Source organism: Vipera berus (genome assembly GCF_964194415.1).
Source record: "Vipera berus genome assembly, chromosome: 3".
NCBI classification, from domain to species: domain Eukaryota; kingdom Metazoa; phylum Chordata; class Lepidosauria; order Squamata; family Viperidae; genus Vipera; species Vipera berus.
The window spans coordinates 182,530,345-182,674,523 of record NC_138204.1 but is presented as its reverse complement, the minus strand read 5'-3'; the positions used below and the strand labels follow the sequence as shown (position 1 = coordinate 182,674,523).

Below are 144,179 nucleotides of genomic sequence, written 5' to 3'. Positions count from 1 at the left end.
GCTGGTGATGACCTATAAAGCCCTAAATGGCTTGGGTCCGGGATATCTGAGGGAACACCTGCTGCCGGCATCAAGTTCCCTTCGTCTTGTGCACTCCCACAGGGAGGGCCTTCTCAGGGTGCCACCGGCAAAGGATTGCCGGCGGGCAACACCCAGGGGGAGGGCCTTCTCTGTGGGAACGCCTGCCCTCTGGAACCAGTTACCCGTAGAGCTTAGGACTGCCCCTGATTTTCGTTCGTTCCGCCGGGACCTGAAGACCTGGCTCTTTGAGCTTTCCGGGAGAAGGGCGGTATATAAGTTTAATAAATATAATATATAAAATGTTTGACACTACCATAATGGAAGAATGGTTGGTAAATGGCTGGAACTTATAGAGATGGCTAAAATAATTTCCTTGGTTAGAGAAAAGACAATATTTATATTTATGGCTGACTGGAAATCCCTTACAGGCTTTCTGCATGAAAAAAGCACTGATGAGTTGTGGTTTAAATAGAAAAAAATGGATAATATAAAAAAATGAGATTTTTTGTAATCATAGAGTAAGAGATAACTTTGTAATTGTACTTGTATTTGCTGCAAAAGAAATCGGAAGCTTCTTTTTTATTCTTTGTTTATGCACTTTTGTTTTTATTTTATTTTTTTCTTTTGTTTTCTTTATTCTGTATTAGTTTATGTTTATTTTTACTGCTCTTAACATTTTAATAAACATTAATATATAAAACAAGACAGTGGTTACAATAATAGAATACCTTCTCCCCCTTCTTATGCTTCTGTTAATTAGGGAGGTGTCTATATAAATATGGGATGCAGTGGCTCAGTGTGTTAGGATGCTGAGCTTGTTGATCAGAAGGTCGGCAGTTTGGCAGGTCAAATCCCAAATGCCGCGTAACAGAGTGAGCACCTGTTACTCGTCCCAGCTTCTGCCAACCTAGCAGTTCGAAAGCACATAAAAATGCAAGTAGAAAAATAGGGACCACTACGGTGGGAAGGTAACAGTGTTCCGTGTGCCTTTGGCGTCTACTCATGCCAGCCACATGACCACGGAGACGTCTTCGGACAAGCGCTGGTTCTTCGGCTTTGAAACGGAGATGAGCACCGGCCCCTAGAGTTGGAAACGACTAGCACGCATGTGTGGGGGAACCTTTACCTTTACCTTTACTATATAAATAGGGAGGTGTTTTCCAATGTTACCTATTTTCCAATGTCACCTTGCTGTGCTGGATTTTTTAAAATGCTTCAGATCATCTTATTCTCTACAGTTCCTTTGATAAAAGGAGGTTTCCTATGCCTTCATTGAAAATCACATTTCTTATCATTTTCTTCAAATTGAATTAAAGAGCCATTTCTTTAGCTTTGAACTGGTCTGTCCTAGCATTTGTCTGAGCCTTCTGAAAGGAAGAATTTTCAAGCACTCTGTTCTGCATATATTCATGTGTTTTTCACTCAGAAAAATTATAGCATTTTCACAATGAGAATGATTATGCTGTTATTTACAGCTGGTGATTTTTTGTGAATGGAGAGATAGGATCTTCATTCTAGCCTTCCTGCAACAGCTATTAGTAAATTATTACATGATGGGTTCTTGAGTCCATTTTATGAATCAATGTACGCTCAGGATCTTAACTGTCTCTCTTGTGGCACCTGTTCCTTTACTTGCATTGCCATGGCTGGCATACAAGGTTCCAAACAGAATGTGGAGCAGAATGCGGGTAATATATTTAGTTCTTGGCAGCCGACAGCATCAGGCACCAGTGGGTCTTGCTCCCAAAGGAGGGATCAGCTGCTTTAACTGCAGCGCAAAACTTGGCTCAATATAACTTGTTCTTTAGGGTAGCTTTGTAAAAGAACCATCATGGCATTTTTATGTTCCTTTATGGTATAATGCAAAGTGATTTGAATGAGAAAAATAAAACGGCTTAAAAGTAAAAATAAATGAATCTGAAGCAAAAACAGGATGCATTTTACTCTTTTTCTTTTACTATGAGTTATTTTTCTTTCTTTTTTGTTCCGAAGCATGAATGCAGCTGGAAGAGAAAACAGTATTTCTGCAAGTGAAATGAGCCTCTAATCCTGGCAATAGCCAGAGATTCCTTAGAGGATCATCCAAGACATAGACATACTGTATCTATAGGAAACTGCAGCTGTCAAACTGCTATTATTATTATTACCATTCTGACAAAGCACCATATCAGTTCACACACAAAATTTCTATATGGGTAAATGATAACTTTTCTAATATTTGAGAAATTGTGTATAATTTAAATATAATTATATTTTGTGTATAAGCATTATGCACATTTTTTTAGAATAATTGCCTCACTTAGATACGTATAAGCATCAAATATTTCCTTTTCAGCTCTAGCGGTGTAATGATATTCCTGAAAGAAATCCAAAGTATCTGCCTTTTTCATCTTGGAATCAAACTATATCCAGGGCTTGGTACTAATATTAAAACTTTAGTATGGGGAGCTATTGTCTCACAAGAACACTTGTATTTGATTAGAGTCTGTTGTATATGAAACTGCTACAAATAAGTGTTTCATAAATGCCAGACCCTGTTGTCCTATTTAATTTCTGCCTAACTACAAAAAAGAGAATAACTCCTGATTTTTCAGATAGAGAGTTCCTATTTTTAAACAAAGTCTTTGAAGAACTAAACTTGCAAGACAACCTGCTTCCAATCTGTTGTCTAGTTTCTATCAGTTCAGGCTGTGAGTAGCCATTCTTTAAGAAATCCTGGAAAAAGTATGATTAAAGTAAGATAGAAAGGGAAATCCAGCTTGTTACAAAATGTGGGTTCTAAAAGAAAAAATCTTTGTGACAGTGTGGGTAATGTGTTACTAGCAGTGCAGAACTGCTGCAAGCCTGTGTCAAATTTGGCCAATTTCATACAAAATGCTAAGCCAAAGTTTGCTTAACCACTGATTGATGGATAAACCACAGTTGGTTGTGTTCATACATTGTGCAAAGCCAAATGGCATGGTTTGAAAAACAGCAATGGCTGGGTGCATATAATTCATTAAGCCACAAACAAGCATACTGCATTATAGCAATGCCTGGCATGGGAAGCTAGTCCTTGACTTATCCCATTTTGTTCGTTATGCAAGGTAGGTTTTCATCACTTTGTCAGTTTTCATCCTTGGCATCATCATTGGGCTGCAGTAAGCTAATATTATGTGGATAACACAAAATGACAGAGAGAGGTATCAATTGGCAGCAACTAAGGGAAATGGCAAAATTATCTCTTCCTTTTTCCATCTGGCTCATAAGGCTGTTATCATTTGACTTTGATATTTATAACTTTTTCAGCTCTGATTCATCCAGAGGAGACTGTGGACTATAATTAGTTTGACTATTTATGTTCAACTTTTACACAATGAGTTATTCTGCAATTATTCTGCTGTTAACCAAACACATTTTTGTGTTAGCATTTTCCCTGAACTGTGCAGCATGTAATTTTATAGTGCTTTGTTTTGATTTTATTGCCTGAATAAGCACAGCATTGTTTCAGCTGATGAGCGAAAGTATAAAAAGAATTATAAGGAATACTATTTCCTTCTGATTTAAGTGGGGTTATCTAATCTCCTACTATGCATCGAAACAAATGGTAGAGCCAGGGGAGACATTAAGCTTAGCAGCCCTTTTCCTTTGCCATTTGTTTATTCAATCAATATAGGTTGGGGATTCAGTATATGCATCCAGATATGCACAATAAAACTTTTCCACATGAAGGAAGTTGAAAAAGACTTAGGCTATTCTCCATTAATATTATTTATGAGATTTAGCTAGGATCTCAAGGTAGCTATATTGCTATTTTTTTCATTTTATCCCTTCAACAACAACAACCCTGTGAGGAAAGTTGGCTGAAAATGTGAGACTGTTTCCAAGTACTCACTAGGTTTTTATGACTGTGGTTGGACTTGATTCTCAGTCCTAGCCCAATACATTAACCACTGGGCCACCCTTCTATACACAAGAGCCTCTTTTATTTTTACATGCACTCATAGAGTCTCCTTCATGGACATAAAAGTCAAGAATAGTGAACTCAACAGCAGATTGAAGCTTTGTCTGAAGTACAGAGTTACTGTACTAATCATTCTTTCCAGTTTTTTAACTGATACTTTGATAGAAACAGAGAATTCCTTCAGGACTATGATGAGGAATGGTTGAGTAACTTTATTTGTCAGATGACTGATTCCTGCATGGGGGGAAAAATGGAGTCAGAGATAATTTATTTTCTGAAAATTCTAAAGACACTGGTAATTCAAGCGAAGGAAGGAATGGAGGGAGGGAGGAAGGGAGGGTGGGAAGGAGGGAGGGAGGGAGGTAAAAAAGGAGGGAGGGAGGAAGGAACAGGAAGGAACAGGGAAAAAGGAATGGAGGGTGAGAGGAAGGAAGGAAGGAACGGAGGAAAAAGGCGAGAGTGGGAGGAGAGAGAAAAAGGGAGGGAGGGAAGAAGGAACAGGGAAGATTGAATGGAGGGTGGGAGGGAAGAAGGAAGGAACAGAGGAAGGGAGGAAGGAAGGAATAGAGGGAGGAAGGAATGGAGGGTGGGAGGGAGGGAGGAAAGAACACAGGAAGGAAGGGAGGGAGGGTGGGAGGGACCATGTCCAGCACGCGCCCTGGTCCCATCCTCCTCAGATCTGCCCCAGTCCTGCCCAGGCACTCCTGAAGCAAGTGATGTTGAGCTGGCCACGCCCACCCAGTAGGCCATGCCCACCCCAGCTACACCCACCCAGTAGACCACACCCATCCTGGTCGCACCCACCCAACCCCGAGGGCAACCACAATGCTGATGTGGCCCTCAATGAAATTGAGTTTGACACCCTGTCCTAAAGGAAGGTTTAGGATATTTGCACGTCTGTGTTTTTAAGATTTAAAAGAAGTACCACAGCTGGATTTGGGTCTGACAACCACAAACAGCCAGTGAAGACTCCTGTGCAAACCTTTAAATGTTAATGGGTCATGACTGTATGGAAAATGGTACTATTGTTTTGTGAATCAAAAATTAATGGAATTGAAGAAACCATGTAAGTTTAATGCAGGTTTCCGAAAGGTGAAATATGAATTACATATTATTATACTGGCATTAGTATATGATTTAGAGGATCAGACCTAAGAATTTAAAATGAATTCATCAAAATATATGCTTTTAAGAAATGAATGAATCTGCTTTGAAAACAGAAATAGACAAAAATATGCATATCTATCATAATTCAGAATAAACCATTCCGTGAAAAAAAAGCGAATCAGCTTACAAATTATAGAATAACTTGCCAAGTGTATTTTTTTCTGAAGTTGAAAGCCTTTTTCTTCATTATTATAAATTACCTTGAGGCAAACATTTTTCAATCAGAACTGATTTGCATATCATTTGTCAGGAAGGAAAGCAAAGCAAAATAACTTTATTTAAAGATTTCCCTTTGTTTTAAGTGTCATTAGCAGTTCTGACTAATCAGATTTTTACAATCTCATCAGGCACTTTTAGAATATATCTATGAACTCATCTGGAAGGATGCATTTATTCCTGAGTGTCCTGTATTGCATTACAGCCTAGTAACGAGTCAGCCTGCTGCAGATGTTTATGTGAAATGCAATTAACACTCTGCCAATTTACTTTTTATAGGGATACAATCAATTTTTATTCATTTTAGAACCAGAATGCTTTCTTTTATTGTGTGTGGCCTCTGCTCTGATTATATCTCTAAACAAATTATTTCTCCGTTTGTTGTAAATGGTTATGTTTAGTCGTTAGGGTGTCATATTATAAATGGATCACATAAATCAAATGTTGATTATAAGTATTATGAAAGTATTATGAAATTATTGTTATAAAGCTTTATTTTTAAAAAATCCAAAAGTGTCAGTAAAACCAGTCTCATTGGATGGATAACTTAATCTATATTTCTTAAATTAGAAATGAAAGAATTGTAAGATTTTACATAAAGCTTTCCATGAATTCAGGAACAGATAAAATACGAACTCCACTATGCATATCAATTGGACTTGGGTAATGATTCCTTGTCTTAGTATCAAAATCCAATAAATAAGTAAATAAAAGGCTATCAACTGTAATTGTTTCTTAAGCCACCTTTAGTTTAGGAGAATCAAGTTTTTCACAATAATCACACATGCCCTCTCAGCTGGCTATGGAATGTCATATGCAAACAGGTGTTCTATGTGTACAGTTCCTTTCCTGATATAATCTAAGTGGATGTAGCATAATAGAAAAGGCAAATGGTCTTAAGCCACGCAACTGCCTAATGAATTTCTTCATAGACAGCTGTGAGGGAGAAGCCATAACAAAGTTGTGAGCACATATTTGATTCTTGAAGCTTTGACTCAAGAGTTGTAGAAAAGGGAGTTAAGATGAGCAGTAGTTTGGTCTAGTGATTAAGGCACCAGCCTAGAAACCAGGAGACAGAATTCTAGTCCCATCTTAGGCATGAGAACCACCTGGGTGATTTTGGACCAGTCACCCTCTCTCTCTCAGCCCACATGCAAGCATGTTGATTGTTGTTGTGGGGAAAATAGAAGGAAGAAGGAGTATTAGATATGTTCACCACTTTGAATTATATATATATATATATACCGTATATACTTGAGTATAAGCCGAATTTTTCAGCCCACTTTTTGGGCTGAAAAATTCCACTTCGGCTTATACTCCAGTGAACAAAAAAAACTTACCGAGGACTTGTGCGCGGCCGAGGCTTTGGTGCTTCCGGGATCGCGCGCACCTCTCCCAAGCCACCGCCGTCCGGAGACCTGCCGAAGTTTGGGGAGGTTTGGGGAGGTGCGCGCGCACCTCCCCAAACCTCCCCAAACATCGGCAGGTCTCCGGAACTCCGTGCCCTGCCTGCCTGCTTCTTTCCGCTGCCTGGCTGCCCTATGATGTAACCCGCTTCATGATCGAGTGCGACGCCTGCAAGGACTGGTTTCACGGCAGGTAACACAAAGCGATCGGGCCTTTCCTCCCCCCCTTTCCCTCCCCCCTCCCGCTCTAGGGCAGAGATCCCCTTCCTGCCGTGAAACCAACTTTGGCAGGTCTCCGGACGGCGGCGGCTTGGGAGAGGTGCGCGCGATCCTGGAAGCACCGAAGCCTCGGCCGCGCGCAAGTCCTCGGTAAGCTCCGGGCGGTCACTTGCTTCGCGTCTCCTGAGGGAAGGGGGGACGACTGGAGCGGGCGTGTTTCCTCGCCTGCTGGGCGCCGCGATTTGCCCGGGGAACGTGCGGGCCCCGAATGGCAGCGTGGAGCGAGGAAGCGGACAGCCAGGGCTTCCCCGAGAGCCGCGGCCACACAGGGTATTCCTGTGTATTCAGGCTTGCAAAATGGCGGATCGAGCCTCTGCTGGCGGCAGAGGCTTGCAGAGCGCGGATCCAGCCTCCACCGGCGGCGGAGGCTTGCAGAACGGCGGATCCCAGCCTCGGCTTATACTTGAGTCAATAACTTTTTCCAGTTTTTTGGGGTAAAATTAGGGGTCTCGGCTTATACTCGAGTCGGCTTATACTCAAGTATATACAGTATATATATATATATATATATATATATATATATATATATATATATATATATATATATATATAGATATGTTCACTACTTTGAATTATTACACACACACACACACACACACACACACACAAAATGAAAGGTACACTTGCCTTATACCAATAGAGAGAGCCATAGTCTTATTTTGTCTAAGGTAAGTTCAGATGTGCTATTATCAGAGCTATGCATGTTATCACATAGTTAAAAAAGTATTTAAAATCTGGACCCTGAATTTAATTCTTTTTTCCCAAATTAGCTCACCAAAGAAATTGTCAATTGTACACAATGACCATGTGCACAAGTGCTTACCCTACACAAGTATATGTTTTGATTCAGGTATTAAATGCAATGAGCTATATAACTTCTTATCTGAAGTTGGGAAAGACACTCAATCTGCTGATAAAACTGTGTCTGATTGTGGTTGCAATCTTATACCTACTCTCCTGGATAAAGTCACATTAAATTCAGTTGAGTTATTTCTATATGACTGTTTAAAACATTCTGTGTATGGGCTCTACAATATGTGTAATAGATTTTCTAATGTGGTTTTTGGATAATGTGGCTTTTGGAAGTGAAGTTATTAAGAGCATTTCTGTGTTTCTCACAAAGTTGTGTAGCACTCAGTTGGCAGAACTGGGCTGCCAAAACTAACAAAATTATTAGATAGCAGTAAAGAGTTACAGTTTTCCATATCTCTTCACTGCAATCTGATACCCAAGTTTTGCAGCTCTGATATGGCAGGTCTGTCAAGTACACCTCTTACTGGTAGCATGACCACCTATTGTGCAAATATTCTTACATGCTTTGCAGAACTAGGCTTTGAAATATTGTAACATCTAAAAACTTATTACATCAATGGAAACAAGAGTAAAATATAAATTGGCTTAAAACAAGTTGAAATCTCTCTTAACTATCAATGCAATGCCATTTTTAAATTCCAAATACTGTATTTTCTGGCGTATAAGACTACTTTTTAACCCATGAAAATCTTCTCAAAAGTCAGGGGTCGTCTTATGCTGAAAATTTAGGGACAGGGCTGGCTGGAAAACCTGGAGCGGATCTCCCATTTAGTCTGCGCAGGGAAAGCAGGACCAATTGGAGAAGAAGCTGCAGTCTGTGATTTTTTACAGGGTTTATAGGGTTTCCTGCCTTAGCAGGGGGTTGGACTAGATGACCTCCAAGGTCCCCTCCAACTTATTATTATTATTATTGTTGTTGTTGTTTAATCCACTTGCACTGTTTTATGTTTACATGTTTGATGACAAACAGCCTTATGTTTATAAGTGACAGTTTTCCTACTAAGCACCTGCATGTCATAAGCATTTGAATTAAAATTACCATATTAAAATCAAATCTGATGTTTTTAAATTTTTATTTAGTGTGCGTTGGAAGAGGGGTAGTCTTATACGGCGAGTATAGCCCAAACCCTATAATTTAACAGGAAATGTAGGGGGTCGTCTTATACGCCCAGTCGTCTTATACGCCGGAAAATACGGTACATAAATTAATAAACATGAGTGTACAAACATGTCATCTTTTCCTTACAGGCGTTGCTCTACATACTTAATATAACAAGTTAAGCACCAATTTATGAACAGCAATAATCCTTGATCTGATACTCTCCAAATGTGTAAGGATGGTGGAATTCTTGACCAGTATAGCCAATTGTCCCATTACTTATGGAAGACTGAAATATTGTATATAAATGGAAGGGAATATGTGTATTATCAAGTCTGCTTCTTTTACCACTTTTTTAAAAGTCTTAAATTCCATCCCTCCCATTTGTGTAGTCATTATAAAGTTTGGTAAATCTTGAATAATATAAAGAAAATCTTATTCAGTAAAGGAGCATTATTTCTAGCATGTCGAGTGGTTTAAGCTGTCCATACCTGCAGTATCAATAATAACAATGGAGAAATTTTCCCTTGGTAAATTAATACGTAAATATAAGGGAAGGATTTGGAATAGAAAACTCCTAATCTTCTGTCAAATTAGTAACTGCTATTCTTAGCTATATCAGTATTTCCACAATAAAATACTCCTTCCCATCCCCTAGAAACAAATAACTTCTTTACAATATCTGTTTTTTCATAAAATAAAGAAAAATTAAATAAAAAAAACCATTCCCAATTTACTATAAAGGAAAATTACAAAAGCAATCCTTTATAATAACTTTATTAGTTTATGCACTGTGGTTTTTATAACTTAGTGAATAATCTATTTAAGGTCTGATCATCTGTGGAAGAGGATCACTACAAATTTAAGATATCATTTACTTATTCCAATTTCATATGGCTTGCTGAGAATTAACCACACCTTGTCATCAAAAGTTCTATTACTAATGCTTCTTAAGAAAACTGAGACTTTTCTTTGCCTTCTTGCAAGTGGTTCTAAAGGAGATTTGCTTTAACTTTTATACTAGCATGCAGTTTTAGTTAACATCCATGTCCCTTTCCTCAAGGGTGATGGTGTGCCTTCTCTGTATCTGCCCTGGCTCTTTGGAACAGCTTCCACCTGAGTTGGAGAGCAGGGCCAATCTTTTAACATTCTGAAAGTCCTTGAAAAGCTGGTTCTTCCCCCAAGTATTGGTTAGAAAGAGGTTGGATGGGGGGATAGGGGTCGACAGTATGAATGGTTCTCACACCTTGTGTGAAGGATATGATGTGTTTAATGGTGTTGTTTCTACTGGGTGTTGTGAGTTGCCTGGATTCACTGCTTGAGCTGGCAGCCATATAACTTCTTTAACTAAATAAACAAAAACTCTACAAGTATATGTGAAAAAAAACAAGTCATCTTGAGGATCCTCCTCTTCTTTTCCCTCTAAAAAAGTGAAAGAGTTGAGAGGAAATCCCAGATATGCTATAAGGAAATACATGGAAAGAAAATGTTGAATTGATATAAGAATAAGAGAATAAGTTCAGAGTGATATTGTTGTGTAAACAAAGGAAAGTTTGGGTGTTTTGACAAGAACAGGTAGATAGATAGATAAGGGAAAAATCTGGGATGGATAAGAAACCAGCTAAAGATTTGAGGAGATAATTTTATGGTGCAATTTAAAGTTAAATACAAATAATTTATTTACATTGTAAATCAGGTGTACTTCAAGTTTTCATTAGTTGTTTGTTTTAATCTATGACATAGATATGCTTTATATATAACAATTACAATGCATAAACCTTTAAAAAATGGAAAAACCACACACGCTTTTAAATACAAATATTACATTAATGAATTAATATATTTGGATTAACTTTTTTCAGGGCAGAAATTATTTAAATCAAATAATAAGCTAATGCCTGGTTAAGAAAAATACAGTATTATTAAGCTGTCAAACATAGGTGGAATATTCAAATTGTTTCATGAGAATAACTTTTTGAGGCTGATTATTGTCAATTGGTAAATGCCAATCTTAGTTTCCTTCACCTTGAATTATTACCATTATATATAGAAGAAAACTATTTCATTTCCATTAATTAATTCTAGTGCTTGAAATCTGTATATGAGAAAGAGTTGCCAAAAAGATAAAGAAAAAAATCCACAATTTTGAAGTAAAGTCTAAAATAGGCAAACTGAACTGTGGTACTATCTTGTATTTTAAAGACTGGAATTGTGGATTGTTGGGGGGAGGGGTAAATAACATGGAACTCGAACCATCTGGCACTATTAATATCAATATCAAGGTGATCAAATGTCCAATAGGCTGCCAAACCAGAATGTTTTGAAATACCTGACAGGAAATAATGCATAATAAAGAAGTCCCAAATGTGAAGACTCTCAATTATGCTAGACCAGTTTCTTTGTTCTATGCTAATATTTCTTTTTATGTTTTTTATGTTTTCCTTCTAACTTACCAAATACATAATAAATGAGTATCAATCAATTACCTTTTTATTATGATATAGTACAAAGGTAACTGTCATATCAAATTCTAGTGTAAGATTTTGTCCAAGAAAAGCAGTAGAATAGTAAATCATATGATGTTATGATTTACACATCTTATGATTTACACATCTTACTGAGATCAAACTAAATGCCAAACAAACCTATACACATTTACTTCTGGAAACTAAACTAAAACTACATTCTAAACCAATCATAAAAGTAGTTTGATATTATATAATGTTTATCAGTACTCTAGTCCCAAAACATTCAATTTTTTATTTATTTGACTTCAGATCAGCAGACATATTTTTTGCATAATGAATGATCACTGAATCAAGGATTTGTCTGTTCAATGGAGATTTTATTGCAAATGATATCATTTATGTGAATTATATGGTTTTGCAAATGGCATAAAATTCATAAAATCATTCTTAAGACTTTTGGATTAACAAATATTTGTTCCTTTTCCTAAATGGGATGCTAACTCAGAATATTAATGTCCCAAAGGTGCTTTTTCAAAAGGCAACTGGACTTTGTTTTTCCTTGAAGACATTTCGCTTCTAATCCCAAGAAGCTTTTTCAGTTCTGAGAACCATGAGCTGGATGACTAAGAATATCCATAGACATTCAGAATACCTATGTTGAATGGACAAAGTTCCAAGATTGCATGGTTTGTTTTAAACAATTCTACATGATTATTATGGAATCACTGGCTAAAGTGGGTGACTAAAGAGGCAGGAATTGTTTCCTAGAAAGAAACATCATAGAGTTGATTAGTGAAACCTTATGTATTGGTTCCCAAGAGAATGCAGCCACGCTAGTGAGATTCTTGTGAAATGGGTGATCAACAATAAAGAAACTGCTTTGGCCTACTCACAAAGTTGTTCTGGTTCCTTGAGACTGACATAATTTTTTAAATGCTATAGAATATTGAATGATGATTAAAAAACATGTTTAATATGGTGCTTTTAACTCAGCTTGAAAGTTGTGTAATTTTCAAAATACAAATATTGGTTAACAAATAAAAGAAATTGGAAAAAATAATTATGCAACTGAATATAACTATCAGTAATAATTAAACAATCAAATCAATTATTGCAATTAAAAGTTGAATAGAACTTTCTTATTTCTAACAATTATGGACACATCTGTGTTTGCATGTTCTTCTGTGGTGTGATGGTGATGCAACATTCCTGAAAATGAAAGTTTATATCTATTCTAGATCTGCTTTTTGACACACATGCATACATACAAAATGACAAAGCTTAATTTTTGTTGCAATGGCCTTTTGCAATATAAATACAGGACTATATGATATCTTCTGAACATTTGATAGCATGATTAAAACAGATGATGGAACATAACTTCCCAACAGAGTATATGCAGCTCCTCTGATATATTTAAAAACTCCTTTTTAAGATATTCATACATTTTCACAGTCTTCCAGAAAAGTTACAGTTTATTGTTGGGTAATCAGAGACATTTTCAAAAAAACCTCTGTTCCTGATTTATGATATTTCAGTGCAAAAGCCATTACCGTATTTCAGTTTCCTCTTATGTTTGTGGTTTCTTTTCTTGAATTTTAATCTGAAACAAATCAACCTAGCTATGTTCATTCACATGCAGCAAACTTATGCTTGTAGTCTACAGAAATCTACCACTATTTTTGTTTATGCACAAACTTTGTGGTTGCATTTCTAGATATATAATTAAGCAATTAATTTAGTCTGGGTCACTTCCGTTGCATTTTATGAGTTTGTATTTTGATCATAATTGTTCACAGAAATTTTTTTCCTCATTCTCAGATGCACATTTTGCCCTTCATGTTAATTCATAACTGATCACCTGCAAGACAACTACTTAGTCTGTATGGATTGAAAAATCTAGTATAGATAAGTGCTTCTGGAGACACAACCCCAAACTCTGCCCACTGAAAAAGCTTGTTAATGGGTCCCACATGACACAGCTATCCGTTTTTAGTATCATATATACATGATGCAGCCATTATAATTTCACTTAGAGCTAACTGTCCAGTAGCTTGTAAGGTTTTGTTTTTATTTTCATTCTGACATGGAGACAACATTTTATAATATAACAATGTAACAAAATAAAGCATCTGAGAAGAAAAGAATGAGTAAATGTTAGTAAAACTCCTCCCTTATAAGAGACTGCATACTTGTTCTTTTTGAACATTTACCAGTTTGTTTAAATGTGCTTTGTAAGCAGTGATAACTTGTCAATTTATCATTGATCTGTCCTTCTATCTTGAAGGGATTCATTAAATAATGCATGCACCTCTGTGAATTGCCCTTCTTCACTCTAGCATCCCCAAACCATTAGCCAAATATAGCAACATGAGCATCTTTCAACCCATAGAAACCCTTTGGCTTTCATTTAATTAAATTATCCCATTATGAAAACTCTTATAATGAGATTAAATTTAATTATTTAGTAGACACTTATTTGCACTAGGGAGCCTATCAATTATGCATGGGTGTGCTAAACATTTTTCAATCCATCACCTTTTCTTTTCAGGGAAGGTGCAATTTATTAACTGCAACTGAAGTATGATGACAGTGAATGTTCCTCAACATGCTACAGATTGTTACAAATACAATGTGGAACTTCTTTAAAAGAAAATGGTGAATGTTATTTTTATTGATGTATACAATTTTGTCTAGTCTATTCATATGCATATGTAACAAAGGAATGGACTGAAATCAAAAAGTAAGATTAATATGTTTAATGACGGTGAAAACCTGAGAGAGTTCCTAAAGAATGTAAAGATGAGATCTGAGCGTGAGAATGGATTTTGGATAAAAATAGACATGGAAGAAAAGAAATAGGCGGAACAGACAGAAACAAACCAAAGATCAGGAGTCATATACCGAATCCAGTGCAGCAACTGTGAAAAGAACTATGTGGGCCAAACAGGAAGGAAACTATCCACCAGACTGCATGAACACTTCCTGGGTATCAAAAGACATGACCCACTATTCCTCATATCCATCCACAACGACTCAGAAGGACACAAGTTCCATCTAACCAGGACCACAGTTGTAACCCAAGCAAAATCAAGGGGAAAAAGAGAGTTCCTCGAAACCTGGTTCTCCACCACTAAGTCAATAAACAGACACATTGACATGGACCTAATCTACCTACCACTGAGGACAAAAGAACTACTTCAATCCCGAAGGCAGAATTTAAAATGAACAAACAGCAGCTAAAATCACAACACCCCACAAGAAACTGGACCACATCTTAACAACAACAGCCAGCCAGCCAAACAACCCGAAACCAGACCATGACTCAGAGGCAACCAAATAAACAGACACCATTTGCATCACACAGACTATGGCACAGCAACAACAACCAGCCAGAGAAAGTTATGGTCTAACTGTCTGCAGCAAGAAAAAAAAATAGTCAGACCAGGCAAACAACAGTAAAGCAGGATTAAATGTTAATCCTTAATTAACATTTAAAGAATGTTTTCAATTAAACAATTAATTGACTGTATTTTTATTAAGGTGTTTCTGAGAATGCTTTGATCTTTCTAGAGACAACATAACCTAAAACGTCAATTAACAACTAACAAGGACAATGCTTCTTTTGAGGTGAGCGCCCAAGTGCTGCCAAGTCTTCTAGTGCTGCCAGGCATAGAAGAAACCAGCCTTTGCTCCTGGAGGCAATCTTGCTGATCTCTTCCTTCTGCCTGCAGCCCGTTGAAAATAAAATTTGGAAAGAAACTACAACTCTGCCTACTAAGGAAAATGAGGTTCTTTTCCTCTTGTGTACAACTTTCTGCAACCAATTATCTCCAGCTCTTTGTTCTGTAATTATGACCACAGTTCATGTGATTTATATGATCGGAAGACAAACTAGGCAATGAATATTAGAAGCAGGGGGTTTAAAAATTGCCATTACAAAAATTAAAGTTTTCAAAAAGTACCCAAAGCTCTAGAGCTTATATTGCCATGAAGGGCAATAAAAGGATATGTGTCACTCAGAAAACACAAACCATCTATGCAATACTGATAGCAAAATCTTCAAATACCTGGAATAATGTCTTTTTATTATAAAAAGGAGAAGCAATAGGTTGCTATATGGTCTAAATTTAATTCTTGATTAAAGACTAGGTTAGTTATGTGCTGATGGTATATGGCTCTTTTTCAGTTTTAGTATTTTAATCATAATCATGTATTAATTTTTAAATAATAAGTCACAAAATATTTATTTCATTCTATTTGATGTTGTTATTTATACAGGAGTAGAGTTAATTTCTGGTCTACCATTAATTTATTCACAGGTAAGGATATGCAAGATTATGTTATGTGTAACTTCAAATAAAATTCATTGCCTATTTACTGTTACAAAATGAATATACAGTATAGTAGCAGCCACTTTATCCTGACTTGAATGTATGCAAAGTTATTCATAATAATATACTCAAAACATATAAATTTATGCATAATTTTCCAGGAGAAACATATTCAAAGCAGTGGATGCCATCCTTTGAAACCAAAACCTCTGGCACTCAGATGTGTGCTCTTCCATTGAATAATGGCCACTTTCCTGATAATCCAGACAGGAGTCATTGCTGAAGCAAGTAACACTGAAATGGACCATTAAGCCTACTAGCAGAAACTAAACTATCATACAAAACATTAAAAACTAATTCAATAAATAACTTCATCCAATACTGAGACATACACTGAAAAGTATAGATCACATATAGATACTGTACAATATAGAGAAAATTGTGTCAAGTTTCTGGCTAACTCCCAAACAGGACTTGAGGCCAGAAGAATCAACTGCATCATACTTATCCTGTCTATCTCTAAATTTAGTCATATAGCAGTCTGTATTCTTCGCCTGTCTTCATGTCACAAAGGAAATAGAAAATTGATTCCATTAGTAATAACCAGAATTTGATATGGGTTTACATCTTCTGGGGCCTCAGTATCAAAGAAGTTTGTTCCCTTGCACCCTAAATATCAATTCCACTGAGAGTAAATAAAGGAAAAAAGGCCATTCCACCAGGAAATATGTAAGTGGATGTTTGCCTTCTGTTCATTTATGTATAACTTTGATTTTTACAGTATGATCTATGAATTGGTTATAGAAGAAAATGATCATCTAGCTGGTGTGCTTAAAACTTTGCTGGTATTTGTATGTGTAGGGTGGGAAAGAATTTGTGTGCCAATTGCTCAATATGCAAATTTTAAAGATTGCATTATGAATTATGGCAAGATAATCATTGATGAACTTCATTATCTTTTTAAAAAAGTGATATTCATTTAAGAAGTAGGTTATATTAAGGCTTTAGGTTTTAACAGGTTGAATTATCTGAGTTCTTCCTTCCTTTATTTACAAGATGAAATAATGCCATTTTCCTACTGTTCAGATATGAACTCTCTGTAGTTATGTGTGTGACGTTGTAAAAAATATTATTGACAGACTGAAATGTAGCCATGGAAAGACAACAAGGACAGTACTGGATTTAAACAGCAAGTCCTAGGATGAAATCTAAAGCTAGGTATATTTCTTGTGTCTACAAATTAATTTGTGGTACCAGTAGTCAAATTCTCTTATTATTACATTCATTAAATAATGCTTAGTTCTGTTTATTTATATCACCTGTCCAGTCTGTTGTGTAGCCGGTTCTTTGCAGGCAATAAGCGAGACAGAAAGTTGCAAACAGGAACATGCTTTATTGAGGCAAACAGGAACAGAACTGAAACAGTGGCTGCTGCGCAGCTAGTTATATGGTTGGCCACTAGGCGGTGGCCAATAGGTTTAAAGGAACCCACTCCCGCCCCAAATCAACCAATGATTTTCTTTGAGACAGCAAGTCTGGCTTAGTCATTGACCATTACACAGACACACCATTGAGCAACCTTTAAGCAGCATTCAAAGAGACACGTGAATCAGTACAAGTAAAAATCCCAATACATTGCACAGTCAAAATGTGTAAATGTTGATTGGATTCATAATAACAAGCTACAAAATGAAGAAACAGATGTCCCAAAGACGAGGTTGGAGAAATGCTCTTCAGAATCAAGAGTGCTGTGTTATCAATTTTGTTTCCCAAACTATTCAAAATTTATGTGAAATAATATCCCGAGGAGTATTATTTAGGGCTTTGGAATTGGCTGCCATCAACATATGGGTAATGCTTGGTTCCTACCATCCAAGCCCAAAAACTGACCATATGAGAGTGAGCAAACTGAAATTAAATGCAGGTAAAGCTACTGTTGATCAACAGGAAACTGGATTCAGTTATTGTGGTTTAGTCTGCTTGGAATAGGCTTGAATTCCTCCCGAATATGCAAGTGTATAGTCTAAGGATACTTCTCAGCGGATTTAATGGTAATAGAATGTTGTTATATTTATCCCCAGTGTACTGTTCATGAAATACTGCAATAGTTTTATGCTGGTTTCATATAGCAAGGTTCCCAAATCCCAGGTAGCAAGATTTTGCCTTAAGTGATAAGAAAAATGATTACACAGAATATCAATCAATTAATCAAGTTATTTTTTTAAGGAAACTAAATGAAAATGGATGAAGTTCAAGGAAAGATTTATATATTTTTCAGTTTCCATTGGGTTCAAATCCAGCAGTGTTCCATGTGAAGGGCAAATGTTATAATTCCTGCAGCACTGTTCTGAAAACTCATACTGAAAGATATTAAGAGTCCACAGCAACCATGAAACCAGTTGATGGGGCAATCTTACCTCTGCAATGTAGCCAATTGAAGGAATTGGCTTTAAAAAAAACCAGGCAAAATGGCAGCTCCAGTTTAAGCAACTGAAACAGGAAAACAACACTTAGAAAATGCAGCAGAAAAACACCCCTAAAGATAGCTTTCACAGTGGGTGAGGGGTGAGTACAGAATGACATCACCATCCTGAAACAGTTTGGCACCTGGAGAAGCGCAAACAGGTAGTGCAGATAAATGCAAGGTAAGAATAGCCTGAAACCAGATTAGCATGTTACTGAAACAAAGGACAGGTGGAAATTATCCTCCTTCCAAAAAAAATAGTTCCAACACTTCTGCAAAACACAGATAGGATTTAAAAGGCACAAGAATTTAAACCTTAACTTCACTATAAATAGGGTTTGCATCTGATATACAGCAGGTATACAATTATTTTCAATGGCTTCATTAGCTGTTTTTTTAAAAAAAAACAAACACTAAATTTGCTTAGAGATTTGCATCCTTGAATTCCTGCTTGTGCCTGTTTTGAGGTGCATTGCTTTTGAGAAAAGCCTGACGATCAGGTTTTTCCAGTGGCAGAAGCTGTATTTGATGCAAAATGCTACAGAAAAACTGCCAACATTATGCAATCTCATATCACTGATATTGGAAGATCTACACTGGATCTCAACTGTTTGTTCAGTTGTTAAATTTAAGGTGTTGGTCTTAACTTTTAAAGTTTTGAAATAGCTTGGGGTTAGGTCATTGAAGATAATGACCTAGTATCTTAATTTATCTGGTAATTAAGATCAAAATAAGCAATCCCTTTGAGGACACTTTTAGTTATAAAGGCCAATTTATTGTACTTACAGCAAAAGGCCTTGTCATGTATGGGTTCCAAAATGTGAAATCCCTTCTCATGACATTTCAGAAAGGAATTTAAGACACACCTCTTTAATCTGGCTTTTAAGAATTGTCAATAGTTATTTTAACAATGTTTATATTGTTTATTGTTAAATAATGTCATTTATTGCATTTTGTACTATTTTTTGACTCATATTATATATATATATATATATATGTGTGTGTGTGTGTGTGTGTGTGTGTGTATACACACACAGAGAGAGAGAGAGAGAGAGAGAGAGAGGTTCTGGATTCTTTTGATGTCAGAACAAGACAAGAAATGGAACAATTTTGTTATAAAAGTATACTTCATAATAAAGATATCTTAGATATATATGAAGATGTATAACACAAAGTTTTGATTTTTTCCCCCTTATTCCCATGAATTATTTTTATCTTGTCCCCTGCCTATCCAGTTCTGCTTTATTTACCATTCTATACTCCAGTCACATGTAATTCTTAATTCTAAATACACTACTAAATACACTACCCTAACCCTAACCCTCCACTAATATTTTTCTACTATATTTATTTGTTTAAACAAACACAAACTTTTTTCCTTTTAAATTAATTTAAATTGTTCTACTTGAACTATTTTTCCTTAGTCCTTTCCAATGACTTGCATGGCCCCGAGGAGACTGGGTATTGCCTTTCCCTTGTTTCCTGAAGGCTCCTTCTGCTGTTGACAAGGAATTACCTTTCTTGAAAGTTGGTGGTTGTGACTTTCTCAGGGTTCCTTCCATTTCTTCACCTTGCCAGCTAGCTCTTGGCCTCTAGAGTTTTGTGCTTCCTGAACCTTCTCCCCTTTCCCCTCCATTTCTGTGTTGTGAGATTCCTGAAATTACAGCACCACTGGTGTTATGTGGGCCATTTGTCCTTCTGGGTCTGCCATTGTGTGCTAACCAGTTTCTCTCATCAGGAATGTTCTCCTTTCTGATGGGCAGGAGATAATTACTCAACTGCAGCTTCCTCCCTTTCCAAGATGTTACTGAAGCTCTCAGTGTGGCTTCAGCACTTATTTATGGCTTGATTATATATATTTATATAGTTAGACATCTCACATTTGCAACTCTGAGTTGTGCACACAGGATTAAATTCACTAAAAGAAATCACAATACACAATAACAAAAGTATAAGGAAGGTCAGCAAAAAAGAACACAATACACAATAACAAAAAATTAAGGAAAGTAATAGTGGCAGGAAAAGTTCAACTAAGGTCATAAGAAAGATATGATGATGATGATGATGATGATGATGATGATGATGATGATGATGATGATGAAAATTTGCAATTACAAAGTTGAAACTGTTTCACATTTAATATGTGAGTGCAACAAAATCGCGCAAACTGATTACAAAGCTAGACATGACTGAGTTGCTAAACTAATCCAGTGGGCATTGTGTAAAAAATACGATTTGCCTCTCTCCGAAAAGTCATGGGAACATAGGGTGGAAAAAGTTGTTGAGAATGAGAGGGTGAAGATGTTGTGGGACTTCTGAATACAGACAGATCGCCATTTGGAACACAACACGCCAGATATAGCAGTCGTAGAGAACCGAAGTGTACAGCTGATTGATATTGCTGTACCAGGAGATGCAAGAGTCATAGAAAAAGAACTGGAAAAAATTACAAAATACCGCAACCTGGCCAACTGCGCTATTATGGATGAAACGTGTAACAGTGATACCCATTGTCATCGGGGCACTGGGAACTATGTCCAAAAACTTTGCAAAATACATCAAGAAATTGCAGCTTCTGGCAATAACTCCAGCAAAGCTACAAAAAACTGCGCTAGTCAGAACATCTTACATTTTAAGGAGATACCTGGTTAATACCTAGGATGCTGGCAGCAACCCATGTCAACCATTAGTGCCAGTCAATTTGAGTGTTCAGTTGACTGAGCTTCATGTTTAATGAATAAAAGTTTTATAATAATAATGATAATGATAACAACAACAACAATAATAATAGATATTCAAAAACAAGCAACACAAAACAAAATGGTGAATATTGTAATAACCATCAATATGGTTACAAAACAAGTAAAGAAGTTCAAGAACTGGAGTGCACCTAGCCTGGATAAGCTGCATGGATACTGGTTGAAACACCTCACCAGCTTCCATCGCCGCATGGCCACTCAGTTTGATGAAATGCTTCAAAATGCCACAAGTGAAGAATGGTTAACAGCTGGTCAATCATACTTGATAATGAAGCAAATATGGAAAAATAGAAAACAGTCCTAACAGCAAATGGGGAGAACATTGGTGAAATCAACATCAGACAAGGAATTTTCCAAGGGGACTCAATTTCACCTCTACTGTTCAATATCGCATTAATTCCATTGAGAATAATCTTACAAAACACAAAACTGGGATACCACATCTCAAGCCAGCATGGCAAGATAAACTATCTACTATACATGGATGATTTAAAACTGTATGCAAAAAGCCACACTGAACTTGAATCAATACTCAGCACAGTTCAACTGTTTAGCAGCGACATCAGAATGAACTTTGGACTTGGAAAATGTGCTATATTATCCATGCAACGAGGAAAAATGGGAAAAATAGAAGGAATAGAACTGGGAAATGGAAATATTGTGAAAGCACTAGCAAAGGATGACTAATCCCTAGGCATATTAGAAGCAGATAATATCTTGAATGGAAAAGTCAAAGAGTCAACGCAAAAGGAATACATCAGGAGAGTCCGCAAAATATTAAAATCAAAGCTGAATGCTGGAAACATAATTAAAGCCATTAATACATGGGCAGTCCCAGTGATACGCTACCCAGCTGTGAAAACAGAAAGCATTATAAAAATAACAGAAACAAAAGCAGAATATAAGGAAAAACAGCTGGATGACAGATTAAATAGATGGAAAACCATCTATTTTTTACATCGTGGTGACCAAAATTGGATGCAGTATTCCAAGTGTGGCCTTACCAAGGCATTGTAAAGTGGTATTAATACTTCATGTGATCTTGATTCTATCCCTCTGTTAATGCAGCCTAACACTTGTTGGCTTTTTTGGCAGCTGCAGCACACTGCTGGCTCATATCTAAGTGATTGTCCACTAGGATGCCGAGATCCCTCTCAGTTACTACTATTGAGCAAGGTACCACCTATACTATACTTGTACATTTGGTTTTTCTTGCCTAAATGTAGAACTTTATTTTTTTCACCATTGAATTTCATTTTGTTAGATAGCGCCGTGTTCCAGTTTGTTCAGATCCTCCTATATCTTAAGCCTATCTTCTGGAGTATTGGTTATTCTTGCCAGCTTGGTGTCATCTGCAAATTTGATGAGTTCCCCATCTATCCCATCGTCCAAAACGTTGATGAAGATGTTGAAGAGCACTGGGCCTAGAACAGAGCCTGGGTCACCCCACTACACACTTCCCTCCATGTGTATGCAGTTCCATTGAGGACCACACACTGAGTATGGCCGGTCAGCCAGCTATGAATCCATCTGGTGGTGATGCTGTCTAACCCACATTTTTCTATCTTATCAAGTAGTAGCTTGTGATCTACTTTATCAAATGCCTTACTGAAGTCCAAGTAAATTATATCCACAGCATTCCTCTGGTCCACTAATTTTGTCACTTGGTCAAAGAATGCAGTAAGATTTGTCTGGCATGATCTGTTTTTGACAAGCCCATGTTGGCTTTTAGTAATGACTTTGTTTGCTTCTAGGTGTTCGCTGATTCGTTGTTTGATTAAGTTTTTCAGAATCTTCCCAGGTATTGAGGTCAGGCTGATAGGTCTGTAGTTTCCTGGATCTATTTTTTCCCCTTTTTTGAAGATGGGAACTACATCAACTCTTTTCTAGTCCTCTGGTAGTTCCCCAGTGCTCCAGGATCTTTGAAAAATATAGTTCAGTGGTTCTGAGATCACGTCTGCCAGTTCCTTGAGAACCTTGGGGCATAATCCATCTGGTCCTGGTGATTTGAACTTGTCTAGGCTGGACAGGTGCACACTTACCATTTTCTTGCCTATCTTAACTTGTGTTTCTAATCTATTTTTATGGTACTATTTTTGATAGGTTGGACTGTTTTTTCCCTTTGTGTAAAGACAGATGCAAAATAACAAGTTAAATAGTTCTCCTTTCTCCCTGTTGCTTGTAACCTTCTTGCCACTTTCCCTCACTAATGAACCAATCATTTCCTTAACTTTTTTCTTGTTTTTTAAATGTTGAAAGAAGCTTTTTTTGTTATTTTTGACTTTGGTTGCAAGCCTTAGTTCATTTTGAGCCTTAGCTTTCCTCACTTCATCTTTGCAGGCTTGGGCTATTCGCTGATTTTCTGCCTTAGATATGTGACCCTCTTTCAACTTTTTATTCTTGTCTTGTTTATCTTTAAATTTATCAGAGAGTTCTTTATGCAGCGGTGCTGGTTTCTTTTGAGAGCTGTTATTTTTCTTCTTTGTTGGTATTGTGCTAGACTGGGCTTTTGTTATTTCTCTTTTTGAGCTTTTTGAGTTGTTTTCCCCTTGAGGATTCTCATCCATGGAATCCTTCCCAAGCTCTAAGTTTATTGAAATTAGCTCTCTTAAAGTCCAAGATTCTCGTTTGACTGTATTCTATTGCTTGGACTTCCATAATGTTGAATTCCAATATTGTATGATCACTTCCCCCCAAGGTTCCTGTGGCTTCAACACTTCTATCATTTCATCTCTGTTAGTGAGGATTAGGTCCAATATGGCTAATCCCCTAGTTCCCTTCTCTTCTTTTTGGGAGACAAAGTTGTCTTCTAGGTTTGTCAGAAATTTGTTTGATCTTCCACTTGGTGTTGAGTTTGTCTCCCAGTTGGTGTCAGAGTAGTTAAAGTCCCCCATTACTATTGTGATGTGCTTCCTACATACCTTAGTTAGCTGACTAGCAAAAAGTTCATCTATTTCCTCTGTTTGGTTGGGCGGCCTATAGTATACACCTATGACAATGTCATTCCCCCCCCACCTTTTATATTGACCCAAATGCATTCAAGACAGTTTTCATCATTGTTGTGCTCTATTTCTGTAGAGACATAGTGACAGAATCAACTAATCTCTAGCCCTCATACCCAAGGATTTCCAGAATATTTAGTAGGGTCGAGATTCCACAAATCTCAAGGGGAATGGTGTTCTGGGAGTGGGCACTGCAGCTGAGAAGACATGCTTCCTCCATCCTATCTGGTGTCATTTTTAAGACATGGGGTCTTCTTAATCTGGCCTTCTTCCTTTTTATTGCTACTTAAATGTTCCAGGGCCAAAGATCTGCCAAGATGTTCAGCTCAATTCTGTTTCTTTCTCTCTTTTTGGGTCACCTTTCTTCTTTCTGTAGGTCTGCCAACTTGTGCTCCTTCAGCTGAACTCTCGCTTTAACTGCTGATTTTCTTCCAGTGCTTCAACCCAGCTGACTTCCAGTTTTGGCCTGTCTTGTCCTTTTCTATATCTTGCGGAAAGCACCAAACACATAGGAGCTTGCCATCAGTTCATTGTTTCATTCTGGTATTCTGAATACAAACAAACAAATAAATCTTCCTAGTAATAATCTTTCTAGGAGGCAAATTCCTTGTGTGTCCAACCGCACATAGCCAATAAAGAAATTGTATTATATTATATTGACTCAGCCTTCCATCCTTCCAGGTAGGTAAAATGAGGACCCAAATTGTTGGGGGCAATTAAGCTGACTTTGTAATAATGCCGCTTGGGGGGGGTGTGAAAGCCCTAATAAGCAGGCATATACATAGAATGAAGGCTACTGCTAAGCTTGTAAGCCGCCCTGAGTCTTCGGAGAAGGGCGGGATATAAATGGAATTAAAATAAATAAAAAATAAATAAATATTGTAGTCCCCACATTCTTATTATATCGGTCTGCGGTTAGTCAGGCATATTTTTGTAATTAGTTGCCATAATATCCATCACAAGTGTAACAGTACCTGGGCAAATTTAATCCTTCAGCTTGTCAAATAAATAATAGCCTATTGTGTAAAACAAAATTACTAAAATATTCTTAAATAGGTTTTACATTTAAAATTGTACATATAAAAAACCATTTTGGTAATATTTTCACCCACCAAGTCTCAACTTCATCACTGATTGGCAGAGAAAGAAAAATGATTGACTTTCTGATTAGCCCTCAGCTAATTGGAGTTCTATTAATGAGCCAGCAGAATTTGACATGATAGTAACATGCGATTATTGCTTCTCAGTGACTTCTTTTCCTAAAAGTAACAAAAAATCTTAGGGAATCACTGTTCCATACAATGGTGTCTCATTTTCAAATTAAGTCTCATTTGTTTATGATAGAATACTGAAGATAATATTTCCTGAGATTTATATGCTGTTTCCTGAATTAAGTTTGATGAAAAGATAACCAACATTTTCTATACTTATGGTGAAACTTTATTTAATTTTATATGTAGTACATATGGCCTGCCTGACTGGGATTAACACAGATATCTGGAAACTGTTTTTATATTAGATGAGAAATATGTTTAACTGTTACTATGTTTGTTAGTACCTTGAAAATATCTAAAGCCTAATAATAGTTAAAACTTTATTTGCATCTTGTCTGAAAAAGGTGTCTCTCTTCTGGGTATTAGATAAGCAAACCAAAGCTGCTATTTTCATTAGCTTATACACAATTTGGTTTTCTTAACTTCCAGACTATAAAGTCAAATTCAGTAGCGTGAAGCAACTCGGTTTCCTGCAACTATCAGCCTAAAAAAACTTTGAGCTTTATGATGTTGAAAAAAGCCTGTCCAGATTGTATAGTTATTGACATTGCTTAAAAATATCTAGAATACGGGTGCTCTTTCGTGTGTTTCCAATAGCAATGTGATTACAGAGTTCTGTGGATTAAGTTACCAGTCCTTTGAATTCTGACCTTCAGTCTAAAACAGCTTTAGAGGTTACTCTTTTTCCGATTTGTGAGACTGCAGAAAAGGAGCTAAATGCTCCTGAAAGGAAGGGGGAGGGCAGAATCTTTGAAGCTGCTAGATTCCCTGCTCACATTGCTTCTGCAAATATAACTGCTTGGGCTTTAAGTATTTACTAAAACTAAAATAGGAAATTCTGTATCTATCATTACTACTTTGATTCTAATGCCTTATCCTGCCTGGATTGAAAGTGGTGAGTGCAATCTATGGCAGACTAATGGAGCTCTGATACTTCTACCTAACACAAAATCTCATATATTGTTTGAAGGATCAAAACAAGTCATGTTAGTTAACTGACGTTAACGGATGATAGGTAGGTATGTCTATGAAATGGATTTCTTTTTTGATAGCACTATTACAAGCTCAGTCCAATCCAAACATTTTTAATGAATGATTCTCCAATTGATTTGAATGGAACAATCATACTTGAACTCTTTGTTTTACATAGGTCACAGAAATGCTTAACAACAAATGTAATCTATGCTACACTGAAAAATCAGTGGTAAAATTCCTAATGGTGAAGTACTATAGATATTAATATAAGAAACAGAGTTCAGATTGTAAATGCTGGATCTGGATTGCTTCCAATGATCAGTACTCTAAAGAAAGCTAATAGAAAATAATTATAAAACAAAACTTTTGGTAAAGTTATTGTGATGCATTTATATGGATGCAATCTGAGAGCCAGTTTGGCCTAGTGTTTGACCAGGCTAGAAACCAGGAAACCATGAGTTCTATCTTAGGTATGAAAGCCACCTGGCTTACTTTGGGCTTGTCACTCTCTCTCAGCCCACAATGGCATGCTTGGGCAACATGGTCAATTGGTCAATTCTTGTTGCAAGCAATGGATTAGCTGAAATAAGTGAATCCTGCACTTGCAGGAAAATTCTAGGAAGAAAACACACACATATATTATGTGGCTACAATGCTTGCAGATAATAAAATATGGGAATTTCCTTAATGCTTTGAAAAGAAAACAAAGGACATTTCATGTTTTATACAACACACTGAAGAAATACAGATGGAGACAATAGGTATGAGATGATACCCTGTTGAAATAACTGGAAACCCATTTGAATGAATATACTGTATATATTCAGACATGTTACGCAAAGACCTAGCTCCCTGGAAAGGCTCTACTATTGGGAAAAGTAGAAAGAAGGAGAAGAAGAGAATAACCAGCAGTCACAGTGGCAATGAGTACACTGTTGGGAAGCCTGAAAGAACAGATTAGGGACAGATTGCCATAGAAAAATTCTATCTGTATGGTGGCTAGGACTCAAAAACTACTTGATGGCACATAATTAATCAATGAATATTATTAGGGCATTGAACTAAGAAAGGGAAGGCCTCATAAAAATCCAGCTCAACCATGGCAGCTTATTTGGTGCCGTGGGCCAATTACTCTTTGCCAAATCACTGAGAAATGCATTTGCAAGGTTGCTATTGTAACAAAAAAAATCTGGAGGAAATAGTACTCTATGCATTGCCTTGAGCTCATAGAGAAAAAGGTTGGATGTAAATCTAATAAATAAATAGTAAATGGAATTAAAGATTTAAAATTCTTTTTAGCTTCAATGACAATTAAGCACTTGCTTTTATCTTTCTCACTGAAATCAATAGCTGAGATCTATTTTAAATGTTCTTAGATTTCAAAAGATATTATCCATTGCTAGCTACTGTACCATACCCTTTTAAAGATAAAATCTGGTCTTTATTTTTCTTTTGGAATATTTTAAAAGATTTTGGGACTTTCTAATCACATGGATGCTAATCTTTGTCTTTTTCATAGAAGTCCATCAACTGATACAGAAGATAGAAAGGTCTTGCTATCTCATAATTGTAGTTTGGTTGTTATACAATTAAATATACACTCATAATAATTATAATCAAACATGAAAAACTATAATTGTCTGTGTTGAGTGGTTTATTAAAATGAATTATTGACAATTTATCTAGCAAATGACCATGATATTAACTGTTCTCTCTCTTAGTTCAGAGCGTATTTTAAAAAAAATTCTATAAATCTTTGTGCACAGTGTTTTGCAGAAAACCTATAAAGTTCCTGTACTGTTTTATCTTGACCTTCTGGGCAATAAAATGTAGAAACTGCTCGTTTCATATATTTTAAACCACAGAGGAATTATGTATGAGAAAGAAACTAATTTCAACAGCTAGAAGTTCTAAATCATATTTTACTATTTGCTGCATATTAGGGTAACTGAAACAAGTTGTTTTGAAAAATATTTATATTTTAAAAGTTCTTGATAGATAAAATTGAATTACTCTTACAGTGCCTATGACTCCAATAGGATCTGACTTTAATGTAACATGATGTTATAGAATCACACAGACAAAAGTAGTAGCTTTCTCAGTTTTAAAAGTCTAAAGAAAATATAATTCAAGATAATGTAGGCACTTTTTATCTCTGCAAAATACAATCATTTATTAAACAAATACAATCTCATCAACCTTTCCTTAAGACAAGCAAAGAAGTTGCAGCTGTCAAATTTATTCTAATAGTAACTGTAAATGCAGGTAAGAAAGAAGTATGAGAGGTTTGGATGCTTAAAAAGTGTCAGGAATGAGATCTGAATGATATATATGGATCCATCCTATCAAATTTATGTTGAGTAAGTTTGTTGGTGGCTTGTCACTAATATTTTTTTCCTGATTGAATGTTCTTCAGAAAGCAAGCCATTTTGAAAGTAGTTTGAAGAGAAAGAAAGAAAAAATATAACTAATCAATCAATCAATTTATATAAAGAATTTGCCTCCTGATTCCTAACTATAGTAATTATAACAAGCCATGAAATAAGGATTTGTGGTCTTGGGATGGATCTGAAAGTTCACTCTGCAAAGATATGAATAAGATTTGGGAATGGTGCATTTTTTTCTTGATAAACATTCATTAAATTATTTTTATTATTTGCATTAAAAACAGTGGAAAGAGCTTGAGAGTTCAATAAAATCTAGTGGGAATGAAAGAAAATACTCTTATTTATCCTTAAAATTTGGGGTTCAGATACATTATTTCAGATGCCACTATTTTTACAACAGCTGATGTGGTTAACAATAATATCTGTTGAATTTGATCAGAATATATGGTTAATATCATTCAAATTGAGCGTTCTGAATAACACCCTCCTGAAATTTATACGTTTCTTCATAACTGTAGTAATTGGAAGTGAGATTTTAAAAAGGTAGAAAAGAGAAATGGCAGATTTGTCCTTCCTTAATTTTGTCTACTTGTTAACTCAAGGCATGCATTTACTTTTAAACTACCACCTGAAGCAATTAAGCTTTTAAAAATAAATGTGTTTATATGTGTGTATTTCTGTTAGAATGCAAAATGAATTGTTGGATCAATATAGGTAACTTTAGGATCCAACAGAACTGAAATAACATTGAAATTAAAATAATTTTCTTAATCATTATCTTCAGATTTTTGGTCTGATATACATTTTTATCAAAACTCCCAAGTACCACATCTTCTTGGGCGTATTGGCAGTATGTCAGTTCCATATATATATATCCATATATATTCGCAAACAGAAGCATCGCATTTTGAAACTTCACAGTATTTCAGAAGCAGTTTTGTGACACATCACTAGGGACAGCTGTTCAAAAGTATTTCATTGAATACAGTACTGAGAATGCTTGAATGTGCCTAAACTACTTTTCATCTGAACTTACATTTTAAGGGGAGAAAAAAGAATACTTTCTTAATACTTCTTCTAATATTCTTTGTGTGTTCACAAAGTAAATATTGTAACTTTATATTTCCATGTATGTACAGTATTGCTAGTGCAACATCTGCATCCCAGCAAATGATTCCCATTTAGTATTAAATAAAGCTGCTTATGAAGTAAATTGCTATTTTAAAAAATCAAAGATAGCAAGATATTATCTGAAATTGCCTTATGCTAACCATCTTTTGCCCTTTGTTTCAATATTTGAAATGTAAGAGATTCCAGATTGTTTGGCTTTGGACATCATAGGGAGTAATCTATATCCCAATACTCCATATGCAGATTGGCAAAAATACCAAACAGACCATTCTCTCTTCATCTCCAGAAGTTACCCTAGAGACCAGGCTGAATTGTCCCCTTCTGATATTTACAGTACTAGCAAACAAAAATCTTTTGCTTTAGTCCAGCAGCATAAAAAGACTTCTGAATTTTAATAGCATTTTCTTGCACAGCATCTTAGTGATGCTTGCTGATTTGTGTATTCCAAAAAGATGTTTGAATGGAAATATACCATTCTTGAAAACAAGTAAAACTTACCCTTTACTGTTATTTTATGGGATTCTGCCTTTTCCATGGGAGAAAGCAACTCTTTAAACATATTCAGAATAACTACAGTGGGCCTATGCAAGTTCACTTCATAAACTAAAACACTTAAAGTCTGGTTCAACTGTTTTAATGGTCAAAGAAGTTCACTGAAGTATGATACCCTTATTTTAAATACATTAAATCACCCCCATTGATTTCAGTAGAATTTGCTACCAGATATGTTATGCATAAGTACTATAATCTGAGAGTGTGGATTGGATGTTCAATGACAAAGAGGAGGAATCAATGATAAGTAATAGTTAACACTCCTCCCACAAAAGAATACACAGTCAAGTTATAAAAAGTCACTAAGTGCAAGAACTTCATCTACTATAAAGAAGACAAGATAAAATCAAGTATTTAAAATTCTATTCCCTCCAGGTAATAATATTGTAGGTGGCTAAATGCTGAAAAGCACTGTATTAAAACAAATGTTGGTATAAAACACATTTTCTAATGCCACTACCAAGTTTAACACTCTGTTAAATATTTGCTAGCACAGACATATAATTGCTTAGCAGCATGTTACCGGTAGCTCTATTTAGTATATAGTAAGTATACATCGTTTTACTAAATAATGCAAATCAAAAGCAGGTCATTATTCCCAGATCCATATACACCTGTCTTATTTGAGGTAGCTTATATGTTAATTATTGTAAATATATATGAATAGACATTATTTAAACATAGATAAATTCAGGTTGAATTTATCATTACCATTGATTTGTAACACTGAAAAATGCAAAACATCTAATATTGTATTTTCATTGGTAAAATAACATTTTAAAATAATTCTAAATAGGAATTGGTTTCAATCTTATACTCAACTTTCTTGAGCATAACTCTTCAGTAAACTGAATTGGCCAGAATAGGTCTGCACTGTTAGAAAGTGTGGTTAGCACGAGTCTAGTGTTTGCCATAATGCCTCATATTCTCCTTTCTTGCCTTTTGGGGAAAAAATTAATTATATGTGTTTCAAAATAAACATAAAACCACTTTTGTATTAACCATATGCTTGAGAAATAAGACATTATTGTATATATTACTACAAATTAAATAAATTGCTTATGAAAAGAACTCCCAAAATAAAGAGCATTCTCTGTCATCCTAAAAGTATTTTACCTTAGTAAAGTATTTTAGTGAAATTAAAATATTGCATATGAATTTATTGCCAATGCAGTTTAATATAACATTACAAATTCCACTTTAAACATATTTAAGAATTAAAAGAAAGAGGGGATATCTGTGAACATATGTGCCATGCTACAGAAGCAGACCTAACAGACATATGTGGATTTTAACCTTAACCTTCCATATATGGAAGGTGTCTATCACTTTTTTTTGCCTTCACTAAGCAACCAGAGTTCTGCTCAAGGCTGTCATGGCACAATTTCCTTGAAAGTTTACCCGATGTATTTTTTTCTGAAAATGTGTAAACTGGATATTGCACAATATTTTTGTAAAGTATGTTGAGGTTATAAGCTTTTATTTATAACAAACATTATTTGAAGCTACCTTTGTACAGTATTCCAGTATTCAACTGGGTACTCATATTACTTCATGTAACAATACATTCAGGCAAAACTATAACCTTCATTCAAAAACAGTTTTCACAGGTATTTTAACATGTTTTAACAATCTTTTTCTCTTTGATAGTACATCGTTTGTATTGGAATTGGACCAGTATTAATTTAGAAATGAGTCTGTATTCTGAGATTGGTTAAAATAGCTCAAAATAACATATATTAGTTAACTGGATTTTAGATAATTATCTTATCTAAGAATTAGCTTTAAAAATTGTTTCTAAAGTATTCGCATTCAATGTTAATGTTTAACATACGCAAAGGAAACTATATAAAATATTAGTCATTGTGCAAAACGTGACTAGAAATAAGGATAATGCAGAACTACTCCCACCCTCTCAAAAAAAACAAAAACATTGAATCCAAGTAGAAGTGTATTTAAATAATACATTTTGCCCACCATCGTTTTTAACCCTGCATTATTAACAGTTGGAAGGTTCGTGGTTATTCTGTCAAATTGCTGGAGGTTGGCACGGGCTAGGGGGTTTAGCATTTAGCCTTCTTGTTCTCTTTCGTATTTTTGCCTCTTTAAGGAACAACCAGGAACCAATCCGATACACATCCAAACAAGTGCAGACGCAAGAGTTGCCTGCTCGTATTGCTGGATCGCCCTCTTTAGCTGTACCTAAGCAGATCTCCAGAGTGCCGTGAACGCCGTTCCGGCTGCCTGCTTTGGGGATCGGGCCAAGGCTTTAAGTCCATCCACACTATACCATCCCCCAGCTCTGCTCTCGGCTAAGGAGCCCGACGCCGGGCTAGCCCGCTTGGAAGGTGCAAAGGAGGCTTTTCCGTGCCGCCTCCTCTGCGAAGCTCTACGCGGCTCGGTTCTGCCGGTGCCTCCGCGGCAGAAAGCCAGCCCGCCGGCCCGCTTCTTGACAGGGCGCGCTCAGCTGCATCTCTCCCACCCACCCCCCTTCCACAGCTGTTGATGCACATGCCTCGGGATCCTTCATTTGCATACTAAAATTGCTTGCCAGCAAAGGTGGCCTCCGACGAGTCAGCCCAAGGCTAACTTCGATTGTTCGCATTTTCAAACCAACAAGGGCAAAGAGACTAGCTGTGGTTTGCATTAGGAATAAACAAAAGGGGACGAGTCGCAGGAGGGGTGTGTTGTGTGTGGGGGTGGGGGTGGGGGAAGAAGGCGGCGGAAAAGCCTTCGGGCTAGATTGGGGCAGACCTCCAAGCCTGGGCCAACCTAGAAGCAACGAGTGAGCGCGACGAGACTCGGGCTGTTCCTTTGTTTGCGTTTGCGGAGAGCCGTAGAGCGAGCGAGCGAGCGCCTTGGTTTGCCGAGAGTGGATTTGAGCGGGAACTTAGGCGCGCGCCGATTTGGGAACTGGGTGCTGCTGCAGACGGACCCCTCAGTGCCACTTCCGACTTTAAGCCTTCCTGGGAAAGTCCTTGTTGACTGTTTTCAATTTCGCTCTGGAGACCCAAAGGCTCCCCCTCCCCGCCCCTCCCGCCGCCGCCGCCGCCACCTCCCTCTCTCCCTCTCTCCTTTGCCTCACACAGACGCTTGGCAAGCACAGCCCGCGGCGGCGGCAGCAACAGCAGAAGTCATCCTCGCCCGCTCCTCGCCCTAAACACGAAATTGCCCTCCAGAGCCAGCGGCGCTTCTAGGCTGCGCTTGGAGTGGGTCGGGGGTTACTGGTTTGTTGTTTTTCAACCAAGACAGGCTGTTGAGCTTTTAAGAATAAAACGATGTGAGCAACACTGGTTGGTTCACGTGAAGGGAGTCCCTAACCCTGGTGGATGCTGCAAAGCCGTTCGCTGTAAGTACAAACCTGTCTGTTTCGAAAACTGCATGGATTTGACAACAACTGTCCCTTCTTGTAAAGCGGTGAGAAAAGCCCCCACACACATACACTTTTTTTTTTGGCCCGACTGAAGCTTTATAAGGAAGTTACCCGCAAGAATGCCCTATGTTGCAAAAAACAAGTTTTCCAAGCAACTAAGTGATCTTAGCCACTGAGGTACCACATGCACGTTTCTTTCCCCCCCACCCATCTCTATTAATGCCTAATATACGTCACATTTTTTTCCAGTACATTTTGGCTCAGCTTCTTTATGTAGACGTCTTTCAAGTTAGATGTTCTGTGCTTCTAAAGTATTTATTGTGTTAAATTTGCTTGATATGACTGTTTAGTTTTCTCAAGTGTTCGCGGGTCACTGAAAATAAATAACCCAGTGATGAGTGATTTAAAAAAGATCCTTGAATTGGTGAAAGACAATTCAGAAGGAAAGAAAATAAATTTGGACGAAGGATGTGTGGTAGAAATCTTGACAGCTTACTCTGAAGGAGGAAATCCTGGAAAAATTGCTGAGCATTAAAGGAGGACTTTATCAAGCTACCTGGCATAAGTATAATGTAAAATTTTGGTATTTCTGAAAACTAAATGCTTACAAGTAACTAGCATTAATACAGTACTGTATTTACTTGAAGCTTCTGACTTTCATCATTCATAAAAAAAGTAAGTTTCATTTTGACCAATTTTATAAATGCCACTAGATGTTTAAAATACCCAAAACCATAATCGTGTTAAATTAGCCTCAGATAACAAATTTAAGTGCATTTTACAAGAAAATGATAAAATCTGAATTCAGTTTCGCTATTTAAACCAATTAAAAATATTTTTCTGCAAAAGAAAAATTAACCAATTTTAAGAATAGTTTTTTGGAAATTAGGATATTTTTATTTATACTTGTATTTTTCTTTAAAACATACTCTATAGTATGCATCTTAACACTGCTCAGTTTTTTTTCCTGTTTTTCTGAAGGAATTATAGTATATGTTAATCGTGTCCCAGTGTTTGTTTATAACAAAATACGTGTTATCAAATCTTGGTATTATTTGGGTTGCAGTACTCCCTTAAAATCATCAGTCTTAGGAATCCCTGCACAATGACAGATTTAGAAAAGAAGCCATTGTTTGATTTTTCATGAACACAGTTGGGAAATACATGATTCCAAATGGTAGAGAAAAATGGAGGAATGTCTTCTTTGATGTTTTGGGGATTATTCATAGAATTAAAAAAGATCCCTGATTCAAGAGCAGAGATCATATATACATTTATCAAAAGAAAAGTCCATTCTGTACAAATCAAAATATTTTATTTTGACTTCCATGTCTATTTCAGAAGATCTAGTCTTCAATTTTTATATTTGAGTCATATGTCAATATATTTCATTAGTAATGCCAATAACAGTTGAGTGAAGATACAATGCTATTTAAAACCAGTTTTAACAATTCGTGCACTTTTGATACATGCATTGCAAAGTAATTTTTAACTAACTCCATGTTTGAGACTGGCAACATTTGTGACTCTTGTAAGTTTTTGGTTTTTTAAAAGGGGGGGTGTTTTGAAAAAAGTAACTAAAGAACTCTTTGGGCGTTTAAATTATAACTGGGTGAATATAATTTATTAATTCAAATATGAACTATAGAGTATTTTTACTTCAAAGAAATTCCTTTTGGTTAGAAGAAATGTTTTATAAATTCCTTTTTATAAGGATTGCTTCTAGCAATTTTTAAAAGTCTGGAAAACCAATCATTTAGACAAGTATCTTCACTACTTATTCTGTGCTGCTGAGATTTAGAAACCCTTCCCATTTACAGTTTACTTTTCACGGAACATTATTAAGTTTCTGGCTTCATACATGATTTTCTGTCAGATGCTTTTGATTTGTAATTTACCAAAGTATAATAAACAGTGCAAAAGTCATGAATTTTCTTCTGCATCTTGAGCTCTGTGGTAGGGAAATGTGATAAAATGTGTACCTTAAGTTCTGTTTGATGAACTCTTAAAGCAAGTTTGCCTTCTGGAAATAATTTCTGGGGTTGAAGAGCATGGTATTAACAGATTTAATGTGGCTATTCATTGGATTGTTGGAGTACTATGTGAGGTTTAACAAAATGAGAGAGACAAATTGAATATCAACAAAACCTACATCTGTGAAGAATTATGAAGTTAATTAGAAAAAAGACCAACTGAAAAGATTTTATAAGTTGGTCACAATTTGGTATTATTTGTGAAGATATTTAACAGTGCACTTTAACAGTGCAGGCCTGCTCACAAGTAAACTTTACAGAGCTACATAAGTCTATTATTACCATCCTAAATGTCATTGTAATTTTTCTAAATGAAGTTAAACATTTCATCATGTTTTTAGGGAGAATTAAAAAGCAGTTTTGCATTTAATTAACTTATATTCAGTTATTGAATCATGATCATGTAGTGATTACTTATATGACAAAGAAGTTCCAGATTTTGCTTTTTCAAAACTGGTTGGTCTGATTTCACAATGAAATTTTTGCATATTGCAATAATATTGCATATTGCACTATCTTCCATTTTAGTGCAGCCATTCTTTAGTTGATTCTAATTATTGCTGCGAGCTTCTGATCTATGGAATAATTTATCTAGTAAAACTATGATTTTGAACACCTACATTTTCTGAGTAAAATTTTAAGCTACAGTAAATGTGTATTAATTAAAGTACTAATAAGTGTCATTCATCCACATGTTGTTCTCTACAAATTGGTCATACTGCAATTACTCACTACAGAATAATTTTACATCCCCCATAGTCCTCCAAAAACATATGAAGTATAGTATTTTGTAAATTATAATAAGGTCACCAACATCTGTGTTTAATTGTTGCTTGCATTTGCATTCTTGAGAGTAGATTTATTTTTCCTGTACCACTATGGATTCATTTGACCAATCTAATAGGAGATTAGTAGTTTTAAAGTTATTTTGATTAAAGAATTATTTTTAAATAGTATAATGTATAACACATGCTTTAAATAATCCTTCATAGGAAAAGGATTGCAACTGAAGTATGAAGATCTTGCAAATGAACTCTCACAGCTTCTATAATGAAAGATATGCAAATATTTGTATTATATATGGTATCATATATAATTTTAGCTTACAAAAGACAGATTTTGTATTATTGTACATGATTTGCACATTATATTCTATATATCAAATATTATACAAATAATATAAAATATATATTATAGCAGTTAATTTAAAATACTAAAATATCTGTATTCTTAAGTATGTTATTTTCCCACCTATAATTTATTCAAAGTGTATTCAAGAGGCATAAGAGAACATATCCTAAAGGCATTACAGCACAGTTTTGAGTGCTAGAGTAAAAAGTTTCCATTTAACAGGTCTTTAAAAAAAATCTTGATAAAAATCTTGAAAGAATAAGGTTTAGCTGTTGCAAACACACATTTGATAGTTTGAATTAGCTTTTTATGGTCTCTTTTTATGCGGCATTTTAAAACAGAACTAGAAAAAAAATGTAGTTGTTCTAGCTCTGTAACAGCATGCTTTTTGCCCTTAAGTGTAACGTTATATGTTGTCTGGCTGCTTATAGGATTGGTGTGTGCTTTCTAAAGTAGTAATTCTAAGATTAAAAATAACAAAAACTACAAACACATAAGTGAGATTTGCTTAGATGACTTTTATGGCACTTAAAATGCCTCATCTCTCTTGTCTTTGTTCTGTGATCATCTAGGAAATGTCAGTTAAGGTTGGGTGAAATTCTAGATTCAGATTTTTTTAAAGATAATATATGCCATAGTTGGAGAAGTTTTGTTTGTACTTTCAAACTAGCAGCGGATCTTCACCTGAGATATATCACCTGTTCTTTAGAAACAATTTTTCTGTCAAGTCTGCTCTTAAATACAGATTATTTTCAGGTTATTTCCAAATTTAAAAGCTACTCTTACTTTATCGAAGTCTGAAAAGATTCTGATATTTTTAGAAAAAGTTAATTGTCTTGAAGGATGATACTCATTTAGAACATAACTTGTTTATTTAGCAATACCTTTTTTTATATGTGGGATCCATATTTTAAAAGACTGCGTAAAGTTCCTTTTTTCTGAGGCATGTATGGTTATTTTTAGCTTAATTGGAGGAGGAGGGCACAGATCGAAGGCTGTAGAATCTCTGGGCCAGTTAGACATGAAGAAACTTCGCAGATGATTTATAGAAATATAACTTAGCTGTATTTTACATGCTTAGCACTGACCTGAAATCTTTTAAAACTTCCTGGAATCTGAATTTTAAAACATAAATTGTGTGAAAAGATAAAAATTAACCTGATAGGCATAAAAGACTGTAAAGAGTTAAAGAGTGGGAGGGAGATATATTTCAGCTAGTGATAATAAAAGCTGGCTGAAAGATCTTTAGAGGGTGTTGGAGTGTTAGAGCGTCTTCCCTTAAAATTGCTTGCTCTGTTAATAGCTTCCTTACCTAGGCACTTCTTCCTAAACTACTCTAGGAAGACAGCTTTACATGTTGATTGGGGGAGGGGTAATGCAGTGTGCAGCTGTCATAGACAAGTGATGAATCACTATCCCGTCATTTGGCTGCCTTCCCCATGACATGGGCAGGAGGGGGATAGTCCTGCTGGAGGAAACAACAGTTGAGGCTTCAATTTAAAGACAATATGTCTTTCACCGAAGTGCTGTCCCCCTCCTCTTTAGACTAAAAAACAGCATTACGATCCCCAGGAAGATTTCTTTGTTTAGTTAGATTAAGACCTGACATGAACATAGGATAACATAGGTTTCTGTTTGTGTCCCTGGTTTGCAGGTGTAAAAATCCCAAGTCAGTTCAGATGTTGCTGCTTCATCCTTTCGCAGGTAAGGTTAAAGTGAAAGTCACTTCTCTATGGAAAGAAAAGCTTAGAATGAGGTTGTGCTGTTTACTTCAAGTGACAAATATATGAATGAGCTTTGTTTCTAAATTTTAAACTGGAGAAATGTTTTCTTTGGAAAATACTTTAAATATTCTGAAATGATTATTTCAAAAAAAATACTTATCTGCTGGTTGGAATGTTTTAATCACAGTGGCACAGAGCCTTGTATATAAGTTGGAAAATTAGTGCATTTTTAAATATAAATTTGATAAACAGCACCATTGTCAAAAGAATTTATTACAAGAAAACAAATACAGTGTTGAAAACTAAATACATCAGAATAAATTTTGAAAAATATGCTTCTTTGCATGGGTTTGACAGAATATGAGGTAAGTCTGGAAAGATTCAGTTCAGTTGCACTATTGAACTTTATCTACCTGTAAGTATAATTTCAGATAGTATTTTACAAAAAAACCTCTTCAAACAAAACTGAAAATCCAAACCAGGTTTATTAGCATTTTGGAAAGTCTAGAATTGATTCCAATGATGTTTCATATTGCAAAAATGAATAAACTATTCTAGAACTATTTTTTTATTCAAAAATCATTTTTATTTTAGAATATATGTTGACTGTTGCCTTGACTAATCTTATATATATTATACGATTATGTTTTTAAAAGCACAAATGGAAATTTATTATAAAAACTGCTATGTGTAAGAATGCTAGCATTTAAACTAAAGCATAATTAAAGGACAAAATATTAGCAATTTTTTATTTAGCTCAATTTTTATGTTATTTAAACGACAGTACCGCAAAGTGCTAAGATATATTAATGCTAGAACCATTCATTGTGCATTGGCCTTATCCCTTTTCAGTGGGGCACACTTTATGTAATCCACAAAGCAAACATGAGAACAGACATAATATTTTAATGCTGCATTTGTTTCAATGGAAACAGAGGAACAATTAAGTAGTTTGCTAGAGTAAACACATACATCAGGAATATCTCATTCCTTGTCAGTAGACACTAGGTTCAACTATTGCTTCAAGTGTTTTCTTTGGTTTGGAGGCCCATTAAATTGTAATTGGTTGGTAAATTATATACAAGCAAGCAGTGTTAATGTATTGCTTTGGGTACTCACTTTTTAATGTACTGTTATTGCCTCTGACACATAATTTATACAAATAATGGATATATTATAAGAAGAAACATGTTTTTGCTATGTTAAGGTTCTCATTAGACATTAATGAATTATGTATGGAAAGGTGCAAAACTCCTTACCTGGGAATAAGTTCTATTGGATTTTATTTCTTACAGACTTTCCAAACCTATGAATATATGTAGATTTCCACTTACAGAAATGATTGTGTATTTGAGGTAGAAAAATTAATTGTAGCTATAGTATGTGAAGTCTTGAATTGTGTATCTATAGTTAAAATTATTTTTTTTTTTAGGCCTATGGAAATGCAGGATTTAGCCAGCCCGCATAGCCGTCTGAGTGCTGGCAGTGAGTCTCCTAATGGTCCAAAACTTGATAATTCTCACCTAAATAATAATTCCATGACACCCAATGGCACAGAAGGTTAGTTCCTGATTGTATATACTTTGCAAACTTAATATGAAATTTTATATTAGGCCTTACTTATTACATTTTGGCTTTACTATTTGAATGAAAGTGGTGAACGTATGCTGGAATCCTTCTCCAGTCTTCTGCATAAAGGCTAGTGATAACCAACTTTTTCATCTAGCTGTTTGTTTGTTTGCTGATTTTAAGCAGCAGCTTTGTTTTGGCATCTGAAAGTTACTATCATGACTTTCAGGTTTAGCATCTTGGAAACCAGACTTCTTTAGTAGATATTCAAGAATGCTTAACTAGATAAATTCTGCTACTGTGTACATTTTTAATGAATATAAGGTGGTGCTAGACACCAGTTATAATTAGTAGTTTATAGATGTTTGAAGCTTGCTGTTGGTAACTTTTCAGGATTTGTTTAATCATGCATGTACATTTACCTGGTTAATTTGCCACTAAATGAAATATTGTGATATATAAAGAAAGTAATATGGACTACTCTGTTGCTATCTCAGTTTAGGTATATATTTAAAAAAGATAATTTAGTATGAAAATGTGCAAAATTGTAATTTAATAGGGTTAGAATGCATAAACACATGGTGCCATAGGAGATGCAATTGTAAAGAGCTTGCTAGCTTTCCAATATGCATTGAATAAGAATCTTAACATAGCAATATTTTAGGGAAACTACACATACAATGTGCTGTGTAGAACAAATTAACAATTTCCTTTGAAATATTTGAACAAGGTAATAGGAAAATTTAACCTTTTTATAAGAAAGTTTACTATATTAAAAGAAAAAAAGTTTTTGTTTCACTTGTACATATACTGCATTCCTTTAAGTGAGAGATACCCCTCCACTGACCATTGTCATCCTCCGTCTCCCAATCATCTTTGCTCTCAGTTTTAATTAAAAATTACTTGGAGATACATAGAAGGACATCTAAATGGGAGAGGGGGCGCTACTTAAAAAAAAATCTTTTGATTTTGTATATATTGTATATGCTGCAAGTATAAGTATAATGATAACTATTATATTCTGGAGTTAACAACTTTAACTAATAAAATCCACAAACCTATCTAAAGAAACCTATCAGGATGTTAAGTTATAATTTTAATGCAACAATTCCAAGTAATTGAGAGAAGGAACAGAGCTTAACATGCCATACCAATTTAAAAGAAGTAAAACTTTTCTGATGGATATTGTATAGATGTGATTCTGTAACATATATGGAAAAACTACTAGCATTTTATTTTCTTTGCAATTTTCCTTTAGGTGACATGACTCTGCTCAACACTGCAGACTGGTTGTTAAATGTTAATACACAGACCACTGCAGGTTTGTGTAGCCAAGATGAATGCAAAATTGCTAGCATGCATTTTAAGATTCTGACTCTTGTTTGTTAGTGCTGTTAACTTTATTGAAAGGTAATTAATTCACAGTACTATGTACACATACTTGAAGTAAGCTCCATTGATTGTTATACGATTTTCATATGTGCCTATATAGAAAAATATATAGCACCTATGGCATACAGCGAATGTTTTATTTCCTTAAAATGAGTTTGATATTTGTTAAGAGGAGTTTCCTTTCCTTTTCTTTCTTGCTTTACTTTGATTATTTTGACAACTATAGGATTTGGAGGATATTCAGCTTTCTACAATAGACAGATGATATTCATTTTTAAATGATAATGTTGGATTTGAAAAAAGCATTTGGGAAAATGCAGTCCATATTTTGTTCTCACATGCTTCATGTGAATTTATAGTATAAGGGGTTAGGGTTAAATAAATAGGGTCAAACCTATTTAGTTTATATGAAAAATAATAAAGGTAAAGTTTTCCTTGACACAAACTAAACTCTTGATGATTATGTGTCTCTATTTTTTCTTATCCATACAACATGCAAATGGTTTTCCATTCCTCTCTTCTACGATATTTCTCTGCCTACAGCCTTGTGGGTTCTTGGAGGTCTCCCATCTAAGTACTAGTTTGGTCCAACCAAACTTAGGTTTCAGGCATTAGCACAAATAAAATAAACTATAAAATAAACTCACAGGACTCAATCAGAGTCACTGTGCATAGGACTTCAGAGTAAATCATAGTATCTATGTCATATGGCAACATGCAGAGAACATTTTCTTAGCCTATGCATAATATGTTTATTCAGAAGGAAGTCAAGGTTACATTGATAGGACTTCACATGAATTGCATCAGTACTACTTATGTGTAAGATAGCATTTTATGCATTTACATATTTGTAAGTTTTAACCTGAAGTAATTGAAGCTCATTCACGCTTTAATCACTGAGAATTTATTGTACATCAGATCTACGCTCCTTGAACTTATAGCAAGAAAAGATTTATAACTTTGGTTTATTACTTGTATATTTTTCCTTCTCATATATTTTCCCAGGATGTATTATAGAAAACTAAAGCTTAATTAAAAATTGGCAGAGATACTTAGGTTCCTCACAAGAAAGATTATTCAAGTGCAATTTTCTGTATACCGAGTGATATTATGGTTGGTATAGAAAACTTTAACTACTTAAATAGTTAGAGTTTCAGTGCAGAGGTTGGTATGAGAGGTATGCCTGGTAGGTTACCCTAAGTACAGTCGGGATTATGTACCCTGCATTTTGAGTCTAAACCTATAATGTAAAAGCATTTGAGGATCATAGCAGACTCCACTTGCAGTGTTATGGAAGGAGAAGCACACTAAAGATTTGTTTTACCCTCTAGAGTGTATCAATTTTCTTCAAAGGCAAACTTGTTCAAATGAGACACTGATTTTGGATTATTGTAACAAAAATGATTATTGTATGTGCTATTGTATCAGTTGTAATATTTAGTGATTTAAATGTTGCATTTGCACCATAGCGTTGGTATTATTTTTTTTATTGTGCACCTGCTTATGTAGCATCATTCTTAGAAATACCATACACTGTCTTACATTGGAAGTAGATGTCTTTTACAAGGCAAGTACAGTACCCCAAAAGTCCAGCATTATGGATAAACAGGTGCTGTTTACAGAAGAGCAAATTTCAGAAGAGAGGTTTTGCTTTAAAGCAAATTATCTGAAACAACTAGGTAATTTTGGACTTCAATCCAAAAATATGTAATGTGCCTGTGTGGGTGATTTTTGTGGAGAAAAGATGTAATGAATGGTTATGCAGAAACAGCCTTTTGGTAAGAAGTTTGTTAGTGGAGAAAAGTAGCAGTTTTAGAACAATAACATTCTGGTTTAAGTTTATTGTATAAGGTTATAAAAGCTATATGGGCAGTTTCTATAGATGAAACAGCAGTTCACTCTATTTCCCAAACACTTGCAAAGAGAGAGTTGCCTAGAAGACCTATAGTGCAATTGGAAGTGGAGCAAATAATGCATTGTACTATTTTTTTCATTTTCCACCTTTCTTACACTGAATACCAAAGTACTCTGCTATTAAACATTAGCAATAATTATTTAAAGTGTATGTTAACCTTAAGCTGTTGTGGTCCACTTTGAACCTGGGTGAGCAGTTTTATTATAAGCAAGAAATGCATTTTGAGTTCTTGACTAAAGGTACATGGGGCTGTACTTTGTTGCATATTTTAGAAATGGGAATATTAACATTTGTGTTATTGATGAATGTAGACTTTTGAAGTTATTTTTTCTATATATGGATATATAGTTTATTATCTCCTCTTGTTGCCAGTTGTCTAGTGCAGAACCATCTGCTGAAATTAAAATTGCAATTACATATTTGGTCATATTATTCATATCCATAATTAAATCACCTTGATAATATGAATAAATAAAAGTCTATTTTATGACACTTATACTCTGCTATAATATTTTTATAGAAGAATTCCTAGAAAATAAGTTGCAGCTGTGTATTATGTATAGATGAAGCACAGTACTAATGACATTGTGGCAATACAATCATCAACAAAACTTTTCAGAATTATATCCTTAAAATGCAAACAATAATTGGAAAGTATACCAATTTTCTAATAGTAGACCAAACCAAAATTGCTGAATGTGACTTTTTTTGAAAATTGGTTACCCTTATTTATTTATTAATTAATTCAGGAAATAAAAAATAATTTACAAAGTGCTAGATGTACTAGCAAGCTGTAACCAGTAACTTCATATCATTATAAATAATAACAAGTTTATTATATCTGAAGCTTTGGATGGATCAAGCATGAGAGGTTGTTGAGGAGAGGAAAAGAGAAAATGGAAAAATAAGAAATGAAAATATTTATTTATAGATGATTATAAGTAAAACTGTAGTTATGTGTGAAACAGATATTACTTAGTTATAATAGTTTGAATAATACATTTTAACATAAACAATGTTGACTGATGAAACCAATATGCAGGTTTTATTGAGTATTTTGTATTTGAGTCAAAATGTTAAAGCTTAGTATCCATTTGGGTCTGTCTGGTTTGTAACCTATTGCTGTTTGTTGTTGGTGATGCATTTTCTCTGAGAGTTCAGAATTACATACTGTACATGGAAATAATCCTTTATTTTATCCTAATTATAATAATCCTATGAAGAAGATTGAGTTGAGAATGAGACTGAATGACCTCAGATCGCCCAATGAGTTTCCGTGGCTCAGGATGGCCTATGTTTCAGTACTCCTAATCCAACACCTTAGCTACCACATTGCACTGTTTAATATATTTTATGTATTTGTGCTGTCCTACTTCATTCCATTGTCCAGATTTTGCTAACATTGGAATATTACTCTTTGACGTATCATTCAATTATCATCTACATCTCTGTGAAAATATTACATAGTCTTTGCCCTACACAAATCAAGTAATATTAAAATCAGGTGACTCTGGTCCTGTTCAAAACCCTAACTGCAGAAATATAATAACATATTATAGTTAAAGGTATACCTTATGCCTTAAAGTAAACCAAAATTTGGAAAAATTTCTTAAAACTTTTCAGTAGAGGAATGGAAGGAGGAAGGGACAGAGGGAGGGAGGGAATATAGATAAATAGATTCACCTACATAGCTAATATGATTCAGTGACAGTCTTCTGCCAGGATTCATAAGTTTTGATAAGAAAAAATATTGCATACTTACAATAGGTATTGCCTACTTACTGTTTCTCTCTGGAATTTAAAGCCATCTGCTTTAAATGTGCTCCCTAATTCAAAACTATAAGACTCTAAATGATAAGATCCTGATACTAGAGCATTGTTTTTATCCCCTCCTCTGAAATTATTGAAATTTTATTCTATAATTTGCAGGATTTTAATGCATTAAGTATATAGCAGATAAGTAACTTGAGTTGTTCCATGTCAGATATGTTACTTTTAAAGTGATGAAAGACCAACTTTATCTTTAATAAAAGTAATAAATTCTGTGATACAAGATTCTTTTGTTTTTACACTAATAAAAATGTTAATCTTAGGAAGGGTTAAATGATTTTAGACTACATGTAGCTGTTTAATGGCAAAAGCAAGAACTTCAGTTCTCCCTGACTCTGATTTCAAAGCTGACTTAATTTTTCAGCTTCACTAAGCTTCAGCTGATTCCATCAAAAATCCTTATTTTTATTAATATTCATACATTTTGTTTTCTATATATTTAAAATATAACAATATTCTAAATATTTAACAAATTAAATTGATTAAAGAAATATTTGCTCTTATCTGTTAGTTTAAAGTGATGAACAATTCATTCTGAAACAGAAACAAATTTACTAGTGCCACCAAAATAAAACAAATGTGATATTCACATAGTGAAACAGACATCGTAACACTCTATATTTCAGTCTGGATACATTCAATACTTTTTATGAAGAGTCATCTGGGGATACTCCATAATACATTGTTTTGGATTGATCTTAAATTTAGAAATATAATTTAGTTATTTTGATGACCTTTGCATGTCATATTAATAGACAAGGGATGCAATCTGCTCATCAGATAGTATGCCACCAGAATATATTTTTTAATACTATTTAAATCTTCTGTGCATGTGTGTGTACGTACACAGATACATTTCACATCATAATTAAAGGGTAATTTCCTATTCCTTCAAATTGTAATCCAAATCTTGATTAAATTGTTTTTACTGCTGTGGTTATAAAATTCTGTTTCTGTTCAAACATAGTTGATGCTAACTAACCCTTATGAATATCAATACTGGCCATAGAAGTATCTATTCCAGGACTTTCGGTTAACTGTTCTGTCTTCTGTCTGGATACTACTGCTGTCTTCATACAATTTTAGAGTTTATTAGTTTTAAATGTGGCTTGTAGGATTTTTAAAAAATAATTAATTAAATATTAAATATTATGGAGAGAATTTGCCCCTCCATAGAATTTACCTTCACTTTAGAGCTGATCAGAAGATTAAAATATGGATGTAAAGCTTTTTATCATTCAAGCAGTGCATTTAATGCATATGTATATCCTCAGTCAAGAATTAAAAGCAAAAAAAGAGACAGCCCTATTGTGCTGTCCTCTGAGAATTGTAATAGTACCTTGGGGAAATCACTTCACTGCTGCTATTTTTAATGTCTTCTTGTCTGTATGTAGGTAAAATAGTTGGTACTGAAAAGATGTTTCTGTTCATTCTTCCCATTGTTAGTAGTTAATGATTTAAAGAGATAGGGTAAGGCAGGGCTTTTCAACCTTTTCACCCATTGTACCACTTTTAGGATAAGGCAATATCCGAGTACCACCAGTTGTCCAGCAAGGTGTCAAAAACTTGATGACCAAAAAAAAGAAAAAAAATGATAAAGTACAGGTAGTCCTCGACTTACAACAATTTACTTAGTGACTGTTTGAAGTTACAAGGGCACTGGAAAAAAAGACAATTTTTCACACTTATCACTGTTGCAGCATCCCCAGGGTCATGTGATTTACATTTGGATGCTTGGCAACTGATTTATAATTATGACGGTCACAGTGTCCCAGGGTCATGTAATCACCTTTTGCAACTTTTTGACAAGCGAAGTCAATGGTCAGGGAGGCATGGCCAGCTCATCACTCAAGTTGCGGGTGCCTATGGGGTGTGTGGGCAGGGATGTGGGGGGATCTGTGGGTCTGGTGGAGGAGGGTGGACAGGCATGGGCACCTTCCTTTCCTCCATCTCCCTCCCATTGTCCCTTCCTTCCTTCTTTCCTTCCTTTCTTCCTTCCCTCCCTCTTTGTCCCTTCCTCCTTCCCTCCCTCCCTTCCATTGTCTCTCCCTCCCTCCCTCTCATTTTCCTTTCCTTCCTTCCTACCTTCCTTCCCTTTGTCCCTTCCTTCCTTCCCTCCCACCCTTCTATTGTTCCTTCCTTCCTTCCCTCCTTCTTTGTCCCTTCCTTCCTTGCCCCCTCCTTGCCCAGGAAGGAACAAGGGGAGGGGGACAGGCTGCCAGTGTGTATTCAAGTGTTAGCAGCGTTGACAATTAGATTATTGTATGACTAAGTGTCAAAATATTTTAAATGAGAACTTGTCATTTTTGTATAGACAATTGAAACATAAAAGTCCATGTTTGTTTGACAGAATCATAAATATTGAATATTTTTATGAAAATAAATAAATAACAAATAGCATAGTTAAATATTTAGACTTTCAACTAAATCAACTTTTTTCTATAACACATCTTGTATATTTTATAAAGAGAAGGGTCATGTTTTTAAAAAGATTGAGGGTTTTAACTTAAATTTATATTAAAATTTATAATCTGTTTAGAGTAAAATCTGAAATTGGTGCAAATCAATTTTTAAATGTTCTTTTATTAATTGTATTTTTATTCTAGACCTTCTTTTATTTCAATAATAGCTTTCTATTTATGGCTCAAAACTGTTCCTGTTAGTATTCTGTTGTTTTTTGTAGAGATTACTTCGTAATCAGTACATTTGTTTCAAAGTGAATGTTCAGAGAAAATTACTAATCAAATATGTTTTTTAGTAAAGAGGTATGGATTTGACAATTATATGTAAGAATTTCATTTCTTTTTAACTTTATAAAATTATAAAAAAGAGAGAACAAACAAAAACATAGCATAGCATAGCATCGGAAAACATTGTGGCACTATATGTGCTATTTTGCAGTACTCACTTGTGAACTTCATGATATTAAATAATTTTACTCATTCAGCTCTAAAATAGCTATTTTTGCTTGCTAGGTTCTTCGTTGTTTGCTGTGCATCTATAAGTAAATCTGTTAATATTGGGAGGAGAGAAGGAAAGAATAGAGGCATATGCGCAGGAGATTGCGGAAGGGACGGAGGGAAGGAAGGAAGGGCCTCAATGTTGTCATTACATTACATATTAGCACTCAGAAGGAGGTAGCTGTACATTTTGTAAGCATGAGTAACTCAAAACAAATGCTATATATTTTAATACATTTACAGAATTCTGTATTATGAAATAAATCCAACAGACGTGGCTTAGGATTCAGTTTTCTTTTTTCATAAAATAACTTGCATAACTTTTTAGGTGGCTACATACAGAATTCACCCACACACCTGCTTTAAAGACATCTGGTTGCTATCTTGGTGCTTAACTATGTATTACATCATTGTGTAGCATGTGCCCAATCTTCATTTGACTTCCATTTTTATGCACCTCTTGTATATGAGAATCTAGATTTAGATTAGGCCCATACATTTATTTTAAAAACAAGCAAAAATTATGCCTGACAGTTGGAGGAGGGGAAGGGAGCATTTTATTTTTTATTAAAGTATCTCATTATGGAGGAAATTATGTCTGCAGTGTATTTGCTCTGACCGGGTCTGATTTAGGTCCTGTTTGCTTAAGAGAACTGTTGAATATATAATTATCATAAAGCATAGTTTGATCTTTATCAAATGTTTGTTTCTGTGTATGTTGGTAAGTATGTGATGTAGTAATCGTTGTAACAAGATCAGGATAAAAGGGATAAAATTAAGATAAGGGAAATATAATATTGGAAGATCATGTTAGATTTGGAAAGAGGAATAATTGGCAATATAGGAAAAATATAGTCAAAGCTAGGCAAAATTCCTGCAGTGATTGAATAAGGTTTCCATTTGCTCAAATAGTGGAGTTTTTTAAATGTGGTAAAGTGGTTTTTATACACATTTGCTGCATTCCAAAGCATATTTTTCTTTAGAGTAAAGAATGCATGTTGAAATGACTTAAAATATCTTTCTGTTTTCACTCTTGAGACTACTTTGAGAATATGTCACTTTGCTGCCAAACTTACTCCTGTATCATACACTTTTAATTGTAGCAACTGTTATGTGCAGCAAAACAATTTTTCTCTGTTTCCTAATGCTTGTGTATGCTAAAAAATCTTAAAAAAGCAATAATGTATAAATTTATATTGTATTTCTTTAATTGAGTTTGATTTTTTTTCAATTTGCCTTCATGATATTTGGTGGTTAAGGCTTTCCTTAATAATAGGAAAAGTTGAATAGAGAAAAAGCCTAGCTTCTTATTTTACAAAATAAAGTGTCAGATTTTGTTCTCTTCACTTTCTTAGCTCAGTTTGACATTTGTAGAAATAAAGTAACTACTGTATCTTCTACATTCTATATTATAAAAAACAATGTAAATTGTTTAATATTTTATAGATGCTTAAAGCCCGAAGCACTGTTATCATATTCTACAATGTGAGGCAGGAAAACTCTTCAAAAAAAAGTTAAATTCTTATGCTGACTGGCTTCGTTTGTCAGTTTCCATAAGCATTTGGGTCCTTGACAGTCAATAAAACTATGAAAACAATTCCTCAAGATTGAATACTTTCTGACCCAGCCAATAGAAAGAGATTTCATTCTAAGGGAAAGCCCAATATATACTTTAGTAACTCAAAAAGAGGGAAATGTAACTATAGTTACACTTCTTATGTACAGAGAAAGTAGCTACAGCTTTTCTTTTTAAAAAGGTATCTTTAGATATTCTTACCTTTATACTGATTCATTCTATTCCACATTGATAACACATCCTGTATTAACCATCCAATTGGCTTTTTTGTATATTTTCTTTATATATGCAACAGTTTTAATGTAAGATAATGAGAACAACTATTTTTAATGAATTTTAGTTTTAATTAAATAAATGTCTCCTCACAATAAAATAGACTGCAGAAGCTACACCACAATTAGGGCAAGTGTTAAACCAGGAATAAAGCACATGCTTTGCCTCTTGAAGATCCTAAATTTTAACTTCTTCCATAACCTCATAGAATAGGGAAGGTTCCTGCTTGAAATCCTTAAAACCACCTGTTGATCAATGTACATAATATTGAATGGACCAAAGGTCTAAAATTGCTTGTATTCAGCAAGTGAAGCATATAAGAAGAAGCTGCAGCATGTAAAGAATTAAAGTAGTCTGGTTTCTAATTACAATGTAATATATGTTCAGTATTGTAAAAACATGACAAAGAGATTGAAAGGATGAAAAATAAAATTATACAACTGGATTTATCCATTAATATTGTTCAGATTTGAGAATATTGACTATCTTCCATGTTCATCACTTTTGATATTTCTCTGGAAAAATAATGTATCATTTAACTAATTATTAATGAATTATTTACTTATTTTTAACTTAAGCATTTCTTGATTCTGTATTCTATAAATGTACTTGTTGTGGTTTGTGATGTGTTGCATTTTTGTATGTGATCCTACTGAGTGCTTACAGTATGTACGTGTTTTGCATGTATGCATGGGTTTGTGCACAAATAATAGGGTATATAGAACACATGTTATTTGTGGTTTTTTTAGTTAAAACAGAGCCAATGAGCAGCAGTGAAATTGCTACTACAACAACAGACAGGTCTTTAGAGAATTTCTCAGGATCAGGTAAGAAAAAAAATATTTTCACCATATCTAAATGTCTGACTCATAAATAAAACAAATAATGGATTTGATACTTATTTAACAAGTTGTTTCCATAGCAGAAGTTTATGTAGCAGTAGCAATAATACTTAGACTTATATTCCACTCCATAGTGCGTTACAGCACTGAGAGGTTTAGAGAGTTAGCATACAGTCCCCAACAATCAGGATTCTCATTTTACCAACCTTGAAGGATGGAAGTCTAAATCAACCTTGAGCCAGTCAGGATCAAACTCCAGGCTGTGGAGTGTGTGTGTGTGTGTGTGTGTGTGTGTGTGTGTAAAAAAATATATATTTCTTTCTTGGGATCTATAGTACGGTAATTGGCTAGGAAAAGAGCTTGGAGGTTGTAAATATTCCATGGGGTGATTGCTATAAAAACAGATTTATTACTGGGGATCATTAGGAAAAGAATAAAAAATAAATCTGCCAGTTTCATAATAGTTTTAAATCATACTGATACACTAACCATTGCAACTGAAAAAGATTAACACAGAACCAGAAAAGTTGCAGAATAGAATTAGAGGCAAAGAGAGTACAAGAAAGGACATGTAGGACATTGCCCTTTCTCATAATATTTTCAGAACAAATAACATGATTTGTTTTTACATAATGAAGTATATAGCTAAACTCTGGAATCTCATTCTAGAACATGTAATAAGTTTCACCAACATGGACACCCCTAAACAGATATTAGATAAATTTATAGAAGATAAATATGTTAATGACCATTATTTTTAATATAGATTAGGTCTAGTATGAAAAGCTTTATGTTTCTTAACACCAGTTGCTGGTGAGGTAAGGTAGTATCATTTGCTTATCTCACTTAAGAACTTCTCATAAGCATTTGTTTATCCATAGTACAGTAGGAGCAGCTTAACTCTGAATCTCCCATGGTAAAAAACTGAAGTAATCACCTGCCAGTCTAATTCAGTTCATAATATGGAAATAGTTTTCCTGAACCTTTTGATATTCATAGAATAAAGAATAAAATAGTTGAGCTCCAGATATTACAGTGAATGACTTCTTCTTGTTAATTTCATGGGTGACAACCAAGCAGCTTGTGTAGTCTCTGCTTCTGCATATTTTCGGGGGACTAAACCATCTTATTCTGAAAACATACTGTTTATATCTTTTCAACTGGAATATTCTTACATTTTAAGATTCTGTCAGCACTGAACTTTCTTTGAAGATACCATGTTTAGCTTCTTGATATTCTGCATATCTTTCTGAATTTCAATAGAAAATGTGTAGACTAGACACATGTTTAATCTTCAGATCTTTACATGTTATTGAAAAGATCCATTGTAACCCTGGGAGGCTACTGTCAAATAGTGTGCAATAGAAGTGGAAAATCTCAGATGCTGTTTGCTAGGCTTCCAATTCTAATTCATTAGTTCTTTGTTAGCAAATGTATGAATAGTGATCCTGCTTGGGAAATTAATTCATCCACTCTCTTGCTATCTCAAAAGCTAGGTAGAATATGTAGGAAACTGAAAATGTTGCTACACTCATAACTGAATTGCTCTTTTTAAAAATTGTATTAATTTTGTTGCTGTCCAGTCCTTTATAAGAATTTCTGCACTGTGTGCCAATCTGTCCATATAAAAAACAGTGCTGTCAATTTATGATTCAAAGAAAATTTGAGTATGTACCATCAAGCTGGTGTCAGTAAATACATAGATGGACCTTTACCAGGATAATGTGTCTCCAGCCTAGCCCTTCGGGTTTTCCAGAGGTGCACTCATTGCTGAGATAATTGATTGCATCTATCCTGCTACTGATTGCCATCTTCTTTTCTATACTTTCACAGCATTAAATACTTGATAGAGAACTATAATGTGCCTAAAATAAAGTAATTTGACCCTAGTCATTTGTGCTTTGAACGAGAACCCTGACTGATGAGTTCTATGATCCATCTGAAGATTAAACACAACAAACATGGCCCTTAGGTGAAAAATACTCAGTTTTGGTTGAGATAGCAATGGATTAAAAATCTGCAGTGATATAAAGAACATCCTGAGTTGTATAAATTTGTTGAAGTCAAGATTTTAAAGATATCATTCATTTACATGAATAAGTGTTTTAACTTCAGCTCTAGGTTTTTAGCATGTGAGAGAGAAAAAGGAAGACAGAGTGTTAGTTTAAAAATAATTAGCTTCTGATTAAAATATCACTCGTATAAAATGTAGAGTATTAAGAGTGAAGTTGAAAGAAAAAATTAACTTCAACATTAATTAAATAGAGCCAAGTATGACAGGAGGTAAAAATTATGAATGATCCCTTAGGAGCAATTGAAAAAATGTAATTTGTAATTAAGATACAGAAGTTGTCATGCTACCTTAATAAATTACTACTTGATATTAGTGTAATTAAATGTCTAAAGTTCTCTAACAAAAATAATATTTAGATTAGATATGTTCTGTGTATTTGCTTACACTTCCATGTGCTTTTTCCCCCACTTCCCTATAGCAATTGGCAGCAGTGGCTTCAGCCCAAGACAAACTCACCAGTTTTCTTCACCTCAACTATATCCTTCCAAGTAAGATATCTTTACTTTAAATTGACAAAGAAAAGTTATACCCAGCTTTTTATTGCTGTGATTGCCTCCATCTGTTAAATTGTAGTTAAAATCAGTTTCCTATTGCAAAAAAATAAACTTCAAAATAACAAAATAAATCTTTAGTTATAGAACTATATTAATATACTTGCATATTTCACTAAAATGTTTAGATTGTACTTTTACCAATATATCATTCTGCTATTTTAATGCAAAGATTTTTTTTCCTATTTTCTATCATTTTCCATGTAACAGCAGACCATACCCACATATTCTCCCAACCCCTTCTTCGCAAACTATGGCAGCATATGGGCAGACACAGTTTACCACCGGAATGCAACAAGCTTCTACTTATTCAGCATACCCACAGCCTGGTCAACACTATGGAATCCCATCATATGGTGAGTGAAACTGGAAAATGGCAATAGGTATCCCTATTACAGAGGGATAAGCAAGAATGTTATTTAAGCAGCTGACAGAATTTGTAAATATTATTTTAAAAGTGCAAAAAGAACTTGACATTAAAAAATATAACTGTAAAACTTTAAAAATATTTTAGTTAGGCTTGAGTATTTAAAATCTATACATTGAATCAAGTTATGGTGCTAAATTGAAGTAATCACTAAAGCTGTGTACATTGTTCGAAAAGAAGTTGTTTGGAAGAAACAGGTGCAAATACATGTATTTCTGAATTGTTAAAGCAGCTGCATCTTTTACTAGGAAGTAGATGCCAGACCTTTTTGCATATATAGACATACGTAGGTAGCATATGACATCCCAGTTGTGCAAACCTATCAAAAGATGTAGCTGCTTTAATATTTTCTGAAAGGTTTATACAACCTTTCTGGTTTATACAACCCCAATTCTATTTGGTTAGTTGTGAATTTATAATCTGCTACAGCCAAGGCTGTGCTAAAGGGTGAACAAAAGCCACACTCAATGCAAGAACATCAGTAATATGCAATAATAGAACTTACAAAGTATAATGTATATTTCAATGGTGAAAAAAGTAAGTTTCTACATTTAGGCAAGAAAAACCAAATGTACAAGTATAGTATAGGGGGTACCTTGCTCAATAGCAGTAACTGTGAGAGGAATCTCGGAGTCCTAGTGGACAGTCACTTAAATACAAGCCAGCAGTGTGCTGCAGCTGCCAAAAAAGCCAACAAGTGTTAGGCTGCATTAACAGAGGGATAGAATCAAGATCACATGAAGTATTGATACCACTTTACAATGCCTTGGTAAGGCCACACTTGGAATACTGCATCCAGTTTTGCTCACCACAATGTAAAAAAGATGTTGAGACTCTAGAAAGAGTACAGAGAAGAGCAACAAAGATGATTAGGGGACTGGAGGCTAAAACATATAAGGAACGGTTGCTGGAATTGGGTATGTCTAGTTTAATGAAGAGAAGGATGAGGGGGGACATGATAGCAGTGTTCCAATATCTCAGGGGCAAGAAGCAACAGATGGAAACTAATCAAGGAGAGAAGCAACCTAGAACTAAGGAGAAACTTACTGACAGTTAGAACAATTAACCAGTGGAACAACCTGCCTCCAGAAGCGGTAAATGCTCCAACAATGGAAGTTTTTAAGAAGAGACTGGACAGCCATTTTTCCGAAATGGTATAGGGTTTCCTTCCTGAGCAGGGAGTTGAATTAGATGACCTCCAAGATCCCTTCCAACTTTATTATTATTATTATTATTATTATTATTATTATTATTATTATTATTATTATTATTATTATTATTATTATTATTATTATTATTATTATTATTATTATTATTTATTATTATTATTATTATTATACATTCCTGTACCAAGTTGCTACCTCTTTTCTAAATAGCTTACTAAAATTCAGATTTCTTTTTTAAAACGATAGAAAGATTTTAAGATTTTAAAATGTAATAAATGCAAAACAGATTTTTCCTAGTTAATCTTGAACTGCAAATTTTCTTTGTAGCTGACCACCAATAGTGGCACAGGCTTTAACAGCTTTGTTTAAGCATCATTACTTATCTCAATTAATTGGGATTGATCTATGACCTAAATATATTGAAAGACTGCTGAGTCACATAAATAACTTGGATAATAAATATCACCAATGGTTATAGATATATTACTTTTGGATGAAAACAAATTATATACAGTACAATAGTCAAACAAATAAAAGTGGGGTTATTTTAATATACATTTTAATACAAAATAAGATCAGTGTAAATCTATTGATAATTTTCTTATTTGGTCATTTGATCAGTTTTGCAATATATAAATTTTACTATGAGTCTAGGTAAAAATGTTTAAAAAGATTAGATTCAAACATAAAGTTAATTAATTAAGCTTGTAAGCCGCCCTGAGTCTTCGGAGAAGGGCGGGATATAAATGTAATAATAATAATAATAATAATAATAATAATAATAATAATAATAATAATAATAATAATAATAATAATAATAATAATAATAATAATAATAATAATAATAAAATTAATATAAAATAGCAAAAAAGCAATAAGCACTTATATCCCTATATAAAAACATACATTTAAACCAAGAGGCTAAAAGGCTTGGATGAGCAGAAAGGTGCTTTAAAATGTTATAATTATCACAAAATTAACAGTAACCACTCTTAAATTTTAATTACGTACATATCAGCCTACTTTGGAGTACCTTAGTGTGGTCCATTTTTGAATGGATTCTTTCCATTCCCCCATTACGTAATATAGTATTGCTAAATGGGGAAAGTTAATAGAGATGATTGAAGTCTATAGTATTCTGATCTTCGATGTTTCCACAGTATTTTTTCTTTATATCCTTGTTTCCACATATTTAATGGACCTTCATTTTATTTATATTAGGGTTCAATATGCATGTGTAGATCCTCATAATTCTCATTACTATCATTACCAAAATTTAATAATATCATTTATATTTTTTCTTCTAAAGATAGAGAAGGGAGTAAAATATTAGAAAACTCTTTTAAAATAAAGCCATACCATAGACTAACAGGATCAAATAAAAATTTACACCAGTGCTGTATGTAATATTTCCATAATGTCAGCTTTCCTTTTTCAATAAACCTCAAGGAGAAGATGATTAGCATTGAAGAAGGTCTTAGCTTTCAGGCCTATTCATAACACAAAAATAGCTCATATATAGCTTGAAACAAAATTGGCATGATCCACTTGATGAGCTTCCTCTGTATGTCAAGCCATTATATTTATTTACTCCAAATAGATTGTTTTTGCAATATAATACAATGACTTGTGGTATGGAAACCAACCACAAAGTGAAAGTCATGTACAAGGCTGCAATACACAAAAGTTCATAAAGCATTTCCAAGAAGTCTCAAGAATGCGTAACTACTTTCCAGTACAGATTTTTCTTGCAGTCCCTAAAATTGAAAAAGAATAGTCAAATATTATGACTAGTTGTTTGATAATCTAACTAAAGACAACTTAAGACATCTTTAAACTGACTCTGCTAAATAGGATTTTTTTAAAAAAGTATATTGTTATGCTGGAGAAAAAAGTTTCTCTAGAGTGCACCTCTATATTTGCAAATATTTTTTTTAATTTAATAAGGTAAACATTTTTGGGATAGGATATGAATTTTATTTTTAGTAAGTATTTAAACCCTATTTGGTTTATTTTAATCTGTCCCTGAAAAATCTGAAGAAAAGACTGTAAAGTTAAGAAAGTATGAGTTGCTTTAATGAACAGTAGAGATGGTTTTGAAGCATATAATCCCAATTATTGTTGAATCCTGGCACAGCCACAACGGACATGTATTCTTAAGTCCATTCCGTGCTGAAAAAGACAATTTGTTCTTGTTAGTTGCGAAGCCGTGTCTGACCCATCATGACCCCATGGACAATGTTCCTCCAGGCCTTCCTGTCCTCTACCATCTTCTAGAGTCCATTTAAGCTCATGCCTACTGCTTCAGTGACTCCATCCAGCCACCTCATTCTCTGTTGTCCACTTCTTCTATTGCCCTCAATCTTTCCCAGCATTAGGCTCTTCTCTAGTGAGTCCTTCCTTCTCATTAGGTGGCCAGTTGAGTTTCAGCTTCAGGATTTGGCCTTCTAAAGAGCAGTCAGGGTTGATCTCCTCTAGGACTGACCGGTTTGATCGCCTTGCAGTCCAAGGGACTCGCAGGAGTCTTCTCCAGCACCACAGTTCAAAGACCTCAATTCTTTGGCACGCAGCCTTTCTTATGGTCCAACTTTCACAGCCATAGATTGCAACTGGGAAGATCATAGCCTTGACTATACGCACTTTTGTTAGCAGGGTGATGTCTGCTTTTTAGTGTGCTGTCTAGATTTGCCATGGCTTTCCTCCCCAGGAGCAAGCGTCTTTTAATTTCTTGGCTGCAGTCCCTGTATGCAGTGATCTTGGAGCCCAGGAAAATAAAAACTGTCACTACCTCCATTTCTTCCCCAACTATTTGCCAGGAATTGAGAGGGCCGGATGCCATGATCTTGGCTATTAAATGGCTCTTTTGTCATAATTTGGTGTTAGAAGCCGTGCTAACTGCATAAAACTTAAATATGTATACATTGGTCCTAGCAACTGATAAATAAAAACATTGTTTAATTAATCTATAAGTTAATCATACTAAAGTTCATTGACTAAATCAAAATGTTGAATTTATTTCTGTTAGTAGGGCAAAAATAGATCATTCTTATAATATTTAAGTTTTAGGAAAATCAGTTTTAATTCAAGATAAATCCCTTATTATGAGCTTCAATTTAGAACCACATATCTTTCATCTTTCTTCTTTTTTACTACTACTTGGGGTTTATCAGTTTCTAATCATAAAGTGTTTAATAGGAAACACCCAGAAAAAATATATAGATGACTTCATATCAGTTGGAATGAGAGAAAAAAAGTTCATCAGATACTTTAAACTAAAACGATGCTTTGTTATTGCTACTTCATGTCGTCCACTATGTTTCTCTCTATATAGAGAAACATTTGAGTAAGATCTGTATTCACAAGCCCCTTATTTTCTATTTACCCAACAATTAAACCCACCAAATCTAAAGGGCATAAATGTAATATTTTATGTTGAAACTCTGTGATCATTTTTCAGACTAGCCCCACTGAACTCAATTGAAGTTGCTTCTTAGTAAACATTCATAGAATTGCACTGTACATAATATAATCTAGGATTTGGTGATCAAGAAATCCTAAATTGATAATATTAGATTTCTGTAGGTTAAGTATTTAAATTACAGTGGTTAAATTCTTCAAAATAGATGATGAATTGTGGTTTAATACATGGATCATCATGTGATTTATTAATGCCCTCTAAGTGTTGAAAATGAACAAATAGCTTTGCTATCACTAACTGATTTAGGTGCATTGTGGGCAGGCATCAAGACAGAAGGTGGATTGACACAAACACAGTCACCTGGTCAGACAGGCTTTCTGAGCTACAGTGCAAGCTTTAGCGCTCCTCAACCAGGACAGGCTCCATACAGTTACCAGATGCAAGGTCGGTATAAATGATTAGAATTCATTTGGTTTTAACATATAGTTTTGATTCATTAAATTCAGGACTTCATTCAGTGAACCAGTTGATGACAGTTGTACATTTATATATTTTGCATTTTGGTATTCAGAAATAAGGTCATTCCACATAAGCCCTGACTATGCATACATTGCATAAACTGTTATATGAATACAACATAGATATTTACGATGAAAATACCTCTAAAGGACTTGTGGATTATAAATATTCTAGCCTCCATCTGAGCAGAAACATTGACAGTACAGGTTTTTTACTGTCTGGAAATCAAAAACATAAACATTTTTAGATGTGTTTTTGACTGCTCCACCATCTGTACATATATAAATTGTAGTTAGGCGGACAGGGCTTATTGCCAGTTCATTGTTCTTGTGTCTGAATATCTGAATACAGTTTGTAAATAAGCATTTTTCATTCAAGCCACCAGTTTTAGTGATTTTGCAATATCAACAGGTTCAAAAATGTTTCTTAAAGTCTACTTCTCCATCACAATAAAATACAATAATGTGGAAAAAAATTAAAGAATATAAATCTAAGTTTGAGACAGTTGTATTCATAAGTATGGGTTTATTATCTAAAAATTTAAAATAATCTCTCAAATGAACTTGTCAGTACAATCTAGTTAATGTTGGAAGACAGCTTTGGAATTTGTTTAAGTATAAAATGTTATTGATTAAATGTTATTAACTTCAATAGTGTACATTTTTTTCTAATAAACTGTATATATTTATGCCAGTATTTTTTTAAAATAGTACACTTTTGAAATGACAAATGGAAAGAAACATAAATCTATAATTTTAAAGAGAGTCAAGTTCAACACTTACACAATTGTTATGAAGGACAGAAACTTTAACATATTAATGAGGTCTAGCTTACCTTTTAGAAAACATACAGAATCCTTTGCTGGAAAGCAAAGTTAATACTTTCTGAAATAATAGTAAATTTGAATGCTGAACATGATAATCAAGTATTAAGGTTAAATTATATATTTAATCTCTGATATACAATTGCCACTTTAATCTTGTTGGGTACAATGACTTTATCATATAGTTATTCTATGTTTGCTAAATAACATGACAGAGTAAAAGTGCAGGTACTAATGAATGTGTCGTACTGTTTTTATTCTTAATATATGAAGTTTTTTATCCCTTGTGAATGCTAAATACAATTTGAATAACTAGCAAACATTTTCAAAGATATATAACTTTTTATTATTTAAAACATGTCAGCCCACACAACACTGGTGCTTTACAGATCACAAGTCTTATAATGTCTATTCAGAATGATTACTAGCTAGGAGAACAGAAAGGTATTTATATGAAGGCTAAAGAATTATAGAATTATAATTATAGATCAGTGTCAGTCATTCAAAAGAGGCATGTGACACATTTACATGAATGAAACACTTGGTAAACTGTGTTTCTCTTTGACAGTTCTAAGTGGGCATATTCACATGCATGCACATCATTTTAAGATTAGGAAAGTCTATAAACTCCCATGGATAAGTATATACAAACACACTAGTTTTATTTTTATTTAGTTATTTGATTTAGAGGTCATCCGAATTATTAGTGATTTGGGGCACCACGCAGATAAAAGGAAAAGAAAAACAACATGGCAAAATCCTCAAAAGCAATTAGAACACAGTCTCAGAAGAGACTGGACAGTCATTTGCCTGAAATGGTATAGGATTTTCTGCCTGAGCAGGGAGTTGGACTAGATTACCTCCAAGGTCCTTTTCAACTTTATTATTGTTATTGTTATTATTATAATTGCAAAAGAATAAAAACTATGAGGCTTTTCAGCCATCCTTTCCCCAAACCTGGAGAAAAACTGGGTTGTTAATAATTTCTGGAAAATTATTAGGGTATTGATATCCATTCATTGGCTTGCAATTTTAAATTATATATTTAGGAAGCAAGCTTAATTGAAACAAATAAGACAATCATAAATATTGGTAAGTTGCTGCAGTCTGACATTTATAGTAAGTAAGTAATGAATTCAGTAGGCCTCACCCAGAAATTAATCCCAGTCTGATAAATCTGTTAATCCTTGTCCTATGGTTACTAGATGATATCATGTTACTCTGCAACAGGAAATGATCAATTTATGTCAGTCATCAGTACAAAACAAACCCAAAATTTAAATTCTAATGTAACACTGACAAGTTAATATTCTTGCCTTTGAAATTATCAGGTAGACCAGTGCCCCCCAACTTTTGTGGTTTGGCGGCAGGTCTGGGGCGGTGGGAGTTGAGCCGCTCCAGCCAGCCACTCATGCGGCCTGATTCCAAATAGGCCACAGCCCAGTAATGGACCGCGGCTCAGGTGTTGGGGACCCCTGAGGTAGAAAATCCAGGTTTAGTTTCATGTTTATTTTGATAAATTTTGACTTTAACCATTTTATTAAAGCTTTGTGTAAAAGAAACTCATAATATTTTAGTGCAATCTAATGATGAATCCCTGTGGTTTGTGTTCTTTATCATTTTTATGTTATTATAGTTATTATTAATTTTGTACCAAGTTTATGTAATACATAAAATGTGAGTCTTAATAGTTGATCCCAGACATAGGAATTTATAATTAAAATAATTAACATGGAAACTAATAGAGAGAGTCAAACATATTAGCATGTACAGGTAGCCATCAAGTTTGAACTACAAATGGAACTGGAAATTTGATCAATAAGCAATATCATTAAGTGAGTCATAACATGACCAGACCCAATTTTTACAACCATTTTTATTGTTGTTAAGCGGATCACTTGGTTGTTAAGCAAATGATAATGATAATTAAGTGAATAGTGCATCATTAAGTAAATTCTGCTTCCCCATTTGACTTTCCTTGTTGAAAGCCAACTGGGAAGGTCATAATTTGCGATCACATAGCCGCAAAATGATAAAACTGTCATAAATGCGGGCTGGTTACCAAATGCTAAAACTGCGATCATAGGAGCGTGGGCGTGATGCCCCAGTCACAACTTTAAGGATTGGTTATAAGTCCCTTTTTTTGAGGCTGTTTTAAATTTGAATCATTGTTAAATAAAAAATTATAAGTCGGGGGACTAGCTGTAGAGGATAATGTGGGTAATTTGGAGACCTAAACATCAAAGGCATGTCAAAAGTCATGGTTATAGCTTCTATCATGATTTGTCATATGACTTTTGTCATATGACTTAGAATAACAGAGTTGGAAGGCCAAAACTAAATGTAGGCCATTTAGTCCAACCCCCCATGGATAATTATGTTTCTCATTGTTTATGTTAATGTTACTAAAATAATAAGTTGTCTGCTTATTCTGTTTTTCTCATTAAAGACTTAAAAGGTATGTGTATGTTATTATACAGGCAGACATATATTCCACTATATGCCTAAATAATTGTTGCATTTGACTACTGTTAAAAGAAACTATATCATACCACATTGAAAGCTACATGTAACACTGCTTGCATGTTGTTTTAGAAACAACTCCAAATATATATGTATTATTTAGGCGTACATTATGGGGATGACACTATGAAAACAGATAGGTTGTCATAAGTACTTTAAAAACGGGGAAAATACAAACAGAAATTAATTATACATTATAATGCTGCCTGTCCATGGTAGTTTTGCCTTAAAACACAAGTGCTGATTTTTGTTTCATATATTTTGGACCTTAATCATAGATATTTGTATAGCCCAAGGCGTGTGTAACAAACATATAACTAGTGGTATATTTTTTAATGTAAAGTTTTATTAGTTTATAATATACGATGCAATGAAAATACAAAAGTAAATAGCAGAAAAGATATGGAAGGGAGAAGGGAGTAGAGAAGTGAAGTAAGGGAGAAAAAAAGACACTGACTTCCGACTTCCTTTGGTGCAGTAAAGTTAAATATCAACTTCAAACCTCAACTTTTTACTTTTACAAAATAATATAAACTACTGGGATATTTTTTATGGAAGCAATGAGCAAAAATCTCTTTGCATATAAATGATGATAGTCTCTGCATCTTTCAGGTGCCAGCAACTGAGCATGTTTCATTTCTAAAACATATCTTTGGTTTTCAAAGCTGTATAATGTTTAATGTTACAATAAAGATTTTGTATTTTAGAATACAGTAGTTACTATTTTTGTAGGCTCTTAGTAACTAATGGAAGAGTAATAAACCTTTATGTGATGATAAACCTTGATAAGATGTGGCAAACATGAAAAAATTTCTACTCTAGTGGCCTGGATGCAGATTTCAGAAATCCTTTTTCTATTTCTTTCAGTTTGTGAGTCTTACTCATTCTCTATAGCAATCAGTAATAGCTATAACATTAAAAAGCCATTCTTTATAATATGCTAGTCTAGATGCAGTACTAGTTATCATTGGCTTTTTTGCACTTTTAAGGTTATGAATATGTGGTGGACCATTGCACAGTTCCAAAAGTATTAATAGTTAAAGGAATTTTAATCAAGAAGTATTTGACAGTTATTTTAATAATTGCCTAGATATTGTAGCAATGCTTGGATATTAATATTTTCTCTTTCACACTAATGAAGCCTAAATGAGACATGGGTTGCTTCATGCATTCATTAATGATTTTGTGAAATATACTGAAATGCATTTACTAATTAATATGCATTTTAAAATTATTGTTAATTGATGAATCTTGAGAAAGTATACATACAGTGCTTAAGATGTAATTCTTTAAATTTTAACCTCAGAGCAAATCCAATTGAGCTTAAAGAAAAGTGATTATGTAGGAATAGATAAAGATAAGGGCATCTGTAGCAATGCATTGTAAAAGTAATTTCAGTTGCTCTATAAAGGTGTATCATATACTGTAATATAGTAGCACCAATAATGAGATCCATCATTTGCAGATGAGGGTGAAACTCATACTTCTTGCCACCAAAGAGATGTGTGAATGCATGGGATGTTTGAAGGTTACAGGGGGAAAAAGTGGAATAGTCCCTGAAGTCAGTCAGTGCAAAGCTGCTCCATGGTAGGTTAACTCCTGATCTCTGAATCCCTAGAAACAATACTGAGATTATCTTGCCACTTCCAGAGTTTTTCAGTGTTTTGGAAAAAATAAAGTGAATGGGGCTTACACTAGTCAAAATAAAATGATTTTTCATTTTTTTTTTATTGAAAAGTTTTAAAATACATTTTGTCTTTAACAATCCCCCCCTCCCCCTCCCCTACCTATCCCTCCCTACCCCTCCCCCCTTTCCCCCCTCCCCCCCGACTTCCCAGAGCTAAGTACAGGGTATAAAAACAAAAAAAACAATCATAAGCATCCATTTGCTACCAATAATAAATTCTTAAATCTATCACTCTCTAGCTCATATAAGATAACTACAAGCAATACTAATATTTCATATAGAAAAAAAAGAAAATAGAAAGGAAGACCTATTCAAATGCTAAATGAAACTTTTTAGTCCCATATTTGTTCTGGATATATTCAATCCATTTTTTCCACTCCATAATATAACGTTCTTGCGAGTGATCTTTCAAATAAGCCGAGATCTTTGCCATTTCTGCCAGGTCAGAAACCTTTAAAGTCCATTCTTCTATAGTCGGCAGTTCCTCCTTCTTCCAATATTGACCTATTAAAAGTCTTGCTGCTGTAATTAAATTCAACATCAACTTAGTGTCCACAACAGTAGCATCTGTAATTATGCCCAACAAAAACAATTGCGGACAAAACTTTATCCTTTGCTTGAAGATCTTCTGCATATTCCACCAAATTTTTATCCAAAAAGCCTTGACCTTTTTGCAGGTCCACCATATGTGAAAATATGTTGCATCTTCGCCACCACACCTCCAGTATTTTGGCTGATAGTTCGGATACATACTTGCAAGCTTTTTAGGATCTAAATGCCATCTATAAAACATTTTATAAAAGTTCTCTCTTAGGTTCTGGGCTTGCGTAAATTTTACATTCCTCACCCAGATCTTTTCCCACGTGTCCATTGTAATAACTTCTTGAATATTCTGGGCCCATTTTATCATACAGTCTTTAACAAGTTCTGTTTCTGAGTCAATTTCTATCAATGCAAGATATATCCGTTTGATATGTGCTGGCCCCTGATTTCTAATTTGCTTTATCAAATTTTCATCAGTCATTGCAAAACCAATTTTCTGATCTTCTTTCCACCTGGCCCGTAACTGAGTATATTGAAACCAAGTTTGAACAATCTTCTCATCTCGCAAGAGGTTGTACGGCTTCAAACACCAGACATTTCTTTCCAAGCTTAAAATCTCCTTATACGTAGTCACATCATGTTTGAAGCCAACATTTATGTTTTCTATTGCGTGCTTTGGGATTGCCCACAACGGCATCTTGTGATCTAACTTATGTCTATACTTCTTCCAAACTCTCAACAATGCCTGTCTTAAAATATGCACTTTAAACACATTATCTACCTTCTTATCATACAACAAATATGCATGCCAGCCAAATAACAAGTCATGGCCCTCAAGATTTAATAATCTCTCTTGTGTCAAGTTAATCCAATCACTTATTCCTGCTAACGCAGCAGCTTCATAATATAATTTAAGATTGGGCATTTTAAGACCACCTCTTTCACGAGTATCCTGCATAATCTTAAATTTAACACGTGGCCTTTTCCCTGCCCAAACAAATTTATTGATACCCCGTTGCCATTCTTCCAAATTAGAATCTTTCTTAAGAACCGGTATCATTTGAAATAAGAATAAAAATTTAGGCAGGACATTCATTTTCACTGCTGCGATTCTTCCCAACAAAGACAATTGCAATTTTTCCCAACTCTCCATTTCTTTTTGAATTTTTCCCCATAATTTTTCATAGTTATTTTTATATAACTTAGTATTAGAGGGTGACAAAAACACCCCCAAATATTTGACCCTTTTAGCAATCTCAAATCCAGTTAATCCTTCTAAAAGAGCCTTTTGCGATACTGTCATATTTTTGGCCAGAATTTTAGTTTTTTGTGCATTAACTTTAAATCCAGAAACCTTCACATATTGCATTATTATCTCCATCAGGTCCACAACAGAGTTTTCCGGCTGGGTCACCGTAACAACCAGATCATCTGCGAACGCTCTCAGTCTATAGTCCTGATCTCTAATTTGTATACCCTTAATTCTATCCGAATTCCGTATTTTTACCAATAATATCTCCAATGTTAACACAAATAATAAAGGTGATAACGGACACCCTTGCCTTGTGCCCTTCTCAATATTACATACTTCAGTCAAACTATTGTTAACTATTATTCGGGCAGTTTGTTTTTGATATAATGCCCTAATTGGTTGCAAAAATTTATCCCCAAAATTCATTTTATCTAAAACTTTCATCAAAAATTGCCAATTCAATTGATCAAAAGCTTTTTCAGCATCTAAAAAAATTAGCGCCGCAGAAATCTGGTTGTTCCTTTCCAAAAACTCTAACACATCAACTATATGCCTCACATTATTTTTCATTTGCCTACCACTAATAAACCCAGTTTGATCCCCATGAATCACCTGTTGCAGAACCCTCATCAATCTGTTAGCCAACACCTTAGCAAATATCTTATAATCTGTATTTAAAAGTGATATCGGTCTATAGTTTTTTACTTGAGTAGCATCTTGATCTTCCTTCGGAATCAAAGAGATAAAAGCAGTTCTCCAAGATGGAGGCACCTTTCCCCCTCTCTGAATTGTCTGAAACAGTTCCTTTAACGGTTTTATCAACTCCATTTGTAAATTTTTGTAGTAAACCGCAGTCAAACCATCCGTACCTGGCGCCTTATCCATCTTCAATTCCTTAATTACTATTAAAATTTCTTCTTCTGTTATCAATTGATTAATCTCCTCTTTTTGTGCTTGCATAAGAACCGGGATGCTAGCATTCTCCAAATATACATCAATGTCTTTTTCATTAATCTTCTCCTTAGCATATAATTTAGAATAAAAATCCACAAAGGCTTCCTTAATAAGATCCTGTTGAAACACAACCTTTCCCTTATGTTCAATTTTATCTATATTAGAAGCCCTTTGCTTTTTCCTTAGTCTGTAAGCTAGCCATCTGCCTGGCTTGTTAGCATTGCAAAAAGTATTATGCCTGGCAAACCGCAAGTTGGTTGCCACTTGATCAGCCATCAATTTATCAAATTGTCCTCTTAATAGCTTCATAACCTCCTTAGTCTTCACATCCAATGGGTTCAAAATTAAGGCCTTTTCTTTTTCCCTAATTTCATTCTCCAAATGATTTTTCATTTTTTGACCTATTTCATGCTGATAGTCCTTTAGAATATAATTATTGCAAAGACTCCATTAAGCATATTCTCAAAAAATTAATCTGAAATAACTCTACTGCAGTCATTAACCAGCCCAAGAAAAAACTTAATCAAGATGCAACAAATACTATTAGAAATACTCATTTTACTTAGTTTCATATGTAGTTATGTTTTACATTGCTATATAATTCCACATATTATGAATATATTAAATAAGCATATATGTTGGTTAGTTGTAGTCAGGTTTATTAATATGTGTCAAGAATACAGTATTGGGGGATCTATATATGTATGGATCATCTGGTAATTTTGAGCATCATTCCACTAAATTCTTGATCATCATTCCAATAAATTCTTTCTTTTCATAATTCCATCTGACAAGATTATCAAATGAATAAGATAGTTAAAGAATTATTTAGTGCATCTTTTCTGTATATACAATATTTTTATCACTTACAGCTTTTTTATTTATTTAAATTTTCTTTTTTTAAAATCCATTCTCTACATGTTTTCTTTCTAAGTATCCATATGTTCAAATTAGCTTTTGGGCTTAAAAGAAAGTACAGCTTTGTAGATAAAGACATTAAAACAAGAGGGCCATCTGTCCATTTGGGAAACAAAGTTGACAGTGAATTGCAGTATCCAGACCCTTTTAGTCAGTGGCCTTTCTACTTGAAATGCCATGTACTTGTAATAATGCTTTGTGTATCAGGAGAAACAGTAATTTCTCAAGAAAGAGAAAAGTGCTGCCCAAGGCTATATAGTCAATAACACTAAAATAATTTATAATTTTCTTCTATTAGACACGACATAGGTTTGCCTTCAGCTAACTTTCTCATTCTATAACAAGAAGGTATACGTAGTGATGTTAAACTGCTTAAACTTAAAACTCTGGATACCTAGTTTCTTCCAGGATCAACAGAAATTAATTTTAACATAGTTTGTAACTATTTTTACATGTGAGATTGACACAATCTTTTCATATTATATCCAATATGTACCCAATCAGACTAATCACATTCTTTTTCTTAAATTACTGTTTTAAGTCAAAAGCATGTCAGAGAGAGAGAGAGAGAGAGAGAGAGAGAGAGAGAGAGAGAGAGAGAGAGAGAGAGAGAGAGAGAGAGAGAGAGAGAGAGAGACTTCTGTCATTTGACTACCAGCTGTGGGAAAAGCAAGAAAGGGATGCTTTTTCATTTATGTCCTGTTCTTGAATGTCCTTGGTTAGCCACTATGGAAACAGAATGTTGAACTAAATATTAGGAATATGCACTATATTTTGAATTCAAAGTATTTTAAACTTAATTTTTTTGTCTTGAGGTCAGAACAGATTGTCCTCACCTTACTATTCTGAGCTTTGAACAGTTCTGTTTCTGATTTGCAACTGGTATTTTGAGTTCAAATAGGGCTAATATGTTGAGCACAAAATGGAGTTGTCAAAACAGCACTGCAACACTTCCATTAAGATTGGAACCACTATGTTAATCTTGAGATTATTCTTCAATCTTGAAACAGAGCATTTTAAATTCAAAATGTGTCGTAGATCCCTGTTCAGCATGTTTTAATCTGACTGAATGTAGTTATACTAAAGATTTATGTACTTTCTCCTCAATGTTTTATTTCAGGAAGCAGTTTCACAACATCATCTGGAATATATGCTGGAAATAATTCACTTACAAATTCTACTGGATTCAATGGTTCGCAGCAGGTAAATATGAGAGGTGAAGTTATTTGAAATATTTTTCTTGGTTTTCATTGAAGTCTCAGTGTACCTTTCCTGAAAGAATGAACATTGACTTCCTGCTCATTGTTTATAATCTTAAAAAATATGGCACAAAAATAATATGCAATGGAAAGTGTAGTAGGATTGTGAAAACGAGTGTTTTGGATGTCTTGCAAGCACGAGGATAGCATCTCCCTGGCATTCAATGAAGTAGCTCAACTTTTTTAAGGCTTCCATGCAAACCATAAAGAAAATACCATTACATTAGGAGTTGCTTTAACTTAATGAGCAGTAGAAGTAATTAGGTTGCTTTAATTAATGCCAGGGAAGTGGTTTGGTTGGATGAGGTCTGAAGTTTTCTGATTATTTTCGAAGTGTTTACACGCCTAATCTTTTTCTTACTCATGCATAGCATAGTAATGAGCAAGATATAACAAGCCAAAAAAATTAAAGGCAAGCATTAGATCAGGAGTGTCAAACTGCCGGCGCGTGGGCCAGATGCGTCACGGGGAAGCCGCACCCACCCCATTGCTGGCAGTGGCAAAACTCTCCCGATATGTCGTGCGACGTCACTTGATGTCGTGAGTTTGACATGTCTGCATTGGATAAAAGGAATTATAGCTAAATATACTGCTCAAAAAAATAAAGGGGACACTTAAACAACACAATGTACTGTATTTAATAGTAGGATGTCTTATCTTGTGTTCCCTTTATTTTTTTGAGCAGTATATAATTTACCCAACATTATTTGATATATTTTCCCATATATTAATATCCTTACAAAACCTATTTGCTTCCACTGTGATCTTTATCCCATTTCCTAAATTGCCTTTTGTTCTTTAAAAGTTCGCCTGTCTTTTTCAAGATCACATCAATATCAGTAACTACAGCTTTTCTTCTTGACCCACTTACTCTTGCTTGCCATTTTGATTTGATCTTTATCTAGTTTCTCTGTGATCAAACCACTTCAGTGTATTTTCTTCGTATGAATCATTCACTTTTATATTTAATCCACACCTCTAATGTTGCCACAAGTACCTTATAGATTTATCCAAATATAAACCACCAACATACATAAATCATACTTACTTTTTATTTTACATTGAACCATTTTATTCTTACACTTCCTTCATTTCTATTACATACCTCATCACTGCTTTTGGCTATCAACTTTCAGGTCATATGTTATTCAGAACATTCCATAATTAAAGCCTATTTACTCTAGTACAAGGATTTTCAACCTTTTCACAGATTGTACCACTTTTAGGATATGGCAATATTTGAGTATCACCAGTCACCTAGCAATGTATCAAAAACTTGATGACCAAAAAAAAGGGAAAAAAGTGATAAAGTACACATAGTCCTCAACTTACAACAGTTTGCTTAGTGACTGTTCAAAGTTACAATGGCATTTTAAAAAGTGACATGACAATTTTTCACACTTATGACTGTTGCAACATCCCCAGGGTTATGTGATTTACATTCAGATGCTTGGCAACTGATTCATACTTATGACGGTCACAGTGTTCCAGGGTCAGGTAATCACTTTTTGCAACTTGACAAGTGAAGTCAATGTCTGGGGGGGCGTGAAGGGAGGTGAAACCCTTTCTTCCTTTTCTCCCTTCCATTGTCCCTCCCTCCCTCCCTCCATTCCTTCCTTCCTTCCTTTGTGGGCCTTTGTCTCGTCCTGAGGACTCTAATGGCAAATCCTGCACTGCGCCACTTTGGCTTGTTCCCTCTCCCGCTACACTTAGCCAGGCTGGGCATGACCTTTGTACATTTCTGAATGTTGTACTTGAACAGTAAATACCTGATCTACACATTTCATGCCCAGCATAAAACCTAATTGAATTTCCCGGATTTTGCTCACTGTCACTTCTAGAATTCACAATCAAAATACAACACCTTCCAAAGCACACTTACTGTAACTAACTAAATATTATGTATGTTTTTGTATTTATTTTTGTTGTATTTCCTTTTTATAAGGATGCAGTAAAAATATTCTTCCAATAACATGTAATAGATGCAATCTTCACATACAGGTTAAACAAGTTGTACTATCACTCAAAAATGAATCATGGGCATATTTTAAAATGTTCTCATTTATACTGGTTTTATGTACAAACTTGCTATGTTGATAGTCTTATAGCAATCATTATTTTTCCTTCATTATCTTCGACACTTACTATTATGTATTTCCTTTTAGTTTGACACATATTTGAGAATGTATAAGTCATTCTATGCCTATAACTAGTAGTAGTAGTAGTGAGAGTTCTTGGTGTTCTCTGAGCTTGGTTTTTTCTTTTAGACATTACATTACCAACACTAGGTATATTATCAGTGAGCCCAAATAAGCTCTGAGAGCACCAAGGATCTCTCATTTCAACCCTCAGCTATAAATATTCTCCTTTATCAATGTAATAGTAGTTCTTACATAATGATCAGCTGCTTAAAGGGAGAGGAAATACCTGAAAAAGTTGATAATGTGTGCTAATGGAATAGCTCTCCTTATCTCACTTTCCATCATGAAAGGGTGCCAGAGCTACCTTTTTAAAAAGATTATAAAGCAAATATGGGTAGTCTTCAACTTACGACCTCAATTGAGTCCCAAATTTCTTTTGCTAGGTGATACAGTCGTTAAGTCAGGTGTTAAGCAAGTATTAAGTTAGTAACATGGTTGTTAAGTGAATCTGGTTTCTCCATTAACTTTGCTGGTCAGAAGGTTGCAAAAGTAGATCATGTGATCCTGCAACACTGCAACTGTCATAAATATGAGTCAATTGCCAAGTGCCTGAATTTTGATCACAAGGGGATGCTGCAACTGTTGTAAGTGTGAAAAATAGTCATAAGTCACTTTTTTTCAGGGTCATTGTAACTTTGAAAGGTTACTAAATGAACGGGTGTAAGTCAAGGACTACCTGTACTTCACTCAGAAAAGGACAATTTGAAATTATCCAGAACTTTGGAGTTTACTTTTATTTTAGTAACAGAATCTTAAAGCTTTTTAAAATTCAGTGTATAACTTTCATTTTCAGAATTTACAGTAGTTCAATTTTTGTAGAAACAATTTCTAAAAGAATAATAATTTATTTAAAGCTAAGGTAACAGAAAATGCATACAGAATTTGAATTTATATTAGAAGTAAATAAAATGTAATTGCATGCTGATGGAAAGTGTAATTCAGCATTTCCCTTGCCTCTGATAGGAATATCCATCTTATCCCACCTTTGGCCAGGGTCAATATGCACAGTATTATAATAGCTCTCCGTATCCCCCACATTATATGGCAAGCAGCAACACTAGCCCGACAACTCCTTCCTCCAATGCAACTTACCAACTTCAAGACCCACCAACTGGCATCACAAATCAAGCTGTAACAGATCCTACAGCAGGTAATTGCTCTATTTTATTGTCTCAATAAACATAGTGGATGCATAAAGATATAAAAGGTAAAGGTTCCCCCGCACATGCGTGCTAGTTGTTTCCAACTCTAGGGGCCGGTGCTCATCTCCGTTTCAAAGCCGAAGAGCCAGCGCTTGCCCGAGGACGTCTCCATGGTCATGTGGCCGGCATGACTAGACGCCAAAGGCGCACGGAAGGCTGTTACCTTCCCACCGTAGTGGTCCCTATTTTTCTACTTGCATTTTTACGTGCTTTCGAACTGCTAGGTTGGCAGAAGCTGGGACGAGTAACAGGCGCTCACTCTGTTATGCGGCACTCGGGATTTGACCCGCCAAACTGCCGACCTTCTGATCGACAAGCTCAGCGTCCTAACCCACTGAGCCACCGCGTCCCTGCATAAAGATATAAATTTATGTTATTGTTTTGTCAGTACTGAAAAGATGGGTTAAAGGTAAATTATATAGCAATGAATTTTCAGGTGCATAATTTGCTACAGTTCTTGTAAAATAGTCAAAGTTTGCAGTAATAAAAATTGCAAGATGAGGAATAGTATTTAAAGAGTTTGACTTCCTTACATAAACTATTTTAAGTGCTGGACTAAGAGTGCAGTTTTTTTAGCTGCTTATACTGTATGTGAGTATGCTTAAACAAAGAGATTTGTTTTGAATAAGCTTATAAAAATAGTTCCAGAACAAGATATTTTGAGAAAAGCAATCTTTGGCCACAAAACATTACATACAGGTTTTTCTGGTGGCGGGCAGAGAGGAAAAAGATGTAGAATTGTATTTCTGGCTGTTCTATTTAGGGAACTACATGCACAACCAAAATTTCAAACTACAATATGTGTAACTTTAAAGTAAATTTAATTCCAACAAGTTAGGCTCAAAAGATTATTATTTTTATTTGTTCTCATGGAGATAACAGATGAGAAGAGAAAGAACTGGAGAAAATCACAAAATACAAAGACTGCAAATAGAAGTAGAATGGCTGTGGCAAGGGGTTGGACTAGAATTCCTCCAAGATCCCTTCCAACAATCTCTTGTTCTATGTACTAAAGAAAAGATAGTACCAATAGTAGCATGCACCTAAGGTACAATCCCAAAACAACTTGTCCATAGAGAGCGCAATGTGTTGGAACACCTTGTTTCTCTATTCCCAGTTTTTGTTATGCTTGTACTAAGGTCAGGACTTAGATTGACATACCCAGATTATACCTCTCTGAAGAAATGTTGTTCTGACTAGTAGACGGGATAAGTAAACGTTTGAAAATTTGTTTCATTGATTTCGGTGGCTGAATGTGCCTGTGTATGCACTAAGCTGAGTTAAGATACTGAGCTAGTATTCTTCTCTTATAAAGTTATCAAGTCGCTCTTATTGGCTAATATCAATACTTCCAAATGAACAAGCATCCTAGTAATCACCTGAAGATTGTCATAAAACTATGAGAGACTTTTGTCTCCTCTTCCCAAAGGAAAATATTCCTACTTCACGATAGATTGATTATGGGTTATAAATGCAATAGATAGAGGAAGGATCTTTCTAGGAAAGAACTCATGGGCCTTCTTGAAAACAATTCTGATTAAATATAAAGGAAATATATATATATATTCAATTTCTTGAAAAAATTGAATTAATTATACAAAGGTAAACTGAAACTATTATTGTAAGTCTATCGTATTATGAACCTTGACCTTCCTGAAAAATCTCTTTGGGAATGCTTAATTCGTATTATTTTCACTAACCCTATAATATAGTTAAAATTGATCATGAGCTTAAGCCATGAGTAAGAATGTAAAATTAGCCGCACATGTGCTAACTATTTATTTTGATAAGCACTGAAACCAAATTCTGTCCCAAATTCCCTTTGTACAAAGGATAGTTCTTTTGGCTACTGAAAAACACCATTATGTGATTTTTTTTTCAGAAAAAAATAATAATTGGAAGGATCTCTTCAAATCTCTCCAACAAATAACCAAAATTTATTTTTTGTCTCTATAAAAATTGCCATACCAATTTAGCACCTCATTCATTACTAGCCCAACTTAAAATAAAAGTTTTTGTGGTGATAATTTTTTAAAAAATGGGGAATAAAGAAGTATATTTATTATTTATTTATTTATTTATTAATTTAATTTATATACCGCCCTTCTCTCAAGAGACTCAGGGCGGTGAACAGGGCAATACATAAAAATTAGATACAAAAGTTAAAATTAGATTATTAAAACATAATTAAACAATGCCCAGAGATAATACAAATTTAAAATTGAAGTCGTTAATAAAAATCCCACCCCGTCCCATCAGGCCAGGCCAGCTTGTTTAAAGAGATAGGTTTTAAGGTCGCGCCGGAAGGAGCGGAGATCGGGCGCCATCCGGAGCTCAACCGGAAGATGGTTCCATAAATCCGGTGCACCCACAGAGAACGCTCTCCCCCTGGGGGCCACCAGTCGGCATTCTTTGACCGGTGGCACCCTGAGGAGGCCCTCTCTGTGGGAGCGTACTGGGCGGAGGGAAGTTGACGCCGGCTGCAGGTGCTCCCCAAGGTATTCTGGACCCATGCCATGGAGGGCTTTGTAGGTCATTACCAACACCTTGAACCTCACCCGGAAGACAACTGGTAACCAATGCAGCTCGCGGAGCAGAGGTGTAACACGGGAGTATCGGGAGACTCCCAATACAACAATTTAATTGATATCAGCGAAATTTAGATATTCTTAACTGGAACATATTTTGGGTTCTTAAAAATTGGAAGTCATTTTTTTAAGCAATGCCCTTGATAATAGACAGAAAGTGAACTTCTATTATCTATTGATTGTTTTGGATAAGATTAGAAAGAGATCTTCCAGGTATGCTAATATTAACACAAATGAATGCTACGGTATACACAAGATTGAACAAATCTGTGCAGCTTACTTAAAATAATGAAGTTCAGAAAGCTACAATTGAATTAAAATATGAGCAATTTTCTCTTCTCTTTTTCAGCAGAGTATAGTACAATTCCTACAACACCCATTAAAGATTCAGAGGCAGACAGGTTGCGTCGCAGCTCAGATGGTAAATCACGTGGTCGAGGCAGAAGGAATAACAATCCTTCACCACCACCTGACTCTGACCTAGAGGTATTGGATGCGAAGCAGCTATTTATTTGTATATTGATTTATTCTTTTTAGCAGCGTTAGAGAGAGTTGGTAAGGAAAGCAAAGATGAATTCATGAAAATTGTTGAAAACAGTAAAATTAGCTGAAACAACACTTAGCAACACTTCTGTATTTTTACAAGTAAGTTTTCTTCGACAAAATTATCCATCTCTAGCTGAACTGTTGTTTCTTTCTCAAGGTAAACAGTTACATAATTCTTTCATGACTGTGTATATATATAGTTATGTAGTTCAGTTTAAACCTTGAATATCACATTTTAAAAAGAACTAAATTACAATTAATGTACTAGTAAGTTGATTGTGTTTATGGGTACAACAATCAACTAATGAACTAAGAGTGTGGGTTTCCAGGTGAAAAGCAACTTTTATTGTCTAATTTGTGTTTGAATTTATAACATTCAACAATTAATTGAATCTACCCTTACTGCTATAAATATTTGGATCTAGCTTGAACTAACTTCATGACAGTTATATATATGGACTAAAGATATGTTTACTTCTGAAATGATTTTGAAGATATATTTTGAAAAGCAGAGGAACACGAGCTTAGCATATCCCAGTACCTGAATTATTTTTAAAACTTTGCATAAACATGAAAAAGACATGATTGTTTTAATAAGCAACCATCCATTTTAAATCTTGATAAATTTTGCATTATGTCATTATTGTTGACATAGTATGGACATTGGTCTGAAATTGAATAAAAAATAGATAAGCTTATAATAAGTACACCTTTCAGAACAATTCCTTTAGGTAAGTCTACTATAGTTACCAACATGACAAGTATAAATATTTTGATTTTATTTTTACAGAGAGTATTCATTTGGGATTTGGATGAGACAATCATCGTTTTCCATTCACTTCTCACAGGATCATATGCTAACAGATATGGAAGAGTAAGTATAAAAGACAACATTCAGAAGCAATCTATAGAAAAAACTAAAAGCTTAGTTTAATAGGATGAAGTATTGAAGCTACAAGTGAAATAAAAACAATAATTGTCATTGGGTTTTCAGTGCTTATGAAACATTGGAAGTAAATGGTCAGTTCTGGAGACCTTCTGGAAATCTGAAAAGAAATCACATCCTAGAAATATCCATATTTTGTAAAGAAATCAATACAAATGTTTCCATGTAGTCACCAGGAGCTGATAGTGAATTCAGAAAACTTTTACCAAATAATTGTAAAAGTAAACTTATTTATATACTTAATAAACTTGCCACTCTAAATAATAGCATATCTCTAAATAGATAAAATGTCTATTTTTTCACTGGATGAAGGAAAAAAGGTACAAAATTATTAAATGCAATTTGTTATTAGAATTTTAAAATGAAGTAAATCCAACATGGTATGGATAAAAAAAATGTTCAGTTCCAGCTTTTTAATACTGGACATAAATAAAATATTTTATGGGAACTACACAAAGAACTTTCTATATATGCCTGTCTGGATTATCTGTTTTTTTTTAGATTAGTATTACAAACTGTAGTAATATACCACTATAATGAAAAATAAAATAAATCTTGCTATTAAATAAATGGGCTATACATAGTACAGAGGTTATGATATGATAAAATAATTTATTGATGGATGGATGGATTATATGTCATCAGGTTATTAACTTTTAGTGACCACATAGCTAGATTTTTCCATGATAATCTCTACCATTTTCTAATGGCACATTTACTGCCATTGCAACTGAATCTACTCACTCTTCTGCTGGTCCTCCTTCTCTTCCTCCTCCTCCTCCACCACCACCACTACCACTTTCCTCTTCTTAGGTGTGTCTAGTTAACAGAAATAGATATGTCTAGCCTAATGAAGAGAAGGATTAGGAGTGACATGATACAGTAAATGGCTAAATTGTCTACTTGAGTGGCTGTCAGAAAGAAGAGCTTATTTTCCAAAGCACTTGAGAGCAGGACAAGAAGCAATGGGTGGAAGCTAGCTAAGGAAGATAGAATAAGAACTCCTGCTTGGGTAGAGGGTTGGACTAGAAGATTCCAAGGTCCCTTCCACTCCATGATTTTATTATTTTCAGCATTAAAGACTTTTCCAGAGGGCTAGGTCTTTGCATAATTTGTCCCAAGTAGAATAATTTGAGGATGGTTTTTACCTCTGGGAAGAACTTTAGATTGATTTGTTCGTTGACCCAGTTGTTTATTTTCTTGCCTATCTATAAAGGTCTCAAAAAAACCTTTTCAACACCCTACTTTAAAAGTAAAGCTACTCTTTCTGTCCAACTTTCACTTCCATAGAGTGTCACAGACAAAATTTGCCTGCACGATTCTGACCTTTATAGACCTATTAGGGCATATGAATATCTTTTCCTAGGCCTTCATTGTTACTACCAAGTGCTAATGTGTAGCATATTTCTTGAATGCTGATTTTTCTTTCTGTTGATACTTGATCCTAAAAGGCAGAAATCCATCTTCTGCTTCAATATAATTATTGCCAATTTTAAGGCTGGTTGTTGTATCTATTACAGGTAGTCTTCACCTAACTACTACGTTTGGGACTAGCAGTTCTATCAGTCACTGACACAGTCATTAAGTGATCATATGACCACAACATGCAATTTTACTGCTGGCTTCTCCATTGACTCTGATTGTCAGAAAATGGTTGCAAAAAGTGCAAATGGTGTGATTGTTCAATGCTGTGATGATCAAGGCACTTGGCAACAACTTGTGAACAAATTTCCAAGTACCCAAAATGTGTCTTGTGACTGCAAGAGGCAGGGTAGTGCAATATTTTACAGCATCTGAAAGTACTCTACACAGCATAAGGTACCCATTCCAAGGCCATCATGACCACACCATTAAATGACCAGTTGTAATTCAAGGACTACCTGTAATAGCAATCACTACTGAGGCATATAGCAAAGGTTATAATTGGGCCATGAAGCTAATTTTTGAACACTGTTGTAGGCTTGAATGGTTGCTGACTGAATGATAGGATCTGAGGGATACATGTAGAAATGAAATTCAGACAAATAACAAATGATTCAATTTAGGATTGCGTCTCTGTTTAAAAATGGCACAGATATGTATAGCCTGAAGTAGGTGATACAGTTAAAAATTAACTGTAAAAGATATAGTTGCTATCCTCTTTTTACTACAGTAAAAATCTATATAGTAGTTTATTATTTTAAATGTACTTATTGCACACTAAAAGTTAACATGATATACACATTTTATATAACATTAACAATTTAAGAAGGTAGATAAAAACTAATAACTAATAGCTAGAATGAAGGGAATAAAGAAAAATGAAATAAAAAAGAACAAAGCCAAAAGTGTGTGTGTGAGTGTGTGTGTGTGTGTATGATATTTCCAATTTTGTTTTACAAAGATTATAAGGATAAGTGTAAATTAAGCTCTTACTCTGTGGTTAGACCATTACTTACATATTACTATAATCTAAATAACACTTTTTCCCAGTTATTTATCCATCAGTCCTAAAAGAAAAGTGTGTGGTTTCAGATTTTTCAGCAATAGCCTTGAATAAAGCTTGGTGGGAGTTACACAAAGAAAAGGTTTTGAAGTAGCGAGTCTACATTAACAGAAAGCTACTTGCATAACTTTGGATATAATTATTGATGTGGACATAAACAAAAAGTTGTTTATAAGACTCATTCAATAATTTTTTTCATACTAATCGTGATAGCAGTAAAATCCCTAGAGGAGAGAATTATTATATTTTTTTCAAGAATAAAGTATATAATTTGAATGCTGTTGAAAAACAGTTTTCTGTGAGCACTACCTTGAATATAAATCACTTGCAACAATAACTAACAGCTCTGTAGATATTTTGCTGAAAAGAAAGTATAGAACTAGTGGGAGATGTTCTTTAAATATATGCAGTGATGCCTTCTGTGCATCTGTGGCTATTTGTTTATTATTTATTAGTTCACCAGTGACTAGCTGAGATGCATTGTGAGGTGGACAGGTCCTCCTACCTGGGAACTGATTTTTTGATGCCCAAATTGCCCATGCAAAAAATGGAACAAGAATTGGAAAGTAGGAAAAGTAAAATGTAAATGAATGCCAGGGTTTATATTGATGCTTTCCTAGTCTCATTATCAAACCCTTATTTTTAATTCTTCAAAGAGAAAACTGATTGCCAGTTTAGATTAAATGGAAACTAATTTGATTCAGATCCTGAAAGAGGTAGGAAATCACTGTGCAGAAGAGCATTAAAAGAAGACTATGGAACAGACTTAGCTAAAATTCTGATAATTTGTTTATGTAGCGGTACTTTTGGTTCAACACTTCATCATTTGAAGTTTGTAGTGTTAATATGAAGTTTTTTTGTTTCTTTCATTGTAGGAGATATATGTCATAACATGTTACATAAAAAGAAGGGGAAAGCCCACAGAAGTATTCAATTCGGACTTTCCAGCTAACTGGAAAATAAGCTGAGGCAGGAACAAAAAGTGAACTTTCCTGTTTTTCAACTCCCACTTCACCAGAAAACAAAAGGAGCAAGGATTTTAAGATGACATACTAATGTGTGTAGTCAGTGCTTTTTTTTCTAAAAAAAAAAAAAGGTGCCAGAACTCAGAGGTGCTGCCAGTGGAAGCGATGCCGGTGTCTTGCTAGGCATCACCGCCCGTCCTTTGCACCCCCGCCCCTGTGGCTCAGAGCATCATATATTGTTATGTATATACTAGGTTAATTATTTAAAGACTGAAGTGCAACATAACTAGATTCTAAATAATCTATTTTTCAAAACACACAACAGTCCAAACAGTAAAAGTAAAGTCCAAATTAAGAATATTTCATTCTTAAGAATTGTTTAATTTAAAGTGGTTTAGTTGTAATAGATGGTTATAGATTCAAAATAGTTTTCAAGAGTGTACAAAAGATACTATTTTTTCTAGCATCAGCTAAATTAGACATATTACATTGAGAAAAATGTGTCTCATTTCTTTCCTGTTACTTTTATTGATTTCATTGCAGAGATGTTAACATAGGAAATAGATTATTTTGTTATCTAATTTTACCTTCCAAAAGACAGAAGCAGATGAAAAATGTGAGGTTCTTTCCTGCTGGCTTTTTTGAATTAGCTGTTTTAGATTCTAAAACTTTAGTTCCTAAAGAAGTAACCTTGTAAATAATTTTAATGTCCTCCTCTAGTGCAGGGTAGGCAACCTTGGCTTTTTATGACTCAAGGACTTCAACTCCCAGAATTCCTGAGCCAGCATGTCTCAGCTTGGAAACCTCTCTCTTTCCCCTCAGCGTGGCTGGCTCAGGATTTCTGGGAGTTGAAGTCCACGAGTCATAAAAAAGAGCCAAGATTGCCTACTCCTAAAGCCAATAGAGGGAGATTTTTTTTTTGCAAAAAAAAAAAGGTGCCGGAATGCCATTCTAAGCGTTCTATGAGGAAAAAAAGCCCTGTGTGTAGTAATAAATCATAATAAATAATGCCATTCATATTTATAAATAGTACGTTTTAAATGGTTCATTGCACTTTTCAAACATTTAATTTTGTAATAATTATTCAGAAATGAATTAAAATAACAAAGATTAAGATTCTAATGTTACATTATTTTATATCAGTCTACTAGCCAGCTCTAGCCACTATTATTTTTGTGTTCAAGAATACAACCTTTAAAAAAATGTTGTGCTATTTAATATTTAGATTCTCTGTCAGGGTCTAAGTGAACAAAGATATTTTATCTCCAAAGACTTGTATAGGGTTAAAACACAATCAGCTCAAAATATACTGAAGATAAATTTTTGTTCTAGTTCAGGGAATATGAGAATCTAGTAGAAAACCAATATTAATCATAATAATAGGGTTCTGTCACTTTGAATGTGGGAGAAATGGAGGTAATTAAATTAATGGAGTTTGTGTAGACAATTGGTTAGATTTAAGCAAGAATTCAGGACTACAAGCTTTGTTCACCACTGGAACCAGAAGTTATGAATGTAAGATTTCTTTTCTCAGTTAGTGTAAACAGTTACGTATCTAGCATTTGTTTTAATTCACAATAGCTGAATTAGTTATCTTTTGAAAGCTTACAAATAGGACTTTATATAGATTATTTTTCCATTTTACTTGTTATGGTTTGCTAAGTTTAAATATTAAGCAAAATAATATGATTGATTCTCACAATAATAATTACCTGTTTTTAATGATCCCGTTATGTAAAACAGCTACTTGCAAGACGCTAGCTACTTGAATAGCTAGCATTTAACTAGCTTACTTTACCTCACTTAGGTATAATTTAGATTATCTCCAGACTTTTTCAGTCACATTTTTTAGAAGCGTTCTATTCATTTCTTTACAATTCTACTCTTGTATATCATTATATTCAGATATATTCCAAATCTGCAATTTTTACGCTATGTATCAGTTTATACAGTCTAAAAATCTCTAAATGTGAACATAATATTGAAAGACAATGATTAATAATCCAAAATATATTTATTTTAAGGTACAGTATTGTTTCGCAGATGCTTTTGTATGTCTGCTTTTCCTTTTATTTCCCTTTCTTTCTACTGTAAAAGTGTTATTTTATTCCAAATAATCTTGTATGTTGCCCACTGTTATCTTTACATTCATCACTTTTTGCTCTTTCATATTCTTTAAATTACTTGCATCTGATCTTAATTTCTTTATTGTGGCCTCCAATCTTATCTCCACTTTGGGATTAAATATGAATATTTTTGATTTTTCTCATTTTGCTACTCAATTTTTGTAACTACCACTGCTATACTATGGGCAAGCTGATTGGTCTGTTTGATAGATGTTATTTTGACCCTTGCAAGCATCTTATACTCATCTTCCATTTTGGGGGTCATCACTTTCTTGTGCTAGCAGTTTGTCTTCCTACTAGTGATTGTGCATATGCCGTAATTTTTTCTTTTTTTTCTTCTTGTCAAAAAGTCAGTTCATAGGTTGTTTCAGTGCTGACCTGTATTAGTTCTTTTGTTATTACTTGTTCTACAACTTGTGGCCCATGGGGCACATACAGCCTTGGACAAGTATAATGTGACCCCATAAGATCATAAAAAATATAAACAAATAAAATTAATTATATTAAATATTAAAATGCATCCCAAGACAATTCCTCTTCACTTGATGTGGCCCAGGCAAGCCAAAAATTGGACAATCATTTTCTAAGTTATCATTTTTATTGTTTATATCAGCTATTCCCTCTATATTTCCAATTGTTATCTCAGTTTTTTTCTACTACTGTAGCTAGTAGACTACTGTAGGTAGTCCTTGACTTATGATCACAATAGGGACTAGAAAATTCAAGTGGTATTGTTATTAAATAAGATAGCACATAACCACCCTCAATTTTATGATCTTTTTTGACACAGTCATTACATGGTTGTTAGATTCAACATTACATGACCACTACTTGCAACCTTTTCTATTGGCTTCCCCATTGACTTTGCTTGTTGGAAGTCATCTGGAAAGATCACAAATGGCAATCACATGACCGTAGATGCTGCAACAATCATAAATGCATGACAGTTACCAAGCATCCAAATCACAATCACCATGATGTTATCACAGTCATCAGTGCAAGGACTGGTGATACATTATTTTTTTCAGTGCCATTGTTACTTCCAATAGTCACTAAATAAATAGTTGTTGAGTATGGACTACCTATATTGTTTTTGGGTTTTCCATTATCACAATTTTTCTAAACTTCTTCCAGTTCTTCATTCCTGAATATTTTATTTCTGATAATGAATCTCCTTTTATTTGCTAATAGTTGTTCAGCAATATTTGAGTTTGGATAAATTCTAAAATTCAAACATTCACTTAAGTAGCTTCATATTGTTGGTTCGGATTTATAATAGGCCATAATGGCTTGGTTTTTGAATCACAGTCCTGCTGCCCACTTGTCAGTTGCCTTGTGAAAAAGCACCTTTGGGATTTGTCATGCCATTGTTTTTAATCAGTCTGTGCGGTCTTCTTGTAGCAGCTAAATAAGTGGTCCATTCTTCAGCTTCTTTGCAGAGATGGCATTTGCTGTCTCTTTCTTTTTCCTCCTTCTTCTCTTCATTTCCATTTTTGGATGGTGAATTAATATATCCATAGTCAAGTGGAAGGTTTAAATTAAATACAGGGCACCCCAATGTATTTTAGTTAGAAGTCAAGGATGCTCTGTGGTTAAGGATTTTTTTCTTTAAGAAAAGGGGAGACTATAATGAAATATTAGTCCATATCTCTTTATGTAATAATCCTAATATGGATTGGGCAGTAATACATTTAAATTGGAGTAGAAAAAAAAACCTTGGGAGGGCTGATCATAATATTTATTTTAGTGTAATATCTTCTCACTGAATTCACTGGGATTTAATCCAAGAAAATAAAACTGTAACTCCTTTCAGCTTTTGTTTTTGGTTTTTATTCCAACTTTATCTTCAGATGTAATAAAATATTATATATGCAATTCTTTTTTCCAGTAAGAATTAAATTGTTTCTTCCATATGTGAACATTCCTTATGTATATATATTAGGGAAGAAAGGGATAATAAGAACAAAAAATATTTATTGGGTTGGTTGGTCGTTTGATGTGCCACCCATCTCGTGTAGAAGCGACTCTAGACAACTGCAGGAAGTTGCATATAGAGGATTGACAACCTGTGCCATCTGCATAGTTCCAAACAAGAGGCCATGAAACACTGTATCTTAAGGCATATTACATAAAATATGCTTCTGATATAACAATGTCTACAAAATCAGTTTCCAACTTTAGAACTTCCAGATGAGTTTTTTGTTGGCCTACTCAGTCAAAACATCTTTGATAAAAAAAAGAAAAAAAATCAATGCTTTACAGTGACTTCACTGATTTTCATATTCTAACAGGATGTCAGGGCATGCCTCAAAAGATGGTAGTATTCATCCATTGAGCAGTAATCTGAGATCATGTAGACTTTTACATAAGCTGGTGCTCTGCATAACCAGAGTTTCAGTTTTCTTCAAGGCTTGCACATGGAAGCATCTGTTAGTAAGGTGTCCACAAGGAAACTGTATACTATTGGCTCCTTTTTAAAGCTGTAAAGATTCTTTTATTTTTAAGAGGCCAATTTTTCAAGGAAGTATATGGTAGACCTATTTTAAAGCCTATTGTTTGCATGTATTTAATGTTATATTTCACATTTCTAAATCACCATATTCCTTAAACTCTGGGCTGTGTATAGTAAAATATCAGCATTTAAAAGAGTATATAAAATTAAAGTTAAAATATTAAAGTTAGTTTAGGATTAAAATTTTAAAAGTTTGTAAGGTGGTGCTACTGACCACTAATACAGTATAATAAATGAAATATATATCAGAGTACATATTTTTGTCATTTTTAAAAAGATTCCAGAACAATACTATAATCCTGAACTATTATATAGCAATAGGACTTAAACTTATATAGCGTTTCATAGTCTTTACAGCACTCTGAGCGGTTTACAATGTCAGTATATTGCCCTCAACAATCTGTGTCCTCATACTGACCTTGGAAGGATGGGTTGAACACCTGGCTGTGGGCAGAGTTAGCCTGTGATACTGCATTCTAACCACTGCACCACCACAGCTCCTATCCAGATACCATTGTTAAGAAAAAAATGTAAATATTTACTTCAAAAACTATAAAATAATGAGTGGGTTGGGATAGGGTAGGGTAGGGTGCAGTTGAATGGGATGGCATAGAATAAATAGGGATAGGATAGGATAGGATAGGATAGGATAGGATAGGATAGGATAGGATTTTAGCTCTAATGACTTGTTGCCTTTCCTTGTTGTCATAGTACATATAATTGTTTTATTATTACCTTTTTGTTATTTTTGTCACATAATATGTAATTAGAACACTGTTTGGGGGCCATAAAAGTACTCCTCTTCTCTCAAGGCATTTAAACCATAACAATTTATCTTCTTTTCTTTGATAAGCCTAATTTTTTTCTTTTTCTTTCTTTTCTTTTATGAGGACCCCCCTACTTCTGTTTCACTGGGACTAAGGATGGAGGAGATGATTTTCAACTTGGCAGATACGCATCTGTTCTTTAATGATTTAGAAGTAAGTAATTATTATTTGAATGGCACACAGAATTTTTCAAAGACTAAATAATGGCCTAGTGATCACTACTTTCTATGAAAGGACTTAAGAGAGGACTTACATTGGCAAAAATTAGTGCTCTGGAGTCCTTCTTTATCAGTTTATTTATACTAATTTCATGGTAATCAGCTGTCTGCTTCTAGGTGTAGCTAACTAATATGCTACCCACTGTTTGTCATTGGTTTCAAGTAGCTGTCTATTGGATTCCTGGCATAGGTTGAGATAGATACAATTCTTCTGTTCCTTCGTATTGGTATTTCTCCACAAATAATTCCTTCCCTACAATATCTAGACAGTTTGTTCCTGTGGTTCCTCTTTCTCATTATGTCTACCCAAACCACTCAAATCAATTGTATTATTCACTTAAAAAAACAAGCTTTATCTACTGTTGTCTGTATATATATATTCGTTCAAAAATATAAATTTATCATATTACTTCTGGTCGTAATGCTTAGAATATCTGCAAAACTTGTTGGAAATTTTAATGGTCATCATAATTTTATTTAGTGTTACTAAGATATTAATATTTTGACTTAAGTTTTAAATATTAAAATGTAACCATATGGTAGTTATTAAGAAAGCATGCTATCTTCCTAGTAATTACTTAAATTAATTTTCCTAGGTCATTTGCTCTAATACAAATCAGAGTGAGAAACTGTGTTGAAATTACGTGAATTCAGTAGTACTGCATATGTTAAATGCCTGTAAGAAACTGGGTTTCTGTCTTCCCCAATTCTATACTATGCTATTATTTTTTTGTCATGTATCTTGAGGATGGTGTATTTGTTGTAAAATTTATTTTATTTATTACATTGTTTTATATTGCCATCCATCTCACAATTGCAAGTCTGGGTTGCTAAGATTAGGAAAACAACAAAACAAGAACATATTTGTTATCAATAGCACAGTAATAGCACAATGAAACTTGAGTAATCAGTTCATACTTTTGTAGTTGTGATGATAAATGTTTCAGCTCACAATGTTTAATGTAAATAATAAACATAAGTAGACTTTTGGATGAGCCGTAGGAAATTCTAGCAGTTAGTTGTAATGTCAAACTTTCTAGAACCATATCAAAAGCTTAAAATCTTTGGTCTTAATACTTTTTTCCCCTCTAAAAGGGGAAAATTTGTGTTTCTTTCATTTAACAATGGAAAAACAGACTTTTGGATATTTTCATTAAAATTTAAAACACAGGTAAAGACAGTCAAATTTTGCTTCTGTCATAATAAAGGCAGCTGTTTATTTAAAACTGAACCACTAAACAAGCTTGGGGAGCATTGCCAATAAGCATTAATCAACACAGTATTATTTTGTTAGAAACATACTGTGGGCAGGCAAAAGAATCCTGAAGATTGGCATACAACTTTTGTTGATCAAAGTTAATTGGCAACAATTGCCCTTTAAATATTCCCTGATGTTTCTTTTTCCCCAAATCTAACAAAATGTACCTTATTTAATAGATGAGCTGATATTACTTGAAATTAGTGTGTACAAACAACCATTAAATGTTGGTTTCTCAAACATCTGTCCTATATTCCAATTTTATTTCTGAAAGAAACTATTCAATGATAGATTAGCAAGTTAACATAAAAATATTACTTTGTATCTTAAATATTTAAAATAAACACTATTTTCAAGTGTTGCCAGTATGGCAATTTCATTTTGCACACACACAAACATAAACATGTTTCAATGCAAGATAACTTGACCAAGTGCATATGTGAAATTCTGTTTGTGTTCTGATTATACAATATATAATTTAGCCCAAATTTAGCTGAAAGAGTATTCTATCTTGATCCTGAGCCCATTAGCTTATAGTTTTTCCTAATCAAAATGGAATATTCGTCCATATGTTTTTAATAATTGCATACCATTATAATTGACCATAAATGTCTTAATTTAATTGTTAAATGTCAACATTTCAGGGATTTGGTCAGCTCCACTGTGTATCAAATATGACTTCTAAGTTTTATTGTTTTGAGTAGTAGTTCCTCACTCGACCCATAAAATTGATTTTGAAACAGGGATCTTACAAAAAGCAGTTTCTGGTATAGCATGAAGGATTAGGATTCCAATTGAACATGTCTGAACTATTGCTGTGTGTCATGCTATTTCCTTTAATTAGGATATATTACAAGGAGTAATATTTTGAGCAGTTTCAGATAAGCAATATAACCTATAGATTTCACTACTTGTAATTATGGTGATAGTCACTACTTAGCTGACTTTAGGATGAGTTCAACAGATTCATGAAAGGTAGAGGTATTAGTGCTTACTAGTTATTGTAGCTACAGCCAATAAATTCAGAGCCACTATGGCAGGGGTCTTCAAACTTGGCCCTTTTATAACTTGTGGATTTTAATTCCCAGAATTCCTCAGCCAGCATGCCTGGCTGAGGAATTCTGGAAATTGAAATCCACGAGTCATAAAAGGGCCAAGTTTGAAGACCCCTGTACTATGGTCAGGAAGAACATTAGAATGGAGCTACAGCTTTATGTTCTGTTTAAGTACCATTGAAAAACATGTATTGGCTCTATGATGCAGAATACTGGATTACAGAGACTTTTTATTTGATCAGAGGGGTCTTTTGTGTTGTATTTCAACCCTCCCTTTTCCCTCCCCCCAAAACTGATTATCCCTATTCCATAATTTTGAACATAAATAGATTAGAGTAAATAATTTGTGTATGCTATCTATCTTGTGTTGAAAACAGGGGAAATATGTGGTACTTTTTTGCACCTACTCTTTAACATAGTTTTGGAAAACAGCATGCCGCAACAAATATTGAAATTGCAGGCATGCTATGCTAGTGAAATCATCAGTTTTATTCATGATAGGTCATAGATAGATAGATGTTAGATAGATGGATTAATAGGCAAAGTGGCTATGTTATAGATGTTGGGTCTAATGAAAATATATGCAGATGTTTTAAATTTGGGGATTTTATTTCTGCTTACAAGATTACCTATGTTTCCTGCTTCTTGCTGAGTATGACAACACTCTTTATTAAAGTATTTTGGCACATCTGGTCTCAGGCAGAACAAGGAAGTATAGAGGCATGAAAAAATGTAAAACAATGGCAGGGCAGTTATCTGAGACTTTCAAATTCTTAAAAAAAGATTTGTTTCCCTCTGCATTAAGCTTTGAGTCTCTTTTCATTTAATCGGCAATAGATGAACCTTTGTAAGTTTAGCAGTATGATCCCTTTGGCTCTGGATCTTCCTGATTTTCTGGCACCTACTTTTTTTCTCTGAGGTAGACCAGTGGTAAGGTCATAAGTTTCTTTTGTTTTAGATAAACTAAACATGAAGCAGCAATGAATAAACACTATAGCTCCCATGGTGTTTTCAGCATCAGTTTATTCGGCTATCTGAAAGCACTGAATTATATATGGGCTTGCAATACAATATTTTTGACCTTTTCATTTGTTATCTATTGGGTAAGAACAGTATCTATCCATATACATCTCTCCTTGTTTCAGCTATTACCTGTGCAAAGCATTTTAGTTTGTATGGTATGACATGAGCTGAAATGCTTCTTATCCTAAAAATAATGTGTTCCTTTGCTTTCCCTCTTTTCTTCACTAGCCAACTCGCAGTTGGTATTATGCCTGCAGGTTTGTGGAAATTGCAAATAAACTTACTAGATCTGCACACTTACACTCTCAAATAGTGACAGCAAGTTGATGCAAGCATAGGGCTTTAGAATTATGTTTTTCAAAAATAATTATAACTCTGCATTAAATGGCTGGTATAAATGTGTTGTCGCTGGGATGGTGGGTGGAGTTTATTATTTTTATTATTTTTGTTTCTTTTATATTGTGTTTTCATTTTCTGTAAGCCGCCTTGAGTCGCCATGTGCGAGTAGGCAGCAATATAAATTTTTAAATAAATAAAATGCTGAAATATGTGACACTATGCAGTTGCAGCAATATCATTTTCATTTTTTTATCTTATTATTTTTCTGTAATATCCTACAGTCTTGAAAAAAAAACACTGGTAATGATGAGATTTCTACACTCCAGTGTTTATATTTTATTTATGATGGAACAGACAGTTATGCTGAATACATTGGCATCAGTAAACAATTTCTCACTGAATTAAGTTTTAAAGTAATATGACTTATTCCTTAAAATACTCTCTGTGTGTCTGTATAGTGCCTTTCAGATTTTAGCAACAGTGCAGAGATTTCCATGCAGTTTTCTTGGCAACATTTTGGAAGCAGTTTGCCATAGACATTTAAGTTTAATTGAAATAGCATATACCTTTTAGGTCTGATGCTCATTTTAAGGCTAAAAGAATTCAACAATTTGGAAAATCTTTTAAAGTCATCAGTTTAATTAGAGAATCTCAAAATGATAATTTTTGTAGAATAATTCTACATTGATGTTGTTGTTAGTTGCGAAGTCGTGTCCGACCCATCACGACCCTATGGACAATGTTCCTCCAGGCCTTCCTGTCCTCTACCATCTTCTGGAGTCCAGTTAAGCTCACGCCTACTGCTTCAGTGACTCCATCCAGCCACCTCATTCTCTGTCGTCCCCTTTTTCTATTGCCCTCAATCTTTCCCAGCATTAGGCTCTTCTCCAGTGAGTCCTTCCTCCTCATTAGGTGGCCAAAGTATTTGAGTTTTAGCTTCAGGATCTGGCCTTCTAAAGAGCAGTCAGGGTTGATCTCCTCTAGGACTGACCGGTTTGATCGCCTTGCAGTCCAAGGGACTCGCAGGAGTCTTCTCCAGCACCAGAGTTCAAAGGCCTCAATTCTTTTGCGCTCAGCCTTTCTTATGGTCCAACTTTCACTGCCATACATTGCAACTGGGAAGACCATAGCCTTGACTATACGCACTTTTGTTGACAGGGTGATGTCTCTGCTTTTTAGTGTGCTGTCTAGATTTGCCATGGCTTTCCTCCCTAGGAGCAAGCGTCTTTTAATTTCTTGACTACAGTCCCCATCTGCAGTGATCTTGGAGCCCAGGAAAATAAAATCTGTCACTACCTCCATTTCTTCCCCATCTATTTGCCAGGAATTAAGAGGGCCGGATGCCATGATCTTAGTTTTCTTAATGTTTAGTTTCAACCCAACTTTTGCACTCTCCTTCTTCACTCACAACAAGAGACTCTTCAGTTCCTCTTCACTTTCTGCCATTAGAGTGGTATCATCTGCATATCTTAGGTTGTTGATATTTCTTCCAGCAATCTTAATTCCAACTTTTGATTCATCTAGCCCTGCCTTTCTCATGATGTGCTCTGCATATAAGTTAAATAGGCAAGGCGACAGTATACAGCCTTGCCGGACTCCTTTCCCAATTTTGAACCAATCAGTGGTTCCGTGTCCAGTTCTCACTGTTGCTTCTTGGCCCGCATATAGGTTTCTCAAGAGACAAATAAGATGTTCTGGTACTCCCATCTCTTTAAGAACTTGCTACAGTTTGTTATGATCCACACAATCAAAGGCTTTAGCATAGTCAATGAAGCAGAAGTAGATGTTTTTCTGGAACTCTCTAGCTTTTTCCATGATCCAGCGTATGTTGGCAATTTGATCTCTAGTTCCTCTGCCTCTTCGAAATCCTGCCTGTACTTCTGGTAGTTCTCGATCCACATACTGCTGGAGTCTAGCTTGTAGGATTTTAAGCATAACTTTACTAGCATGAGAAATGAGTGCAATGGTGCGATAGTTTGAACATTCTTTGGCACTGCCTTTCTTTGGAATTGGAATGTAAACTGATCTTTTCCAATCCTGTGGCCACTGTTGAGTTTTCCAAATTTGCTGGCAAATTGAGTGTAGCACTTTTACTGCATCGTCTTTTAAGATTGATCAGTATCTACATTGATACTGACTATAATTTAGGGAGAAATCATATACATTCTATTCATAAGTTTAAATTTATGGGTTTCTTATTTTTATGATCCTATTAGTATGCAAGGTAGTGTTTTTGACTGTATTTGGATTTCTGTTAAAATGTCATTGATAATTAACTGTTTCAAAGTGGATTAAAAATAAATAGTGCTGCAATTCATGATCTAAGAACTGGTCATAATATCTGCTAACATTAAAAAAATATTTATTAAAGTTTGTCATTAAATAAGAACTGAGGCACTTGCTTATGTTCCTTAAACTATTTATTTTTCTACTGTGAAAAATACATTAAATTAATCCTTGGGTTGCTCGAAAGGAATGGTGCGTGATATACCCATATATATGCAAATATAATATGCATTCTGTTGCAGAAATATAAGACATTATGATTTAATTTATAATTTATTGTAAGGAAAAAGATTATCTTATTTCTTCTGTGCCTTTTGTAATCTTTGTTTTAAAAACCTTCTTTAGAAAACTCTTCCTGAAAAAAGTTTCTATAATTATCTTTAAATGATGTTGTTGAAGCCATGTAGAATTTAGAACATTAGACTTTTACAGTATTTTTAAGAAATGATGTCAATATAAAATATCTTAGAGCAAAAAATAAAGTATAAATTCATCAGTTTATTCATTTAATATTCACAAATCACTTTGTATTTTAATGTGTAGCTTGTTGGTTTGGTTACGTCATCTTAAATAGTTTCAAAAGATAGTGACTCATGGAAGACTTCCGGTGGCTCCGCGGCGACGGAGACAGCCTTCCCGGGCTGCCCGCGGCTCAGCTGAGTTTTTTTTCGCCCGAAACAGCGCCGATCAGCTGTTCGGGCGAATTTGAAGCCCCCTCCTCGGGAGAAGAGGAGGGGGTGAGGCCCCAGGTAGGGGTTGAGTTCTCCGGGGCCGCCTGAGCTTGCAGCTTGGGCGGCCGAAGGATCGAACTCCCCCGTAGCCTGGGTCGCTCCCAGCTGGCCAGCGCCTCTGCTCCTGACTTTATGGAGCAGAGCCAGGCGTCTGCGACCACCCCTGCCTGAAGGAAGGACTATGGAATAAAAAGAGCAGGCAGAGCGGTACAAGAGGAAAAGGTGAAGAGGACTATTTTATTCTACTCTCGAGCTTGATGGATTTTTTAAACTCTAAGTGAAAGTGCGTCACAATCGAAAGTAAAAGATGGCGGCTAAACCTCCCCCTAAAACTCTTAGGAGTGCTGGAACTTCCCCGGTGCAACAATCATCATTGCAGGCATTACATCCTCCTGATGTAGTGACATCGAAGGACTTACGAGATGCTCTGGATAAACTTTTGGAATCAATTAATCAATCAATGGATGATAAATTTGCAAAGGTGGAGGAGAAATTGGAGAAATTGGAGGAGAGAATAGAAGAGAGGATGGAACAGAAGTTCAGCGTGATGAAGGTAGACATTTTGTCTTCAGTGTATAAAGTGGCTGAATGTGTGGAAGATTTGGATGAAAAAGTCAAAGATTTGACTCAAAAGAATGCTATATTAGAAGCAAAAGTATTGGAGAATGAAGATTTAAGAGACAAAATGGATAGAGAATTAAGTCTTGCTCAATATTTCCAGATGCAGTTTGCCATTAGAATTAGAGGTTTAAAGGAGAATATTAAGGAAGATTTAAAGCAGCTGGTTTCTGAGGCTCTCGAAGTGGTATTGAATCAGCCAGCATCTGAAATAAAAGGAGGCATGGATAAAGTGTATCGTGTGAACTCATGGATTGCTAGACAGAGAAAGCTGCCTAGAGATGTGGTGGTTTATTTTGCAAAAAGGGAAATTAGAGATGAAGTTATACAAGCTGCCTATGATACTAAAGTCGTGATTGCTGATCAAGAAGTTCTGGTTCTAAAAGAAATTCCTCCAAAGATTTTAAGGAGAAGGAAGGATTTTACATTTCTGGTGCAAGAGCTCAAGCAACGAGATATAAGGTTGAGATGGGAGATTCCAGCTGGGTTGATGGTGATGTATGAAGGTAAAAGGTACCGTTTGGTTACTGTGATGCAAGCGCGTGATTTTTACAATAATGTTTTAAAAGCAACCCCATTAACACTTCTGGAAGCTGCAAAGGGATCTGGAGAAGGAGAATATCAAGAGGCTGAAGATGGACAGATAGAGGAGAATGGTGCTGCAGGAGATCAAGTTATAACACTTTTGGATGATCCCAGAGAACAGAGGGTGACGCGTGCTGCTTTAAAACGATCAAAAAAGATAAAAGAACAAGATCAGCAGAAGTCTATGGAACTTTCACAACGTACTTACAGCCAAGTAGTGGGAGGTGGGAAAAGATTTGGATGAGGAATGTAAAATTTATATAAGTTTGAAATCTAAGAGAGAATTTTTACAAAATGTTTTATAGATGGTATTTAGACTTTAAAAAGCTAAGCATGTATCTGAATTATTAGCCTAAATGTTGGAGGTGCGGTGATAAAGACGTAATATATTTTCATATATGGTAGACCTGCAAAAAGGTTAAGGCTTTTTGGATAAAAATTTGATGGAATATACTAAGTGGCAGCAAGACTTTTGATAGGATAGTACTGGAAAGAGGAACTGCCGACCATAGAAGAGTGGATTTTAAAGGTTTCCGACTTGGTCGAAATGGTGAAGATTTCGGCCTATTTGAAAGATTACTCGCAGGAACGCTATATTATGGAAGGGAGAAAATGGCTTGAGTTTACTCAGAATAAGTATAGGGTTAAGAAGTTTTATATTTGAATAAGTCTTCTTTCTTCTTTCTTTATTTTTTTTTTCTATCTTGGTTTTTTTTATATATATATATTTATGTATATTTAATATTACTAAGGTTTGTTTTATCCTATATAAGCTAGCCCCTTCATGGATTACTGCCTTGTCGTGGCGAAGGGGCTTGCGTAATTCAATGAAGCTATGAGCTATGCCGTGAAGGGCCACCCAAGACGGAAAGGTCATAGCAGAGAGTTCTGACAAAACGTGATCCACTGGAGAAGGAAATGGCAACCCACTCCAGTATCTTTGCCATGAAAACCCTATGGACAGTACCAAAAGGCAAAACGATATGACGCTGGAAGATGAGCCCCTCAGGTCGGAAGGCGTCCAATATGCTACTGGGGAAGAGCAGAGGGCTAGTACTAGTAGCGCCAGAAAGAATGAAGCGACTGGGCCAAAGCCGAAAGGACGCTCAGCTGTGGATATGTCTGGTGGTGAAAGGAAAGTCCGATGCTGTAAAGATTCTTTCTCCATAGGAACCTGGAATGTAAGATCCATGAATCAAGGAAAGCTGGACGTGGTCAAACAAGAGATGACAAGACTAAACATCGACATCTTAGGTATCAGCGAACTAAAATGGACAGGAATGGGTGAATTTAATTCAGACGACCATCAGGTATACTACTGCGGGCAAGAATCCCTCAGAAGAAATGGAGTAGCCTTCATAGTCAATAAAAAAGTAGGAAAAGCAATACTGGGATACAACCCTCAAAATGACAGAATGATCTCAGTTCGAATCCAAGGCAAACCATTCAATATCACAGTAGTCCAAGTCTATGCCCCAACCACCAGTGCTGAAGAGGATGAAATTGACCGGTTCTATGAAGCCCTACAGCACCTTATAGAACTAACACCCAAAAATGATGTCCTTATCATCATGGGAGATTGTAATGCTAAAGTAGGAAGCCAAAAGATAACTGGAATAACAGGCAAGTTTGGCCTTGGAGTACAAAATGAAGCAGGGCACAGGCTGATAGAATTTTGTCAAGAGAATACGATGGTCATAGCAAACACTCTTTTCCAACAACCCAAGAGACGGCTTTACACATGGACATCACCAGACGGTCAACACAGAAATCAGATTGACTATATGCTCTGCAGCCAAAGATGGAGAAGCTCTATACAGTCAGTAAAAACAAGACAAGGAGCTGACTGTGGCTCAGACCATGAGCTTCTTGTTGCAAAGTTTAGGCTTAAATTAAAGAAAGTAGGGAAAAGCGCTAGGCCAGTCAGGTATGAATTAAATCATATCCCTGTTGAATATACAGTAGAGGTGACAAATAGATTTAAGGAATTAGATCTGATAGACAGAGTGCCTGAAGAACTATGGACAGAGGTTCGCAACATTGTACAACAGGTAGCAACTAAAACCATCCCAAAGAAAAAGAAATGCAAGAAAGCAAAATGGCTGTCTGAGGAAGCTTTGCAAATAGCTGAGGAAAGGAGGGAAGCGAAAGGCAAGGGAGAAAAAGAAAGATACGCCCAATTAAATGCAGAATTCCAAAGAATAGCTAGAAGAGATAAGAATGCCTTCTTAAATGAACAATGCAAAGAAATAGAAAAAAACAATAGAATAGGGAGGACCAGAGATCTTTTCAAGAAAATTGGAGAGATGAAGGGAACGTTTCATGCAAAAATGGGCATGATAAAGGACCAAAATGGCAGGGACCTAACAGAGGCAGAAGAGATTAAGAAGAGGTGGCAAAATTACACAGAAGAACTATACAAGAATGAGCTTAATGTCCCTGATAATCACAATGAGGTGGTCACTGAGCTCGAGCCAGACATCCTAGAATGTGAAGTGAAGTGGGCCTTAGAAAAGCTGAGCAACAACAAAGCTAGTGGAGGTGACAGTATTCCAGCTGAGCTATTCAAAATCTTAAAAGACGATGCAGTAAAAGTGCTTCACTCAATTTGCCAGCAAATTTGGAAAACTCAACAGTGGCCACAGGATTGGAAAAGATCAGTTTACATTCCAATTCCAAAGAAAGGCAGTGCCAAAGAATGTTCAAACTATCGCACCATTGCACTCATTTCTCATGCTAGTAAAGTTATGCTTAAAATTCTACAAGCTAGACTCCAGCAGTATGTGGATCGAGAACTACCAGAAGTACAGGCAGGATTTCGAAGAGGCAGAGGAACTAGAGATCAAATTGCTAACATACGCTGGATCATGGAGAAAGCTAGAGAGTTCCAGAAAAACATCTACTTCTGCTTCATTGACTATGCTAAAGCCTTTGATTGTGTGGATCATAACAAACTCTGGCAAGTCCTTAAAGAGATGGGCATACCAGACCATCTTATTTGTCTCTTGAGAAACCTATATGCAGGCCAAGAAGCAACAGTGAGAACTGGACACGGAACCACTGATTGGTTCAAAATTGGGAAAGGAGTCCGGCAAGGCTGTATACTGTCGCCTTGCCTATTTAACTTATATGCAGAGCACATCATGAGAAAGGCAGGGCTAGATGAATCAAAAGTTGGAATTAAGATTGCCGGAAGAAACATCAACAACCTAAGATATGCAGATGATACCACTCTAATGGCAGAAAGTGAAGAGGAACTAAAGAGCCTCTTGTTGCGAGTGAAGAAGGAGAGTGCAAAACTTGGGTTGAAACTAAACATTAAGAAAACCAAGATCATGGCATCTGGCCCTCTCAATTCCTGGCAAATAGATGGGGAAGAAATGGAGGTAGTGACAGATTTTATTTTCCTGGGCTCCAAGATCACTGCAGATGGGGACTGTAGCCAAGAAATAAAAAGACGCTTGCTCCTGGGGAGGAAAGCCATGGCAAATCTAGACAGCACACTAAAAAGCAGAGACATCACCCTGTCAACAAAAGTGCGTATAGTCAAGGCTATGGTCTTCCCAGTTGCAATGTATGGCAGTGAAAGCTGGACCATAAGAAAGGCTGAGCGCCAAAGAATTGAAGCCTTTGAACTATGGTGCTGGAGAAGACTCCTGCGAGTCCCTTGGACTGCAAGGCGATCAAACCGGTCAGTCCTAGAGGAGATCAACCCTGACTGCTCTTTAGAAGGCCAGATCCTGAAGCTAAAACTCAAATACTTTGGCCATCTAATGAGAAGGAAGGACTCACTGGAGAAGAGCCTAATGCTGGGAAAGATTGAGGGCAATAGAAGAAGGGGACGACAGAGAATGAGGTGGCTGGATGGAGTCACTGAAGCAGTAGGCGTGAGCTTAAATGGACTCCAGAAGATGGTAGAGGACAGGAAGGCCTGGAGGAACATTGTCCATAGGGTCGCGATGGGTCGGACACGACTTCGCAACTAACAACAACAACAACAACATATAAGCTAGAGAGTGATAGATTTTAGAGTTTATGGTTGTTAGTATATGGTTGTTTATGATTGTTTTTTTTATATATACCTTGTACTTAGCTCTGGGAAGTCGGGGGGGGAGGGGGGGAGGGGGGAGAGGAAGGGGGGGAGGGAGAAGGGGGGGAGGGGGGATTTTTTAAGGGAAAAATTGTATGTTAAAACTTTTTAATAAAAAAAAAAAGATAGTGACTCATGCTGACATTAATTATTGGCACTGAGTGTCCAACTATTACTATATTTCTATTTTCTTGGATTAGATATTACCATATTAACACAAAGTTACAGCATAATGCAGTTTTGCTCTGGGACTTAATTCTGAATCTGAGTTATGAACATTGAGGCAGCATCCGTGGCCAAAAGACCTGGCCTTTATTCAATTTCATTTTATACATGAGCTTTTACCTTTTTTGTTAGGATAGCATATAAAACTCAAGGTGGCCAGGTGGTGCAGTTACATCATAATTGTACTGCTGCCAAGTTCTTTGCATGGTACTGTCCTTGACAGGTGTCTGAAAATTCACCTGCTCCAAAAGATTTTTCTAGGCTGTTGACAGAAACTGGATATTAGGAGCTTATAAAATCTCCACTGACTTCAATTCATTTTCAGATCAGATAAAATGGTTCTATACAACTTTTAAAGCATGAGGTATCTTTGAAACTGAAAAAGTTAAAATGTTTATTTCAAATAAAACTGTTTGCCTCATTAAGTATTTCTTCAGGGACTTTCTTTTACATCCTAACAGTATATAGGCTACCTTGTTAATGATAAAGGAACAGCATTTCTGTCTCTATTTTAATTTAATTTAATTTCTGGAACTCACTACCAAGAGAAATAGATCTTAATATATCTTGGAGCCATAAATAGTAAATTATTTTTCTTCTCATCCTGACTCCCAAAAATTTAGGGATTTACAGAAAACTCCCTTTTCAGAATCAGGTTAGCATAAATGTATCATACATATGCATTTCATGCTCTACGTAACTATAAGTAAAATAAAAGGTTTATTTAAAGGTATTTTATTTTTAGAATACCAAAATATTTCTTAATACATATCACCATAAAGGTATTATTTGAACTCTCTGTTCTCTCTTTCCTGATCTCCAATGGGAAATTATAAATCTGTAAAAATCCTACTTTAACCTGAAATATTTATTAATTTTGTCCTCTCCATCCCCCCTTACCATTACCCCATTAGGTATTGATGCTATTTTGTTACTAGACTTTAAGCCACCCTGAACATTTTAATGGAAAAATCAAGTAAACTTTTGAAAAATAAATGTAAAAGTAGCTTAGCATTCATCACAAACAATGATGACAAAAAAAATGATTTGTACATGATGATATTATCAGTCAAATGCTGTCTTTGCAAGTCATAGGATAAAAGTCACAGTATTTGCATGATCATATAGTTAGACTCCTGTCCTCAGTTATGCTTCCGATATCTTAAAACATTTTTAAATTGGCAAGCCTGGACTAAATGTATCATTATAATGCTTTTAAAAACCATCAAGCACAAATGATCTAGTTAGATAAACTAAATAAAAAAACCAGAAACCTAAAGGAGTATTTAATTTCACTTCTTAGGTCAAATATTCTTCTAGAGATGGATCTGGATGTGCAAACAACCTATTGTTTAAATTTACCCTATGATTATATGTCCTGAGTGGACTCTTAATAAATGGTCAAAAGTCACAAAACTTTCATTACCTTGAAGGATAATAAAGATAAGGAAATTGACTATGCAACACCCCATAATAATAAAGATAAGCCCGCTGAATTATTCCAATAGATAACTATTGCTTGTTGTTGCAAAAAATGAAAAATTAAGTTTTTATATAGTTTACAATTGCGAGACCTTCAAAAATATATGCTTGGTTACACAATCTTGTCAATTTGTACGAATATTCTTTTTTTTTTATTGAAAAGTTTTTCAATACATTTTATCTTTAACAATCCCTCCCCCCCACCCCCCACCCAACCCTTCCTAACCCTCCCCCCTCCTCTTCCCCCTCCCCCATCCCCGACTTCCCAGAGCTAAATACAAGGTATAAAAGTAAAAACAATCATAAACAACCATATGCTAACAACAATAAGCTATTAAGTCTATCGCACTCTAGCTCATATAAAATGACTACAAGCAATACTAATATCACATCAAAACTTATACAAATGCTAAATGAAACTTTTTGGTCCCATATTTGTTCTGGATGTAATCAAACCACTTTTTCCACTCCATAATATAACATTGTTGCGAATGGTCTTTCAAATAAGCCGATATCTTTGCCATTTCCGCCAGGTCAGAAACTTTTAAAGTCCATTCTTCTATAGTCGGCAGTTCCTCCTGCTTCCAATATTGACCTACTAAAAGTCGTAATTAAGTTCAACATCAACTTAGTGTCCACAACAGTAGTATCCGTAATTATGCCCAATAAAAACAATTGCGGACAAAACTTTATCCTTTGCTTAAATATCTTCTGCATATTCCACCAGATTTTAATCCAAAAAGCTTTAACCTTTTTACAGGTCCACCATATCTGAAAGTACGTTGCGTCTTCGCCACCACACCTCCAACATTTAGGTTGATAGTTCGGATACATACTTGCAAGCTTTTTAGGATCTAAATGCCACCTATAAAACATTTTATAAAAGTTCTCTCTTAAATTTTGGGCTTGCGTAAATTTTACGTTCCTCACCCACATCTTTTCCCAAGTATCCATTGTGATAATTTCTTGAATATTCTGAGCCCACTTTATCATACAATCTTTAACAAGTTCTGTTTCTGAGTCAATTTCTATCAATGCAAGATATATCCGTTTGATATGTGCTGGACCCTGATTTCTAATTTGCTTTACCAGATTTTCATCAGTCATTGAAAAACCAATTTTCTGATCTTCTTTCCACCTGGCCCATAATTGACCATATTGAAACCAGGTTTGAACAATCTTCTCTTCTCGTAGAAAATTATACGGCTTCAAACACCATACGTTCCTCTCCAAACTTAGGATTTCCTTGTATGTAGTCACATCATGTTTGAACCCAACATTTATATTTTCTATTGCGTGTTTCGGTATTGCCCATAAAGGTACCTTGTAATTTAACTTATGTCTATACTTTTTCCAAACTCTCAACAAAGCATGTCTAAAAATATGCACCTTAAACACATTATCTACCTTCTTATCATACAATAAATATGCATGCCAGCCAAATAACAAGTCATGGCCTTCAAGATTTAATAATCTCCCTTGTGTTAAATTAATCCAATCACTTATCGCTGACAAAGCAGCAGCTTCATAGTATAATTTAAAGTTGGGCATTTTGAGACCACCTCTTTCACGCGTGTCCTGCATAATCTTAAATTTAACTCGTGGCCTTTTCCCTGCCCATACAAATTTATTGATACCCTTTTGCCATTCCTCCAAATTTGAGTCCTTTTTAAGAATAGGTATCATTTGAAATAAGAATAAAAATTTAGGCAAAACATTCATTTTCACTGCTGCAATTCTTCCCAATAGAGACAATTGTAATTTTTTCCAGCTTTCCAATTCTTTTTGAATTTTCCCCCATAATTTTTCATAATTATTTTTATATAACTTTGCATTTGAGGGAATTTGTACGAATATTCTTAGTGCAAAATAAAAGCTAGGAGACTAGCTAGTATGTTTTAGCTTTCTCAGTTACATTTTTTCAATTTATATTATTATCTCCATATTTCTTAGAATTATTTCTAGTTTGTCAGGAACCATCTTAAACCACAGGTGCTGGTGATGACCTATAAAGCCCTAAATGGCTTGGGTCCGGGATAGCTGAGGGAACACCTGCTGCCGGCATCAGGTTCCCTTCGTCCTGTGTGCTCCCACAGGGAGGGCCTTCTCAGGGTGCCGGCGGCAAAAGATTGCCAGCGGGCAACACCCAGGGGGAGGGCCTTCTCTGTGGGCACGCCTGCCCTCTGGAACCAGTTACCCGTAGAGCTTAGGACTGCCCCTGATTTTCATTCATTCCGCCGGGACCTGAAGACCTGGCTCTTTGAGCTTTCCAGACAGGACTGAGGATTTTTTTAATTTTTTAACTTATTGTAATTGGGTTTTTAATCAGAGTTATAGGGGTTTTAGATTTTAATTAAGGAAAATTTAATCTATTTTAATTGTTATTAATTTTTGTATTGTAATATTGTTTTAATTGCCTTGTGAACCGCCCTGGGTCCTACGGGAGAAGGGTGGTATATAAGTTTAATAAATAATAATAATAATTGCCTTTGGCAAAAGTTGTTATTTTTCCAATCTGAAACTATTGTTAAAATGAGATTACAAAAATTGTTATGGTATAACTGTAACAACTTGTTCAGAAGAATGGCATTCTTCCAAGGTTTGTTGTTATTCAATAAAGATTGTTATTTTGGTCATTTTAATGTGTGAAACATTTATTCCTCCTGGAATCAGACCCTATTTATTATTATAATTGTTCACCCATTTCAGCAGGCCCTAGTATGTTCATGTAAATACAATTTCTTCCATGATCCTCTCTGGGAATGTTATTTATATATGAACATTCCCACAGTTGGAAAAATAACTTAAGTAGGATGTTCATTTTTTCCTGTCACTATGAATATACATGATTTTATGTGGATTTTAGATCGCAGTGAATGAAAAACATCTGTTCAAAGCTTAGATTAATGGCCTAGAAACAAAACATTAAATTCGGAATTAATGTAAAAATAAATTGTTTTGCCTTTCAAGTCATTACAAAATAATTATGGTGTGAGATATGTCATTTTCGGTTCTACCATATCGTGTTTACTCTAAGATTACCCTAATTCTGCAAATGGATTATTGGTAACACTCGATGTTTTCCTTTCCAAATCCAATGTATTAAAATAAGCAAGGGATGAAAGTTTTCTTAAATGCTAGTTTTCATAGTCTGCCATCAGTTAAAAAAATGCTGATATTATTGCATATGAATGATTTTTGGCAAAATTATATCTTAATAAGTATGAGAAGTAAGTATGACTATATGCTCTTACATTACAAGATTACAAGATGCAAAGGATTATTAGAAATATTACTAAAACTAAACAATGCCTATTAAACAATGCCTATTAAAATGATGATGTAGATTTTTTTAAAAAGCATGAGACTTGTAAAATAATTTGATGGATATCTATGTATGATTTGTACTCATCCCTAATGAATCATAGACCATCTTATAAAAATTAATAAGACCACTTCTGTCCTTTACAATCTGAAAACTGCAACATAAAAGGAAAAGAGTAGAAAGGAAGATCAAAGAGCAGACTAAGGTACTACTTAAAGACTTTTGTTTCAAAGATAAATTGGCCTCCTTGGAGCTGCTCCTATTCTGGATATGGTGGAAAATGTGTCCACAGTGCATTCTCAGCTAGGGAAGCTAGATTTTTTACAATCCAGCTGAATGAAGAAATAATTGCAAGTCTGAAGTCCCACACATCCCCCACCTACCAAAGCCTTTAGCTGGCTCTGAATAACAGAGATTCATAAGGTGACATTAGCATAATAATGAAAGAGGTAGATAAGCAATTATTTGTTCTGTATTCCCAGAAGACAGTAACACTAGAAAGAAACCACTATACAAGGACTACTATATAAAGCTACCATAGTTAATAATGCCCCATAACCACACAAAAGTCTAGTATTTAAGGAGATGCTACTGCCTGGACTTGTTATCTGATAGACACATAGATCAGATTTAGCAGCAGTTTGCTTTTGATCTACCACTGTTGCTGAATAAGGTAATCTAGGTAAACATCTGCTGATTAGAGTTCTATCAACAGCTGAATAGACAGACTGCAGGATAAATTATTAGATCTGAGTTAATTATTCGACTTTGCCAGATTTCAACTGGAAATTTCAAGGCAGGAGTATGAAGAGGGAAGGAACATGAGTAGGGATCGGCATTCTCAGGACAAAGACTTCAACTACTGCAAGGAATTTAGTATTTGTGGTGGGAATTTTTATTTCGTTCAATTTCTACATCAGAATGGTTAGAAGTAATATTGACGAACATTATTAAGAGAGAGAATAAAAAGATTAAAACTTTTTACTAGATATGATAAAATCTGCATTTTATACCTAATAGTGTGAAGGTGGCATAGAGGCAGTGTTTTGCAACTATGCCTGTTTATTCAAAGGTCCCTTTGTGTCTGTATTTTTCTATTTTTTAAGTGTGTTAAGATGAAATATATAGATACATTGTTTTATATGAAAAACCTTTACAGGAGGGTTTATAATAATAAAGTATCCAACTTATTTATATATTTTAAAATATGTTAACATTGAAGATAGTGATGATATATTCTGGCCTTAGTTTCTTAAAAGAAATGTCAATGTCTACAGTTACTTAATGATTGTCCAATTTAGTGACTGTTCAAAGTTATGATGCAACTGAAAATGTAACTTTCCAACTGGTCCACACACTTACGGCCAGTGGTGGCATTCAAATATGTGAACAATCGGTTCTGTGTGGATGCTGCTTCCAGAGGTCCATTCTGGGCCTGGGCAACAAAAATTAGCTACCAATTCTGCCGAAGTGGTGTGAACTAGTTGAATCCCACCGCTGCTTATGGCTACTGCAATGTTCCTGCAGTCACATGATTAAGGTTCAGGCATTTCACAATTAGTAGGCATTTATTATATTGCAGTATCTCATGGTCATGTGGTCATCATTTGCGTGCTTCACAGCCAGCTTCTCACAGATGGTAAATGGAGAATCCAGCAGTAATATTGCAAGTTGGATTCATGTGATGACTTATTTAATGACCTATGGTGACTCATTTAATGACCATGGAAGTGAGGCTATAAATCTGTCACAGTCACGTAAAGTCTCACTTAATGACTGCTTCATTTATCCACAGGTTTGCTAATCCCAATTATGGTCATTAAGTGAAGACATGACTTTACCCTGCTTAGTTTCCAGCATTGTATCTTGTTGTTGTTAGTTGTGAAGTCGTGTCCAACCCATCGCGACCCGATGGACAATGTTCCTCCAGGCCTTTCTGTCCTCTACCATCTTCTGGAGTCCATTTAAGCTCACGCCTACTGCTTCAGTGACTCCATCCAGCCACCTCATTCTCTGTTGTCCCCTTCTTCTATTGCCCTCAATCTTTCCCAGCATTAGGCTCTTCTCCAGTGAGTCCTTCCTTCTCATTAGGTGGCCAAAGTATTTGAGTTTTAGCTTCAGGATCTGGCCTTCTAAAGAGCAGTCAGGGTTGATCTCCTCTAGGACTGACTGGTTTGATCACCTTGCAGTCCAAGGGACTTGCAGGCATCTTCTCCAGCACCATAGTTCAAAGGCCTCAATTCTTTGGCACTCAGCCTTTCTTATAGTCCAACTTTCACAGCCATACATTGCAACTGGGAAGACCATAGCCTTGACTATACGCACTTTTGTTGGCAGGGTGATGTCTCTGCTTTTTAGTGTGCTGTTTAAATTTGCCATAGCTTTCCTCCCCAGGAGCAAGCGTCTTTTAATTTCTTGGCTGCAGTCCCCATCTGCGGTGATCTTGGAGCCCAAGAAAATAAAATCTGTCACTACCTCCATTTCTTCCCCATCTATTTGCCAGGAATTGAGAGGGACGAATGCCATGATCTTGGTTTTCTTAATGTTGAGTTTCAAGCCAACTTTTGCACTCTCCTTCTTCATCCACATCAAGAGGCTCTTTAGTTCCTCTTCACTTTCTGCCATTAGAGTGGTATCATCTGCATACCTTAGGTTGTTGATATTTCTTCTCTTCTAGGATAATTCTTATTATATTGTTGTCCACCGAATAGTAACTTCTCTGTGACCTGCCAAGAATTTTGTAAGTGGGTTAGGACGCTGAGCTTGTTGATCAGATGGTCGGCAGTTTCTGCCAACCTAGCAGTTCAAAAGCATGTAAAAATGCAAGTAGAAAAATAGGGACCACTACGGTGGGAAGGTAACAGCGTTCTGTGTGCCTTTGGTGTCTAGTCATGCTGGCCACATGACCACAGAGACGTCCTCGGACAAGCGCTGGCTCTTCGACTTTGAAATGGAGATGAGCACCGGCCCCTAGAGTTGGAAACGACTAGCACACATGTGCGGGGGAACCTTTACCTTTACCTTTAATTATACTAAATGCAGGAATTGTATAGAATTAAAGAAAGTGCATTCTGAAATATTGTTACCTGTAATTAAATGTATTTAAAATTCTGTTAGTTATTTTCTTTTTTTCAATTTATATTCATTTTGATTTTCTTTTTTTAAAAAAACCCATATGATGATTAGTTCTATTCGATATATTATTTTGAAATACAATACATTTTATTCAGTGTGATTATGCAGGTTAGAATGTATAAGATTATCATCAATATCTACTTACACTGAGAAAAAAATATTTGTTTATTGTCTAGAGGAAATTGGAGAGACTAATTTTAATTTACATGTTGGTTGCATTTGACTTTTTTCACTTGAACATTTTCATTAAAAATATTTTTTTCAAAAGTGTGTTTGCCCAAATTGTAATTTGGCTTCTTCTGGGTAATAAATAACATGTGAATTCTGATTCACAATTTAAGCGTATTGTTAAAACAAGCTGCTAATAGTTTAAGAAGTTCCAGGAATATTGATCAATACAGTGGAAGAATTCACAATCACTGCTAAAATACTTCAGAATTATGGAAGACCAGGAATGGGCATCCTACTGGTGTTCTATTGGACCTACTTAGGATCTTTGGCTGATGAGCAAAGCTTACAAACTCAGGCATCTGTCAGAATTGTCTTATTATGAGATATCCTTGTTTTTTCATCTCAGAATAAGAATAAAAGAACAAGAGTCATTACTTCTGACTATGGTATATTTTTGGGTCACACATCACAGTGAACATGGACAGAGCCATCTGGGTTGTTGGCAGTGTCTACAGACATGAGGAGCTAATCTAGACTGATAGACCGCTGTGATTCAGAATGTCCTCATTGTTACGTAAGCATGAATAATTCTTACTTACCAGTGCACCTTAATTTTTTTTGGTGCATATATAGTTTTCTTATTTGAGCAGAACTAAATTTTTACTGCTTAAAGTTCATCAATATATACCTAAAATATTAACTATATTTAATATGCAGTATAAATGAATTAGTTCTCTAGGTGATAATCTAAATATCTTCTTTATTATATGAAGAAATTATGTGTACAAGCATACACATTCAGATTTCATAAGCAGAAAGTAAAGCATTTTCCTATACTTTAGTTTCCACTCTCAGGATTTTCACCTTAGACTTTGTCCTCACAGTGTTCATTGCTGTCATTTGTTTTTGTTTTGTTGTTATTGTTTTGTTTTGTTTTTGTAGAAATATAAGTTGTATAAATCCATTCAATTATTTTTAAAAGAAAATTTTTCAAGGTCAGTTTTAATTCCTTGGCTGTTAATTCACAATTTGTCAAATTCAGTGAATTGGATTTCAAGAGATCTCTTTGTTCTTAATATCTGTGCCTATCGTACAGGTAATCTGTATCTTTTCTCTACTCTCTGAACAGAATAATTATTGTGAGAAAATGGTTGCAAAGTACAGACCAGACAAAGGTGGCATATTGACTAATAGTTGCTGGTTTTTCACATGGGTTTATTTTGTATTTTAAAAAGATTTTTGTGATGATGGTTTATATATAATATTTTAAGCTTTTATTGTTTTCAACTGAGAGACAATGGGCATTTCTGATATTTTATTCACATATGAGCATTATGATTGCATATGAAGATATATACTTTTGCAAATTTATTTTGTATGACTGTTTATAAGAACTTTTGCTTCTGGTTCAAACTTGTAAGCCGCCCTGAGTCTTCGGAGAAGGGCGGGATATAAATGGAATTAAAAAATAAAAATAAATACAGATAATCCTTGACTTATGACTGCAATTGACAATGGAATTTTCATCATAACTATCTGGAATATAAGACCCCACAATAACCAGACCCAAACAGTTTTTAAGCAAATTACATAGTCATAAGTCTGAATCCATTCTCCCAAATGCATGTTTTTGTTGGAAACCAGCAAAAAACATTGCAAATCATGTTGCAACCAGACATAACTGTGAGATGCTTGTTAAGCACCTAAAAGTATGACTATGGGGAAGAGGGCAGCACGACATTTTACGATTACTGGAAGTCTTATGGGCTATGTTAACAACCAATCTTAAGCAAGAACTACAATAAAATACTTTTAATTCTTGCAAAAATAACTGTACAAAAGTATATTATAAACTACATCTATTATTGAAATGCAATTAATATTTAATAGCATGAAAATAGAAAGCAGATTTTTAAAATAATTTTTATGCATCAAAATAATAGCTATGTTGGCAATGAGGAAAACAGTCCAACATAGCTACAATTATGGTTCAATGTCAAAATTCTGTTGAGAAAGAGATTTTAAATCATCATTGTGAGATAATATTTAATAGAGGCACATTCTTCCTCATTTACATAATTTTGTTTTGATTTACCTAGCAGAGCAGCTGAAATAATTTCTAATCTTGTTCATATGATTGTCTATGTTGATATCTCTCCTGGTTTCCACACGGGATCTGTATTAGGTACTGTAGAAACACATTGATTCTAAACATTGGAATTTATATCTCCAAAATGTGAGAAGAGAGATGTTAAAATGTTTGTTTGCATTCCAGCCAGCTTTAGAACAGCTTTTAGGACAGTCTCAGAATGTTTTCTAATAGTATCCAAACTGAATTGGGTATTTCAATTACAAAAGTAAATAATAGCTGTAATTCCATTTGCTCACTTTTTTTTTACTTTCAACTACTCTTTAGGATTTGCAAACAGGCAACTGTTTTGTAAAATTGGAGTCAGTTTTAGAAAGAACTTCATACATAGTGGCAGCTCTAAACATTTTCAAAAGTCAGGGTATTGAATCCAGTGATAATGTTTATCTGGCCATTTTGCAAAGAGAAATATGACTTCATTTTTTATTAAGTAACATGTACTGTTTTGCATTTTGATAACTTGTGGATTCCTTAAATGTCTCACCAAGATTGAAGAACCAAAATTAAAAGGTATTAATCCTGAGCCTAGAAGTTTTATGATGAATCTTTTATGAACTCAAAAATCTACTCATTACATGAAGTTTTTTTCATTCCAATATTATAATTTGGGATAATTGCTGCTGCTTTTAAACTATTGGAAATGAAAAATCCTTGTCAACCTATTTATGGATAGATCCATGTCTGTCTTCTGCCCACCACACCAACCATACTTGTTGCTTATGTTTTTGCCAGATGAAAACCCCATGCAATTTAGAAAACAAATATTAACAACAAAATACATTTCTGTAGGTTTATACCTTTAAAATGGGTTAGAAGGTGAAACAACAAAAAAAGAAAAAGTGGAAAGGAGTGGGAAAACGTACATCATTTCACATGTCTGGTATTGTTTCAGTTAGAAATGAGATGAATTTTCTTGAAACATTTACTTTAGTAGGTTTGATAAATGATTATGTTATATTCATATTTTGGAAACAAACATGGAGCTCTATCTTTGAAATACTTGGTCTGAGTTTAAAGTGCTTTTTTTTTTTACTAAGCAGAGCTTTTTGCAGATTGTACGTTTTGCAGTTTTAAACATTTTGTTCTCACACATAGTTGGACCAAATTTCTCTACTGTTCCTTCAGTAGAGAAAAATGAAACAGGAGGATAATTGCATAATGACAGATAGGAGGAGAACAGAGAATCCACTGATCATTTCCTATGAGTTGGCCAATGTCCAGCAAGTCTCAAAGGACACTGTGATGTGTAAAGGATAGAGGAAAAGAGCTAGTTTTGATGGAGCATTTCCCTGTCAGCTCATTTTACTTTGTAAAGCAAATCACTGAAACAATTAGTTGACAGCATTGTGTTAGTTTTCTCATGGTAAATTAGAAAGATTAAATAAACACAGGACAGGACTGCATTTTAACTATGATCAGCATGTTTGGATCTGTAGTCTGTAATGATTTCCAATTCTCAGAAGAGGTTACATTAGTAATATTATTCATATTGTCCCTTTTAATCAAGTGTAAAGTTGTTTAGTGACTTTCTATGTCCTTCATTTCACTTTGCCTGAGAATGTCTTTGCTTTACATTTATTTTAATTTTATTTATTTATTTGAAGCACAGGTTATCATTTAATCAAATCAGATAACATAATTTTGGAAGTTACAAGATTTGTTGTTATAATTTTATTACATTGCTTTTCCTAAAATACAATGAAGAATAAAATAGAGTTGGTATTCCTGTGTCACTAGACATATGAAGAACATATAAAAAAATGAAATGATGTAAATATATGTACAATATGATCCTGCTTTCATAAGAAAGTCAGCTACAAATTTCTACTTATTTTCTATTTAGTTATATATTTATAAGCAAATACTGAGATAATGTTTCAGTTTTATTTAAGTTTATAAAAACAAAGGACCTGTAAACTAATTGTTTTGTATAATTAGATTCTTGCAAAAGTAAGCCTCAGTCTTTCCTATCTAATTTATTTTTCTCTTCTCTTCATTCCATATAACATAATTTAGAGGTAAATACTATTTAATTACTCAGGAACCAAATGTTGTATATGAAGGAAATCTGCTTTCTGGAGACCAGCATGTACAAAGACAATTCAGAAATAAACTCCCGTTTGATTATCAATGACAGACACTCACAGATACAGAACTTTTATTATACACCAAATCTGAAATTCCTTAGTAGTAGTCACTCAGCACCAAATCTGGGCTATGGGGGGTGGGGTGACCAAAAACAGTGTCCCTATAGCACTTTTGGATATTTTCTATCTCTTAATGTAGTTTAGTGGACTGTTATAGTTCGTTTATGTTTAACAAATTATAGTTAAATGACATGACTTGGTATAATGTATTTACATTCCAATAAAGGAGAATATTTGTAGCTGAGGTTTGAAATGAGGGGTCCTTTTATTGACATAGATAAAATTCAGAATATTGATTGTAAAAAATACTTTGTATGGCATAGGAGTCAAACCTAAATACAACAAATAGTGGTATTTCTACAAAAGTTTCACATTTTACTTAGATATTTTTTTCTATTTAGAATTCTATAGAGTCTAAGACATTTATGTTAAAGTGTAACTATTTGCTTTAATTATAAATATGCACAGAACTTTATTATTTAGTTCATTTTACAAATGTGTTTGGTAAAATGTATCAGAACTTTCAGTCAATTTCCAGAAGTATACTGATGAAAACAAAATAATTGTCTAGTTGTCAGCCCAGTGAATTTGATTTGAATCAAATCTCAATTGTCCCAGTTTAGCAAATTAAGGTTTGCAGAAATTAAGTCTTGAAACCTATTGAAAGTTAATTGTACTTAACCTAGGCACTGAACAATATTTCAAATATCTCTTTCTATTTAAAAATAATAGTCCAAGCACAGGATGTTTAGAAAATAGGTACAATAGATTAATGAAGAATTAATTGGATTCTGTCAGTTCAAGTTGTTGTGCAATTATTTCTGTATTTATTTATTCATCATTCCCAGAGTAAAAGAAGCTTTGTTTCCTTTTCTGCCTGTCTTTTGTAGTGGATACTAAATATTGATCCTGCTGACTAATTTTCTTACTTTGAATTTTTCTTATTTGTCTTCTTAACTGAGAATGGCTTCTCTTTACATTTTCTCCTCTTTTCTGTCACAATCATTCTTCTTTCAGCCTTTCTATGTATGTTTATTTTAAATTGCTTTCCTTACTATTTCTTTTCCTGCAATCAAGATAACTCTCTTACCCAAAGCAGTGTTCCAATAATGCATCTCACTTGTGTTTTTTTATTTAACACCTGAAATTTAGTCAAAGAACATTTGTAGATATCTCACACTGATTAAATAGCAAATAGTGGAATAGATATTGCCTAGAATTTTAGGTATACCTTTTAAAATCTATCTACCTATTTACCTATCATCTAGTTGACATTTGCATTACCATTATAACAGGAAAGGAAGAAAAGAAGAAAAATCAACTGAATCCATAGTTCTTTAGTCACCTTTCTTATTTCATTTGCTTCAGCTTAAAGAACCTTTCCTTGGAGACTTTGAGAACTGTCCAAAACAGTGTAGGATATAATCCAGAAGCTCCAGTAATAAGGGACAAACCAATAAAACTGTACCCCATCCATTTTCTTTTCCTGCTTCCCCTACACTACTTTTATAAAAGGATTTTTTTGAATTTAAATTAGTATTTCTTTTCTTTTCCAGAAAAAGCTGATTATGTTATATATAATTATTTTCTTCTTCACTTGCAAGGTCCTGAAAATATCAACAAAATAAACTTTATTCTTGAACTTTTTATGTTATTCAAAAATAACTATTCTGCTTGCAAATTTGAATATAAATTAGCATAAATAAGCAAAGTGTGTATGTGTGTTTGGACACACACTTACAAATGCAAATTTACAGATGGGCCTTTACTTATAACCACAATTGGGACCAGAATTTCCATCATAAGTCATTGCAGTCATAAGTTGAGTCAGATCTAATTTTAACACAATTTTATGGTGCTCGTTAAGCAAATCCAGCTTTGCTTATGGCTGTTATTTTATCGGAAATCAGCAAAAAAAAGGTTGAAAATCATGATCACATGACCACTGGTAAATGCAAACTGTTTGCCAACCACCCGAATTACTATTACATGACAATAGGGATGATGGGACAGTCTTTCGTACAAGTGCAGGTCATAAGTCACATTGTCCAATGCCATCGTCTTTGAAATATTGTTAAACGAACAGTCATAAATTAAGGACTACCTGTAAAAGCAAACAATTGTACTTTTGCTAATTTTATTGGTGATGGAAATATCTATTTGCATTAAATACACTGCTATTTCAGTGCAGAGTTGTTGGCATGAAACTGAGAAATTTGTTCTACTTTGTTTCTGATTTCTGTTCTCACAAGGTATAAAACTTTTAATCAAAATAAATGTACAGAATTATAGAAGCAAACTTTGTATGGAGAATGTGTAATTTTTAAAATAACTATTTTTATTTTATATTTTAAGTTTGTGACTTTGATTTTACTAAACTTCAGGCAGATTGTAGCAGTTTTATTTTATCCAATATCTCTTTTGTCATCCTACCTATTCAGTATTTAAGTCCTAATGCTATTCTAAAGTAGCCTGTGTTTTCTCTATTTAAAAGACACTCATAGTCATCCTGTGAGGCCATTCTTCATTTTTTTTCTTATCTGAGGTTGTTGACCTCAGGAGAGGTGAAGAAGGTTATAGGGTCAAAGTCTTTTCCTCCTTGGAACTCACTGCTTGCTGGGAGAGGGTTGGCTGAGAGAAGGTTTTTTTAAAAAGGTTAAGGGTCGTGATTTTAATTCTGTTAAAGAACAGCTGTTTTGAGTTTCTTTCCACTTCTAGCTCCTCTCCCTCCCTCCAAGCCCATAGAGAGATTGAAAAAATTGTTCAGAGAGAACCAGTAACACAGAAATATGCAGCTCTGGAGTACCATAACTTTACAAATGGATCATCTTTGCTATTGGTATTTACGTTAGGACTTTTAAAACAAAGAAACCATACCCTTTGGAGTTAGATTAAACACAATTCTGAAAGCTGTTTTATTTATCAGCAGTAAAATATCAGTAGTAAGAGTAGTAGTCATTCTGTTGTTTAATGTTGAGATAATAATGTATTTTCATTTGCCCAATTATAAGCAGATAAAGGACTTGTTCTATGCAGAGGCTTTAAGAAGTAAATTAGAGCATTCTGTAAATCTTTAAAGTGCTTCTACTTTACTCTGGGTTTGCACTTTTCAGAAAAAGCAGAAATAGTGAAAAATAAATAACTTTTTTCTTTTTTGTCTGCACTTTTCTAAAATGTTAGCCTCAGGCTGTGTTAGTGTGTGGCTCAACAGCAATCAGAGGTCATAGTTTCATTGGTGGTTAGCATCAGATTTAATTTTTCTAATAAGTTACATTTACCAAGAAGTCTGGTTCGAGTTATACACCGCACTGCTTAAAAACCCTTTGGAATAACTTAAAATTTGAGGGTGGCTGAAAGTGTATAAGAATGTACGTAATTATTTTAACAACCTTTCTTCCAAATGCAGTTCTTTTTTCTAAATTCTAACAATAGTGTCTAAAATTACTTTTATAAATTCAGCGATAGCAATATAAAAAGTAAATATGATTGTCTTTAAAAATTGTTATTTGTTATTTGTATTTGTTGTATTGCAATTGGCAAATTAAAGTAAATATAGTGGATTTTTCCTCCATTATAGGAATGTGACCAAGTTCATATTGATGATGTTTCATCAGATGATAATGGCCAGGATTTAAGGTAAATTTAAAATAATATGGGACAGTGATAGAAAAAGTAGTTTTTGTTTGCCTGCTTGCTTGCAGCTTTTTATAATATAAAATTGTTTATAATAATTTCCAAATACTGTTATTTCTATTCTTTTTCAAGTCATCTAAAATTCCAGTATAAATTCAGTTATCTTCAACTATCTGATAATTTTTAAAAACTTTCTTACATCCAAAACAGCACCTATAATTTTGGGACAGATGGGTTCCCGGCAGCAGCTACCAGTGCTAATCTATGCTTAGCAACAGGGGTGCGTGGAGGAGTGGACTGGATGAGAAAGCTAGCTTTCCGATACAGACGAGTAAAAGAAATCTATAACACATATAAAAATAATGTTGGAGGCAAGTACCCATCCTATCCTTGTCCATGTAATTACTGTTTCATTGCTGTGTGAAGTTTTTCAATCTTGTGGTTAGGTGTTCCCACCTGTTTACAAATGTAAAACATGATAAGGGATTATAGTTGACATATAAATGCTATAGTGCTTGTTCTCCCTCACTCATCCCCTGGCAGGTCTTCTGGGTCCAGCAAAGAGAGAAGCTTGGTTGCAGCTTAGAGCAGAAATTGAAGCCCTTACAGATTCGTGGTTAACGCTTGCACTGAAAGCACTGACACTAATTCACTCTAGGTAAGTAGATTTCACATAAGTAGTAATACAGACTAACTCAGGGGTGTCAAACTGCCGGCCCACAGGCCAGATGCATCATGGTGAAAGTGCGCCCATCCCACTGCTGGCAATGGGAAAAAATGTGATTTTGACACCCCTGGACTAACTGGAGCTATAATGTAAATATACATTTTCCATAAGTTATAATTAATATATTATGCACTGCTAGAAATAACTGGTTTAATTAAAATTTATAGGTTTCTAAAATATGGAATTTTAAAAATTGGTGAATTGATGTGCATTGTTGTTATAAAAGTGGACATGAATTGTTTCATTTTTCCCCTATAGCATCATGCTATAGTAGATTAGTTGATAGTAGTGGCAGATGAAGAGAAAATTTGCCATTTAACATATTATACAGAATTATTTCTATATATCCCAGGCAAGATAGCAGTAAAATTTAAGTCTTTAATTTATTAAATTTATTTCTTAGGTTCGTAGCCTGTCTTTTCCAAAAAGGTTGAGGAAGTATAGAGACCACTTCCCCACATGCTACAGTTTTACCTCACAATAATAGCCCTATAAGGTAGATTTGGCCAATTACTACCTTTGTGTCCATATATTTCATAAATCTTCACTCTTTTTCTATTGTACTACATCCTGTAACTCTTTAGTTTCTGTCTTATGATGCATACAGAATAGTTATAAACTATAATAACACAATGTCAGGGGAAAAAACCCATTGCTTTACCAATAGCATGGCTGACCATCCAGTATAGCCTTCTTCCAGTGACAGAAGTGAGTGCTACCTCCATGCATCTGAAACATGGGGCATAAGGACAAGATTTCTCTACTTTTGGTATATTGTATCTCGTCAAGCAGTCCAGTAAAGGTCTCATCCTTTTTACAAAGGATCTATATGATTACAACACAAAAAGCTTATTGGAACTCAAAAAGCTCCTCTTCTATCAAACTCTCTCTCTCTATTTTTTAAATCCTTCTTTCCACTGCTTTCCAAGATGGGGAGAGGGACAAGCTAGGAATGTATGTAGATTTTCAAGTTTTCCTCCTACCAGTCTACCCACCCCATTAATAATTGGAAGCATCTGCTGGAATCCAGGTTCCAGAGTTTTACAGTGGCATGTAGACATATGTACTCTTTCTTCCTCTTGTCATCTTCCTCCTCCTTTTGCATAAGGAATGTAATGACTCCACTCTTACCACTCTGCTCAGTCACATAGCCCTTCCCAATCTGATCCACAGTTTCCTAGTTCTAAGTAGCACTACATCTGCATAACACAGCAAGTGTCCAACTTGTGATGTGTCCAACCAACTACAAAATGTTCACTCTTGGGACACAGTATTTCTGTGCTATGAAAAACTGGGATTTCCAGAACAGACAGCAAAAATACCTGCATTCTAACTGAACACCTGCAGTTTACCAGCCTCACCAAATGAGATTCTCTGTCCTAGGTCATTTTGGGAAATATGACCCTATATTGAAGTAGAATACACATCCTTATGGTACTTTTTGAGGGGAAGAGGGAGCAATGCTATAATAAGCAAATAATTTGCTTTAATACTACAGTGGACTTAGTCTTCTCCGTGAATTCTTGAGAACAATCCCTACCTTTAAATATCCATCATTGATGGTCTGCCTTATACCTCCCAGTATCAGTCCTCTTAAGAACTGAGAGCCAGAAAAAAGCAGAAACTAAAGAATCCTAGTTATTGTATATTGGATTCCATAGAAATAATATTTCTCCATCTATGAACCCTTCCTAGCCTTAATTGGAGACTAAATTTTCCTTCCAGGTTTTTAAATGAAACTAATAATTTGTTGATGGTATTGCAGTTTTGGTTTGATTATCATAAAATACTTCTTTACATTCTCCTAGGACAAATTGTGTCAATATTTTAGTAACGACTACTCAGCTTATCCCAGCTCTTGCCAAAGTCTTACTATATGGTTTGGGTATGGTATTTCCAATAGAAAATATTTACAGTGCAACAAAAATAGGTGAGTGTTTACAATGAACAGAATCTATTATTCATGTTCAAGTTCATACTATTCAAGTTCCAAATCCAAAATCTCATTGAGCATTTAAAACTGATTATATAATTAACTGATTATATAATAATTATATTATTTAGAACTAATCATATTGATAAACGTGGATAATTATGAACTGGATCATTACATGATTTGTTATTATGTTTTTATTTATTATATGTGGTATTGTTATAAGAACATTTATTTCAATTGCCCACTTATAACTTAATGATCTTAGCATCAGGTTAAATCAATTTTACCTACTATGTACAGGAGTTCAGGAATAATTATTTTACAGTATAAAACAAACGTGTCCAGCAATTTTATTGCTTCCTAAACTGAAATAAACTACACTATTCTTTCCCAGACTGGGGCTTAATGATATGCTTGAACTTTCTAGGAAAAGAAAGCTGTTTTGAGCGCATAATTCAAAGATTTGGAAGAAAAGTAGTTTATGTTGTCATAGGAGACGGTGTAGAAGAAGAACAAGGAGCAAAAAAGGTAATAACACAATTTTTAAAAAAAATCTTATATAATTTATTCAAATAAATTATACTTTATTTTAATTAAAATCTTCATTGTCTCCCCTCCAAGCATGACCATAGTGACTGGGGCTGATTGGAAGGACAGTCCAAGACATCTGGAGGCTATCAAGTCAGAGAAAGTTGTTACGTATACTTCCTCATAAGTAGATCCCCATGGTGCTCAGTATAGCTTACTCTTTTGTCCATGATTATTGATTTTAAGTTTTTTCAGTTCATAAACCTAGTAAATAAACCGTGTTTATAAAATAAAAATGTTTTACACTTACAAGCTAAAAATAGAAAATGCAAATCATTTCTCCAAAGATTTTAAAAGAAATCACCAGCTCCACCCCTCCCCTGCCAAATTAATATGTTGCTCAAATAATATTTTGGCCACTTAGTGAACTAGTTATAATTAAAGAAATAACACAAATTGTATATTAATAATCAACCTCAAGAACAATAAAAAGTTTTACCAAACATAAACATTACCTGCTTTCATATATACATACAGGTGGCTTCAGGCTTGTTCCAAGGACTATGCATTTGTAGTGGTGAATTAGTATGCAGTCTATTATTCTTCCCTCCTTTGAAAATGATGAACTTTTAGTTACACTGCATTGAACATTCTCTCTTAGGACCAAGCTATCTCAGGTAATATACATATTTGTCGTCTTGGACACTTTTTCTCTAATGTTCCTGAAAAAACTGATGCTTGGAGCAGAAGATAGTGAGGGAAGAAAGGCTTCTTTATTACACATTTGAACAAAATGGGAAACATATTTTTCTATGAGGATTTCTGGCTGTCTTTTAATGTAGTTTGGATAGCAGATAGTAGTCAGCACAGATTACCACCTCATTATGGATTACCATCTCACACATGCATATACAGTATGTGTGTGTGTGTGTTAACTTAAAAGTTCAGACAACACATTTGATTTTGCAGTCTGCATAGTTACCTGCAAAATATACACAAAAGCTTTCATATTGCACCTTTTGTGACTGTTTGCATATTATAGCTGCAACAATTCCAATGTTGATGTTTTACTCACTTTATAACTTTATTTTATAGTAGTGCTGCAAAATTTAAAAACAAGCTCCACTACCCAAGGCTTTACAAACAATTAGAATCTGTATTTAAAGGCACCATGAAGCTCAATAGGATCAAAACACAAGAGCTTGCTCAGTATCTATATACCAAAGCTCAACAAATCAGTCCAAAACAGCAAAAACCTCAATGAAATTTTAAATCATCCTTAAATTCAACTACATTAGAACAGAAACATGTACCAAGGCAACCAAATCATTAATAGTATTAGATGTTCTATTTATATTTATAACATGCAATCTGCATTCTTGTAATCCCTGCCTTCATGCACAATATCTACTGAAATCAACTTTAATCTCTCCATAACAGATTTTTGAAAAAGGAGAATTGTATCAAGGTGCAAGCAATGTTTTTGTCTTTGCCAAGAAGCAGCAGCAGATGCTATGCCATCAATATGCTGATACTAATTATACCCCAGGTTGGCTAAGTGGGGAAACTGAAGATTTGTCTCAGTGCTTAGGGACTGAATAGGCCTGAATGTGGGGAGGAACTCAATCCTACCAACATTGATATTGGGCTGTAGATATTAGGGCCCCTGGATTTGAGGACTTTTCATCCATACTGTCAGATGAAAGTCCAATTGGACTCACAACTTCTGCTTAAAAAGAAAGTGGTAATTGTAGCCAGGCAGCCTTTGCTGAGCAACATCTTTGTGCCAACTGTGCCTTTCCTGTACTAGGTGGTTCTTCAGACAGTCATTCATGCCCTAGTCAGGCTCAAGTACTGCAAAATGCTGCCCTTGAAAACTATTTAGTAGCTTCAGCTGGTCTAGAACATGTAGGCACCTCTATTCTGCAAACTGCAATGTTTGCTGCTTTGCTTCCAGATGCAATTCCAAGTGCTGATTATTACCTATAAACCCCTTTAGTTACTTCAGGGACAGCCTATTTGCCATAGTTCCATAGTTGGTTGGTTTTATTCAAAAGATTTAGAATGAGAGCCCTAGTAAAATCCATGTTGCTCCCACAATTAAAACAATGGCATTTGAAAGAAAATATTTGTTATAATATAATAAAGAACATAAGTGCTTTCTTTCAAGCTTAGAACTGTCAAAATGTTAAGTCTTTACAGGCTTTAAATTCTTTCCATAACTTGTAACTCTTCTTGGTCTAGCACTTCTAGTTCTTAAATGCATTCCCATGCTGTTGTCTATCTGTGAGATTTAATAAATACTTAGATCTTTGTTCTCGAGATGAAGTTGGTTGGGTAATTTTAACTAGGGAAACTTTGATGAAGAAAGGAGTAAGTTTTTAGAGCAACAAAGTCTTTTCATTTGGGTTGCAACTGCTGTAGCTACTGTTCAAGAAAAAGGGTTGGAGAAGAACTGTGGGAAATAAAATTATTTTAAGCTTTAATGATAAATTTTAAAATCAAATATTGTATTGGAACGTGGGAAAGACCTTGGGGCGGGGGAGAGGAGAACTATGCTTTCAGCCTAGAAAGATTGCTGTTGGCCTCATGGGGTAAGCCAGGTAAGACTCACAATTAAATGAGCTTATTCTACTTTATTGTAAGCTACAGTGACAGAATACTGCAAGTCCGAAAGTACGGCCCTCCCCATCTCCTTTAACACCTGAGAAACTGGGGAGGATCTTTTCAGAACCTCTTGCTTCCTTCTGCAAGCTATGCTGTCTCTTATCCGACCATTCTCTTTGTCTGGTCCTCCGAAGTCTTTCCATTGCAAATATTTACCTTGCAATCTATTTCTATATTTAATCTAAACAGTATTTCTTTTGTGTTGTGATAATTGAAAAGCATACTCTGCTTGGTAAAAGAATTATGCACTTAAATTTGTGCTAACGTTTAATAAGCAGTTTTTTTAAATGTAAATTACAACTTACAGTGCAATCCTTATCATGTTTTCTCATGACTTTGGTGAAGCTTTTTCTCATATAATTGGATGTAGGATTGTAAGCCAAGAAAGCTACTATGCTTGTACAATAAATAAATAGGAACCATCCTCAGGAGGTACTGCTTTCATGTGTTCTTTGTTGCCGGGAGAAATTTCCAGCCTAGGACACAAGGCAGCAGCCACATTTTCTCCTGGCAAAACAACAGTGAATTAAATGGGATTATATCAACAATGAATTTGGTGACCATATGTATTCATGCCTGAGAAAAACATCCTCCTGAGTCTGTGACCATTCATATTCTTACCTCACCTCAAAAACACTACTTTTCAGGCTGTCTGTGACTATATTTATATGCCTTCAACGTAAAGGTCTCAATTGTGGTTTTTTGCTGAAGCCAGAATAATAAAGGAAACCCTGTGGATCTCTTGCTGCCAATGCTGCCAGCAGGGAGATTTTCCTCCCATATGCCTGATCTTTTGGGGAAGGAACAAACCGTGCTGGCTGTTTGCCCATCATAGCAAATGCACCTTCTCTATTCTTTTGGCCTAAAAGCTTGGATGAAATTGCAGGAAAATGTGAGCTGGAGCCAGGGTAGAACTCTTTATAACACATGTACAGCACACGGGCGGTGTTATATAAAAAAAGAATTGCAAATGTTCCTTCCGTTGCTGTATGAATATTCAGAACACAAACTAAAATAAAAGGATTTAAGTTAGGTACTCTTACATACCACACAAACTAATTTTATTCAATCCCAGTTGCTATTTGTCTCAAGTGGTCAAGTCAGAGTTCCACCCTGACTACCAGCTGACAGTCAAAAACAAGCTGCTATCTTGCCAGCTGCTCTTCAACTGGATGTGTCTAGTCATCTCTGCTGCCAATAAACTAATTCAAGTATGCTGTTAAAATATTATGGCTTAGAGCCTAGACTATTCTGCATTGGAGAATAGATGAAAGGTATTCAGAATCAGTATTGTATGCAAGGCTGATACATGGCAGTTGGATAATTAAAATATTTGTTCATGTAATAATAAATGAGAAAAACTACTTGGACTAATTCACAGGATAACTGATGCAGATAAGAATCATGATGTATGAACCTTTTTATCTCTATGTACGACATGCTTACCATACTAGAAAATATCTACATCTGAATATTACCAATATTTATCCTAATGCTTAGTTATTTACCTAGCCTTTCCCAAATTACCACATTGCGATTTTTCATGCATGAAAATAAAGGAGTGGGGTTTTTTTTCAGTTTGAGCTTGTAGTATGTAAGATCAGTATGTTACTGATATTGGAGGTGTGAGGTGCTATAGAAACAGGAAAGAACTATTGCCTAAAGAAGGGGGTTAAAACCTTTTTAAAGTTAGGAAACAAAATAATATTTAGAAGCAGTTTAACAAGCCCTGCTCTGATTCGCTGGAGATGAGGAGGAGGAACAGCACTTGCAAGATTCCATTACTGTAACTAATCTTCCTATGGAGTTCATTTTCTGGCCTGGTCTAGACTAATAGGGCTGATGGTATGATGAAGAGTTGTTTTACATTAATTCCTAATTTTCCATTCAAATTAATTGCTGTAACTAAAAATGTAGCAATCTTAACAATATTAAAATATGTATTTATACTTATTCTGTTCCAAGCTGTAGCCTGTGTTGTGGTGTTTCTTATTTCAAAAACTTGTTTCTTGCTGGTAGCCATATAAAGAAAGATGTTAAAAAACAGTTGCTTGAACAAAATCTGTAATAAAAAATATAAGAACTTGTTGAGACAAGTACAGTATTTGTGCAATCATTGACAGTATTTGCATTATTTACAAATGTGTTTAAATTTTATATGCATACTTCCTTGTATTTGTTGGAAGGTCAATGTTACCAATGTCCATGTGTTATGAAGGAATAGGAAAGGATTAAGTTAAATAATGATGTTATAGGATTTTTCTTAGACTACCTATTTGTCAACAAGAAGGCGGAAAGAAAATGTTTACTAATGAATTGTTCACTAATCATCACACGAAATGTGTGACAAAATTAATCATTTTAAACTGTTTCTCTTTATTTTGTTTGTGTCTCTCCTAAACTTAACTCTAATCCTATCAAACTGGCCTACTTGACTATTGTGAAAAAGAGTTTCAAATTGTTTCTCAAATTAAACTATTGACATGCAGGTCGATAGAGATTTTAAAAAATTATAGTCTAAGGTAAAAAAAAGCTGCATTTTTGGAATTTTATGAATATTAGGATTTTTATGGAATTTTATGAACCTTTGCTAGGATTCTGAGGGCTGCACATGGTTTAAAGGTTATTTGTCTCATCTTATTTTAACCATTTTATGGTTGGTTGTGATGGTTATGGAAACTTCTGAAGTGGAATTTAAATGGAGTGTAAAGTATTGTGGCTTAAAAGGACATTTGGCAATCATTCACGTACATACTGTAAATAGCAACACTTAGTAATTTACTCTTTGGAGTCCAACTATGAATATTATTTTGCTGTTTTATACATTGGTACAAGTGATAAGAATTAGTGCATCTAAACATATTGTTGACAACCTGTATTATCTGTATTATGAAGCTCATTTAAGAAGCTCTGGTTCAGCATTTTTTTAATCAAAGCACCTTGTTTTATTTTAAGATTGCTGTGTTTGGAAACGTAAGAGATATGCTAGGCCTGACTTAGAGTCACTTAGCAAAAGAATCTCAGAACATTAGTCCTGAATTTGAATACATAATGAAGTTCATAGCAAATTGTTTCAAAGGTGCTTTTTCAAAAGGCAATTGGACTTTCTTTGTTTTTCCTTGAAGATATTTTGCTTTTCATCCAAGAAGACTCTTTTTCAGTTCTGACTGAAAATCCCCATAGATACATAGCAAATTATTATTCTAGTGTGACTTTGCATTAGTGGGGTAGTTCATTGCATTTCACACTTCAGAGTAAATGCATAATTATTAATATTTTTCAAATGTTACTAGATTAGAGAATAAAATGATAGCTTTAGGCATTATTATTTCTGTGTATCGGCCATAGGGGCACCTGGCTCCAGCATCTTTATTTGTGAAAAGCTAGAATTCTTAATGGAAAATATTATCCTGAATAGAATCCATTTCAAGATATATTTGTAATAATACTTGCAAAAAAAGTAAAATAGACAGGCCTTCAACACAGTAAATTTTCATTCATTTAACATAGTTGCTTTCAGTGTGATCTGTCTTAATTTGTTTACATTTAAGTATGCATTTCTTAGTAGGGACGTGGTGGCTCAGTGGATTAGGATGCTGAGCCTGTCGATCAGAAGGTCGGCAGTTTGGCGGGTCGAATCCCGAGTGCCGCGTAACAGAGTGAGCACCTGTTACTCGTCCCAGCTTCTGCCAACCTAGCAGTTCGAAAGCACGTAAAAATGCAAGTAGAAAAATAGGGACCACTCCGGTGGGAAGGTAACAGCGTTCCGTGCGCCTTTGGCATCTAGTCATGCCGGCCACATGACCACGGAGACCTCCTCGGACAAGTGCTGGCTCTTCAGCTTTGAAACGGAGATGAGCAGCGGCCCCTAGAGTCAGAAACGACTAGCACACATGTGCGGGGGAACCTTTACCTTTACCTTTATGCATTTCTTATAGGGTTGGTGGTTTTTGACAATTATCTTGCATTCTTGGTTTGCAATATGGAATAGCTAAATACTACTGTGATAATAAAACAACATGTAACATTGTTTCCCTATCATGTGTTTATATTGCTCACAGCATGCCATGCCATTCTGGAGGATCTCGAGTCACTCTGACCTTATGGCGCTTCATCATGCCTTGGAACTGGAATACTTATAGTAGCACTTTGTAACCTCGGAACCTCCCTCACATCTGTGGACGGTGTTCCTGAGTCTTGTTTCAGCACTGGCCTACAGAATTTTGTGATTTCATCATGTTGATGTGCAGCTGCAGATGGTCTTAACCTTTGCCCTTTCAATAAATGGCGGAGCACATCTTTTTCTTCAGAAGCAGCTGTCCATTCTAGTACTGTGAATCCAATGAGAACAAGCCATTATGAGAATGTTTTAGCAAAGTCTTCTTACCACATTCACTACATTTAAATGTTCGTACCTGTGAAGAGACTGGGAAGTGCTTTGTGATTTCTAGAATCTCCAATGTGGTATGAACACATCTTAAATATAGCAAACCTGATTGCACAACTAAGACTGAACTTTAAAAACATGGACACATTTTTAAAGGTTTACTTTATTCTTGTTTTTTTCCTCAGATCCAGGGTACTCTGTAAATCTTTACTTATTTATGAACAGATTCTGTTTTGACATCATCATTTAAATGTGGATATGTACAATATGTGGGAAGGCTATATCTGGTCATTGCCTTCTGATCACAAAAAGATTTAGCACATTGCAAAGTAGAAGTATTTCTAATTTAAGAAAATAAGTACATCACTGAGACAATCGTGTACAGGAAGAATGTTTTTGTGTAAATTTCTAATGGACAATGTTTTACATATTGTTTAGACAAATATTATTGAATAGTAGTAATGGATTTTTGGTGAAGAATGAGGCAGTGTGTGCACAAACTATTGTGCTGTGCCTTATAAAAGAATTGTGTATAATGTGTAAATTGAAATTTTTAAGATCAATTTGTCAAGACCAAAACCATGGTTGTCAAGTGTCAATGAGGAATCACTTTTTATTCATTCTTTTAGTTTTTTCTTTGCAAATCTGTTATATCACAATATCAAATCCCTAATTTTACCTTGCCTATAATAGGCTACCCTCTCATTTATACTTTGTACTTGAATATATAGATTCAAGTGCAAAATATACTTCGTTTAAATCAGATGAGAAAAATGTGCATGGTTAAATTGTTACTTTTCTTTTAAAGTGCGTATGGAGGCCTGATTTGTCATTGTTTATGTGTACTTTGCCAAGAAAAGTAGCAGTTTACACATGAAAATGTGTTCCTAACTGATATGAATCATATGTATTAGTACTGCTTGCAAACTGAGCACAGTGTTCTGCTCGTTTTGTTTAACTGGTGTGAATCATAAACTGAACAGCTTCTGTCCATGCAAGGATGTTGATACAATAGAAGAACCTTCCTAATGGATAAAATCATTTTTTTTAATTATTTGTACCCCAGGAATCCCCAGGAATAAGTTGCAAACAAATGGGATAAGTTCCGGAACAGGATTTTAGGAGAAAGGAGAGTGTGACAAAAATTGCTTCTCCCTACTTCTATTTTTACTGTCAGGAGCAATATTACTGGAATTCTGCCAATGAAAAAATATTTGCATTTAAGTCATTGTCTTCTCGTGCAAATATTGAATGTGGAGTAATAATCTATTCTTTTTGTCAGAAATATAGAGAACTTTTTAAAAAGATAACCTTGTGTAATGTATCATGATTTAATAAAGTAAAAAAGATGTTTTTGCACTCAAAACCTAAATATGAGATGTACCATCTTATCTTAAAATAGAACAGGAAATGCTTTTGGGGAGTCAGTCAATACATACTGACTATGGAAATTAGTCTTACTTTTTTAAAAATAACCAATTTGTTGCAAAAAAAAATTATACACTTTAATAACCATATTCTATATGCCTTGCCAGCACCAAATTCAGTGAGCTAAATTCGAAAGTAAGCATGTCAATTATTGCAGTCCAAATCTCATTAACACCTCCTATGAAAAGACCAGGCACAGTAGAAGTTAAGAATTTTAAGATGGGTAATTCATAAACAGAAATCCCAAATCTTTTCTAACTCTACATGAGAGCACAATATGTCCCAAACCATGTGGTGTTTACTTAAAATAAGAAGCTATAGTGGCAATGCATATTTCTTTAAACATTAGAATGCTTAAAACCTGCAAGCATTTTGAAATGATTTTGTTTGTAAACCCACATCTTGAAATGAAATTAAGAATGGCAAATGTCTGGAAGATCCTTAATTTTGACAGTTTCACACTAACAATCAGATTTTTGCATTGGTCCATTGCTGGCAATGGGCACAGTAAAATTGTTATTGCCAATTTTGTTTTCATTGTTTGTAGTTCTTTAATTAATTCTATCGTTTCTTACTAACCTGCGACAATCCTGACAATTTTATTTTGACCTGACTTAGAAAAATCTGTGTGGCTTACTTGGCCAGAATTAGTAACAAATGCATCTTGTATCTTCCTCAAAAAATTATTTCCTGCTGTATTATACCAACACCAGTGTGTTTTCATATTTAATCAGGGTTCCTAGCTATTAATAAATGGGAAGGAAAAATTGGCACAGGTTGAGAAAATATATGTAATATCCTGCGAGCCTACTTGTTTATACCCATGGCTAAACAAAGCCCTTATTACACCAAAAACTGCCTGAATCTATGCATGAGTATAAATTCTTGGTCTAAGTTTTAATACTAGGCACAGCTGGCTTATCTATAAATACATATTTTAGATATATTTTACCACTTTCTAGATTTTTATTTTTGTAGAATAAACCAGCTTTTAAGTCAGCTAGTAGCAAAAATAGCTATTAGGTAATAAGTGTATGTGATTCAGCCAAGATCCAACTTGAACTTGTAATTCAATTTAAAAATTCAATTCACATCCATAATCTGTAAGTTTAGCTGAATAAATCCAAATAGGCACTTGTGTGAAAATTTGATTTGATGATTTGCCCTCAATTTGAATCAAAGCTTCATACAGCCTTATTGGGGCAACTCCTTTTTTGTGGGGGATGCATATTGCTGCTAAAGTTTACATTATTTTGTGACTTATTTCAAACTATTTGATTATAAATATAGCCCTTCATTGTCAGTAACTTGATCTACCAAAAACAAGCCAATGCTAGGACTGCTTAAAGTCTGTGGTTAAGCAGACATGTAAGTCTTTCAATTGCGAAGCTGGTTTTTGTTTTAGGCAAAATAAGCTTTTTTTTCCTGCTCCCTGTTCCTTTTTTGGGAAAGGGGTTAATCTGTATGCTGGCTAAAAGTATGTCTGGCCCTTATTGTACAGTGTGTTGTGTCAACCATTATGTACAGAAACTTTCCTCCATTCACTTTACGTTTAAATTAATAAAATTGATTTGTGACATATAACCATTTTGAATGTATTTGAATTCTCCCATCCCTTAACATACAATCTTTAAGTCATCTCCTTTCAGAAATCTAGTAGCATATTACATGGGTTTCTTGGTAGAAAATTCTACAGTAGAAGGCTATGTGTTGATATGTCATATCAACATATGTGTTGATAGGTTATATGCTGATGTATCGGGCCTCATCCAAAGAACTCAAATGCAGATATGAGAGCAATAGAAACAGCTCACTTAATAGATCTCCATAGATTCAGAGTATTTTTGAGTGCTTGCCAGACTGGTATTTAATTCCAAAAGGAGCTTTGGAATACATGGGAACATACCACCTATCTGACGGTCCTTGATGGTCTCTGAGCTTAGTTGTTTTCTTGCAGATATTTCATTACCCTAGGTAACATCATCAGTGCACATTTCAATCCTGTGCTACAAATATTTTCCTTTATTGATAATACCCATCTGCAACTCTGCAAGAGATTCTTTTTTTTGCACCCCTTTTGGGATAGGTTTCATTTGTTTTGGTTTGTCTTTGTATTTTGCTCTTCTTGTCTCTTGTATTCATTTTATATGTTGGAGGCTTTTTTTAATTGTAAGCTGCCAAAGAGTCATACAGGAGTTCGGCCATCCATTAAATAAATAAACATTTGAAGCAGGTACATCTGTTACTACGAACACATGGCAGCCTTTTGCAGCCATCAAATCTAAACCATTGTATAGTTTTACTATTTAGGATTTTTTAAAAAATCAGGTGATATAATCACTTATATTCATATTGATTTAGATTTCCAAACTATGTTCAAAGATGTGTCTCCATTGCATTAAGGCATAATATAATAGTTTAGTTTTGAGATTGTATGATGAAAACATCTAATCACAGATGAAGCTGATCTTTACAGGGGAACACAATCCCATTAAAAAAAACTAAGCAGAGCTGACTGGTTCACAAAGTTCTCCACTTCACTGAATAATAAGCTAAAGAGGATGTCTTCATTGATAACTGTGGCCTGTAAAGTATTGAGGAATCCAGAAGAATTAGTGGTATCAGAATCTTTTCCAGTTATTTTTCCTACTAGAAATTCACAAACCTACATTCAGTTTAATAAATGATATATATTTCAAAAATGTTGACATTATTTTGCAGTGCATATCAATTCTATCTTACTATTTGAATACCATAAACTCACTCCTTCACCTTAATATTGAAATGCATAATAATTTTGATATACATTTATATTTTCCACTGATATTTTCCACTTAATATCTAAAAACACACCCTTTTATTTCTAATTGCATGTGTTCAAATAAACACTTATCCTGCTCTATGAAATGTATGGTCAAAACCAATGAGCTTTTAGAGGAAGGGAATGTCATGATGATGATCCAATATATGAAGATATAACGTATATAAACATTTTACTATTATTTATATTTCTAGAAAGGGGGCTTGTTGTTGTTGTTAGTTGCGAAGTTGTGTCCGACCCATCGCGACCCTATGGACAATGTTCCTCCAGGCCTTCCTGTCCTCTACCATCTTCTGGAGTCCATCTAGGCTCACGCCTACTGCTTCAGTGACTCCATCCAGCCACCTCATTCTCTGTCGTCCCCTTCTTCTATTGCCCTCAATCTTTCCCAGCATTAGGCTCTTCTCCAGTGAGTCCTTCCTTCTCATTAGGTGGCCAAAGTATTTGAGTTTTAGCTTCAGGATCTGGCCTTCTAAAGAGCAGTCAGGGTTGATCTCCTCTAGGACTGACCGGTTTGATTGCCTTGCAGTCCAAGGAACTCGCAGGAGTCTTCTCCAGCACCAGAGTTCAAAGGCTTCAATTCTTTGGCGCTCAGCCTTTCTTATGGTCCAGCTTTCACTGCCATACATTGCAACTGGGAAGACCATAGCCTTGACTATACGCACTTTTGTTGACAGGGTGATGTCTCTGCTTTTTAGTGTGCTGTCTAGATTTGCCATGGCTTTCCTCCCGAGGAGCAAGCGTCTTTTAATTTCTTGGCTACAGTCCCCATCTGCAGTGATCTTGGAGCCCAGGAAAATAAAATCTGTCACTACCTCCATTTCTTCCCCATCGATTTGCCAGGAATTGAGAGGGCCGGATGCCATGATCTTGGTTTTCTTAATGTTTAGTTTCAACCCAAGTTTTGCACTCTCCTTCTTCACCCGCAACAAGAGGCTCTTTAGTTCTTCTTCACTTTCTGCCATTAGAGTGGTATCATCTGCATATCTTAGGTTGTTGATGTTTCTTCCGGCAATCTTAATTCCAACTTTTGATTCATCTAGCCCTGCCTTTCTCATGATGTGCTCTGCATATAAGTTAAATAGGCAAGGCGACAGTATACAGCCTTGCTGGACTCCTTTCCCAATTTTGAACCACTCAGTGGTTCTGTGTCCAGTTCTCACTGTTGCTTCCTGGCCCGCATATAGATTTCTCAAGAGACAAATAAGATGGTCTGGTATGCCCATCTCTTTAAGGACTTGCCAGAGTTTGTTATGATCCACACAATCAAAGGCTTTAGCATAGTCAATGAAGCAGAAGTAGATGTTTTTCTGGAACTCTCTAGCTTTCTCCATGATCCAGCGTATGTTAGCAATTTGATCTCTAGTTCCTCTGCCTCTTCGAAATCCTGCCTGTATTTCTGGTAGTTCTCGATCCACATACTGCTGGAGTCTAGCTTGTAGAATTTTAAGCATAACTTTACTAGCATGAGAAATGAGTGCAATGGTGCGATAGTTTGAACATTCTTTGGCACTGCCTTTCTTTGGGATTGGAATGTAAACTGATCTTTTCCAATCCTGTGGCCACTGTTGAGTTTTCCAAATTTGCTGGCAAATTGAGTGTAGCACTTTTACTGCATTGTCTTTTAAGATTTTGAATAGCTCAGCTGGAATACTGTCACCTCCACTAGCTTTGTTGTTGCTCAGCTTTTCTAAGGCCCACTTCACTTCACATTCTAGGATGTCTGGCTCGAGGTCAGTGACCACCTCATTGTGATTATCAGGGACGTTAAGCTCATTCTTGTATAGTTCTTCTGTGTAATTTTGCCACCTCTTCTTAATCTCTTCTGCCTCTGTTAGGTCCCTGCCATTTTGGTCCTTTATCGTGCCCATTTTTGCATGAAACGTTCCTTTCATCTCTCCAATTTTCTTGAAAAGATCTCTGGTCCTCCCTAGTCTATTGTTTTCTTCTATTTCTTTGCATTGTTCATTTAAGAAGGCATTCTTATCTCTTCTAGCTATTCTTTGGAATTCTGCATTTAATTGGGCATATCTTTCTTTTTCTCCCTTGCCTTTCGCTTCCCTCCTTTCCTCAGCTATTTGCAAAGCTTCCTCAGACAGCCATTTTGCTTTCTTGCATTTCTTTTTCTTTGGGATGGTTTTGGTTGCTACCTGTTGTACAATGTTGCGAACCTCTGTCCATAGTTCTTCAGGCAGTCTGTCTATCAGATCTAATTCCTTAAATCTATTTGTCACCTCTACTGTATATTCAACAGGGATATGATTTAATTCATACCTGACTGGCCTAGCGCTTTTCCCTACTTTCTTTAATTTAAGCCTAAACTTTGCAACAAGAAGCTCATGGTCTGAGCCACAGTCAGCTCCTGGTCTTGTTTTTACTGACTGTATAGAGCTTCTCCATCTTTGGCTGCAGAGCATATAGTCAATCTGATTTCTGTGTTGACCGTCTGGTGATGTCCATGTGTAAAGCCGTCTCTTGGGTTGTTGGAAAAGAGTGTTTGCTATGACCATCGTATTCTCTTGACAAAATTCTATCAGCGTGTGCCCTGCTTCATTTTGTACTCCAAGGCCAAACTTGCCTGTTATTCCAGTTATCTTTTGGCTTCCTACTTTAGCATTCCAATCCCCCATGATGATAAGGACATCATTTTTGGGTGTTAGTTCTATAAGGTGCTGTAGGGCTTCATAGAACCGGTCAATTTCATCCTCTTCAGCACCGGTGGTTGGGGCATAGACTTGGACTACTGTGATATTGAATGGTTTGCCTTGGATTCGAACTGAGATCATTCTGTCATTTTGAGGATTGTATCCCAGTATTGCTTTTCCTATTTTTTTATTGACTATGAAGGCTACTCCATTTCTTCTGAGGGATTCTTGCCCGCAGTAGTATACCTGATGGTCATCTGAATTAAATTCACCCATTCCTGTCCATTTTAGTTCGCTGATACCTAAGATGTCGATGTTTAGTCTTGTCATCTCTTGTTTGACCACGTCCAGCTTTCCTTGATTCATGGATCTTACATTCCAGGTTCCTATGGAGAAAAAATCTTTACAGCATCGGACTTTCCTTTCACCACCAGACATATCCACAGCTGAGCGTCCTTTCGGCTTTGGCCCAGTCACTTCATTCTTTCTGGCGCTACTAGTACTAGCCCTCTGCTCTTCCCCAGTAGCATATTGGACGCCTTCCGACCTGAGGTGCTCATCTTCCAGCGTCATATCGTTTTGCCTTTTGGTACTGTCCATAGGGTTTTCATGGCAAAGATACTGGAGTGGGTTGCCATTTCCTTCTCCAGTGGATCACGTTTTGTCAGAACTCTCTGCTATGACCTTTCCGTCTTGGGTGGCCCTGCACGGCATAGCTCATAGCTTCATTGAATTACGCAAGCCCCTTTGCCACGACAAGGCAGTAATCCATGAAGGGGAGAAAGGGGGCTACTTTATATTAATGTATACAAGCATTTTTTGTGACTGATACTTCAACTTGTATGCAAATATGTTACGCTTAAAAGATCTGTATAAGGGTATATTGTAATCTATATTGGACTGTATAGTCTATAGATGTACATTGGAGTCAGTCTAGTCTGAATCCAGATCAGATGTATTAAAATTAATTTAACAATCTTACTGATTTCAATTAGCATATTTAAGCCCCATCATGAACTATGAACTTGTATTGGTGAAAGGGGTTTGTAACAAGATGAGCTATACCTTTGGAAGTATATAAATGGTAACCTAGAGCATGGAGGTAATATATTAATTATCAGCTAAATATTCATTAGAAAATAAAATAGCATCTGATTCCACTATTCTACTATAAAAGCAATATGGACATTCAGGACCAAGAAAATGTCAGTATGATACTATAGGATGAGCCTCAGGTTGAAGATATCCCAAAAGCTACCAGGGGAAAAAAGTAAGTATAAGTAGCAATGGCTTAAAGCAGAAAGGACAATATGCTACAAATATGCCCAGAACTAAAATAAAAGTATGATGCTGCAGGATATGTATACAATCCGTACATAAAATGTCAGAACCAGAAACCAAAACAATTATAATATTGTTAGAGGAAATCATCAAGATAGAACATAGATGCATTTGGATGCAATGAACAAGAAAATGTTCAAAATTACCAAAATGTGTCACTGAGAAGAACATCAAGATATGCTGAGAACATATGAAACAGTCATTATTCTAAACAAAAAGGTGAAGATACAAACCAAAATATGATTTCAGTTTGAGTCCAAAGCAAGCTAATCAATAAATATGATCCGAATGTATACCACAAATCCAGAGGAAGTGCAACACTTTTATGATGACTTGAAACCCTGTTGACAGAAAAACCAAAAAGATATCATACTATTTGTAAGAGATTGAATGTTAAAGTTGGAAATAAAACAGCATCTGGAATAATAGGAATATTTGGCCTTGGTTCTGAACCAAAGCAGGAGGAGACTAATACATTTATGCCAAGAAAATTCAATGGTTATAACAAATGAATTCCTCTTAACAATCTCAAAGACATCTGGACACATGGACGTTACCATATAAATAATACTGAAATTGAATTCTCTACATTCTAGAAGCAATATTCAGTTAGTAAAACAAGATCTAGCCGACTGCCACTCAGATCACAAACTCATTGCAAAATTACAACTTAAGCTAGAGTAAACAATCATAAAACTAACAAGATAGAATCTGCAGTATTCAATATGATTATGTGGTGAAAGTAGATTTGATAAAGAATAACTCAGAACTGAAGAAAAATAAATGGGGAAAGAGGAAATAGCTATATGCAAACATATTGACAGTAGCTGAAGAAAAATAGAGACAAATTTGCCCAATGTCAAGCTCTACATAAGAGCAAGAAAAGAAAAAATGTAAATAAGTAGTGCAAATAAGTTGAAGATAATAAGTGAGAATGGACAATGTATTTATTTTAGAAAATTACAGGAATCAATGGAAATCTTGATACAAAAATGGGCAAGTTATAAGACAAAAAAAGACAAAAGAACTATTGAATAAAGATACAAATAAGAAAGTCACAAACTGAGATTATACATACAAAGGCTTAATCACTAAAGCAGAGCCAGACATTCTGGAAAGTAAGGTTCAATGACCTCTAGAAAAAGTATACTTTAATCAAGGCTGCAAGATTTGATTAAATATCAGCAGAACTATTTAAAAGCTTACAAAATGCTGCACTTCAAGGTGGCCTGTGGTTTACAAGTAGCGTGGAAAACACAGCAATGACCAAAAAACTAGAAGAGATCAATTTATACTCCAGTACCAAAAAGGGTGATACTAAATAATGTTCAAATATGTGGCACATATCAATCAATTAAACTTGTCTCAATGGTTAGTAAAATGCTACAGATTTTACAATATCTAACTATAGAGAATACAAGAATTGCCAAATCAACTAGCTTGATCTTTGCTATAGTTGTCAGATCTGCTTTCACAGAGCTATCTTTAGTTTGACATACCTTCCCTGAAAGTCTCTGACAGACATTTTCTTAAGAAATGGTTCATTAAGACTCAGAAGCAATTGAATTATAGAGAAGTTATAATTTGACTAAGTCTAATGCAATCCATAAAATATTTGTACAGCCATTGATAAACCACTGTATTCCTTTATTAATATATAGTTGAATCATATATCTGTATATTCACTAAATATTCTCACGTACTTAAATTTTCAACCACTTCTACTAGAAATAATAAACAGCTTTTCTGGATCTATATTATCAGAAAAAACAAAATGACTTAATAATGCCTATAAAAATTAACAAACTACTCTAAACTTCTCTTTAGTTCATAGACTACCAAAGTAAATGGTTGCATTCTTAAAGTGTTTCTAATACTAACTTTGAAACCAATGGTGCTGTAAGTTTAGTTCACTTTAGTAAGTCAAATGATTTCTTTATCCTGGATGTAACATAATGTAGTTTGTAACTGTGGTTTAGTATGTTTTGCAAATCCAGTCAATTTTAAAGGGTCAAATTATGCTTTAATGTAATATGTTCATACAGTAATGGCATGACTTGTTTCACATTAGCCAAAGTGCCTTTGTAATGTCAAGATATGTGATGGAGTATTCCTATTCCATATGTTAATTGGGTGCAGATTAATGCCAAAACAAAGGAAATAACATCACAACTTAATTTAGCATAGCAACCCAGCTGTAATGACATAGCTTTGGTTGTAGCTGGTTGTAATAGTTGTGAACCAACAAATGGATGAATCAATTAAAACTTTCACAATTTAGAAAAATGCTTGGATAACTTTTACACAACAAATTCATATTTATATAAAGGCATCACTAATTGCTTGCCATCTGTATTTACAAAACCATGCACTCAGAAGGATTACCACCCCAAAACTGAAGGCTTACAAATACCATGTCCTTATATGCTTTAGAAAAAATACAGCCAACAAATACTACAGAAAACTACAATACAGGAATTAAGACTGCATATACTGTAGTATAATTTCTGTTGTCCAGCACGTTTTGTGCATAAATCTCATGGTCAGGTTTTATATTTTAAAATCCTGTCAGTCAAAAAGTTTTAAAGCTTAAGCTTCATATTAAGCCACATCAAACAGGGCTTGAACTGCTTTGGAAAAAATCCAGATTTAACTATTGTTCCTATTTGTTTCAAGTATTCCAATTCATATGCAGCCAGAGTGGAATAAAATGTATTACCCTGCAAACTGACTGAAACATTACATTCTTATGGTATCAAATATCAATATTGGAAGATAATTAGAATATAGATTAGATTGTTGAAATCCCAAGTGGATTCTCAAGTCAAGGGAAATCTGGGGATAATATTATAAAGTTAAAACAGTCATTTATATGGTAAAACAGATATAAGGTATAAATTCTCAATGTGAGAATTTTTGTGAATGTTTGTTTTGTTGCATGGGCAAAAATGAATTCTTACTGTCCAAGGAAGCACTTTATGATATTTTTCTATTTGTTTAAATCATATGCCCAAATTTTGATCACATGACAGTGGTCATAAGTGCAAGGGCCACTGGTAAATCACTTTTTTCAGTGCTGTTGTAAGTTTGAACAATTGTTAAATGAACAATTGTAAATTGAGGACTATCAGTAAAATAAAACACTCCATGTAAAGTAATGTATCTATGCACAGTTTGAAAATTATCTGGAAGAAAGGCTTCAGACTTGGAGCAGCAACTGTCCTTTCAAGCTTCCCATGTGAAGATGACAGAACATGCCAACATCTTAAGAAATGGAACTCTTAAAAACAGTACATCTTTTTTAGCTGCCACAGAAGCTTGAAAAAAGGCAGACTGTTTAATTAATAGCAGAGGATTTTTGCACAATGACTGAAGCATTTCTTCCAAAGCATCTTCATAGCACGTACATTCTTATAAAGTCTATAGGTGGGAGAAAGCAAAGAGAAAATACATGTCTTTTGCACAGGAAGATCTTAATGAAAAGATAGACCTTCTCAGAAGTAAAAAAAGTAAAAAACAAATGTAGCAGTTAGTACTCCACCATATTGGCCATGGAAAACATGACAAAGATCAGGTGACACCAAAGAGAATTTCTATTTGCAAATGATCACAAAAAAGAAGTCCATAGGTTCTTCTACCTGAAAACTAATATTAATTTAAAAAATAAATCAAATTACATTTTAGAATGTAATAGATTGAAATCAAGCATTCAGCAAAACAATATCAAATGCTTATATCCAGGCAATTTTTACAATTTAAATTACATTGAATCTAAAGTTGAATCATCTTTAGATTTAAATCTATGCATAATATTTCAGCACATAACAATTGGCAAGAAGCCCATCCTAAAAAACATCTTAGGAGTACAATGTGAACACTTCCATAGAAACATACTTTGCCAGTTTATAAGCAGCTTGGGGTTTTGATCCCTGATATTAGCTGACTTCAATATTTCAGATGCTTGACATCCAGCTATCAACACTGATCCATATTACAAATAAAGTAGTCATTGTTTTTGCAGTGGTAGAACTCTGCACTATTTGTGGATGGCATATTTCTCCCTATGTGCTCATCCTCTCCCTGTTCCTTAAACTGTTCAAGCAGACCCATTTCAAGACCAGTTTCCATCTGGAAAAACATAAATCATTTCTTGTTTGGGAATACCACTTCCTGAAAATGATGACCTGCCTCCAAATGATCAGAACAATGTATTCTAAAAAATACTAGAATATTGTCTTACCAGAACATGTAGCTCTCACTCAATTATTGGCTTGCCTTGCTGTCAATTTCTCCTTTTCTCGGCTGACCTCAATTAGGTCAAAATCACTGTGCAGCAGTAGAAAGCTACAGTATATACCGTATTTGGAGCACTGAAATTCTCCAATTGTAACCTGAACTTTCATGCAGGCTTCTTCTAACCCCTTTTCCGTGTTAAATTGGTTTTTTCTTAGTAAATGCATGGTGCATTTAGAATTATTTTGGTTACTTTTTTCTTGGCCAGACCAGGCTTTATGAAATCATTTGTTTTCTTCCATACCTCATTCAGACTCTCATTTGAAAACATTATACATTTAAACAAACAATAGAAACCTAAATAAAATTCCATTCATGCTTAACATGAACCTTCCTTCTTTAGCCATTCTTAAATTACATACACAATGGTCTTCCTTTGACCACTTCATTAAAAAAATTCTCATGAAGATATTTCATATGTTAAACTAATAGAACTCTCTAAAGAGTTATATGCATGTTTCTGTCTCCTAAGGTACCGGTATTTCTAAATCAGTAATAGAGTAAAAATGTTTCAATTTAAAAAATCTCATCTCCCTATAAACCAATAAATAAGGTTTTCTATATTTTCCATCCAATTTACATGCATCTGCAATATTAAAATTGTGCCCCCAAACTAAATAAATTTGCTTAACTTCTAACAACATGCTAAGGTAAAGGTAAAGGTTTCCCCGCACATACGTGCTAGTTGTTTCCAACTCTAGGGGCCGGTGCTCATCTCTGTTTCAAAGCCGAAGAGCCAGCACTTGTCCGAGGACATCTCCGTGGTCATGTGGCCGGCATGACTAGATGCCAAAGACGCACTGTAGTGGTCCCTATTTTTCTACTTGCATTTTTACATGCTTTCAAACTGCTAGGTTGGCAGAAGATGGGACGAGTAACAGGCGCTCACTCTGTTACACGGCACTCGGGATTTGACCCGCCAAACTGCCAATCTTCTGATCAACAAGCTCAGCGTCCTAACCCACTGAGCCACCGCATCATGCTAAGCACATGTCAAATATCATATGAAATAGACAACGACCAAAATGCATAAGGAATTTCTACATCAGCCTTTCTCTGTATGGCAGAGGTGCTGAACTACAGATAAATATAATGATACAAATACAGAAGTCCTGAACTACAATTCCCATAATCTTCCATCCATCATAGCCACTGGCCATCCTGGCTAGAAATTTCACAATTTAAAGCTCCATGATCTGGCTAAGAGTCAAGTTGGCAGAGACAGTGCTAAAGGACATAGATATGATCTGTGATTTACAACCATTCATTTAGCAACCATTTAAAGTCACAACTGCATGAAAAAATTAACTTTCATTACAACTGTTACAACATACCCAAGGTCAGATGATCAAAATTTGAGCACTTGGCAACCAGCATGTATTTACAATTTATTTATTTATTTATTTAATTAAATTTTTATACCGCCCTTCTCCCGAATCACAATGACTGCAACATCCTGGGATCATATGCTATTTCCAACCTTCCCAGCTGCTTTCAGGAAGCAAAATCAGTGGAGGAAGCTTGATTCCCTGAATGACTAAATAGATGCACTTAACAAACTCAGTGATTCCCTTAACAATCAAGGCAAAAAATGACATAAAATTGGGTGTGACCCACTTAACCATTTATTGTTTTGCTTAGCAATTAAAACTCTGGTCCCAACTGTTGTTGTAAGTCAAGGAATATCTTTATTTTACTTGCTCGTTTACTTCAAGTAATGCTAAAAACAAAACAAAATAAATAAATTTTCTAGTTAGAAAACTGCAAGGCACTTTCCCAACACTAATTAAACACCATGATATAAATAATCTAATTCTCGATTACCAGTCACTTTTATTGTATTATTCTTTTAAAACCTGGGAGAAAGGGTTTATAAACTGATACCTCTAAAAAGGATAATTGATGTTTCATTTACTGTGATAATTAAAACTTTTACAAGAAGCTCCCTAAGGTAGGAGCCGGACACCCAGAGTAACCATTTTCTGCTGTCCAGAAGATGAATTTTTAATATGGCTAATACAATATACATATTTAATACAATATATTAAAGTGTACAATTTTTTTGAAAGAACATATTTATTCATTTAAAATTGTACATACTATTGTTCAAATCAAAATTTTCCCAGTGGGATTTGCCATATTGTAAATATATAATTTAAAATTAAAATTTACTTACATCAAAAGATCAGCAAATGTCCTCTTCAGAGCAAATTTCAAAATATTATATTATCATCTCAAGTTATTTCACTGGGTGCCAAAAATAAATGCCAGGTATACCTCTTTGAAGGTACGGTAGTTTTTCAGAAATGGAGGGGACATTAGTCAGAAGTTTCCTTTTGCAGATTATGTCTATGAATGTAATATCCCTCACTTCATGATGTCGAAAAAGACCTTTTTCTATGTATATGCCTCAAGCACTAATCTTCTAAGTCTAGGCCACGGGTAGGCAACCTTGGCTCTTTTATGACTTGTGGACTTCAACTCCCAGAATTCCTGAGCCATGGCTGGCTCAGGAATTCTGGGAGTTGAAGTCCTTGAGTCATAAAAGAGCCAAGGTTGCCTACCCCTGGTCTAGGCCCTTTACATTAATTACTTGTATTAGGTATATTGGGTACCTTGAGTTATTTATAAAAGTAATAATGGCAGGATAACAATAAATTACCAATCTGTTGTGAACAGAACATAAATATACTTTTGTATCATAAATACACTTTTCTTTTTATATTGGCATTGTTCCAATATACTATGTTATCTATTTTGATAAATTTATTTAATAGAGCTTTTGGGAAAGTGTCTTATCCCTCTCAATTTAATGAATTTGTGCAAAAATCTATTCAAAGGTTCAGTTTTGCACAACTCTATACATGACAAGGCGATATAAATACTGGAAATTCATAGGTCTCATGAAATAGAATAGTCATATTGTGAATATTCCAAAACTTAATGGTGTCCTGCATTTCTATGAGTTTGCTTCTGTGACATATATCCTCATCTGATGATAGAGTAATTTTTCAGGTAACAGAAGAGGTAGGGGTACCATGTGTGATGGTTCTATTTTTATACATGCTACATGTGATTGTCAGAGTGGTATAACTACAAAAACAATTCAGAAATTTAACTAATTTTTCACATAGAAGTGCCATCAATAAGGATGCATTTTGATATTTGCAACAAAATAATCTCTGATACCAGCTGATTCAGTTTATGCAAATCAGTTTAATTCATGCAATGAAATAGCATGAGTAGTACAATGAATTGTAGCATCTAATTTTCCAAAAGGTGTTTAAAACTATAGAAAAAGAAAAGCAATTTCTCATTATACAATATTATCTTCATTATGGTAAAAAATGCAGCCAATGTTCTTTATTAGGGAAATTAGGAGAATATTTAAAAATCTATTAATTATAGAATTGCATCATATCTATAAATCTGTATTCAAAAAGAGGTTATCACAATAAGAAATAGGCTTTCACTACTAGTTCTACTATTAAATGGAATTTAATACCAAAATAATTGCCATGGCTACCATAATCAGATATTTATCGCTGGACATATTACCAAGCATTTCTTCCTTCATGAGCAGAAAAGTAAAAATTTTAAAAATCAATAATTCTTCTGTCTTCTATTTTATTCAAATACTTAAAATTATATTTCTTGTATGTAATTCGCTTTTTACTATCCTATAATCCTATGTGAGGGACGCGGTGGCTCAGTGGGTTAGGACGCTGAGCTTGTCAATCAGATGGTTGGCAGTTTGGTGGGTCGAATCCCGAGTGCCGCGTAACAGAGTGAGCGCCTGTTACTCGTCCCAGCTTCTGCCAACCTAGCAGTTCGAAAGCACGTAAAAATGCAAGTAGAAAAATAGGGACCACTCCGGTGGGAAGGTAACAGCGCTCCGTGCGCCTTTGGCGTCTAGTCATGCCGGCCACATGACCACGGAGACGTCCTCGGACAAGCGCTGGCTCTTCGGCTTTGAAACGGAGATGAGCACCGGCCCCTAGAGTTGGAAACGACTAGCACGCATGTGCGGGGGAACCTTTACCTTTACCTTTAATCCTATGTGATGTATACAATGGCTTAGGATATGCCCATTGTATTTTTAATTCAAAACTTATGCTGATCCAAGGGACAAAATGTTATTAAAAGTGAAACAGCCTCAGTCTAGCTGCACAAAAAGTAGACAGAACACCCGAAATGGCAAGTGACAAGCAGCCATGAAGATAACTTTCTGATCTACAGTATTCTATTCTGTAAAACTGTCTCAGTCCATGAATCTTTGTGCATGTGTGGAAGCCTGTGTGCACACACAAAGACACACAAAGTGGCTAGTTCTTTTCTTGAGAATGATGGGGATGTACTAATCAAGAACTCCTGAAATCTGATCTCGCCCTGCAATCTGATTCTCTCTTTTTACATTTCCAGCAATGATGAAATGGTTTTACTCTTTGCTTTTGTTTGTGAAATGTGTTGCTTCCTTGCCAAAATATATTTAAGGATTAAGCAAGCTAATAATTTAAATCAATTTTTCCCCATTCAGCCTTGGTCTCCTGTAGCCACCCACTTCTAGATAGAATAGCTGGTCTTGATTGAGCCAGCAGGATTCCTGATTGAGAACTAGTAACCCACACAAAGGCTATTAGTTTCTGAAAAGCTATTAGCTTCTGAACAGGAACAAGAATGCTTTTCCTCCTAAAGCCAATCTGGGATTATAGCAAAATCTGGCAGATCAGACTGCATAACATCCCTACAATTCCAAAAACATTCACTTTAGAAATAATGTTGGATTGCTGGCTTCTCCTCCTTCGTTACAGTATTTAAAATAAACAGCAGTATGCTAAGCATAAATCATATTGGCAGAGTCTTCTGTGATGTCTGTTATATTGCTTTTCTTTTTCACTCTGGACTGTTTGTTATATTTTTGATTTTTAAAATCGTTGAAGATTTATGATTACTTTATTGTAATTTATTAATTTATTCTTCTCTTGTGAACTAATGTACTCTGGGTAACTTAGAGAAGTACAGAAGAAAAACAATAATTAAATTAAATTGTTTCTTATTAAATTATCACATAAAATGCAAAGATTCATCTGCTGCAATTTTAAGCCATCATGATCGTAATAAAATAATTGTAAATGGCAATAGATAGACAGTTGTTTTTCTTATCACAGTCTTTCCTCAAACAAATGTTTTTTCACTTTAATTTCTACTTAAACAATCAGACATATCATACATAGTGCTTGAGACCAACATTTAAAGTGGAGAAGTACACACACATGTGACAAACCATCATCTGGTTTGTTTAGTGACATATTTAACAGGTAAAGGAAGAGAAAGAGACAAGAGAAAAGGGGAAAGGGGTCAACAGGTTGTAGAGAGAAAAGATCAATGGAAAAATGAAGAAAAGTCATGGAAACTAATTTAAGGAATCTTCTTTTTAAAGAAAAAGTGCCAAGAGATCTATTTTAGACATTTTAATAATTTTGACCTCAAGAGAAAACACGGCTTTTAAAAATAAATTAAGATCAGTTGAAGAGAATGTGACCTTGTCAATTCAGTGCAGATGTTCAAGCTTTATACAACAAATACTTGGATGGCATATGTCTGACCAGCACATTTAGCAGAATACCTACGTGTAGCATATTCAAGAGTATTTCCCAAAGTTTCCTGATGAATGAGACATACTTAATTGATTCACAAATTATTCTCCATTTCAGAATTTCAACTGATTTGGCTGCCTTCTTCTTCCTTTCCCTCCTTTTTATAGCAGATCTAATTGCTTGAATAGGACTTATCAATCATTTGCCATTCTTCCTTAAGTGGCTTTCTACTTTTCTTTTTCTGTGGCAATTTTGAAGTACTGGCAGAGCAACTCCCAGAAGTCTCAGCCAGCACTTTCAAAAGAAGGGCACAGGCCAAAGTTCCATTGTTCAGATTTATTGCTAGCTCAGAAGACATTCACCACATTCCAAAGTACTCACTGTGGTCCCAATTCAACACCTTCTCTTATTAAAAAGGGATTTGCAAAGCAAGTAATGATATAAGTCAAGTCTCCTAAGTAATTAGGAGCAGAGGAAGATAAACTGTATATCAAGTTACATCTCCAGAACTGTGATTGGTTTTCTCCAACCAAGAGTTATAAGGACTGACTAATCACTCTACACAACCAATGACCCTTTAGAGTTTCCAAGCAGTAAAGTTCTCACATAAGGAATTTGTTACCACACCTTGAGACAGCAAATCATTTTGAGGTGTTGAAACAAGTGAAGATTTATTACAGAACAAAGACAACTGTGAATTAAACAATTCCTGAGATGGCGGAGGTAATATGGGTTTGGGGCTTTAAAAAAATCAATAACATTTTTATACTATGTAATGACTACATCAAAGGGTGAGTAATAGGAATCGAATATTAGTTGAAGATTAGTCTTCCACTTTACAGTATGGCAAGCTATATGTTGTTTCTTTTTAAAACAGTAATTTTGTCCATGTGTGTGTGTGTGTGTGTGTATAAATATAAATAAATATAAACTATATATAAATATAAACTATATATAAACTCCCCTTCATGGATTACTGCCTTGTCGTGGCAAAGGGGCTTGCGTAATTCAATGAAGCTATGAGCTATGCCGTGCAGGGCCACCCAAGGCGGAAAGGTCATAGCAGAGAGTTCTGACAAAATGTGATCCACTGAAGAAGGAAATGGCAACCCACTCAAGTACCTTTGTCATGAAAACCCTATGGACAGTACCAAAAGGCAAACCGATATGACACTGGAAGATGAGCCCCTCAGGTTGGAAGGCATCCAATATGCTACTGGGGAAGAGCAGAGGGCTACTACTAGTAGCGCCAGAAAGAATGGAGTGACTGGGCCAAAGCCGAAAGGACGCTCAGCTGTGGATGTGTCTGGTTGTGAAAGGAAAGTCTGATGCTGTAAAGATTTTTTCTCCATAGGAACCTGGAATGTAAGATCCATGAATCAAGGAAAGCTGGACGTGGTCAAACAAGAGATGACAAGACTGAATATCGACATCTTAGGTAACAGCGAACTAAAATGGACAGGAATGGGTGACCATCAGGTATACTACTGCGGGCAAAAATCCCTCAGAAGAAATGGAGTAGCCTTCATAGTCAATAAAAGAGTAGGAAAAGCAATACTGGGATACAATCCTCAAAATGACAGAATGATCTCAGTTCAAATCCAAGGCAAACCATTCAATATCACAGTAGTCCAAGTCTATGCCCCAACCACCGGTGCTGAAGAGGATGAAATTGACCAGTTCTATGAAGCCCTACAGCACCTTACAGAACTAACACTAAAAAATGATGTCCTTATCATCATGGGGGATTGGAATGCTAAAGTAAGAAGCCAAAAGATAACTGGAATAACAGGCAAGTTTAGCCTTGGAGTACAAAATGAAGCAGGGCACAGGCTGATAGAATTTTTGTCAAGAGAATACGATGGTCATAGCAAGCACTCTTTTCCAACAACCCAAGAGACGGCTCTACACATGGACAT

General features: G+C 34.9%; 1 protein-coding gene across 10 annotated transcripts; it reads left to right on the top strand.

The window, feature by feature from the left end:
- Positions 1 to 33,407: 33,407 nt before the first annotated feature.
- Positions 33,408 to 127,315, top strand: EYA1 (EYA transcriptional coactivator and phosphatase 1). Of its 10 annotated transcripts, none has more exons than XM_081324702.1 (20): positions 33,408 to 33,639; positions 38,482 to 38,531; positions 39,984 to 40,111; positions 41,379 to 41,441; positions 50,816 to 50,893; positions 53,401 to 53,470; positions 53,747 to 53,889; positions 58,851 to 58,988; positions 68,884 to 68,966; positions 72,187 to 72,373; positions 75,363 to 75,499; positions 76,350 to 76,433; positions 85,484 to 85,573; positions 113,835 to 113,893; positions 114,101 to 114,261; positions 114,434 to 114,548; positions 116,426 to 116,547; positions 116,981 to 117,081; positions 117,619 to 117,758; positions 123,810 to 127,315. In XM_081324702.1, exons 3-19 carry the CDS (start codon positions 39,988 to 39,990, stop codon positions 117,712 to 117,714), a joined length of 1,851 nt encoding a protein of 616 aa, XP_081180828.1. In that variant the 5' UTR covers positions 33,408 to 33,639; positions 38,482 to 38,531; positions 39,984 to 39,987; the 3' UTR covers positions 117,715 to 117,758; positions 123,810 to 127,315. The 10 variants fall into 10 exon arrangements, with proteins under 10 accessions (XP_081180828.1, XP_081180830.1, XP_081180825.1 ...); XM_081324704.1 differs by having other exon boundaries at positions 53,744 to 53,889; positions 58,866 to 58,988; XM_081324699.1 differs by having other exon boundaries at positions 53,744 to 53,889.
- Positions 127,316 to 144,179: the final 16,864 nt, after the last annotated feature.

What these genes read in the sequence shown, in the direction of transcription:
- EYA1 (XM_081324699.1), top strand. Translation starts at nt 39,988, where the DNA reads ATGGAAATGCAGGATTTAGCCAGCCCGCATAGCCGTCTGAGTGCTGGC. An exon ending in AGAGAATTTCTCAGGATCAG is followed by an intron (nt 50,894 to 53,400) that starts GTAAGAAAAAAA and finishes ACTTCCCTATAG; the next exon opens with CAATTGGCAGCAGTGGCTTC. An exon ending in ATACAGTTACCAGATGCAAG is followed by an intron (nt 58,989 to 68,883) that starts GTCGGTATAAAT and finishes GTTTTATTTCAG; the next exon opens with GAAGCAGTTTCACAACATCA.